This window comes from Sceloporus occidentalis, unplaced genomic scaffold, assembly GCF_023333645.1.
Source record: "Sceloporus occidentalis isolate IW3139 unplaced genomic scaffold, rSceOcc1.0.p SCAF_1, whole genome shotgun sequence".
Classification (NCBI taxonomy): Eukaryota; Metazoa; Chordata; class Lepidosauria; order Squamata; family Phrynosomatidae; genus Sceloporus; species Sceloporus occidentalis.
This window is the reverse complement of record NW_028316981.1, coordinates 22,290,656-22,406,992: the sequence shown is the minus strand read 5'-3', so window position 1 is coordinate 22,406,992 and position 116,337 is coordinate 22,290,656. Positions and strand designations below refer to the sequence as shown.

At 42.6% G+C, this 116,337-nt stretch overlaps 5 protein-coding genes across 7 annotated transcripts; 1 reads left to right on the top strand and 4 right to left on the bottom strand.

Annotated features, from left to right (window-relative positions):
- Window positions 1–12,648: 12,648 nt before the first annotated feature.
- Window positions 12,649–40,947, bottom strand: LOC149321138 (zinc finger protein RFP-like). Its single transcript, XM_089516354.1, has 7 exons — window positions 40,387–40,947; window positions 38,630–38,725; window positions 35,947–36,174; window positions 30,201–30,223; window positions 25,093–25,211; window positions 22,371–22,400; window positions 12,649–15,413 (listed from the first exon to the last, which is right to left on the bottom strand). Exons 1-7 carry the CDS (start codon window positions 40,804–40,806, stop codon window positions 14,899–14,901), a joined length of 1,431 nt encoding a protein of 476 aa, XP_089372480.1. The 5' UTR covers window positions 40,807–40,947; the 3' UTR covers window positions 12,649–14,898.
- A 13,602-nt stretch (window positions 40,948–54,549) lies between these two features.
- On the top strand, window positions 54,550–55,129 carry LOC149321137 (histone H2A-like). The gene has a single exon (XM_089516294.1). The coding sequence runs from the start codon at window positions 54,594–54,596 to the stop codon at window positions 55,071–55,073; it is 480 nt and encodes a 159-aa protein (XP_089372420.1). The 5' UTR covers window positions 54,550–54,593; the 3' UTR covers window positions 55,074–55,129.
- A 3,030-nt stretch (window positions 55,130–58,159) lies between these two features.
- Window positions 58,160–69,461, bottom strand: LOC149321136 (zinc finger protein RFP-like). Its single transcript, XM_089508841.1, has 7 exons — window positions 69,129–69,461; window positions 67,634–67,729; window positions 66,093–66,311; window positions 63,082–63,104; window positions 61,898–62,013; window positions 59,677–59,757; window positions 58,160–58,653 (listed from the first exon to the last, which is right to left on the bottom strand). Exons 1-7 carry the CDS (start codon window positions 69,459–69,461, stop codon window positions 58,160–58,162), a joined length of 1,362 nt encoding a protein of 453 aa, XP_089364967.1.
- Window positions 69,462–80,281: 10,820 nt separating this feature from the next.
- On the bottom strand, window positions 80,282–89,750 carry LOC149321135 (uncharacterized). 2 transcript variants are annotated; one of them, XM_089516027.1, is made up of 3 exons: window positions 89,673–89,750; window positions 86,084–86,185; window positions 80,282–81,961 (listed from the first exon to the last, which is right to left on the bottom strand). In XM_089516027.1, exons 2-3 carry the CDS (start codon window positions 86,160–86,162, stop codon window positions 80,583–80,585), a joined length of 1,458 nt encoding a protein of 485 aa, XP_089372153.1. In that variant the 5' UTR covers window positions 86,163–86,185; window positions 89,673–89,750; the 3' UTR covers window positions 80,282–80,582. The 2 variants fall into 2 exon arrangements, with proteins under 2 accessions (XP_089372153.1, XP_089372144.1); XM_089516018.1 differs by lacking the exon at window positions 89,673–89,750 and having other exon boundaries at window positions 86,084–86,375.
- Window positions 89,751–92,909: 3,159 nt separating this feature from the next.
- LOC149321134 (uncharacterized) lies at window positions 92,910–113,238 on the bottom strand. 2 transcript variants are annotated; one of them, XM_089516187.1, is made up of 7 exons: window positions 113,035–113,238; window positions 111,665–111,722; window positions 109,021–109,195; window positions 108,761–108,871; window positions 102,614–103,201; window positions 99,053–99,124; window positions 92,910–93,530 (listed from the first exon to the last, which is right to left on the bottom strand). In XM_089516187.1, the coding sequence occupies exons 3-7, from the start codon at window positions 109,052–109,054 to the stop codon at window positions 93,106–93,108; spliced, it is 1,230 nt and encodes a 409-aa protein (XP_089372313.1). In that variant the 5' UTR covers window positions 109,055–109,195; window positions 111,665–111,722; window positions 113,035–113,238; the 3' UTR covers window positions 92,910–93,105. The 2 variants fall into 2 exon arrangements, with proteins under 2 accessions (XP_089372313.1, XP_089372304.1); XM_089516178.1 differs by lacking the exon at window positions 111,665–111,722.
- Between the last annotated feature and the right edge of the window lie 3,099 nt (window positions 113,239–116,337).

Sequence of the window (116,337 nt, the reverse complement as noted above, 5' to 3'; positions counted from 1 at the left end):
AGAAAGTGGATAGGTAGAAAATCAATGCATTTGAGATGTGGTGCTGGAGAAGAGTGCTGAGCATCCCATGGACAGCCAAAAGGTCAAATAAATGGGTCCTAGATCAGATCAAGCCGGAAACCTCTTTGGAAGCCAAGGTGACCAAACTGAGGTTGTCATACTTCGGACACATCATGAGAACGAAGGACTCATTGGAAAAGACAATAATTCTGGGAAAAGTAGAGGGAGGTAAGAAGAGAGGAAGGCCACATGCCAGATGGATGGCTCTATTCAAGAGGTTATGGGCTTTATGGGGTTGCAGGAATTAAGCAGAGCAGTGGAGGAGAGGGGGTCTTGGAGATGTCTCATCCATAGATCTCAAACTGGATTTTTTCTGCAGTGTGTTTTGGACCCAGATTGAATTTGTGCTGCTTCTCTGTGGTCATTATATTTGTATATGTTATGTTCAACAGTAGTCCTGCCATTGCACTTTCTTCCTTAGTCTTCGTTAGTAGTTATTCCAGGTTTGTGAGGTTTTCTGCTAATATTATGGTGTTGTCTGCGTATCTTAGATGGTTAATATTCCTTCCTCCTGTTTTCACGACAGGCCCTTCTTATCCACAGATTTTTTTTATTCATGGGTTCAAGCATCCATGAAAATATTTATTTAAAAAGGCATACATTCCAAATAGCAAACCTTGATTTTGCTGTTTTATATAAGGGACACCATTTTGCTATGTCATTATATTTAATGTGACTTGAGCATCCATGGATTTTGGTATCCACTGGGGGTCCTGGAAACAAACCCAGTGGATAACAAGGACCCACTGTATTATGGTGTCATCTGTGTTAGATTGTTTACATTCCTTCCACCTATTTTCACAATATACAAGCCAACAACTGTCCAGCTGACCATCTACTAATAACAGCAACAACCCACACAGGCCCATGTTTATACACTTTGTCCATGCTATGATCATCTCACACAGGTGTTTGCAATAGTCCTCTTGCATCAGTCACATGCCTCATGTATGCTTTGTCATCCTGGGCTTGTGATATACAGTGGGTTCTTGTTATCCACTGGGGTAACATTCCAGGACCTGCTGTAGATACCAAAATCCGTGGATGCTCAAGCCTCATTAAATACAATGGCATAGTAAAATGGTGTCCCTTATATAAAACAGCAAAATCAAAGTTTGCTTTTTGGAATGTATATATATATTTAAAATATTTGCAAGCCGTGGATGCTTCAATCCATGGATTCAAAAATCATTGTATAAGGAGGGCTGACTGTATGGTGTGATGATGATTATGCTATACAGTGGGTCCTTGGTGTCCCCTGAGGCTTGGTTCCAGGACCCAGTGTGGATACTAAAATCTGTGGATGCTCAAGTCCCATTAAATACAATGACATAGTAAAATGGTGCCCTTTATAGAAAATGGCAAAATCAAGGTTTGCTTTTTGGAATTTATATCTTTATAAAATATTTGCAAGCTGTGGATGCTTGAATCTGTGGATTAAAAAAATCGGTGGATAAGGAGGGCTGACTGTATGGTGTGATGATGACACTCCATGTCAGACACCATGCTGCAGCCTCTTACTTGTGTTGCATCACCCAGCATCCCTATTCTGTACTGTAAAATTCAGTTCCATTTTTACATACAATGACACTGGATAGTTTTTGTTGAATGCCTTCAAGTCCTTTCTGACTTATTACGGCAGCCCTACAGACAATCCATTGCAAGGTTTCCCTTGCAAGTTTCTCAGAGGGGGTTTGCTATGGTTATCCTCTGAGTATCAAGAACTAGCAAATGCTGTCCCTCTCCGTACTCAACAGCTGGCTTCTGGGGTTAACAGATAAGTGATTTATTGAAGGAATGGAGAACACAACTTAGCTATGAAAACTTTTCAGACAGATCTGGGTTCAAACTCAAAAGCACAGATACATATACAGCACAAAGTTTTTAGTTCAGGCAGGCATTTTAAAAACATGACAGAGTGGCTTTTATATAGGGTAGGTGTTTTAGATTATGTGTTGTAACCTTTGTAGGTTTTTAATCTTATACTGTGGCTCCATTTTATACTGTTTCAACTGGGTTATTTTAACTGTTTTTACAATTGTTTTTAAGGTGTTTTTATCTTGTGAGCCGCTTGGGAGAAAGGTGGAATAAAAATGAAACAAATAAGTAAATAAATAAATAAATATACAATAACCAGCTCCAAAGTCAAAAACTGTTAGAATCCTGTAGTATTCTACCAGATGTATTCTACTGTGGATGCTGGGGGGATGGGTTGCGCTTAGCATAGCTTGTAGAGATGGTGATAGGGAGTACTAGGCTGGACCAGGTGTGAGTTATCTAAGTGTCCTTGAGAGACTGGCCTGCAGAAATTGGAATGCAGTTTCGTTTCTCAGGGGATAGGGATGGAGGATGGGCACTAGTGCTTGGAAGGAGGGGTCCTGTTGCGCGGGCTTTTGCTAGGGGTGGAGTGCTTTGGCTTTGGGGGAAACTTATGCATTGCTTTGGCTGGGAGGGGTCAGTCTCAGCTAAGAAGCTGGGTGATGTGACATCGCTGATCTTGGAGCCTTCAATAAAGTCCTGTTGTTTCAATAAACAAGCTGACTGATTGATTGTCCAGGGTTCTGGTCCTCACTCTGACAAAAACCCATTATAATAGGGCATTTTCCACCCAAAAGTTCCAGCTCAAATATTTCCCCAAAACAATATTGTTTAATATACAGGTTTCAAAACATTACAGATTTTATCACCAAATAGCTTCCCCAGTTCCTAGAGATTCAGGACTTCTGGGGGTTAACTCTCATCTTTGACAGTCAACAACTTCCCAAGTAACCCAAACATTTTCTGGCTATTTCTAATCCCCTCTTGCACCTGGATTTCCTCAAACAATGGGGTTGTTTCCACTGGGGTATAACGCGGGTTACGAAGCGAATTCAGGAAGTAGTGTTCTCATTTGAAACCGATTTAAACCTAGAACCGTTCTAGAGTACCCCGCATGCGTTCCCATTTGAAATCGATTCGTATCTTGGTACATTTTTTAAACCGCGTTTAATGCCTGTGACGCGGGTTAAAAAAATACTAGGGTCGACCCTACTACTTTCCCTTAATTCGGGATAGGAATCGATATATATATAAATGTGAACGATTTTCCGTGATTCGGGTTACCTATATGGGAGGAGCTGAGTGCGAGGGGCTGGCTCGGGAGAGTCGCCTTGCCTTGTCCCCCATCCGTCGTGGCCGTCGCCATTTTCCTCATCGCCCCCTTTGTCTGCGGAGATTGTGTTCCGAAGGTAAGGAAATAATTGTGTTGTAAGGTTTTGTTTGGTAATGTCTTGAATTTTGCTCAGGTTTACTACATTTTGTGATGTCTTTGCAGTTACAGCATCAGTGCCCAAAACACACTGCACAAATAATCCAAGACTGCTGTAACTCCCTGTGTTCAGTGCTATGGAATTCTGTGAACTCTTTGTTTTGGTTTGACATGTCTGGAGCCACAATAAACTACCTTTCCCAGGATTCCCTAGCACTGAGCCAGGGCATTTGAAGCAGTCTCATCTCAAGTGGATTATTTGGACCGAGGCTTCTGGTGCCACAACAAGCTACCGTTCCCAGAATTCCATAGTCTGGAGCCATGGCAGTTCAAGTGGCACCAAATTATTTATCCAAAAATCACCAGAGGTCTGAGGAGCGAAGCGTTTTCGTGCCTTTTTGTTGTGTGCCTCCTCTGTCACTGGTCCTGGCAGGATTTGTTCAGAAGGGGGGCTGGGCATGGCCTTCCCTTGAGGCTGAGAGAGTGTGACTTGCCCAGTGAGCTTCACAGATGGCACATGTATGAGATTACCTGGATACATATTTCCACCCCCCTCCGAAGAAAAGCCAGTGTGTGTGTGTGTGTGTGTGTGTGTGTGTGTGTATATATATATATATATATATATACACACACACACACACACACACACATATACATATACATACATCTATCTAGCCTTTTCTTCTGAGGGTGGGCATATGTGTGTTTGTGAGTGTGTGTGGAAATATACATGGGAAATATGTGTGGAAATATACATGGGAATATTAAATCCAGAGGGAAATATAGATGGGAATATTAAATCCAGAGGGAAATATAGATGGGAATATTAAATCCAGAGGGAAATATAGATGGGAATATTAAATCCAGAGGGAAATATAAATGGGAATATTAAATCCAGAGGGAAATAAAAATGGGAATATTAAATCCAGAGGGAAATATAGATGGGAATATTAAATCCAGGGAAATATAGATGGGAATATTAAATCCAGAGGGAAATATAAATGGGAATATTAAATCCAGAGGGAAATAAAGATAGGAATATTAAATCCAGAGGGAAATAAATATAGAAATATTAAATCCAGAGGGAAATATAAATGGGAATATTAAATCCAGAGGGAAATATAAATGGGAATATTAAATCCAGAGGGAAATATACATGGGAATATTAAATCCAGAGGGAAATATACATGGGAATATTAAATCCAGAGGGAAATATACATGGGAATATTAAATCCAGAGGGAAATATACATGGGAATATTAAATCCAGAGGGAAATAAAAATGGGAATATTAAATCCAGAGGGAAATATAGATGGGAATATTAAATCCAGAGGGAAATATAAATGGGAATATTAAATCCAGAGGGAAATATAAATGGGAATATTAAATCCAGAGGGAAATAAAAATGGGAATATTAAATCCAGAGGGAAATATAGATGGGAATATTAAATCCAGAGGGAAATATAAATGGGAATATTAAATCCAGAGGGAAATATAAATGGGAATATTAAATCCAGAGGGAAATAAAAATGGGAATATTAAATCCAGAGGGAAATATAGATGGGAATATTAAATCCAGGGAAATATAGATGGGAATATTAAATCCAGAGGGAAATATAAATGGGAATATTAAATCCAGAGGGAAATAAAGATAGGAATATTAAATCCAGAGGGAAATAAATATAGAAATATTAAATCCAGAGGGAAATAAAAATGGGAATATTAAATCCAGTGAAATATAGATGGGAATATTAAATCCAGGAAATATAGATGGGAATATTAAATCCAGAGGGAAATATAAATGGGAATATTAAATCCAGAGGGAAATAAAGATAGGAATATTAAATCCAGAGGGAAATAAAGATAGAAATATTAAATCCAGAGGGAAATAAAAATGGGAATATTAAATCCAGTGAAATATAGATGGGAATATTAAATCCAGGGAAATATAGATGGGAATATTAAATCCAGAGGGAAATACAAATGGGAATATTAAATCCAGAGGGAAATAAATATAGAAATATTAAATCCAGAGGGAAATATAAATGAGAATATTAAATCCAGAGGGAAATATAAATGGGAATATTAAATCCAGAGGGAAATATAGATGGGAATATTAAATCCAGAGGGAAATAAAGATAGGAATATACATGGGAATATTTAAATTTGGATAAACCATCACTGTATGGTTACCTAAATGACCACTCTATGACACCCAGCTGATAAACAAACATGGTTTTGTTAGAGGCATGCATGATTTCCATGCAGGAATTCCCTCTCTGGTGACACTTTGCAAGGTGGCAGTCCTGCTGCTTCCTTGGAATCTGCCATGCACTACTTCCTGCAGGACAAAAGGAAGGATGGCAAGCCTTTCATGGTCAGCAGTCTAGTCACCCCAGGGGACCCGCTTTTAGTGAGTGACCTTAGAATGCAGGAACTCCCTCTCTAATGACAGTGTTCTTGGCAACTTTCAAACATCTGCCATTGAATTGGCCTTGCCATCGTGGATGCCCAGCTCAGTAACAAACATGGTTTTGTTAGAGGCATGCATGATCTTCCATGCAGGAATTCCCTCTCTAGGGACATTTTGGAAGCCTGAAAGAACCCGTACATCAGATAAGCCAAGACTGGGGAAAAATTCTGATAGTGTGTGATTCCATGCAGGAATTCACTGTCTAAAGAAATTTTTTTCTGCTTATTTCAGCAACCGACGCTGCCCGCAAAATTGCATCTTTGAAGCCTTTTGAAAGATTAGCAATGATCAAGAAAAAGCATGGAAAGACTAGTTGCGAGAAAATGTTCGAACAATGGATTGAGTGCTGAAAAATAATGTGAAACTCATGATTGAAAACAGCAATGATTGACTGAGGAAAGAGATGCAGTGGAAGGAAATGTTTTTTGATAAAACTAATTCAAATTTTATGGAGCTTATTTCTGTTTTGAAAGATTTCTCGTCAACCTATAAGGAGGCTTGTTCAAAATTGCAAACTAAAGAAATCAGGGAAGTGAGACACGTTAAGAAAAAGCCAATAGGTGATTTGCAGAACAGAGAGAAACATCAAAAGCACCAAATCATTCCTGATAAGCAGGATTCGATTGAGCCTGGTGATAAAGAATGTCTGGTGCACATTGATGGGGATGACCCAGGTACTAGTAGCATTATGGTACCAGCGTTCAAAGTAAGGTCACAAAGAATTATTCGGAAACCTGTTCCCTTTTCTCCATAATATTCAGCAGTAAAGATAGGGTTAGTAACAGGTATGTGTTAAATATTAGCAATAAAGATAAGGGTTAATTTGCAACCCTTAACAATGTATGCGAAATGTAGTCTTACAATAGTATCACATTGTGTAAACTAGTGTAGTGCTTATGTACATCTGCCAAATATTTGACCTAATTCTATTTTGTGGAGTTTACAATTTACGGGCAGAAATGGAATTATGCTATGAATAATAAAAAGTTATTATTTCTAAACAATATGAAAAACAACATTTATTTCTTAATAAAAACCATTTTCTTAATAGCATGCACATAGAAATACCAGCTTTACACAAAACCTTGGAAAACCAACAGAAAAGCGGGAGAACAACAAACATTGGCTAACTGTGATAGCTGCTACTATCCCTTATGGGAAGCATGTCATAGGGCAAGTTAAAGTGCTACATTCCATTCCAAATTGTGCAAATTATGGGTTGGGCCAGGTACATGATGGCCATGGCTATTTGCTTTTCTACGGGGGACAGCCTTTCGCAGCCTTGTGTCTCTCAGATGAGGATGCAGCTCCTTCACAAGCATATTAAAAATCGCGCGAGGCATTCTCTGAAATGCTGTTTCCACATCGCATCAGACCAGACAGTTCTGGCATAAACGTTCCAGTGAACATAGGGTTGCCATCCCTGGGGACCTCCAAACCGGGAAAAATTTCCTGACCAGGAAATGTAAAAAAAGGTCCTACATTTTTAAACCTTGTCCAAGGCCTCGCTGGGGCCTGGGAGAGTGACCGAAGGAAAAAGAAACGGCCTTTGTCAACTTCTCCTTCCCTCAGACCTAGGGTTGCCATCCCAGGGGACCTCAAAACTGGGAAAAAATGTAGGACAAGGCTTAAAATGTAGGACATTTTTAAAAAATTCCCTGGCCAGGAAATTAACCACAAAAAAGGTCCTACATTTTTAAACCTTCTCCAAGGCCTCGCTGGGCCTGAGAGACAGCCTCTCCCAAGCCCCAGCGAGGCCTTGGAGGACTCTAGGGCCCCGCTGGGGCCTGGGAGACTCTGTAGGCAAGAGGTGCACCATGTTAAGAACTGCATTAAGCAAACTTAGTCTGCTGCACACTGCTTTCACTCTCATCACTCCATCCTATGGAATCCTGGGATTTGTAGTTTGTTGTTGTGCCAGGGCTGGGCTTTTAAATCTCAGGCATAAGAGAGGCAAAAGGCTTGGGCTGCATCTACACTGGAGAAATCATCTGGTTTGAGACCACTTTAACTGCCTCGGCTGAATGCTATGGAATTCTGGGAATGGTGGTCTGTTCCAGCACCACAGCAGAATGGCAGTTAAACCCCTGGAAAGCTATCTGACCAAGGTGACCAATGCCCTCACCCCAAAATGTAGGGCACCCAAGCAAAAAAATGTAGGACATGGCCAAAAATAAAAGCTAAAAACACCCATGTAATTATAAATCCATGCTTCTTAGCCATGATCCAAATGGAGGACATTTTGAAATGTGACAGAAGAGGACATGTCCTGGAAAAGGAGGAGGATGCCTGGTCACCTTGTCTCTGGTCCAAAATACACTGTAGAAATAAAACAATGCTGGGCTGAAATGCCCAGAGTTCCTCACCAAAGCTGCATCCACATTGAGGAAATAATCCAGTTTGAGAGTGACTTAACTGTCCTGGGTTAGTGCTGGGGAATGCTGGGAATTGTAGTACACTGTGGCCCCAGAGCTATCTCTGACAGGGAGTCCCATAACTCTCCAAACTTAGTTGAACTGCAGTGCCCAGAATTCCTCCCCAGGTGCATCCACACTGAGGAAATGGTCCAGTTTGAGACTGCTCAGTGCTGGGGAATCCTGGGAATTGTAGTTTATTGTGGCACCAGAGCTCTCTGACAGAGAAGGCCAAATGCCTCAGACACCAGAATTCCAGAGCATTGAGCTTTGGCAGTTAAAGGGGTCTCAAAGTGCAGTTGGGGGGGGGGGGGAGAGAAAAGCCTGGGAGTGTGACTGAGCTTGGCTGTGGGGCTGCTCCGAGAGGAGGAGGAGGAGGAGGAGGGAGGGAGGGAGCCAAGGGAAGTGCCAGGACCATCCAGAGCAGCCTCCTCTCTTCCACTGCTCTGCCCTCAGGCAACGCCTCCTCTGTGGACTATTCAGCCTCCTTTTGTCAAAAGAGCTCTGGTGCCACAAGAAACTACACTTCCCAGAATCCTATAGCACTGAGCCATGGATGTTTAAGGGGGGAGCCTTTTGCTACCCCAAAGCCCTTCCTATTTACAAGCAGGGCAAAAGCTCTTCCTTTACCAAGCCATTGAAAATCAACCCAAGCGGAGGGCTGATTGCTTCTTTCCCATTGGTCAGCTTCAGGATAAATTTGCATATTACAATTAAAGGTGTTTAGGGCCTCAAAAATGATACTGTGATAAAGAATTACAAGAATACTGATGCGGTAGACATTTAAAAGATGAGGCAATTAAACTCCCAGTGAAACATGAACGATTTATGGCCTTTTTTTCTTTGCTCACTGTAACCTGGAAAGTAAGGCTTCCTGAGGGTATATATACCAAGTGGGCTCACTTGGTATATAATAGCTCTGAGTGGCAGATGTTTTAAAGAGCTGCTCTCTAGGCTACGCCAGTGCGCCAGGTGGGGAGAGTGGCGCACAGCCGCGCGCAGGACGACGGGGAGGAGGCAGGGGAAGCCCGAACCGGGGGCTAGGGGCCAAACCGTACCGGGACCGGGAAGGGCGCCCCAAAAGCGGGTTGGTCATGGGGGCCACCAGGTTATGGCATCCCTACTCAGACCCAAGGCATCGCTGCCTTCGGTTTGGAGAAGCAAGGAGGGAAAAAGAAACAGCCCTTGCCAACTTCTCCTTCCCTCCTTCCCTCCTCAGACCCAAGGCATCGCTGCCTTCGGTTTGGGGAAGCAAGGAGGGAAATAGAAACGGCCCTTGCCAACTTCTCCTTCCCTCCTCAGACCCAAGGCATCGCTGCTAATCATGGTAAAAATATGTTGTAGGTCGCCTCGAGGGTCCATGGCTAGGAAGCACTAGCACAAGAGGGAGAGGGAACTGCGCGGGGGGGCGGACTTTTAAAGGCAGAAGCGCTCATGATGTTTCACAGCTTAAGCGCTGCCTTATTGGTCCATTCAAAAAAAAAAAGCGCCAAAACCAAAGAAATAGATAACAGTTGGATAAATGGGAACGAAGATCGAACATACATCGGGTTATGTTAACCCGGGTTAATACTACGTCATCAAATGACGAATATTGATTGACAGCCACAAAACCGGTTTATATGCAAATTCGGCTTCTAAATACATCGATCTATTTCTTAAATGGGAACGATCGGGAACATTAAAACCGGAATAAATGGATAAATGGGAACGGAAAAAAACACGAATCGGAACGCGGGGTAAATAGCGTGGTATTTTACATCGGTTTTATCGAAATTGGTGTATTTAATCGCGGTGTAAAAGTTAAGTGGGAATGCCCCCAATGAAACAGACTTGAAACTTTGATTAAGACACAAACCCCCATAGTTAAACATATATGAACTTTCTAATACATTTATAAACTTTTAAAATATATAATATGAATATATTTATTCCTATATATATATATATATATATATATATATATGTTGTGCATGTACACATGTACAACATATATATGTATAATATGAATATAATATATTCATAGGTATATATTATATTTATATGTATGTTCATATATATGTTATATATATATAAGATATGTTAAGAATGTGCTAAATTGTGTGTATATATATATATATATATATATAAATTTAGCACAAACTTAACATATCTGTTATTAACCCTATATTAAGCCACACTTAAAACAATATAAAAAAATCTTGAAACATCATTTTTTCTTCAACCCTTAGCACAGGCATTTATGGTCTTATTTATAAAAAGGCCAATGTGATTTTAGGCTGCATCAAAGAAGTATAGTGTCTAGATCAAGGGAAGTAATAGTGCCATTATATTCTGCTCTGGTCAGGCCCCACCTGGAATATTGTGTCCAGTTCTGGGCACCACAATTCAAAAAGGATGCGGAGAAACTGGAGCATGTCCAAAGGAGGGCAACTAAAATGGTGAAGGGCCTGGAAACCATGCCCTATGACAGGGGTAGGCAACCTGCGGCCCAGCGAGGCCTTGGGACCGGCCCCAGCCTGGTCCTGCCGCTGATTGCCGCCGGGGCCTTTGGCCTCTCGCACGCAGGGGCAAGGGGGGGAATTGTCTATAGATGCCTCAGAAACATGCATTTATATTAACATTTTTTAAAAAAATCAGCAAAATTTTTTGTGTCCACTTTTTTAAAAAAAGTGTTCACCATTTGAAAATGTTGTCCTACATTTGTCCCGGTTTATTTATTTATTCAAAATTTTTAAAAATTATTTAATTATTTATTTTTTTGGCTCCCCCCCCCCCCCCCCCCAGTTGTCTGAGGGACAGCAACCCAGCCCCCGGCTCAAAAAGGTTGCCTACCCCTGCCCTATAAGGAACGACTTGGGGAGCTGGGGATGTTTAGCCTGGAGAAAAGAAGGTTAAGAGGTGATATGATAACCTTGTTTAAATACTTGAGGGGATGCCATATTGAGGAGGGAGAGAGTTTATTTTCTGCTGCTCCAGAGACTAGGACCAGGAACAATGGATACAAGCTGCAGGAAAAGAGATTCCACCTCAACATTAGGAGGAACTTCCTGAGCTGACAGTAAGGGCTGTTCGACAGTGGAACACACTTCCTCAGAGTGTACTGGAGTCTTCTTCCTTAGAGGTCTTTAAACAGAGGCTCGAGGCCATCTGTAAGGGATGCTTTGATTTAGATTTCCTGCATGCAGAATGAAGTTGGACTGGATGGCCCTTGTGGTCTCTTCCAACTCCATGATTCTAGGGCTCAAGTGATAATGTCCTTTCTGGCTTACTGTAAACAAGAAGAAAGACAAAATCCAACAGTTCCAAAATCTATATACAGTCAGATCTTTGTATCCACAGATTTTTTTTATCCATAGATCCAAGCATCCATGATTTGAAAATATTTTAAAAATATATATATTCCAAAAAGCAAATCTTGATTTTGCCTTTTTATAGAAGGGACACCATCTTACTACCCCATTGTATACAATAGAATTTGAGCATCCACAAATTTTGGTATTCATGGGGGATCCTGGAACCAAACCCCAGCAGATACCAAGGACCCACTACAGTAGTAGCAACTTTGCTAGGTCAGTATCAGATATTTGTTTTACTGCCCATGGTTTTTCATCTAAGAACCTGGTGTCGGTTTGTCTATATAATGTAAATTCTTAAAAGAAGTAGTGTGGGGTCATGTTTTAGTAGACTTTAAGCATGGTGTTGATGAGGCAAAGCCTGCCAGTAATTCCACACTTACGAAAAGCAGAGTAGCTGGGGTAAATATGCCCAGGTTGTCGCTGGTGAGTGAGTGATGGCAACAAACAGCAGCTCTGGTAGTGCCAGGAATGGCGAGGTACCAGATCTGGGAGAAGGATGGAGTAAATGGCTACACTCATCCCTTCACATTTGAGGTTTTGACTTTTGCGGATTTGATTATTCACAGGTTTTATTAGTATTTTCTCTCTAGGAATCTCTAGGTCCTCCAGCACAACTCTATGGTCAACGTTAACCAAAAGCCACACTGAAGGATCTAGAGGTTCCCAGAGAGAACACTCTACTAGGCATTTGTAGCTCCTCCAGTGCAGTCAATGGTCAATGTCTGGCAGATGTTGACCACAGAGTTGCACCGGAGAACCTAGTTTCCTAGCGAGGCATTTTCTCAGGTGAAAACAATTTTTTTGTTTTGTTATTTGCTGTTTTCCCACCTTTTCCCACATTTTTGAAAGGACTCCTGTGCCCCTAACCCCAGTGAACGTGAAGGAACAAATGTAATAGTGTCATGGATGGGCTCTTCTGAACATCTGGCACATGTCCAGTCATGTCAACCCCCTGATGGAGTCTCAGAAAATAAATCTGCTAATCTGAATTAATTTTATTCTTTACATTTAAAGCATTGAATTTTTTCCCACAATACAGAAGAGTATAAGGTACCATAGCTAAAGCAGTACTCAACTGAAAATGAAGTGGATCCACTTTAATTTTTGTATTTACAGTGTTTAAATAATACCACTTTTCTGCAAAACTTTCTCATCTCTGAAGTCTCTGTTAAAGTTTGATAAGATGACTACATTCTGCTGTGACTATTGGCTATATCTTACAATAATAGTAGTATCTGGGCACAAACATTCAATTGCAAAATACACATAACATCAATACCTGGAAAGATTCTACAGCAGATCATTAAGCAGACAGTTTGTAATTATTTAGATAACAATGCTGTCATCACTAACTGTCAACATAGGTTTCTCAAAAGCAAGTCATGCCAGACTAATCTGATTTCTTTTTTTTCCTTTTTATAAGAGTTACAGCCGATAGATGAAGTGAATGCTGTGGATGTAGCATATGTTGATTTCAGTAAGGTTTCTAACAAAGTTGCTCATGATATTTTGGCAAACAAGCTAATAAAATGTAGGCTAGACAATGCTAATGTTAGGTGAATTTGTAATTGGCTGACTGACCAAACCCAAAGGGTGCTCAGCAATGGCTTCTGTTCACCTTGAGAGAGGTGACTAGTGGAGTGCCACAGGGATCTGTACTGGGCCCTGTGCTATTTAACATTTTTATCTGTGATTTGAAGGAAGGAATGGAGAGCACGCTGATTAAATTTGCAGATGATACCAAACTGGGAAAGGTTACTAAATCATCAGAGGAGAAGATTAAAATTTAAAATGACCTTGACAGTTTAGAGGGCTGGCTAAAGCTAACAAGATGAATTTCAATAGGGAGAAATTTGTTAGGTCCTACACCTAAGCATTAAAAATGGAACGCTCAGATATAGGATGGGGGACGTCTGGCTAGACAACAATTCATGTGAAAGGGATCTAGGAATCTTAGTAGACCACAAGCTGAACATGAGTCAGTAGCGTAATGCGGCAGCTAAGACAGCTAGGGCGATTCTTGGTTGCATCAACACGACTATAGTGTCTAGATCAAGGGAAGTGGTAGTACCACTGTATTCTGCTTTGGGCAGGCCTCCCCTGGAATACTGTGTCCAATTCTAGGCACTACAGTTCAAAAAGGATGTTGACAACAAGCTGGAACGTATCTAGACAAAATGGTGAAAAGTCTGGAAGCCATGTCTTCTTATGAGGAGCAGCTTAGGAAGCTGAAAATATTTAGCCTGATGAAAAGGTTAAGAGGGAACATGATGGTCTTCTTTAAGTATCTGAAGGGATGTCATATCAAAGAGGGAACAGGCTTCTTTTCCATGGCTCCAGACACTAGTACAAGGAACAGTGGATTCAAACTACAGGAAAACAGATTCCACCTAAATCTCAGGAGGAACCTCCTGATGGTCAGAGCTATTTGACAGTGAAACATGCTCCCTAGGAGAGTGGTGGAGTCGCCTTTGGAGGTTTTTAAACAGAGGCTGGATTGCCATCTGTTGGGGGAGGGTGCTTTGATTGTGAGTTCCTGCATGACAGAGGGTTGGACTGGATGGCCCTTCTAACTCTATGATTCTATGTCTCTTGTGAATGGTGGGAGGGTATATGTATAGTTTTCAAACCCCGCATTTCATAATAAAATGCCTAAAAGATGGGTTGTCTGAATGCACCTCTTTTGTATTTCCTGAGGGAGGCAGTAATTTAAAATAAATCTTGTCATATGCATGAAGAGTGCTTATATGTACCACAGTACCAAAACCCCACCTATGAGGAAGATAATAAAACTTTTTGTTAAAAACTGGAACTAGTTTAGTATAGTTGTTGGGCCTTGAAATTCAGCAAAAATTACTATTTGGATTTTAAAAGACCATGTCATAGGTAGAGAATTAATTTATAGGAATCTAAACTATGCCTTTAAGAAATGTCCTTTGCAGTGTTTCAAGGAGAAAATCAAATACCTAGATTATGCCAGATTATACTAGACAAAAGTGAGTTCTGCCCACACTACTGCTGTGTTGGAGTGTTTTGGTTCTGAGCTTCATGACTAGGGGCCCGTTCACACTGCCCAGCTATAGTGCTATTATTCCGCTTTAACTGCCATGGTTCCATCCTAAGAAATCCTGAGGTCTTTAGTCTGGCAAGACATTGGAGTGCCTTGGCTGAGAATTTCAAATGCCCTTACTTAAAGTGCCAGTCCCAGGATTTCACATGATGGAACTGTGGTAGCTAAAGTGGAATAACTCACTATAACTAAAGTGGAATAATTGTGCTATAATATTATATAACTATAACAGTGTGATAAATAAGGCTCAGGTCTTTCTTGACAGTGACAAAAAGTTTAACATAGACAAAGGACAGTATTAATATCACCAACTCGGAAAAAAGGATATATTTTCTCTGACTTAAAAGTGAGTGATGAAAAGAAAACAAGGCGCTTCTTTTCTTCAAAATCAAAAAATGCCAGAGTTTTTCCATCCCGGTCCAAACAAATCTGGATTTTCTTCAAATGCTTACTCTGATTTATAATAGTAGGAGGTGAAGTTAGAACTTTGTACTGACCATTGAGAAGACCCACAGCCCAGATTCCCTCCTCAGGAACTATATTGAACTGGCCTTTCCTCTTCACAGATTCTCTGGCCGCCCCCACAGCCCAAAAATTTCCTTGATCCACGTCCACTGTCCAGTGATGCTTCCCTGAAGAGAACCCTTGGGAGCCAAGGACACAGCGGACAGTGTCAAATCTCCTGGCATCATAGGGCAATTCCTCACGGACAGAGCGCCACCTGACACTTTTCAAATCTTCAGACACGATAAATCGAGGGTGAGCTGTCACTGGGTCCAGTGTCACATCCTCTGGAAGAGAACAACCATGACAATCAAGACATGGAGCTAAGCTCTGAGAATCATGGCACATGTCCACACTGTAAATAAACTAGATTTGTTTAATTAAAGGTGAGTCCTTACTTCTTTCCTTTGTTTATTTATTTATTGAAATGGATACATGCCACCTGATTTCAAGTTGTCATCTCATCTCTTCTGCCAGTCGAAGGGCACGGTCCAGGAAGGGAGAGGAAAATAGCGGCTGTGAACAACTGGCTCCACAGATGGTGCTGCCAAGAATGATTTGGATTCTTCGATCATGGGCTGCAGTTCCATGAGGAGAGACTTCTTGCAATGGACAGGTTGCATCTCACACCAGTTGGAAGAAATGTTTTTGCCAACAGTCTCAAGAATTTGATCAGGAGGGCTTTAAACTGAGTTTCGTGGGGGAGGGAGACAATATTAAGGAAGGCAAAAGGGCTGGAGAAAATAGTCAAACTGTCATAGAGGAAACAAAACAAATAGTGCAAGGACCCAACAGTGGGAGGCAAAAAAAACTTGCATAGGCAGCAAGTAAAGGGGAACCATGGTCTGTGATGTCTCTATACTAATGGACAGAGCATGGGAAATAAGCAAGATGAACTCAAATTCTTAGTACAACAAAGCAAATGTGATATAATAGGCATCACTGAAACCTGGTGGGATGAGTCTCATAATTGGAATGTAGAAATAGAGAGATATAAACTTTTCAAGAAAAACAGGCCAAACAAGAGAGGAGGAGGAATAGCACTAAAAAGATTGTATGTACAGTGCTGTGTAAATTTACAGTCCTTTATAAATAAAGGATGATAATAATAATAATAAAAGTTTATTTCTACCCCGCTTTTCCAATTCAGATCAAAGCGGCGTACAAATCCAGATAAAATTACAATAATCAATAAAACAGATAAAACAAGATATAAAACAGCATATAAAACTAATACTCGAGTAGCTGAGTAGGGGAATCCAGAAAAACATAGCCAGAGTCGTTACCAAATAGAGAGGGGAAACCAAAGTCACATCTCATGGGGGGAAAGCCTGGGAAAAGAAGAAGGTCTTGAGACTAGTCTTAAACAAGTCCAAAGATGTGGTGGAGCGGAGCTCATCAGGGAGATTATTCCATATTATCGGGGCTGAGATTGAAAAGGCCTGTTGCGAGGTCCTCACATAACGTGCAGTTGGGACCTCCAGCAAGTTTTTCCCTGCAGACCTGAGTGTGCGGGGCGGATTAATATGGGGCGGATTATATGGGGAGAGGCGGTCCTCCAAGTACCCTGGGCCCAAGCCATTTAATAATAATAATAATAATAATAATAATAATAATAATATATGTCAGGGACATTTACACCAGTGAAGAGATCCAGGACATCAATACTGGAAGCCAGGTGGAGAACATCTGGATAAAAATTAAAAGGGAAGGAAACAATAAGGACGTTATGGTGGGACTCCACTACAGACCCCCAAATCAGATGGAGGAATTGGATGACGCCTTTTTAGAACAGATGACTACACACTCAGAAAGGAGAGATGTTGTAGTGATGGGTGACTTCAACTATCCTGATATTTGTTGGAATTCAAACTCAGCAAAATCCTCAAGGTCTAGCAAATTCCTCACTTGCCTGGGAGACAATTTCATTGTCCAAAAGGTGGAAGAGGCAACAAGAGGGGCAGCTATTTTAGATCTGATCCTAACCAACAAGGATGACTTGGTTAATGGGGTGCAAGTGGTGGGATCATTAGGTGGAAGTGACCATGTTCTCCTGGAGTTTGTTATTCAATGGAAAGGAGAAGCCAGACATAGTCAGACATGCATCCTAGATTTTAGGAGAGCGGATTTCAGTAAACTTAGAGAAGTATTGCGTGTGATCCCACTTTCAGAAATACTAAAAGAGAAGGGAGTTCAGGACGGATGGGAGTTTCTCAAAAGGGAGATACTGAAGGCACAAATTAAAACAGTTCCAGTGAGGAAGAAAAATGGAAGGTGTCTGAAGAAACTAGGATGGATGATGAAGGAACTTTCAACTGAGCTAAGCTTTAAACGGAACATGTATAAAAAATGGAAAAAAGGGAAAATCACAAAAAAGGAATTAAAAGAAATAGCAGGCATGTGTAGGCGTAAAGTCTGAAAAGCTAAAGCACAGAATGAACTCAGGCTTGCTAGAGAGGTTAAGAACAACAAAAAGGGCTTTTTTGGATATGTCTGCAGCAAAACTAAGAAAAAGGAAATGGTAGGGCCACTGCGTCGACAAGATGGTAAAATGTTAACGGGGGACAGAGAAAAGGCAGAATTAATACCTTCTTTGCCTCAGTCTTCTCAGAAAAGGAAAAGGGTGCTCAACCTGAGGATAATGGAGCAGAGGAGAGATTAGGGGAATTTCAGTACAGAATAAGTAAAGAGATAGTAGAGGCCGAGAGTCTAGTCCTCTTGGTTGAAGCAGATTCTTCCCAGCGGAGCGTAGAGTGTGGGGAGGATAATATAGGAGAAGGCGCTCCCACAAGAAGGACCCAGGCCATGTAGGGCTTTAAAGGTTAAAACCAACACTTTGTATCTTGCCCAGAAGCTAACAGGCAGCCAATGAAGGGATTTTAAAACTGGTGTGATATGGGCAGATCTAGTTGTGCCACTAACCAACCTGGCTGCCATATTCTGTACCAATTGAAGTTTCCGAACTTGACACAAAGATAGCTCCATGTAGAGCATGTTACAAAAGTTGAGCCAAGAGGCTACCAGTGCAAGTATCAATGTTTCAAGGTCTTCCCGCTCCAGGAAGAGGCGCAGCTGGCATATCAGCTGGAGCTGATAACAAGTGCTCCTGACCGTCACGTCCACCTGAGCCGTCAGATGGAGACACGAGTCTAGGAGCACCTCCAGACTGCGAACAGAGTCCTTTAGCGGAACTGTGATCCCGTCCAGAACTGGCTGGCATAACTCCATGCCCAGATTAGGGGTCCCTATTGCAAGTACCCCGTCTTATCTGGATTCAACTTGAGTTTGTTTTCCCTCATCCAGTTCATTACTGCATCAAGACCACCATTCAGAGGAGAGATGCCATCCTTAGTCACTGCATCAGTCTGAGACATAGAGAAATATATTTGGGTGTCATCAGCATACTGATAACACCCCGCCTCATGTCTCCGGATGATCTCACCCAGCGGCTTCATGTAAATGTTGAACAACATTGGGGACAGAATTGCACCTTGAGGAATGCCTGACCTAAGCTCCCTCTTGGTTGAATAACTGTCCCCAAGCGGCACCATCTGGAATCTACCTGAGAGGTAGGATCGGAACCACTGCAAAGCAGAACCTCCAATTCCCAGCTCTCTCAGGCGTTCGAGAAGAATACTGTGGTCAATGGTATTGAAGGCTGGTGACAGGTTCAAGAGTACTAGCAGGGTCCCACTTCCCCTGTCGGTGCCCAGATGGAGATCATTGACTAAGGCGACCAAGGCTGTCTCAACTCTGTAGCCTGCCCTAAATCTGGTATGAAATGGAGCTAGAAAATCCGTTTCTTCCAAGACTGCTTGGAGTTGAACAGTGACTGCCCTCTCAATTACCTTGCCTAAAAATGGTAACAATGAGACAGGCCTATAGTTGTTTCTGTCCAGGGGGTCAAGGGAAGGCTTCTTTAAAAGTGGTTTAACTTCTTAGTTGCATCTATTGCCACACTATAGGATTTAAGATAAATCCTATGATGTGTCCTGACAGATATGAGCTGAGATCTTTGCCAGTCACGCTCAAGTCGTAGTTTAACCTGCTTAATTCTCCTAAGATCTTCGGTATACCAGGGGTTACGGTTAGAAGTGGGCTGGAAAGAACGCTTGGGGGCAATACTGTCTATAGCCCTGGTGAGATTATTGTTCCAAATGTTGACCAAGGCTTCAACAGTATCGTCGGCACTGCCAGCCACTGAACCCTCTAGGGCCTCTTGGAACCTAGTGGGTTCCATCAGCCTTCGAGGGCGGACCATACAAATAGGTCCTCCACTCCCGACTGAGGGAACAGTGGTCTTCAGCCCAACCTTCATTAGGAAATGATCTGCCCATGACAATGCAGACATGTTAACTACCTCCACCCGCGGATGTGCCTGCTCCGTACAGAAGACCGTAACAAGGGTATGACCTGCGCAATGTGTGGGCTCAGAGACTATCTGGGAAAGGCCCATATTTGTCATGGTAACCATGAACTCCTGAGCTGCACCTGAAAGATTTGTCAAACTGGTCTCGAGGGGATGTTGAGGTCACCCAGGATCAGAAGCCTAGGTGACTCCAGCAGCAGCTCTGAGACCAGTTGTGTCAGCTCGGCTAGGGAGTCTGTTAGGCAACAGGGTGGATAGTAGACCAACAGAATCCCCAGACTTTCCCTAGTCTTAAGGCCAAGGTAAATACCTTAAAGAAGTTACAACAGTCCAAATCCCTATGTATATGCAAATAGGATGATATTAGGCCCTGAAGGCTGTGTTAAAGGCCAAAATAACACTATTACGTTTTTCTATCTCTCAAAGCAAAATATTGCTGGCAAAATGCAAAATCCTCCTTCTGCCATAAAATATTTCAGTTGCAAGAGCAGTTACTGTACAGAATGCATAACCCTTCTTTCTTATACCTGCCAATTTTTTAAAAAAAATTATGTTCTTTAGAAAAAGAGCACAAACCAGTGTGGGAGTTCTCACAGAGCTGTTTAAACACAAAAGTAGGAAAGACACTGCTATATTACCAAGGCCTCTTAGGAAACGTAAGAGATTTAAGAGCTCAGTATATTTTCAAGGCAAGCACCTATGTTCCCTAGAAACATAACTGGCCTAATTAAATATTTTGTGGCATTTGTATTTGCTTGTATTTTGCTGCATAGCCAGCATGGCTACCCCAAATATGTTTCCTGGATTGAAAGATACCAAATTTAGCTGCACCAGGGCAATCCTAAAGAAGAGGGAGCCTAAGTACTGGAACTTAATTCTTTGAGATTTCTATTTGTTGAGGTTTCTACCTCCAGCAAAGATAAAGCTTTTTCATTTGGACTATAATTGGCAAATTTTACATATAGAGCACCTAAATGTTTTTCTAGCTGTAGCAGTACACAGGCTTCATGAGAAATTCAGTGTTCTCTGCCTAAGAAAGGAACCTATGGCTTCACACAGGACAGAGACAAGCTGGCTTTCAAGAGAAGTTACTTCATTCCTGCTAATGGAGTTTAAATTTTACTGTCCTTACTGACCAAGAAGTGGAGTGGCCTGTTACCTAAACCACCAGAATGTGGATGGCTCCATAGCTGCCTGTGATATGTGGGGTGACTGGCTACTGAGGTGTCCAGTTGAAATTGAACAAAGGTTCTATCTGGTTTCAAACTAGACCAAATTGCTGTTGTCTAGGCACATATATTTATGGCAAGAAATGGGTCCTGCGACAGTGTTTTGGGAGTTAAATGGCTTTTTTAGGAGAGAAGAATGGAATGAGATATAAGGAAACAGCCAGAGAATTGGTGTGAATGTCCTCAAAGTTTAATTCCCAGAAGGAAACTCCCTTTGCCTGTTGTATGTAAGCAGTCACCTGGCCCAGCACTCACCATCACACTCCTTGGTGAAGGGATTATGCTGATTTTGAGTGATCTCATCTTGGCTAAGTGCCTTGGTTTCCCCCATGCCGAGCCATCTGGATTTCCTAATATGATGTGGCTGATTTCCTGCACTAGGGGGTGCCCCCTTTTGGCTACCTGCCTAAAACATCCTTTTTGTTATTAATTTGATACCAGAAGCTGAAGAAGGGTGACTGAGGGATGGATTCTGGGGTAATAGGCTTGATTTTAGATTGTACGCCATAGGCAGGTTTTATCTGTATCTTGGTTGATGACTATGTAAAGCGCTGTGTAAACTTAGGTGCTATATAAATAAACTATAATAATAATAATAGGCCTCTGCCTTCATTAAGATCCCTCCAGAACAAAAAAAACTACAACAGAAACAACATCTGATACAAAATGTAGGCATGTGATTCTAATATCATCACTTTTGTGAAGTCGAAGGCTTTCATGTCCGGCATCCACAGTTTTTTGTGGGGGTTTTGGGCCACGTGGCCGTGTTCTGGAATAATTTATTCCTGACATTTTGCCTGCGTCTGTGGCTGGCATCTTCAGAGGGTTCTGAAGATGCCAACCACAGCTCTGAAGAAGCCAGCCATCCACAGATGCAGGTGAAACTCCAGGAATAAATTCTTCCAGAACACAGTCACATAGCCCAAAAAACCCACAAAAACTATCATAACTTTTCTTCTCCTGTATGATTTTTTAAATATACTTTTCCATGATGAAGAAGCCAGTGGAACTTCAAAAGCTTGCATGATGTTTTTTTATATTTCATTTGGCCAATAAAGATGCTGCTCTTTGTGGATTTTGGGTTTTTTATTTTTTGTTTGTATTTTTCTGCATGGCCAGCAATCCCTGAATATGTTTATTGGGCTATTATCTTTTGGTTTTTGGGGGCTATGTGGCCTTGTTCTAGAAGAGTTTATTCCTGACATTTTGCCAACACCTGTGGCTGGCATCTTCAGAGAATGCATGACATCATTTCCATGCCAGTATTCTCTGAAGATGCCAGCCACAGATGTCAACGAAACGTCAGGAATAAACTCTTCTAGAACACAGCCACATAGCCCAAAAAACCCACAGAAAACTATAGATGCCGTCTGTGAAAGACTTCAACTTCATATTAAGTATGTCTTTCATACCTTTGAGACCTCTGCCTGTTTTTCTTGCCCTTTTGGTCTTAGAGCTTTCCTTCCTTTAAAAACTGAAATAACAACAACTAAAATGTGAGAGGAGCATGTGAGTCACAACCAAGGTTCCTTCTAGTTTGACAGCAAACCACAGATTGCAGTTATATGGTTGAAGGAGGCTATTGCTTTAGAATGCCCTTCTTCTTTACCTTAGCTCAGACATACTCATACTCTGTAGAAACTAACCTTTTATCCACTTTGGTTCCTTCAGAGTCTCTAATAAAAAGAAAGAAAGAAAGTAGGTAAAAGTCCTAACTAGTATCGTATATGTACAGCATATGGACTCTATATATAACACATACTAAGGGGTTGTTCTCACTAGGTGAAACCCCGCGTTCTGAATTGAATCCAAGGAGTGGCGTTCCTATTAGGATCCGATTTAAAACTAGAACGGTTCTAGAGCAACCCGCAATCATCCCCACTACAAATCGAATTGTAGAGCGGAATAAAATTTTGAATCGAGTTTTCCTCATTTAACGCGTGTTAAAAAAAACACTAGGGTCCGACCTACGTTTTTCCATTGATTCGATTTAGGAACCGGAGCATTTAAATAGGAACGACAGCCTTTGAAATTGCGTTAGATGAATGGGAGGAGCGGAGTGCGATGGGGCTGTCCTTGGGGGAGTTGCCCTTTCTGTCCCCATCTGTCTGGCTGTCGCCATTTTTGCTTCCCTCAGCCCTTTGTCCGCTGTGGTCTTTCAATAAGAGATAAGGATTATTTTTATTTTTTATTTTAATGGTTTACAGGCGCTTAATCTCTTCAGCGCTTTAAACACCTGAAGTCCCGGCTGCTCAAGGCTTCCCCCGGTGGATTGCAACCTCCCCTCTGTGTGGGGAGAGCCCATTTCTAACGGAGGAGAGGCAGGGAAGGGATGGCTCCTCGCGAGGAGACATCTGATCTCGCCCAGGCAGGGAAGGGCTCTAATCAATGGGGGGGGGGGGATAGAGCCTTTCTCTCTCCCTTTCTCAAATGGAATCTGCCTTCTCCTCCAACCCTGGAAAGAGAATCTTTGGGAAGAGTGCTCCCTCCCTGCTTTTCCAGCAGCCTCCTTCATTGATCTCTGGGCTCTCTGAAGGGATTCTCCCATAGTTCCTCTGGAAAGAGCTTCGCTTTGCCAGAAGCCTCTCCCATTGATCTCTGTGCTCTCTGAAGGGATTCTCCCTGGCTGTCTTGGGAGACAGGATGCTGCCCTCCAAAACCTATCCCATAGTTCCTCTGGAAAGAGCTTCGCTTTGCCAGAAGCCTCTCCCATTGATCTCTGTGCTCTCTGAAGGGATTCTCCCTGGCTGTCTTTTGGGAGACATGAAGAGGGGATGCTGTCATGGAAAACCTATCCCATAGTTCCTCTGGAAAGAGCTTGGGTTTCTTAAATTCGCTTTGCCAGAAGCCTCCCCCATTGATCTCTGGGCTCTCTGAAGGGATTCTCCCTGGCTGTCTTGGGAGACAGGATGCTGCCCTCCAAAACCTATCCCATAGTTCCTCTGGAAAGAGCTTCGCTTTGCCAGAAGCCTCTCCCATTGATCTCTGTGCTCTCTGAAGGGATTCTCCCTGGCTGTCTTTTGGGAGACATGAAGAGGGGATGCTGTCATGGAAAACCTATCCCATAGTTCCTCTGGAAAGAGCTTGGGTTTCTTAAATTCGCTTTGCCAGAAGCCTCCCCCATTGATCTCTGGGCTCTCTGAAGGGATTCTCCCTGGCTGTCTTGGGAGACATGAAGAGGGGATGCTGTCATGCAAAACCTATCCCATAGTTCCTCTGGAAAGAGCTTGGGTTTCCTAAATTCGCTTTCCTAAATTCGCTAAATTCACAAACAGTCAATGAAATGGAAACGATGCCAAAAGATAAATCGCTTCCAAATATTCCGGATTAATGTTACGTCATTCTGACGTACTATTGATTGACAGCTCCAAATAAGGTATGGAGGAGAAGAATCGCTTTATTTAAACACCGATTTCATGCCAAGTAGGAACGCTTGCAGGTAAAAACTTCGATTTAAATAACCAGATGGGAACGATGAACAAAGCGATTCGGATAGCGGGATAAGAACAGTGTTATTTTGAATCGATTTTATTAAAAACGTTGTATTTTAAATCGTTTCAAATCTTAAGTGGGAACAACCCCATAGTAGTACATACTACATTACTACATAGTGCATTAGTGCATATACTAACAAATGCCCTTCTGATTTTACATATCTATTTATCTACCCAATGATCCACCCAAAGACTGCACATTTCTTCTTTAAAGCATCAGAGCACACAAAGGGACAAATAAAAATTCAGCTATCACATTCACACCACCTTAGCATGATTAATCAGTCAGTGGATCAGCATGCAAAGGGATATTGTAGCACCTTTGAGACTAACTGATATCTACTTAATCAGATGTATGGAGTGACATGCTTATAGATGAACATTCATGCCCATAAATAAAGAGGTGTGTGTGTGTGTGTGTGTGTGTGTAAATAGTAACAGAAATGCAAAGCTTGTGGGCATGAGGATAAAGTGACATCACTGACATGTTCATTTGTAATGATAGTCATTGGGAAGAAAGATATTGCCTAAAGCCAAGATGAGTAGATAACCATCTGAATGGTAGAGGAATGCAGTATAATGGGAACCGGAAAGGAGATGTGATAAAATGGACAAGAGAGCCTTCCTGAGATTAGAGTGTTAACTAGTGTGCCAGGAAACCGTGTCCCTTCAACCCACTGTTGGACTAGAGATTGTGAATATATCCCAGTTCTGCTGTGTCCTTTTCCAATCTCCTTTTGAAGATTTTTTGTTGTTGTTCAAGGACTGCTTTCCTAATTACTGAACATGTTCTAAAGTGACTTGGACTTGTATTCACTTGTTGATTTTAGGGGGAAATAAAAATATTTTCCATCACAACAAATACACTGGGTACCTCTGAATTTCTTCAGTTCCTTCTGCAGTGACTCACTCTCCTTGGTTAATTTTTGGAGTTTTTTCATTAGTTCTGGAGATTCAAGCAGAGCGGGAAGTTCAAACATGACTCCCTTGCACCTATAGTTTTGGCGAAAACATAACCAAATGACAAAACCTGTTATTTGCACCAAACTGCTCTGATATCTCAGAAAATCTGGTGTGGAAGACATTTACAGATGATAAATGAGATAATGGGGAACGGGAAGCAGTAAATAATGCTAGGCACCATGATTAATAATCACTGATATCTTTCAATAATTTATTTCCTCTTTTAAAACTAAGCAGGTAGTTATCATTACATATTGTAAAATCAGTTTTCATACTTTACCTCTGGCTGTGAAAATCATCTGCTCAGAGAGACTAAACATCATTTGCGTGGTGAATGGTACCAGGCTACTGAGTATCACAAACATCAATGTTTTGGGGCCCACGGCAAAATATGGGGACCAATTTGCATGTAACCAGTATGTAGCTTTCGGTAGCTTTCAACTGGAGGTGACCAGTGTGGCAAGTGTTGGACTATGTCTCTGGAGATGAGATTTTCAATCTCCACCCAGCCATGAAAACTCACTAGGTGAACTTAGGCAAGTCACATTCTCTCAGGCTTGGAGGATGGCAAAGGCAAGCCCACTCTGAACAAATATTGCCAAGAAAACCCCAAGATAGGTTCGCCTTATGATTGTCGTAAGTTGGAAACAACTTGAAGGCACACAACGTCACAAGAAACTTTCAACTACTTTGAGCCTAGAATCAACTTCTGATTGAAGGTGGGCAATAGTCGGAGCTATGTTAGCCCCCAAATAGACCTAAGAGGACTGCACCCATTGCTGCAACCCCCTGTGTTAAAACAATTCATTTGCCATCAAATGCCCTCTGGGGGAATGGGGGTAAAACACCACGCCTCTCTTCCCTTTCCCTGAGAGGCCATTTTTACAACATCGAGTCAATTTCCATGTCACTTCCTGTTAAAGATAAGGCCTTTCCCAAACCTAAAATGGTCCAAGGGACAGTAGTGTCAAAACCACCCGCCATTCCCTCTCAGAGGCCATTTGGAAGGACTTGGAAGGAAAAGATTTTTCTAAAAAAACTCTTTTTTGTCTTAAAGGTTTAAGACCCTTCAGAGACCCTGGGAACACAAAAACAATCCTGCAGCAATATTTTCCTGCACCTCTGCTCTAAATGTAAGAGGACTCTCCTTGGAGTAGACTAATACTACACGACAAACATGGGCAATATCCTGAGATCCACATGATGCATGCAATTGCTGCTGGACCAGGGCGATGGGTTGCCGGAGTGAAAACTGGAGAAGGTTGTACAGAAGCAGGAGTTTCAGCAGGTGTTGCTTGTAAGGAATTATTTCTTTCTTGTTATGTGCCTTCAAGTCATTCCAACTTATGGTAACTCTAAGGCAAACCTAACACAGGGTTTTCTGGGGTTGAGAGTGTGTGACTCACCCAAAGTCACCCAGTGGGTTTCCATGGGCAAGCAGGAATTTGAACCCTAATCACATGAGTTGTAGTTCAGCTCTCAAACCACTAAGCCACGCTGGCTCCCAATTCGCTTCTAAAAAGGTAAAGGTAGTCCCTTGCCATGAATCTCTAGTTGTAACTGATTGTAGGGGGCAATGCTCATCTCTGTTTTTAAGCTGAAGAGCCAGAGTTGTCCAAGGACTGCTCTGGTGGTCATGTGGCCAACATGACTGCACCGAATGCTATTACCTTCCTACTGAGAAGTGGTATCTATCTATCTATCTATCTATCTATCTATCTATCTATCTATCTATCTATTTTAAAAATTAATATTTGAAATTTTACAAAACAAATTTTAGTATTCTTTCCATACAAATATCACCTCTGTGCACCTCACCTCCGGAGCCATTCTCTTCTTTATATTCCATCGAAAATTTTAACTCCTCCTGTGGAGGTAATTTCCCATCTTCTTTTCTTAGTACATTTTCAATATTTTTTTCCATATTTCATCAAAATCATTTCCTTTCCATAATCCTTTTTTTACTTTCAATTTACATGTTAATTTGTCATTAATTGCTAACTTCCAAACTCCTTTATACCAGTCCTACAATTTCACATTTATTTTTGTTTTCCAATTTCTTGCTATGATTAATCTCGTAGCATTAAACAAATTTGTTACAAGGTTTTTTCTTTTTTTCCCCATTGTACTTCATTGTATATTGATAACAATACTATATTTGGTTTTCTATTTGTCTTTACATTAATAATATTTTCTATCTCTACTATTACTATTTCCCAAAATTCTTGTACATATTTACATTGCCACGACATATGTGCATATGATCCTATTTCCTGACAACCTCTCAAACAATATTTTGAATTATCTTTGTTTATATTATGTAATCACACTGGTGTCAAATACCATTTCCAAATCAATTTATAATAATTTTCCTTAATTCGCACCAATAAATTTTTCAAATGCCTTTGTTCCCAAATTTTATTCCATTCATTATCACAAATTTTACATCCTAATTCATCTTCCCATATTTCTTTTAAAATAATTTGGTTTAATTTTTTTCCTCTTATTCTCCATTAATATTTTATACCTGTCTATCTACTTGCATTTGTATGCTTTCAAACTGCTAGGTTGGCAGAAGCTGGGACTAGTGACAGGAGCTCATCCCATCAGGCAACACAACCATTAAATGTACAAGAGCCCTCTCCAGTTTTCACTCTGGCAAATTTACCAGGGAGGCATCATCTTCCCTGAAACCATAGACTTTTGAAGAAAGTTTTGAACCTCCTCAGGATTCCTCAGCTTATTTTTTAAAATGGTCCCAAATATCCTCCACAACTCTTAGAGGGTACGGGAGCACTTTTGCCAAGTTTTTTTTGTGTCTGTGTGTGTGTGTGCAGGTGATGGCCTTTTTGTTTTCAACAGGAAGTCAACCAGATGTCCTAAAGCGTATGAGCAGCTATTTGGGCCCAATGTCTAAGAAGTTTTTAAAAATTGGGGAGATCGGTGGTGGGGGGGTTGATGCAACCCTATAAAGTCACATGAAAGCCACTGCTGCCCCTCAGTGCTCGGTAGTTGCCCACTCCTGGTTTAATACAACACTTGGAACCAAATAACACAACACTTGGAACCTAGCTTTCTGGTTTGTTCTTCCCCAATAAGCTACAGAAAGAACCCACAGCTTGTTCTTATGCTCTTCCTCTGTCTTGTCAAATGAGTGTTGATTCCTGCAAGACTGAACTGTCATGTTCAACAATCAGCACACATAAGCATGCTGGTGCGTTCACAATAAGTCAGAATTCTTTCTTACCAAGATGTCTGGCTGCACCTTTTCTCTTTTTCCTCCCATCTGTATTACTCTCTTCTTTAGTTGCTTTTAGCAGAAGCAGAAATGTGATGATAGAATAGGTCATTCTACCCATGTAAGATAAAGGTGCAGTGCACTTGTAAAACCCAAACTAGAACATATTTGATTAAGATGGACAAGTCAAGGAAGTCAAGCTTTTAGTTTAGTGTTATTAGCTTGTCAGAGGTTAGAGGTTTGAAGTAGGAAAGAAAATGTTGTTGTTGCTGACGATGATCATTGTTTATTGTTGCTTATGTATTGTTTTTTTAAAAAGAAACTTTACATTGTTCTCTTACAGAAATGTATATATTTAGTCTGTAATGTCCTTTAATGTCTCAATAAAACTATTAAAATGGGGAAAAAAAGTAAAAACCAAACTATCAGTTCAAGACAACTGGGTATAAAGACTAGTTTATACCACAGGTCAGCTCAACAATTAAAAATTACAAATGTGCCTGAAAGTAATGATAAGTACAAATAAACTTCTTATATTTGTATTTTTTTCATATTGCCTCTAGAATTTTGCTCATAAAATGACCCTTGGAAAAGTTACAGCCCAGATCTAAGTTAACTTAAGGAAGTTCAAAGAAGGTAACTTCCCTGTCGTTTTCCTCCTCTCTACAGCCACCAATTCCACATTGGACTTTATTACACGTGAGGAATTTCTCTTAATTTCGAATGAAAAGAAAGTGGGGCCAGAACGCATTTACGTGAATTCACTAGTTCAGTGAATTTACATGAATGCAAATTGCGTTCAAACTGGCTTCCCGTTGCCCGAAAATAGCATGTCATTGCCCGAATTTGCGTGTGGTAGTCTATCACGCAATAACGTGAAACCCCATGATTGCGCTCAGACTGACTTCCCATTGCCTGAATTTGTGTGTGGTAGTCTATCATGCAATAATGTTAAACCCCAGATTGCATTCAGATTGCCATTGGATTATACTTCCAATTTCCCTTGTCTGATAATGTCCGTTGTTTAGGAAGGCTGGATAGCTCTTTGAAGCAGCTTTCTTGATACAGAGATAGAAGTGAGAATGAAATGTTCCTCTCATTTTTATTCTGTGCCTTCAAGTCATTTCTGACTTATGGCAGCCCTAAGGTGAACCTCTCATGAGGTTTTCTAGGCAAGATTTGCTCAGACAGGCTTTGTCTTTGTGTCCCTCTGAGACTGAAAGAGTGTGACCTCCATAAACTCCCTTAACCTAGTATGTTAAGTTTCCATTGTAGTGGATAACCCAGACTAATGAAACTTTTCAAGACATAATGAATTTGTAAGATATGAAGATCATGTCAAAAGCTTATGGTAAAGATAAAGGTTTTCCCTTGACATGAATGTCTAGTCATGTCTAACTATAGGGAGCAGTGTTCATCTCCATTACTAAGGGAGCTAGTGTTGTCAAAGACAACTCCATGGTCATGTGGTCAGCATGACTGCACAGAACGTTGTTACTCTCCCACCAAAGTGGTACCTATGTATCTACTATAATTTTTACATGCTTTCAAACTGCTAGGTTGGCAGAGGCTGGGACTAGTGATGGGAGTTGACTGTATCACAAGGTGCTTGATAATTCCTATTGAAACAACATGGCAACTGCTGCTACTAAAATGCTACTAGTGCTACCTGTCCCCATCTTGTATGCATGAAGAACATTACATGAGAATGGCCATTCCGATTCTTAGGTTTTCTGGTTCTCAGCATGGGGTAAAACCAACAAGAAGAACAAACTCCTCACCTGTTGAGGGTGCTGCCAATATCCTGAAACAAGAAAGAGGAAAGAGACAGACTGACTGTGCAGTTCAGTCTAATACAAATGTTCCTGCCATGAGGGAGCTTATCTTATTTATCATACATAGTTTGCCTTTCAGTACCTATGACAGTAGACATGAGCTTCACCAGGGATAGACTATACTTAGAGCTGCTTAAAAAAAGGAGAACTGTTGGATTAGACCAAAGGCCAATCTGGTCCTGCATAATAGCTTTCCCTCAGATGTGTACCATGGTAATTCAGACTGAGAAACGTATAGTCTCTCATATGGGCGATAACATATATCCATTATGACTCATAACCATTAATAGACTTATCATCATGAATCTGTCTTTTTAAAACATCCAAAATGCAGCCATCACTACATCCCATTGTAGCACATTCGACAGTTCAACTATGTACAGTATGAACACATATTTCTTATTTGTTGTTTGTCCTGATTTTCTCACCATTCACCTTCACTGGATGACCTCAGGCCTCAGTGTTATGGAAGAGAGAGGGAAGCAGCTCCATTTCTCCCATACTGTGGACAATTTTATACATCTTTATGTTGTCCCATTTATTCACTCTCCTCAGCAAAAACACTCAAAACATTATAGTCTTTGCTCATTGACCAGTTGTACTACAGCCACTGTGCCTTGACTAACTCTGTAATATCAGTCAGAAAGATTATAGCATCATATCCCTTTCGCTTCTTGCTTTCCTCTCTCAAAGAAGAACTTTTTTTGACTATATACCATGATATGCCAAACAAACCAATTAATTCAAGCTCTACTGCAACTATACTGAGCAGTGCCAGTAGGGTTCTAGTGCAACTATACTGGGCAATGCAAATCTTGTGCTTCAGAGAGGAAGATGGAATTGTGTACCAGTACCCTTGCCCCATTTGTTGTAGCAAATAAAGATTTTTTTAAAATTCTGGCAGGCCTTTAGCAATTGGCTTTCAGTGTGGATGCTGTACTGTCTGTGTTGTTGTTATTGTTAACTACCCTCAAGTCGATCCCAACTTATGGCTGCCCTGTGAATGAGACATCTCCAGTACACCCTGTCCTCCACTACTGTCCTCAATTCTTGCAGATCCATGCCCATGGCTGCCTGGGTCCATCCACCTAGCGTGTGGTCTTCCTCTCTTTCTCTTTCCTTCAACCTTTCATTGCATTATGGTCTTTTCTAAGGAGCTGTGTCTTCTCATGATGTCGCCATAGTTTGACAGTCTCAGTTTAGTCATTTTGACTTCTTTGCCGATAAAATCTCTCAGATAAGGGCTGATCTTGATTCTGGTCTTTTGACAGAACCTATAACAGAGGCGTCCAGTGACTCTGGAAACAAGGTTATTCTGGATCGTTTTGAGTTTGTAAGTACCGAGGACGTGGACAAGCTCCTTGGCTGTGTGAGAAGGACAACCTGTCCTCTCGAACCTTGCCCATCTTCGTTGACCGTCCAGGGAGGGGATCTAATAACGTCTTCATTACAGCTCATAATTAATACATCCCTTCGGGAGGGAATATTTTCACCTGCCTTAAAACAGGCCATAGTGAAGCCACTTTTGAAGAAACTCTCCCTAGATCCCCTGCAGATGAGCAACTTTCTTGGGCAAGGTGATCGAGAGGGCAGTAGTCTTCAAGTTGTCTTGGATGAAACCGATTATCTAGACCCATTTCAAACTGGCTTCCGAGCGGGATACGGAGTGGAGACTGCCATGGTCGCCTTAGTCGATGATTTCCATCTGAGCATCGACAGGGGAAATGTGACCCTGCTGGTGCTCTTGGACATCTCTGCGGCCTTCGATACCATCAACCATGGTATCCTTCTGGAACGCCTGAGAGAGTTAGGTATTGGTGGCACTGCGCTCCAGTGGCTCTGGTCCTACCTCTCGGGACGATTCCAGATAGTGAGGCTGGGGGACTGTTGCTCTTGTAAAAGAGAGCTGACATCTGGCGTCCCTCAGGGTGCCATTCTGTCCTCCATGCTGTTTAATATTTACATGAAGCCGCTGGGAGAGATCATCCGGAAACATGGAGCTCGGTGTTATCAGTACGCTGATGACACCCAGATCTATCTCTCCATGTCTCTGACTGATACAGTGACTAAAGATGGCACCTCTCCTCTGGATGCCTGCCTGGAGTCAGTAATGGGCTGGATGAGGGAAAACAAACTCAAGCTGAATCCGGAAAAAACAGAGGTACTCATGATAGGTACTCCAAATCCAGACGGGGAAATTTGCCACCCTGTCCTGGATGGGGTTAAGCTCCCCCTAAAGGACAAAGTTCGCAGTTTGGGAGTACTCCTGGACCCATCTCTGCGGTTGTCATATCAGGTGGATGTGATGTCCAGGAGTGCTTGGTGCTTGAAACCGTAGTACATGCACTGGTAACCTCTCGCTTGGATTTCTGTAATGCGCTCTTCATGGGGCTACCTTTGTACCAGGTTTGGAAGCTTCAATTAATTCAAAATGCTGCAGCCAGACTGGTCGCCGGAACCTTAAGGTCGGACCATATAACACCTGTTTTAAAATCTCTTTACTGGCTGCCAATTAGCTTCCGGGCTCAATACAAAGTGTTGGTCATTACCTATAAAACCCTACATGGCTTGGGCCCGAGTTACTTGAGGGAACGCCTCTCCCTACACAATCCGCCTCAAACCCTCAGAACATCAGGGAAGTGCTTATTGGAGCACCCCAAGGTGAGATTGAAAGCAACTCACCAAAGAACTTTTACAGCAGTGGCCCCGCATTATTGGAACAAACTTCCGGAAGAGATCCGCCTCAGTTCTACTGCGGACGTGTTTAAGAAATCTCTGAAAACTCACCTCTTCCGTTTAGCATATCCTCCCGACTCTTTTTAGGAAATTTATCCCCTCTCAGATGCTACCTCAAGATGTTCGACCGCGATTAGATTAAGATACTCAGGACCTTTTATATGATGTTTTTAAATATGTCTATGTTATTCTGTCTATTTTATTCTGTTTTGTAATAGTTATTTGATATTTGATGTTGTGAACCGCTTTGATCATTTTGGAAAAGTGGTATATAAATAAAGTTTTATTTTTTTATATATATATTCCAGGGAACCCTCACTGCCCAGTATAGTTGCAGTAGAACTCAGGCCTAATCTGTTCTATGACCCATTTGTTTATCTTTTTGGCTGTCCACATTATCTTCAGCACTTTTCTCCAGCATCACATCTCTAATGAATTTATTTTCTTTTTATCTGTTTTCTTAATTGTCTAACTCTCACATCCATACATGGCAATGGGGAAATTAATTGCTTGTATGATTCTGACTGTCATGTTTAGTTGTATGTCTTTGCTCTTGAGGACCTTTTCTAGTTCTTTCATAGCTGCCCTCCCCATTCTTCTTCTGATTTCTTAACGCAATCCCTATTCTGATCAATGTTTGATCCAAGGTACAGGAACTCTTTTACTATTTCTGTTTCCTCGTTGTCAAGGTTGAATTTATTGATATCGCCCATGGTCATTATTTTTATTTTCTTTATGTTCAACAGTAAGCCTGCTTTTACACTTTCTTCCTTGACTTTCCTCAGTAGTTGCTCTAGGTCTATGATGTTTCCTGCTAGTAGTATGTTGTCATCTGCATATCTTAGATTGTTGATGTTCCTTCCTCCTATTTATGTGTCTCCCTCTTCTGTGTCCAAGCCTGCTTTTTGTATAATATTTTCTTCATATAAGTTGAACAGATGGGGTGAAAGGATGCCAATAGGGAACCATTCTGTTTCTCCATGTTCTATTCTGACAGCCTGGAGAAGAGAAGGTTAAGAGGTGATATGATAGCCCTGTTTAAATATTTGAAAGGATGTAATATTGAGGAGGGAGCAAGCTTGTTTTCTGCTGCTCCAGAGAACAGGACCCGGAACAATGGATGCGAGCTACAGGAAAAGAGATTCCACCTCAACATTAGGAAGAACTTCCTGACAGTAAGGGCTGTTCGACAGTGGAACACACTCCCTCGGAGTGTAGTGGAGTCTCCTTCTTTGGAGGTCTTTAAACAGAGGCTAGATGGCCATCTGTCGGGGATGCTTTGATTTGGATTTCCTGCATGGCAGGGGGTTGGACTGGATGGCCCGTGCGGTCTCTTCCAACTCTATGATTCTATCATTCTGTATGAGTAGCCTTTTGTCCTGAGTACAAATTCGTCATCAGTACTATTAAGTGTATTGGCACTCCCATGTGTTTAAGAGTGTTCCATAGCTTTTCATAGTCTATGCAGTCAAAGGTTTTGCTGTAGTCAATAAAATACATATTGATTTTCTTTTGGAATTCCCACAGCCGGGGTGGCAGGAGGGAAGGCAAGCTACTGAACAGAAGGGCAAACAGCTACTGGGCAGTATCAGTTGTGATGGGTGACACAGATGTTGAAAAACAGCAGTGAGACCATAGAAAACACATGTTAGCACTGTATACAGGGAGGCAAAGGTGACTCTCCTCACGTAACCCTTCACCAAGAAAACCCAAAGATTAGACAATCCAGGTGAATCATGGACAAGTCCAAGAAGTTGAACACCAAAGATGGGAAGACAAGTAGTAGAAAGAATTAAAAAAGCAAATGCTATACAAAGCAACCTCACACATACTGTAGGAACATGGAACATAAGAAGCATGAGCCGGGGGAGCTAGACATATTTAAAAAGGAAAAGAAAGAAAGAAATGGAACAAATGAACATAGCAGTACTGGGAATAAGTGAGCTAAAATGAACAGGATTGGGCCACTTTAACTCGGGCAACTATAGTGTTCTACTCAGGGATTGAAAAGACATGAAGAAATGGGGTGGCCTTCATACTAAGAAAAGATGTGGCAAAAGCAGTACATGGGTACAATGCAAAATCAAACTCAATAATCTCAATAAGACTCCACACAATATCTAAAAATATCACCATAGTTCAAGTATGCACACTAACCACAGATGCAGAGGAGGAAAAAAATTGAGACATTCTATGAAGAAGTCCAGGAAAAATTTGACAACACACCATTGCAGGATGTCAAACTGATCATAGGAGACTGGATTGCCAAAGTAGAAAGCAAAGAAGAATAAAAAACAGTAGGCAAATATGGATTAGGGAAAAGAAACAAAGCAGGTGAGCGTCTAACAGATTTTTGTGAGGCCAACAATCTATTAATCGCAAACACATTTTTTATACAAGAAAGAAGGCTATACACACGGACATCACTGGACGGCCATCACAAAAACCAAATAGATTACTATCTTTACTAATGTAATATTAAATTGCTTTTAATTTAATTGTGTTTTTCTCCAATATAATCATTGGCTTAACTGTGCTTTAACATTATTATTTTTAGATCATTCTTAAAAAAAAAAGTTAATTCTGGTGTGAACCACTTAGAATCCCAGTTTTGGGAATAAGGTGGCATAAAACCAAATAAAGAAATAATATAAATTGTGGGGTGGGGAAAGTGAGGTCTGCAAGCAGCCCTCAAACTGTACCTCTGTAGGCCTTAAGGCCCTCAGCAGTCCCCAATGCCTAAAAAAACCCCTACCAATTCACATGATTTTTTTGCCCCGTCTCTTCAAAACACATAAAGGCCACATACACATACACCAATCTGGCTTCTTGCATCCTCCAGAAACTCATCCCACTCCCAGCCTGTTTTAAGCTAAACACTGGCTGAAAATGACTCTGCACTTTAACCAAATAGAACAAAGGGCACTTTTATAGCACTCACCTGATTAACTCTTACCTGTAACATTTCAACTGTTGACTCCTGGTACTTCTTTTCAAGCTCACCAATTAGGATGTCAAGATGGGAAATCTCTGCAGAAAATTCATTTGCCTCTGCCTTCTTTTTCTCAGCCTCTGCTTCCAGTTCTTCCAGCTGGACTAACAGGAGTTGCTCTTCCTTCTCGAGAACCTGGCGCAGTTGCTGAAATTCCGAAACTAGATTCTTCCTTTCGTTTTTTGTCTTGCTCTGAATGAGAGAAACACCAGCAGTGGAAACCATTAAGGAGTGCTTTCATATCAGAGGGACTGCACAGCCACCTCTAAGTCCTTCCTTTTTTGTCTAATCTATTCCAAACTTTCCATTATTGGCAAGTAATTGTGTCCTGAATATGTACAATAGCTTTGTTTCAGGATGGGAAATATGGGATTAATCACATGTTATTGAACGGCAATGTCTATTTTCCCTAGGGTTGCCATAACCCGGTTGCAACTGGGTTTTTCCCAGTTTTGGCTGCACCTGCCCGGTCACGGCACGGGTGCAGCCAAAAACCGGGAAAAGCCCGGTTGCAGCGGGGTTGCTGGGCAACCCTGGGGCCTCGCTGCCCTCCTCCTCCTCCCCTGCGCATGGTCGCGCGGAGGAAAAAGAGGGCAGCGAGGCCTGAGGCGGAGGAGGCTGCAGGGAGGCAGCACCGCTTGGGCGCAGCCGCGCCAACCTCCCCGCCTCCCTGCAGCCTCCTCGCCTCCTTCCTGGCCTCCGCTGGGGCCAGGAACGAGGCGAGGCCGCGGCGCTCGCCGGCGGGCTCCTCGCCTCCTTCCTGGCCTCCGCTGGGGCCGGGAACGAGGCGAGGCCGCAGCACTCGCCGGCGGGCTCCTCGCCTCCTTCCTGGCCTCCGTGGGGGCCAGGAATGAGGCGAGGCCGCGGTGCTCGCTGGGGGGCTCCTCGCCTCGTTCCTGGTCCCTGCGGGGGCCAGGAACAAGGCGAGGCCCCGATCCTGGCCTCCGATCGCGGCGGGGCCCAGGTGGGGAGGGAAAGCCTCCTTAAGTGGAGGCTTTCCCTCGCCGCTTGGCCTCCGCTCCCCGCCGCGATCGCGAGGGGAAATGTAGGACAAAATTTTCAAATGTAGGACACATTTTTGTGTGTCCTACATTTGAATTTTTTTTTTTTTTTTGGAATTTAAACTTCTAAATTTTAATAATGTAATGGTTTTTTTTTGTCATATATCTTTATTAGTTAGACAATATCACTATCAATTACAGGCTAACCAAAATGTAACAAGTAACAAATAAACAACTTTATACTATCAAAATCCTTGATGTTTGTTTCTTCTTCTTTGGCTTCCTGTCTTCTTTAAAGAATAAAACATTCTTGGCGTAGCTTTTCTTGAATTTCATCTGGTTCTTGCCTAAGAATAATACACAATTTTACCATATTTCTATTTCTATTTTTATTCCCCACCTAAAAAAGATTTCAATATCAAGTGACGCTAACTTAAATTGCGTATTGCTCTTTGGATCCTCCAAGAATATCTGTTTATATAACCGTGTTTTTCCAAAAGGGGCGCATTATCAGTTCCCACATATCCCCATAGCTTAATATTTAACTTAATCGTTCCAACTTGTCAGGTTTGTATCTAGACCCCACCTTGTTTGAAGGAATACCATCACTTGTGTCCATTCCTTATCCATTTTTCCTTTCTTTTTATCACTCAACTTATACGTCAGCAAATCCATTTGTCTAATATTTATTAATTTCCTTAACCATTCCTCTATCTGTAACTCATTTTCATCCTTCCAATGTTTAGCTACCACTAATCTTGCCAAAGTTACCATATAAAGAAGGATTTTCCATACCTTTTTTTCTTCCTCTGGGTTTAGAAAATAGGTCATATTTAAAAGATAAATTTCGTTTTTTTTCTTAAAATTTTTCTACATTTGAAAATTTTGTCCTACATTTTTCCCAGTTTGGAGGTCCGGCACTATGGCAACCCTAATTTTCCCTGACAATGTGTAATCTGGCTAGGGTTATCAGGAGTTGATGTATAAGAATTCCTGGAGGACTGTATGCTCCCCTGCTTTAGGGAATGGTGCCAATGGCATCAGACTGATGCACAGATTTACTATCTAAATGCCATTTATTGGCTGACTCTTCATTTCTCTGACAACCCAGATCACAGTGGCTGGCCGACCTCTAAAGCAAAGCACAAGGCAAGGTAGACAGTCCCTCCTGAAAGTGAGCAATTGCTGCAAAAAGAGGGAATGAGAGTGAAAGGCAAACTGATGCATTTCAAGTGTCTGGATGCTGCTAGTCGTTGCCTAGGCTGGCAGTACAGTGTTGCGAGTCCCTGCATTGGGAAACAATGACTTATCCAAAAGCAATCTCATATATGCCACTTCCTAACCTCACAAAGCCAGAGCTTGGGGAAGTTTATTTTTTTTGACAACAACTCCCAAAATTACCTAGCCACTATGGCCACTGGTACCAACCTGTCTAAACAGAGTGCTCCCCTTACGGCACTGAAACCTAGATTGAAAAACTGCAACTCAGCAATTGAGTTAGATGATCTTGGACAAGTCACTCCCTCTAGAGCCCAGGTTCTAGATGCCCACAAAAGACAGACAAACAGACAGTGTTCACTGGACAATCAATGAAGTGTTGTTTACTTTCCACCACATGGCCACCTTCAGATTATGAAAGCACTTACCAAAAGATCCTCATTTGACTTGGCTGAATCTGATTTATATGATAAGATCTTGCCTCTCTCTTTTTTCAGAATCTGCAAACAGCATTCTATTTTCTCCTGAAATGGATATACACATCTGTAACATCTAAAACAAAGGTTGACAGGCTTCCAAGTTGCAAGATCTACTTTTGTTTCTTACTAGTATCTTGAAATTTGCCAATCAGAACCTGGTACAAAAGGTGTATAATTAAAATTCTTAGACCAGGAATTTTAGGAACAGAACAGAGCAGAACTTCCACATGTAGTTACCCACAAGCTTTCTACATTTCAGCAGTATAATTTAAATCAGGGCACTGCTGGTGCCAGTGGCCATTTTGTGACTGCTTTTATGAATAATTAGAAAGCAAAAATTCTTGATAACCCCTACTTTCCCCCCACTTCTGCTCTAAAGGAAATGAACAAATGAGTTCCTTTTTAGAGGAGAAGTAGGATAGAAATGTAGCAGCCATAGTAGTAATGATTATGACACCTGAGAGAAGAAAAAATATACTTCACTTTCTAGTGCATTAGCATACTTATTGTCTGCCAGGAAGCCATTAATTATGATCAGCTCACTTTTGGTGAACTGGAGTTTGTGGATATATTGAAATTCAGCTGTTTCACTTTCCAATCTTCCTTTGTAGTTGTAGTTGTTGTTGTTCAAGGACTGCTGTCCTGAAGTCAGAGGTAACTGAAGTGTTCTACAACAGGCTTTTGTGCCCATTTCTAATGCCTGATTTATGTCCATTTATCCTGGCACACTACACATTAACACGCCAGTCTCATGAAGCTCTTCTTAGCCAGTTTATCATACCTCCTCTCTGATACCCAATCAAAACTCCCTTCATCATTCACATGGTCACCCACCCACCCAAGTCTCAGGCAACATCTTTCCACTTACTTTTGGCCCCCAATGACCATAATTAAAATGAATTTGTTACCTCACCATCTTACTCACACATTTTGCATTTCTATGGCAGTTCATACAGTTTAATTATAAAGGCCCTTCTTGGGCACCACTTTACTCCGTGTTATGCCTCAATCATCCAAACCAAATATTGGGCCTAATTAGGGTTGCCATAAGCGAAGACCTCCAAACCGGGACAAATGTAGGACAACATATCAAAATGTAGGACTTTTTTTTTAAAGCCCTACATTTTTATATGTAGGCCTCGCCGGGGTCCTGGAGGGAGCGTCTCCGTGGCTGGAGCTTGGACCGCGGAGAACCCTCCCAGGCCTCAGTGAGGCCTTGGAGGACCCCACGGCCACAAAGAAGGCGCGCGCGGGGGCGGAGGTGGCTGCAGGCGGGGCAGTCCCGGTTTTGGCGCGAAACCGGACCGGGACCGGGCCGGCACCGCCAAAAGCAGGATTGCCCCACCTACAGGCAGGATATGGCATCCCTAGGCCTAATACATGTTCCACCCCAACAGTGCATTTCTGTTATGGCAATAATCTTTGAAGATTGATTGCCCAAAAGGCAGTATGGCCCTGCAGTCTAGTGGGAAATTGAAGCACCAACCCCAGCCCCTGACAGTCATCAAACCCTGTTAGAAATCCTATAAATGCTATAAATATACCCCCATAAATCAATTTGTGGGGAGAGTGCATACAGAAGAATAGCTGTCCAGGGCCTTCTGGGAATTTGAAGGGCCCCGCCACCCCCACCCTTCACTTGTTCCCCCTCCTCAAATCCCTGACATTACCCCACCACAAACATTTCCCTAACTTTTGCCATTTACCTGGTAAAGCTGAGCAGCCTCCTCCATTGGAATAACACTGTGGTTTTTGTGCACCCTGGACCTATCACAAACCACACAGATGGAAACCTGATCCTCTTCACAGAACAGTTTCAGAGGCTCCTGGTGTTTCTCACACAGCTTCTGCTCTCCTTCTTTGGCTCGCTGCATACTAAAACCCTTGGCCAATTCCACAATATTTAACAGGTGCCTGTTGGGTTGGAGGTTTTTCCTGAGAAAGAGATTTCTGCATTGCGGGCAGGATAATGCATCACCAGGAGACCCTTCGCAGTACTGGGTTATACAACCCTGGCAGAAGTTGTGCCCACAGTCAATGATCATCATCGGACTCTGAAAATAATCCAGGCAGATGGGACAAGTGGCTTCATCTTGGAGGGATTTTTCTGGATTCAGAGCAGCCATTGCCCTTGTCTTCCTGTAAAGTGCACGGGCAACACTGAGTTTCGTTTCTGTACACAACCATGGGTGTTTCCTTCTAGAAATCAGGAAGTAGTTTTCTCACCAAGAACCAGACATGCAGAGGGAGCAATGCTAAGTTTTAAAGTCTGTACTTGAAGGTTGGGTTGTTGTTGTTTTTTGTTAATGATTAGTGGCATAATCTTGTTTATTAGGCTCTCTGAAATGTGATGGCATGGAAAGCACAAAAGCTTGTGCCAAATAAAGTGTGTTTTCCTTGAAGTGCTGCAATACTTCTTTGGAGTTTATCACATGGGGAAAATTGGAAGGTAAACTGGTCAGAATCTGGGGTCATCTAGAGCATTAGGCACAATTTTGCAATTGGTTATGAAAAACAATGTGCACAAACAGTTTATAATCCAAACAAAAAGTGATATGAATCAGGGAATAGGCATTTTCGGAAAAATTGATTTTCAGTTCATTCACAAATTTGAAGTGTTTGGGCAATTGCTGTAATCTGAAAACCATCTCTGAGATTCTCCCTGTTCCCAGATTTCCCCTGGTTCCTTTGTTGTGCAGAGGGGAGGGAGGCAGCCTTTTTCTTAAAGGGACACACACACCTCTTTCCCACACAGATGCTCTCCTCCTGCTGCTGCCTCTGACAGGGAACACTGGTGAGAGAAGGTAGAGAGAGGACATTTTGGAATACCTCCTGTACAGGAGGGAGAAATGGAGGATATGTCCTGGAAAAGGAGGGCATCTGGGAGTTTCAGCCCTTGCTGAAATTAGGTAGGTTTATGGACCAGCCACTTCCTCCTTTTCTCTAATGAGTGTGTGTGTGTGGTTTGTGTTGTTTTATGGGAGTTTGCAAATGGAAACTTCAGCCTTCCTTCCTCTAAAGCAGCTTCTGGGGTAAAGAGTACTTTCCTCCCTGGTTTCCCTTCCCTCTCTGGAGCATGTGTGTGTATGCACTTGTGGAAATGACGGTTTTGAGCATGTGCAAAAAAGTTATTTCCAAAGTTATATCAAAGGGAATTGTCTGCATCTGCCTGAAACTCAAATTTGCTTTCTACCCACTTTCTCTCATACATAATGTGCTTTTAATCCATTGTTTTCCTTTGTGTGATAATCATTAGTGAATTTGCTTACTTTTCCGGGATACCAATCCTTTAACCATTTTCAGGATGGAAGTTGAAGATATGACAAAGTAAAAAGTGTGATAAATGAATTTAGCTTCTATTATAATTAATATCATGTGTTTTTAATACCACATCTTGGTACTACTGGGTTTATTTCCTAACGGCGCGCGAATTTTTAATTTTCTATATAGTCAGGTAGGTTTTGGAGAATAGAGGAGAAGCTGACCTGAAAACATTGTTGGAGAGGGCGCGCTTTAGTTTTTCTTTTCCCTTTTTCCTTAAGGGGCTGTGGGGACTTTTCCTCAGAGGAAGCAAGTCAGAGACTTTCCTCTGGAAGGAGCTAGTAGCCAGGAGCTCTACATAACTATAGGCCCAGTGACCTAAACTCAGTGCCAGAGCTTGGGGACAAAGGCCAAGTTTAGCAGGGGAAGCCCACAGTCTTGTTCAGTGTCTCCTTTAGATTTCTCAGTATGGACACTGAAGGCCCTGCTGCAGTCACCTGCAACACTTGTGGGATGTTTGTCTTCCTGCCTAGACATGTGGGAAACTTTACCTGCCCCAAGTGCAAGTTGGTAGCCCTCTTAGAAGAGAAAGTACAGCAGCTGGAGGCCCAGGTCGCTACACTTCAGCATCATAGGGAGCAAGAGGTTGTCCTGACCAGAACAGACCAGATGGTCCTGGACAGGAAACAGACAGAGAAAGTTGCTGGGGAGGAGGAGGTCACTTCACACACAACAGACGTAGATAGTTGGAGGAGTGTCACACACAGAAGTAGGGAAGCCAGGGAACATTCTGTAAGCTTACAGCTACAGAATCGATTTCAATCTCTCTCTGCTATCAGGGATGATGAGGAACAGCAGCAGGGACAGACTTCAGGGACAGAGCAGGGGACCCAGAGAGCTCCACCAAAGGGAACAGCCACTGCTAAGCCTCGGAGGAGGCGTGTAGTGGTCGTGGGGGACTCTTTGCTGAGAGGCACTGAAGCAGTGGTTTGTGGGCCTGACAAGATGTCTCTGGAGGTTTGCTGTCTCCCTGGGGCAAAGATCCGTGATGTGACAGAGAGGCTGACAAGACTTGTCAAGCCTACTGACCATTACCCCTTTCTTTTGGTTCATGTGGGAACCAATGATACTGCAAGGCATAGCCTTCAGAATATCATAAGGGATTATGAGGCTTTAGGTAGGAAGTTGAAAGAGGCGGATGCACAGGTTGTCATCTCCTCTCTTCTCCCAGTCGAAGGGCATGGGCCAGGAAGGGAGAAGAAAATAGCAGATGTAAACAACTGGCTCCGCAGATGGTGCCGCCAAGAACGATTTGGATTCTTGGATCATGGGCTGCGGTTCCATGAGGAGGGACTTCTGGCAAGGGATGGGTTGCATCTCACGCCAGTTGGCAAAAACATTTTTGCCAAGAGCCTCAAGAATTTGATCAGGAGAGCTTTAAACTGAATTATGTGGGGGAGGGAGACAGTATTCTGGAAGGCAAAAAGGCTGGAGAAATTAGTCAAACTGACACAGAGGGAACAAGGCAAACAATGCAAGGACCCAACAGTAGGAGGAAAAAGAACTTGCACAGGCAGCAAGTAAAGGGAATACATGGTCTTAGATGCCTCTACACTAATGCACAGAGCATGGGAAATAAGCAAGATGAACTTCAACTCCTAGCACAACAAAGCAAATATGATATAATAGGCCTCACTGAAACCTGGTGGGATGAGTCTCATAATTGGAATGTAGAAATAGAGGGGTATAACCTTTTCAAGAGAAATAGGCCAAACAAGAAAGGAGGAGGAATAGCACTATATGTCAGAGATATTTACACCAGTGAAGAGATCCAGGACATCAATCCTGGAAGCCAGGTGGAGAGCATCTGGATAAAAATTAAAGGGCAGGGAAACAACAAGGATATTATGGTGGGAACCTACTACAGACCCCCAAGTCAGACTGAGGAATTGGATGATGTCTTTCTAGAACAGATAACCACACATTCAGAAAGGAGAGATGTAGTAGTGATGGGCGACTTCAACTATCCTAATATTTGTTGGAAGTCAAACTCAGCAAAATCCTCAAGGTCTAGCAATTTCCTCACTTGCCTTGGAGACAATTTCATTGTCCAAAAGGTGGAAGAGGCAACAAGGGGTTCAACTATTCTAGATCTGATCCTAACCAACAAGGATGACTTGGTTAATGGGGTGCAATTGGAGGGATCCTTAGGTGGAAGTGACCATGCTCTCCTGGAGTTTGTTATACAATGGAAAGGAGAAGCCAGGCATAGTCAGACACACATTCTAGACTTTAGAAGAGCAGATTTCAGTAAACTTAGAGAAGTATTGAGGGTGATCCGGTGGTCAGAAATACTAAAAGGGAAGGGAGTTCAGGACGGATGGGAGTTTCTCAAAAGAGAGATACTGAAGGCACAATTTCAAACAGTTCCAGTGAGAAAGAAAAATGGGAGATGTCTCAAGAAACCAGGATGGATGACTAAAGAACTTTCAACGGAGCTAAGATTAAAAAGGGACATGTATAAGAAATGGAAAAATGGGGAAATCACCAAAGAGGAATTCAAACAAATAGCGAGCCTGTGTAGGGGTAAAGTCAGAAAAGCCAAAGCACAGAATGAACTCAGGCTTGCTAGAGAGGTTAAGAACAACAAAAAGGGCTTTTTTGGATATGTCCACAGCAAAAGGAAGAAGAAGGAAACGGTAGGGCCACTGTATGGACAAGATGGCAAAATGCTAACATAGGACAGAGAAAAGGCAGAATTACTCAACACCTTCTTTGTCTCAGTCTTCTCAGAAAAGGCAAAGGGAACTCAACCGGAAGATGATGGAGCAGAGGACAGAAGACATCCAAGGAAGGAGACTCCACTACACTCCGAGGGAGTTTGTTCCACTGTCGAACAGCCCTTACTGTCAGGAAGTTCCTCCTAATGTTGAGGTGGAATCTCTTTTCCTGTAGCTTGCATCCATTGCTTTGGGTCCTAGTCTCTGGAGCAGCAGAAAACAAGCTTGCTCCCTCCTCAATATGACATCCCTTCAAATATTTAAACAGGGCTATCATATCACCTCTTAACCTTCTCTTCTCCAGGCTAAACATACCCAGCTCCCTAAGTCGTTCCTCATAAGGCAAGGTTTCCAGACCTTTCACCATTTTAGTCGCCCTCCTTTGGACACGCTCCAGTTTCTCAATGTCCTTTTTGAATTGTGGTGCCCAGAACTGGACACAATATTCCAGGTGGGGCCTGACCAGAGCAGAATATAGTGGCACTATTACTTCCCTTGGTCTAGACACTATACTTCTATTGATGCAGCCTAAAATCGCATTGGCCTTGTTTGCTGCTGCATCACATTGTTGACTCATGTTCAACTTATGGTCTACTTGGACTCCTAGATCCCTTTCACACGTAGTTTCATTCAGCCAGGTGTCCCCCATCCTATATCTGTGCTTTTCGTTTTTCCGCCCTAAGTGCAGTACCTTACATTTCTCCGTGTTGAATTTCATTTTGTTAGCTATGGCCCAGTTTTCTAGTCTGTTCAGGTCATTTTGAATCTTGATCCTGTCCTCTGGGGTATTAGCTACTCCCCCTAATTTGGTGTCATCTGCAAATTTGATAAGTATGCTCCCAATTTTGTCCTCCAAGTCATTGATAAAGATGTTGAACAGTACTGGGCCCAGGACAGAGCCCTGTGGGACCCCACTGGTCACTTCTCTCCAGGATGAAAAGGAGCCATTGTTGAGCACCCTTTGGCTTCGGTCAGTCAACCAATTACAAATCCATGTGACAGTTGCCTTGTCTAGCCCACATTTTACAAGCTTGTTTGCAAGAATATCATGGGGAACTTTGTCAAAGGCCTTACTGAAATCAAGATATACTATATCCACAGCATTCCCTTCATCTAACAAGTTGGTAATTTTATCAAAAAAAGAGATCAGGTTTGTCTGGCATGACTTGTTTCTCTGAAACCCGTGTTGACTTTTTGTGATTATGGAATTGCTTTTTAGATGTTCACAGACTCTTTGTTTAATTATCTGCTCCAGAATCTTTCCTGGTATTAATATCAGACTAACTGGACGATAATTGTTGGGATCCTCTTTCTTCCCCTTTTTGAAGATGGGGGACAACGTTTGCCCTCCTCCAGTCTGCTGGCACCTCTCCTGTTCTCCAGGACTTCTCAAAGATTATTGGCAATAGCTCCAATATTACATTAGCCAGTTCTTTTAATACCCTTGGATGTAGCTCATCTGGTCCTGGAGACTTATATTGTTTTGTTTTGTTTGTTTTATTTTTTTTTATATACCGCTATTCCAAAGATCATAGCGGTGAACAGCAAGTAAGCTAATTAGCAAGTAAGCTAATTTGCCCCCAACAGTCTGGGTACTCATTTTAGCGACCTCGGAAGGATGCAAGCCTGAGTCGAGCTTGGGCCCTTTTGCTGGTCTTGAACTCGCAACCTTGTGGTTTTGAGTGAATGGCTGCAGTACAGGCATTTAACCACTGCGCCACCAGGGCTCCTATTCGTTTAGGTTAAACAGGTATTCCTGTACTATCTCTTTGCTTATTCTGTGCTGAAATTCCCCTATTGTCCTCTGCTCCATTATCCTCAGGTTGAGCACCCTTTGCCTTTTCTGAGAAGACTGAGGCAAAGAAAGTGTTGAGTAATTCTGCCTTTTCTCTGTCTTCTGTTAGCATTTTGCCATCTTCTCCACGCAGTGACCCTACCGTTTCCTTCTTCTTCCTTTTGCTGCGGACATATCCAAAAAAGCCCTTTTTGTTGTTCTTAACCTCTCTAGCAAGCCTGAGTTCATTCTGCGCTTTAGCTTTTCTGACCTTATCTCTACACTTGCTAGCTATTTGTTTGAATTCCTCTTTGGTGATTTCCCCATTTTTCCATTTCTTATACATGTTCCTTTTAAAATTTAGCTGAGCTGAAAGTTCCTTTGTCATCCATCCTGGGTTCTTGTGACACCTCCCATTTTTCTTTCGAAAATGAGTAGAACTTAGTGTCATTTTAATGAAGTCAACTCTTATTGACTAAGAGGGGTGAGGGTCGGAACCAGTGTGAGTTCTCTTTGAAACTGAATGCTATAAGAAACGTTTGCAGTTTTCACTCAGGCCAGACACTGCTTTCTGCCTTTTTTCTTCCTTGAGTTGGCAATGACTTTTTGAAAGATTGAGAGGGAAATATATGGAGGCGTTCAGGATCCCCTTATGTCCTCAAGGGTTGACATCCAAGGTGACCCTTTTAAAAGAGGGTAGGTCTCTCTCCAACCCTGGGCAAGTCACACTCTTTCAGCCTCAGGGGAAGTTCAATGGCAAATCTCTGAACAAATCTTGCCAAGAAACCCCCATGATAGGGCCGTGGTTAAATGCCTGTACTGCAACCATGCACTCACAAACCACAAGGTTGCGAGTTCAATCCTAGCCAGGGGCTCAGGGTCAACTCAGGCTTGCATCCTTCCCAGGTTGCTAAAATGAGTTCCCAGCTTGATGGGGGCAATTAGCTTACACTTTGTAAACTACTTAGAGTGGTATGAAGGGGCATTTAAATGAAGCTGCTATTGGTATTGCTATTGAAGGCACAACAACAACATGGAAGCACGTGTTTATTTATTTATTTCATTTGTATGCCACCTTACTCCCAGTAAGGACCCAAGGCAGCTCACAGATTTAATTTTTAAAAATCCCAGTAAAATTCAAAACAATTAAAGCTCTAGTTTGCTTACATACAATATATTTAATTAATTACATTTAACATAGCCCCCAAATAGATCAGTTTGTCTTCCTACTTCCATGGCAAAATTTGTCTATGCCAGCCTCTTTTATATACCTGCATCTAAAAAGAATATATATATATATATATATATATATATATATATATATTATTTGATTAATTAATAAACCTTAAAATAGTCACTGCCATATATATCCAGTGTCTAATGTAATAGCTCTTAAATTCCTAATAAACCAAACGTAAAGTAAAAGTTGGACCCCATTCTTGTCTTAAGTAGTTTATCAGTGGATTCCATTCTTGTTTATATTTTTCCAATGAATCATTATTTAATATCTGTGTTAGTCTATAATTTCCAAATCCAGTCTTCTAATTCTGGAATTTGTTTGCTTTTCCATTTTGCGGCATACATCACTCTAGCTGCTGCTGTTAAATAAAATATTAATTTAATATTAAGGTTTGTATTTTTAATATACTCAATTTTTAACTCATAATTGTTTTAACTTTTTCAATGGTTTGTTTTTTTAAATTTTATATTTATACATTTAAATGTTGTATTGTTTTTAAAGTGTATTGTTTTAAATCTACTGTTCACTGCCTTGAGTCCCTATACTGGAAGAAAGGTGGGATGTAATAATAATAATAATAATAATAATGCAAGTTACAACCCTGTTCTTATTGTATACCTCCAAGTCATTTCTTTTCACGAAATCCTAAGACGAATGGGGATTTCTTGGCCAGATTCATTCAGAGGAGGTTTTCCATTGCCTTCACCTGAGGCTGAGAGAGTGGGACTTGCCCAAAGAATGGGGTTTCCATGTCTGAGCTGAGATTTGAACCCTGGTCCCCAGAGTTGTAGTCCGATGCTCAAACCACTGTGCACACTGGCTCTGGAATTAAAAATACTGGAATTAATAATTAATTATTAATACCAGAATTAAAAAGCAACTTTATTCCATGCATGTAGTGATACCAAAGATTTTGGTCCAAAACACTGCAGAATTAATCCAATTTGAGACCACTTTAACTACCCTGGTTCAGTGCTATTAGGGGATCCTGGCAATTGTAGTTTATTGTGTGGCACCAGAGTTCTCTCTGACAGAGAAGGCTAAGTGTCCCACAAAACGACAGTTCTCAGAATTCCCTAGCATTGAGCCAGGGCAGTTAAAGTGGTCTCAAACTGGGTTATTTCTGCAGTGTGTTTTGGACCTTTTCTGCTTTTGTTGTTGTGTGCCTCCAAGTCAATAGGCTGAACCTATTATGGGGTTTTCCTGGCAGGTTTCTTGAGAGCTGGGCTGCCATTGCCATCCTGAGGCTGAGAGAGTGTTACTTGCCCAAGGTCACCCAGTGTTTTTTTTTTACTATTAGAACTGGGATTTGAACCCTGCTCTCCAGAGTCATAGTCCAAAGCTCAAACTACTACACACTGATTCTCACCACTGTTAAAATTAGAGAAAATAATGTCAAGTTTTGAGAGCCTCCTCGCCTAGTGGTTTGAGCGTAGGATTGGGACTGTGGAGACCAGGATTCAAATCTTTGCTTGCGCATGGAAACCCTCCGGTTGACCTTGGACAAGTCACACTCTCTCAGCCTCAAGGGAAGGCAAAGGTAAACCCCTTCTGTACAAACCTTGCCAATAAAAACCTGTATATAGGGTTGCTATAAGCTGGAAACCCATAGCTGGGTCTATAGAGGGGATTTGCCTTTGCCTTCCTCAGAGGCTGAGAGAGTGTGACTTGCCCAAGGCCACCTAGTTGGTTTCCATGGCTAAGCATGGATTCGAACCCTGCTCTCCAGAGTCCAACACTCAAACCACTACACCTATAGTACTTATGCATCAGCAAAACCAAAAAATACACACAAAAATGTATTAATGGAATAAGATTTCCCCATTTCCCAGCATTTTCCACAATTTAAGATGGATGTCTCATGCCTCTGAGGAAGTGAGGTATAGTTGGAGATGCCAACAAATAAGGGAGACGGCTTTATTTATACTTTTAATTGTTGTGTGGAAGAGTGAATTTCAGTAAGTTTTGCTGAAATTCCCTCTTCTACACAACTATTAAAGGCACAGGAGCCCTGTCCCTTACTTCACTTGGCAACAACCCTAATTGTCCTTCAAAACGTATGCCTTGGTAACATTTGTGAGGTCCAAAACACACTGCAGAAATAACCCAGTTTGAGACCGCTTTATCAGCCCTGGCTCAGTGCTAGGGAGTCCTGGGAATTATAGTTTTGTGAGCCATTTAGCCTTCTCTGTCAGAAAGAGCTCTGGTGCCACAATAAACTAGAATTCCCAGAGTTTCCTAGTACTGAGCCAGGGTAGTAAAAGCGGTTTCAAATTGGATTTGAGGTCTCAAACTGGTTTGCTCCCATTGGATGGTGTATGTTGGAATGGACCCCTCATAATAAAAATGTAAGACCATGGGCAAGTCACACTCTCTCAGCCTCAGAGGATAGCAATGGCAGCCCCCCTCTGATGAAACTTGCTAACAAAAACCCATGATAGCTTCACTTTAGAGTTGCCATAAATCTTCAACACACACACAAAGAGCAATAAAACTGAGGTATTGATGTTCAGCAATAAGTAGCATGGGGATCAGAGAGGTTTCTTTTAAAAAGAGGGGTTTAAAAACTACAAAAAACTGTAATTGTTTTTAAATAAAACCTGTGAGGCAATAGGTTTTTCTCAGGGAATGTCTGTTTTACCAAGTTAAAGAATGAGGGTTTTCTAAATCCAGTGGATTTTGGATTTAGTTAGCTTTTAGCTTTTAATAATAATAATAATAATAATAATAATAATAATAATGTTTTATTTATAGACCGCTATTCCGCATACACACACACACACACACACACACACACACACACGGATTACATACTTCACATTTTAGTGGGAGTGTGTGTGTGTGTGTATATATATACTCCCTCTAAAATGTGAAGTATGTAATCCGTGTGTGTGTGTGTGTGGCAAACCGGGGCTCTGAGGGGTGTGTGTATGTATATATAAAGCTAAAAGCTAACTCTATCTATCTATCTATCTATCTATCTATCTATCTATCTATCTATCTATCTATCATCTATCTATATTAGAGGGTGTTCATATATATACTGTATATTGTTGTGTGCCTTCAAGACGTTTCTGACTGGTGGAGACCCTGTCATGGGCTTTTCTTGGCAAGATTTGTTTAGAGGTTTGCCATTGCCATCCTCAGAAGCATGCTATATATACATATACATATATGAGCACCCTCTAAAATGTTAAATGTGTAATCCATGTGTGTGTGCGTGTGTGTGTGTAATATGGATTAGATATTTCACATTTTAGAGGGTGCGCTCTTTCTTCAGAGTGGGTTTACCATGTCTGTTCTCATAGATATAATAATGTAATCCATATGTATGTATGTGTGTGTGAGCACCCTCTAAAATGTGAAATAGACAATTCATATTTTATATATATAATAATGTATATAATAATTATATATATATATATATATATATATATATATGAATTACATATTTCACATTTTAGAGGGTGCCCTCTTTGGCTATTTCACCTTTGAACGTTACATCCCTATGGCAAGTTTCCTCAGAGGGGATTTGCCATAGCTATTGTCAGAAGCATTACGTCTGTTTGTCTGTCTATCTATCTATCTATCTATCTATCTGAGAGCACTCACTAAATGTGTAATAGGTAATCCATATATATATATATATATATATATATAGAGAGAGAGAGAGAGAGAGAGAGAGAGAGAGAGAGAGAACATAATTAAAACCATATATATGTGTGTATGTGTGCGTATATGTGTGAGTATGTGTATATGTATATATATATTCTATATATGTGTGTATATATATGTGTGTGTACATATATATATGTACATTTTATATATGTGTGTGTGTGTATATATATATATATATATATATATGTATATTGTGTGTGTGTGTGTGTGTATAAATAATATGCATTACATATTTCTCTCTTTAGCTATTTCTCTTTCTTTGAAAATTACATCCCTATCACTGGGCTTTCTTGGCAAGTTTTCTCAGAGGGGGGTTGCCATATATATGGATTACATATTACACACACATATATGTGAGCACCTTCTAAAATGTGAAATAGGTAATCCATATTATTATATATAAAATAATGTATATAATAATTTAAACCATATATATATATATATATATATCACATTTTTAAGGTGCTCTCTTTAACTTTCTCCTTTGAAAATTACATCCTTCTCATGGCTTTCTTGGTAAGTTTCCTCAGAGGGGGTTTGTGATATTTGCACCCTGTAAAATGAAAACTACATCCCTATCACAAGGCTTTCTTGGCAAATTTCCTCAGAGGGGGGTTCCAATATAGATGGATGGATGGATAAATAGATAGATAAAGAGCACCCTCTAAAATATGAAATAGGTAATCCATATATATATGAGCACCCTTAAAATGTGAAATATGTAATCCATATTTTATATAATGTATATAATAATGTAATCCAGATCTATATCTATGTATATGAGCACCCTCTAAAATGTGAAATGGGTAGTCCATATTTTATATATTTAATAATGTATATAATAATGCAGTCCAGCACCCTCTAAAATGTGAAATAGGTCAGCCATATATAATAATCTATATAATAAAATGTGAAGTAGGTAATTCATATCTTTTATATATAATAATGTAATCCATACACATATATATCTGGATTATATTTGAAGAGAGGGTGCTCTCTTCAGCTATTCCTCCTCCTTTGACAGTTACAACTGAGGAGAGACTGGGAGGAAAAAGGCGGGAAAAGGAGAATCACTGGGCCGCCATTTTTCAAGCTCCCTCAAAAGGGGCCAAACTAAAGAAGTATCAATAAAAGGCGGGAGTTTAAAAGGCGAGTTTAAAAAAGGCGGGAGTTTCTATGTACTAAAGTATCAATAAAAGAAATAAATGAGTTTAAAAAAGCGGGTGTCGGTAGTTTATTAAATCACACACACACACAAAGCACACTTTTAACAAATATTTTTTAAAAAGGCTCACTACCAAGCAATTTAAAGGAGAAGCCTCATAACGTTTAATACAAGAATTTGTTTTTTTCTGAGCCAACTCCTCTAGATGGAGGTTGTGTGGACAAGAAAGAAAGAAAGTGAAAGAGAGAAAGATAAAATGTTCCCAGCCCCCACCAATACAGCAAAGAAGGCTTTTAAAATCTGAGTGGAAAATAAATATTTTTCTTAAAATCAATTAAAAAAATAAAATTAGATAAATATTTCTCTTAAGAATGTAATAGGAAAGGATTAGTAACGGAATCAGAGGAAATGAACAGGAAAAGGTTTAGTTTCACACACACACACGCACAAATACCCTACATATATATGTGTGAAAAATACTAGGGGTTAGTATTTATTCCCCACCCTCTCTCTCTCTCTCACACACACACATATATGTAATGTGTTATGTGTAAAACAACTTTTTTTGTTCATTTCTTGATTCCATTTCTAATCCTTTCCTACTATTTTTCAAAGGTTTATTTTCCTCCCTGTCACACACACACACATATGTACAGTACTGTGTGTCGGGGTGTGTGTGTACAAAAAAGACCCTTTTTTGTTCCTTTCCTCTGGCTCCATTCTTAATCATTCCCTACTGTTTTTCAAAAAAGAAACGTTTATTTCCCCCTCACATACATACATACATAGTGCGTTTGTATGGAAAACTAAACCTTTCCATTTAACCCTTTCCCAGTATTTTTCAAAAGAAATATTTAGCCTTCTCTATCTCACACACACACGTGTAGTGTGCATTGATGTGTAAAACTAAATCTTTCTCTGTTCATTATTCCTTCTAAATCCGTTACTAATCTCTTCCTACTACAGTATTTTTATTTTTCAATAAAAATTTATTGAAAAATTCATTTCTTCATTCATACACACACACACACACACACACACACACTATGTGTGTGAATGAGAAGTAGCGCTATGAGAACACTGGGTGACCCTGGGCAAGTCACACTCTCTCAGCCTCAGAGGACTCTCCTTTGAACAAATTCTGCCAGGAAAAGCCCATAATAGGTTCGTCTTAGGGTCGCTGTAAGTCGGGAAGGCACACAACATATGTATATGTATATTTATAACATATATATATATATATATATACAGACACACACATATATATACACATATACATACACACACACACACAAATTATATGAATACAACTATACAATTATAATACACACACACAAATATATTAATATATTATATGAATGTTATTGCTGGCTTTCTGAAAGAGCACAGAAATTAGACATGTGGAAGTAAGAGGTACACATACACGCAAATTATATGACTATAATTGTATAATTATAATACACACATATACACACACATGAACATACACAAATTATATGAATACAATTATATAATCATAATTAAAATACACACACACACATATATATATACATGTATACACACAAATTATATGAATACAATTATATAATTATAATACACACACACACACACACATATATATATATATATATATACATAAACACAAATTATGAGTACAATTAATTATAATAACACACACACATATACACATGTGTACACATACACACAAATTATATAAACACAATTACGTAATTATAATACATAAATGCATTCCAATACAACTTCGGAACGCATTTATATATTAATCCCCCCCCAGATATGGAACTTTCATGGGTATTGATAATAGTCCTCTCTCATTGGTCAAAATACGATCCTCCTTCCTATTGGCCCGTCACGCTCGACCAATCACAGCCGGGGAGGCGCCCCGAGGGAGAGTATAAAAGGAGCGCCCGGTGACACCTCCTCTCACTTGTCTCCTGCACCAAAGGAGAGAGAAGAAGAATAGGAAGAGCTGAGAACATCTGAGAAGAGCGAAGATGTCTGGTCGCGGCAAGACAGGTGGGAAGGCCAGGGCAAAGGCAAAGTCCCGCTCCTCCAGAGCCGGGCTCCAGTTCCCGGTGGGAAGGGTGCACCGGCTGCTGAGGAAGGGGAACTATGCCGAGCGGATCGGAGGTGGTGCCCCGGTTTACCTGGCGGCTGTTCTGGAGTACCTGAGCGCTGAGATTCTGGAGCTGGCTGGCAATGCCGCGAGGGACAACAAGAAGAGCCGCATTATCCCGCGGCACCTGCAGCTGGCCGTCCGCAACGACGAGGAGCTGAACAAGCTCCTAGGCGGCGTCACCATTGCCCAGGGTGGGGTGCTGCCTAATATCCACGCGGTGCTCCTGCCCAAGAAGACCGAGGCCGCCCTGCACGGTGGGGCCGTCGTCGCCAAGCCTACCGTCGGGGTGCCTAAACCGGCCAAGGCACCCAAGGTGGCCGTCAAGCCTACGGTTGCCCCTGTCGCCGTCAACTGAGGAAGGAGAAGGAAGAGGAAGGAGAAACCAAGCAACCCCGCCCCGGGGGAAAACTGAGACCCAAAGGCTCTTTTCAGAGCCACCCTACTCTTCCCGGGAAGAGCTGCTATGTACCACTGTCGGAGCTAATGGCAACCAGGGCCAAAGCTTGGCTTGTTTTATTAGGGTTTTCCGGCATATTTCCCTTTGGACTCTAGCTCCCAGAATTCCTGAGAAATTGGGGCTTCTGGGAGTTGAAGTTGGGATCTACTACAACATGAAGTCCCTTAATGGGCGCTGTTGCTAAACCAATTGCTCCTAGCAAGCTGGGATTTGAACCCAGGCCTCCAGAGCCATAGCCCAACCTCTGGCAAGACTTGCTTTGAATTAGTTAATGAAGCTAGCTTGATTCCCTTATTACTAGGCACATGCACGCAATAGCAGCTTCATTTATATACCGCTTCTTCTATATACTTGAAGACTTGCATAATGTTCTCAAGGCATACATTTTCATTAGCGAGAGCTAGGGTTGTTACCAAGTGAAATAAGAAACGGGGCTCCTGTGCCTTTAATAGTTGTGTATCAGAACCACAGAGTTGGAAGATGCACCACCCAAGGGCCATCCAGTCCAACCCCATTCTGCCTCTCAATCAAAGCATCCCTGACGTGGGCATCCAGCCTCTAAAGACCCCCAAAGAAGGAGAGTCCTTCACAGTGTATTCCATTGCCAAACAGCTCTTACTGAAATTCGCTCTTCTACACAACAGTTAAAAGCTCTAAACAAACGCTTGGGTCCTTTACACAGAGCTCCCAGGGCCCCCAACCCTAGTTAGAGGATTATAGAAGCCATTTAAGGCTATGTATGTTGGGGACTGCTGGCTTTCACTGCCATGGCTCCATCCTATGGGATCCTGGGGTTTGTAGTTTGTTGTGGCATTAGAGCTCTCTGTCAGAGAAGGCGAAATATCTCACAAAACTACAAGTTCCATATCATGGAGCCATGGCAGTTAAAGTGGAGACAAACTGCATTAATTCCGCAGTGCAGATGAAGCTTTAAGATTATACTTCCATAGCGACTGGAACAGGCTGGAGGAGACAGATGTTGCCCCAAGTGCAGAAAGCCCAGCCCAGCCCTCTAGAACAGACCAATGATTCCCAAACGTGGGCCCTACAGAGGTTTCGGATTTCAGCTCCCAGAATTCCTGACAGTTGGCTGGGGCTTCTGGGAGCTGAAGTCCAAAAACACCGGAGGACTAAGGTTTGGCCATCGCTGCTCTAGTTAAGATTTCTAGTTCAATGAAGGTCCCAAACAGCTGATCCTAAGTGCCTTTTCGCGGCAGACTTGAAGCCAGGGACCTGCTTTGTGGTACTTATAAAAAGTAACCATTTAAAGAGCAATATTGGCTTTCCATCTATGTATTTTGTCAACCAATTTGCACCAAAAGAAAGGCTATGTCTTGGCTTCTCCAAGGACAGGGTGAGCAGATGTCCTCCTTTTCCAGGACATGCCCTACATATCAACCTTCTGCCCAGGTCAGGAGGAATTCCCAAATGCCCTCCGTTTTGAGCATGACATTCATAGGAGTGTTTTTTTGCTTTTATTTGGGAATGTCCATCATTTTGTTCTGACTGTCCTCCTTTTTATGTCACCTTGTCCTCTTTTGCAGTGAGTATCTCTAATGACCTGATCCAAGGACTACCTGTATAATTAACAGCCATGCAAAGAATATCAACTGGAGTTGAAACATGCTTTACAAAATGGTTTCCTCCAGGTTGCAAAACTAAGATCCAAAACACACACTGCAGAAATAATCCATTTTGAGACCACTTTAGCTGCTCTGGCTCAATGCTAGGGAATTCTGGGAACTGTGGTTTTGTGAGACATTGAGCCTTCTTTGTCAGAGAGAGCGCTCTGGTGCCACAATAAACTACAATTCCCAGGACTCCCTAGCACTTAGCCAGGGCAGTTAAAGTGCTCTCAAACTGGATTATTTCTGCAGTGTGTTTTGGACCTAACTTTTTCATTGCTGAAGGGTGTTAGTGAGACCAGCTGCCACTGAGATAGGACCAGCTCTGCCCTTTGATAAGTGATCTGTGGTTAGGCTGCTGCCCAGGGCGGGGCTGTGGCCTGAACCCTATGGCTACTTCCAACTGGAGTGGACCCATGGCCACCCACCAAATCAATGGGGTTCTCTTTAAGTATCAACTCACCATTCAACAACTGATTCAGTGGTTTTACTCTAGTTGGGAACTAGCCAACAGAATGAAGGCTATTTGTCCTAAATGCTTGTATAGAGTGATTCAACCATCCCTATAATTGAGAGCATAACAATTGAGAGCCAGCGTGGCCTAGTGGTTTGAGCGTTGGACTATGACTCTGGAGACCAGGGTTCGAATCCCAGCTAGGCCACGAAACCCACTGGGTGACCATGGTCAAGTCACACACTCTCAGCCTCAGAGGAAGCCAATGGCAAACCAGCTCTGAACAAATCTTGCCAAGTGTGTTGGACTATGACTCTGGAGACCAGCACTGGGATAAACACTCAGCCATGGAAACTCACTGGGTGACCTTGGGCAAGTCACACTCTCTCAGCCTCAGGGGAAAGCAATGGCAAAGCTCCTCTGAATAAATATTGCCAAGAAAACCCCATAATAGGTTCCCCTTAGGGTCACCCGTAAGTCGGAAACAACTTGAAGGTACACAACACAATGCACAAACATACCAAAAGAAATCTGTCTACCAAATTGTACTTCCATCTAGTTCTTCTGTAATTCATTTCAGATAAGATAAGCTTCTTTCACTTACTATCCTGTTCATAAGATAACCTTGTGAATGTCTTATTTCATTGTCTTATTCAATGCTTTATTTGTTTTTAAGTTTTAAAAAAATAAAGTTATAACACAGAAGCGTGTAACTATGAAGTTACTTCAGTTTAAATCACACTGATATAAAGCTTACACCTTATTCATACAACATTTAAACCGTATTCTAGCTTTGCAGTATAAGTATAGAGCAACCGCCTTCCTTGTTCGCATTGGTGATAGTATAGCAAGGCTAAAGTGTCTTTTATCACCACAAAAGTCTAAAAATTGACTTATTCCCTGTTTCAAGGGCATACTTTTGCCTGGGCCCCCACTTTAGACAGCATGAAGAAGGGGAAAATGCTCTCTCTGCCAAAATCTGCTGGTACGAGAGTGGAAACAAAGTCACCTGAACTGACGTCAAAAAATGCCACCCGGCCACCCTCATAGTCCACGAAAACACGGATTGTGATAGTGGCGCCTCTACGATAGCGGAAGTGGGAGCTTTCTGGCTCCAGGGCCCAGATCCCCCCATCCATATTGATGTCAATCTCCCCCTTCCTCTCAACAGACCCTTTAATCACACCAATGGACCAGTTCCCCCCTTCATCTGTTATCTCTACATCCCAGTAATGCCTCCCCGAAGTAATGGCCTCGCAGCCTAGCACACAAGGGACACTATCAAAGCCTTGGGAGCTTGCGGCGGGATGGGAGGCGGAAAGTCCATGTTTCACTTTCTTTCCATCTTCGGACAGCGCTAGCAGTGGATGTGCAGTCGCTGGGTCCAGAGTCACCTTTGCTAGTTGAAAAACAGAGAAAATCCATGTTAGATACAAGCACAGACAGGGAGAGACATTTCCAGATTCACCAAGAACCCTGCCAGCTTCAAGTCAACCTTTAACCTTTCTAATATCAACAATCCAAAATTATCAGGCTTTGATATGATTTACATCCTTCAGTCAAACCCTATTTTTACTGCTTATTATTCCTATTATAGCTGATTATATGTAGACTATAAATAATAAAGCATCTAGCCAAAATTGTCAAGGTGACCTGCCTACTAAAACAAGGAACAGCATCTGCCTTTACTAAAGACTGGAAACCTTTAATAGACTACTCAAATTGAAGATGGGGAGATATATATATATATAGTCGTCCCTCCTTGTCCATAGATATTTTTTTATCCACAGATTTAAGCATCCATGGCTTGAAATATATATATATTTAAATATACAAATTCCAAAACATAAATTCTGATTTGCCATTTTATATAAGGGATACCATTTTACTATATCACTGTATTAAATGGGACTTGAGCATCCACAGATTTTGTTGTCCATGGGAGGTCATGGAATCAGACCACTGCTTTGAATGCACATTACTACCAGGTTTGTGACGTAGTGGTTTGAGTGTTGGATTATGACTCTGAAGATTAAGGTTTGAATCCCTTTTGGTCATGGAAACCTACTAGATGATATGGGCAAGTCACATTCTCCTGGCCTCAGAGGAAGAAAGAAGCAAACACTCTGAACAAAACTTGCCAAGAAAACCCTGTTATAGGGCTGCCATAAGTCTTAAAGGAACACTACAGCAACAACATACAGACATAGGCAAGATTTGTTCAGAGCCTTATTGCCTTACAAAAGTAGGCTGAGATGATAGAGAAGTAATAGAGCAGTGATAGAGAAGCAGCTTTCTGTGTGCCCTTGAAGCCCTTCCATTCTATTCCCAAGGGAGACGGTTATGAAAGTATGCCATTTGCTGGAAAAATCTGTTTGTCAAAAACAAAAACAACCTGCAGTTCGATCCATTTAAAAATTACGTTGTGTCTCCAGTCGTAGCTCTTCACATTTCATTTCATAGTATTTACCTTTTTCTACCTTTGGTGTCAATGGCAGAGTCTCTGGAGGGGAGAAAAACAAAAGACAGTTTATAGGTTATTGGTTCTCTTCTTCAAGTTGTACATCCTTACTGCTGTTCTTTGTCATCATGTCAGCTTCAGTTTAAGGTCTTGCAAACTCAAAGTTGTGCTTGCTTGTTTGCACACTTTTACTGGGAGTGTGGTGGAGTCTCCTCTGGTTTTTAAACAGAGGCAGGGGTGTCATCTGGGCCAGGTGAAACTTCAGATGGAGGTAAACATGTGGTATGGTGGTTACTCCCATCTATCACAGACCAGGGCCAGGACCCCATCATCATCATCATCATCATCACCACCACCACCACCATAAACCTCACCATTCAACATCTCTCCTGAAAAACTTTTCTTTTCCCTTCCCTCCACAGGTCTTGCATAAAGCTGATTTCTAGAGGCGTTCTTTTCAGTGCTATGATTTTTGATAGCATCCTTTCCCAGCTGTACTTGAAGATATCAGAGATTGAACTTGAGACCATCTGCATAGAAAAAGCAGAAGACACAAGTCTCTGGGTCCAAAACTCCCTTTAGCTACAACCTCTCTGGGCGGCCTGGGATGATCCAGTCTCAGTCTGTGATATGACTTTACAAATCCCATTACTCCACACAGCTTGTGATTTCAGCCACTCATACACTGAGTAGCTATGTAACTGATCTGACACCAAAAAGAGAGGAAGGGGAGAGGAAAGAAGGAAAGGGGGAAAGTAATTACTGGAATTTAAAAAAATTAAATTACTGGAATTTATTGTTATAATTATAATTATTTTATTTTCTTATATCCCGCTTTTCTCCCAACATAGGGACTCAAGGCGTCAAACAGCAGATTTAAAGCAATACAATTTTAAAACAATACAACCTTAAAATGTAAAATATAAAAGTTAAATAACTAAACCATTTTAAAAATTAAAACAGTTATGAGTTAAAATAGAATGTATTAAAAATACAAAGAATTTCATCTTTGTTGGCATCCTGTTCAATATTTATGATATCGTAAACCGGATTTATCATCTCATAATGTCTGGAAATCATATTTATGCTCATTAAAAAGCAAGTGTGACACACACACACACACACACACACACACACACACACACACACACGGGGCTGCTGCTGTTCCTGCTCAGGGTGGGGGACTGAGCAAGGTCTTTGGAGGTGGAGTGGTGGTCCTCACCAAAGGCATACCACTCCTCCTTTTCCGTTGTCACCTCTGAGGAGGAGGAAAAAATGGCCAGTTGGGACTGGGCTAGGGACCTCCACAGGTGCGCTGCCTCTGCTGCCCAGTCTCTTCATCCTCCACTGAATCACCTTTCTTTCTCACTTGCCCAGCAGCCTGACTGGCAGAAGGGGGCAGCTGGTGGGTGGCAGCATGAGTTACCACACTGGGATGACACCAGCCCTATTGATGCCACTGAACAGAGGTTGGATGGCCATCTGTTGAAGATGCTTTTATTGTGAGTTCTTGCATGGTAGGGAGTTGGACTGGATGGCCCTTGGGGGTCTCTTAAAACTCTATGATTCTATGGAGTTTCTCAAACGGGGGACAACTGGAAGTATAAATGGTGATTAACCTGTTATAATCCTGCAATTGCACTAATCACACAATGTAATTAAAGTGCCATTATCCTGTGAATAAACAAGCAGGAAACAGCAGCAAATCATTCATGGGATTTTCCCATGAATGACTTTTTGCTGCTTTTTGCCTGGTTATTCCCTGGTTATTCAGAGGATAATGGCTCTTGTGTTAATCCCATTTTAATCACGTTTTAATATCAACTGCATGATTTCCATGGATTAATTACTGTTTAAACTCCTAATTTCCTCCCATGTGATAAACTCCTAAGATCAACAACAAGAACAAGAGAGAACTGCAAGCAAAAGAATATCATGGTCTAAATTAAGTGGAGTCCATGAAAGATTATATCATGGTGAATTACAATGGACTTTATCACGTCCATGAATGATTTGTTGCTGATTAGTGCCTATTTATTCCCGGGATAATGGCAATTTAATCATGATGTCGTGTGAAAATGTTAATCGTGATTGCACAGTTTTTTCAGGATAATTGATTTTTAAACCCTCGATTTGCCTCATGTGATAAAATCCAGTGTTTTTGAATGTCTCAAGATTTTACCTGTACATTTTCTCAGGGTGTCTTCTATAAAAAGGCTTCTGACGTAGAGATCCCACAGCTTCTCTTTCAGCTCAGGTGAAACACACTCAGGAGCTCCAAGTGCCTCAGCTTCCCATCTAGAAACCAGAAAAGAGGTGGGGTGGGGGACCCCAAACTGTGTTACCTTCCAGCAAACTGAAGTAGGGAAAAGGAAGAGGAAAGACAGAAGAATCTATTTTCGTCAGAAGGCATATTTTATAGTATGTGGATTCAAGTGAATTCAGGGTAAAAATATGGTCTTTCCCCTTAAAAGTACAATCTGCAGAGAACCATAGCATCTGTTTGTAGGATGTACACAAACCACACCTTTCAACATCTCTCCAGAAAAAAAACCTGTCTCTTCCCTTTACATGTCCTGCATGGAGTTGATTTCTAGATCTCTAAAGTCCCTTTCAGTGCTATGAATTTTAGATAGGGTCCTTTCCCAGCCCTATTTGAAGGCATCAGGGACTGACTGAACGTGAGACCATCTGCATAGAAAAGTAGGAGTCACAAGTCCCTGGGTTCAAAACTCCCCTTGGCTGCAAACTCCCCTCAGTGTGACATGACTTTACAAATCCCATTACTCCACACAGCTTGTGGTTTTAGCCACTCATACACTGAGTAGCTATTTAGCTGATCTGATACCAAAAAAAGAGGAGAGGGGGAGATAAGAAGGAAAGGGAGGGGGAACTTAAATTTTTATCTTTATTACTGAAATTCCATCTTAGTTGGCATCCTGTTCAATATTTATGATATCATAAACTGGACGTACCACCTCATAACTTCTGGGAATCATGTCTACGCTCATTAAAAACCAAATGTGACCTCCAAATCACACCTTTTGAGCATGGAAACACTCCAACCAAAGGTTTTCTGAGGTGTTGGAGATTATGGAACTCAGAAATGATGTCTGCAGTGCTATCTCTGTCATGGCATCCATTAAGAGAAGCACTTGAGGTACCATAGGTCCCCAAGAAGGTTCTCCAGCTGTGCCCATCTTAACGCTCCCTAGAACAGGGAAAACACTGCAGTCATTGCTTCCCAGTGCCCCTTCTTCTACCGGGGTGCTGCCTGGTTTAAGGGAACATTTCAAGGTTGTGCTCCATACTGTGATGGAGACTATGGGCAGGATAATGTGGAAGAAAAGAATGAGAATAACATACTTGTTTAAGGTCTCCTTGATGCCCTGGAAAGAGAAACAGAAGGAAGAGCCGTTAGTTTTAGGGATAATTAAAAGCCACAATTTCCCCCATAATTCCCCCAATCTACTCTGTGTGTGTGTGTGTTAAAAAGTCAGGACAGCTTATTTGTGTCTGTGTGTAATTTCAAAGTCACCTGTCGATTTGTGATGAGGTGACCTCCATGAATTTCATACGGTTTTCTTAGGTAAGGAATCTTCTTAATGTAGTTTGGCAATTCCGCCCTCTAAAATATAACCTACAGCACCTGGCATTTATTGTTGGTTAATCATCCAAGTACTAACCAAAGCTGACCCTACTTAGCTTCCAAGATGAGATGGGATCTGGTGCTTGAAATATATTTAGCTGGCAAGGCAAATGTGAAAAATTTACTCTCCTTGCTGCCTGTGCTGAGAGCTTATATGGTGCAAGGATTTGAGTGTTGGAGTAGGACTCTGAGATATCAGGGTTCAAATCCATCTTCATCTGTGGAAACCCACTGAATGACCTTGGAAAAGGCACACTCTCTCAGCCTCAGAGAAAACTAATGGCAAATTCTGAACAATTCTTGCCAAGAAAACCCTGTGACATGGTGATCTGAAGATGACCCTAAGTTGACAGCAACTTCACAAAACAACTGCCTGCACTCAAAGCATTGCCTTTATGAAACCATAAAGAAGAAAGTTCAAATGAGAGGAAAATACCCACATTTGTACACAGTCTTATTTGCCCCAGATCTTACTAGTAAAGCAAGCCAGCCTACTGCACACAAACACACTCAGTAGTTGAGCATGAGGAAGAAGCAGCCATAAGCCAGAGATGGAAAGGTCACTTCAGTTAAGCACTCATGGCATATACCTTTGGGAAATGCTTTCAGAGGAAATTGGAATCCTGTTAATGAAGTTCAGATAGAATAGATGAACTTTCAGATGAGTAAGCGCAGATGTTAGACAGCAAAGTACATAATAAAAAATTGAGCTAGATGAGATGAATTTTAGGTGAACAAATTAAAAGATAAAGCATTCCCACATTGCCAGATCGATTACAGGGACACCTACAAAAGATCATATTACACCAATATTAAAATCACTTCACTGGCTGCCAATTAGTTTCCAAGCAAGGTGCAAAGTGTTGGTTATCACCTTTAAAGTCCTATGTGGTTTGGGTCCAGGTTACCTACAGGATCACCTCCTTCCTTATAATCTGCCTTGTACATTCAGGTCCTCTGACAGACATTTACTCCAGTCAGCCAGGACTAAGCTGGCAACTGTCATGTAAAGACCTTTTTTTCACAGCCGCCCCTAGACTATGGAATAACCTGCTAGAAGAGATTCGCCAGCTGAGTACCCTGTCTGAATGTAGAGCAGCATTAAAGACCAGTCTCTTCCAGATTATTTTTAAATTTTGAATTATTAATTTTAAACTGTAGACTGATTGTATTTTAATTGATGCTACGTGTTTTTAACTGGTACTGGTATTATGTGTTGTATTTTAAAACAATCTATTGCTGTTCCCCACCTCAAAAGGGAAAGGCAGGCAAGAAATAAGTATCATTTATACCATTGTGAAGTTGAAGGCCTTCATGGCCGGCATCCATAGTTTTTTGTGGGTTTTTCAGGTTGTGTGGCCATGTTCTAGAAGAGTTTATTCCTGACGTTTCGCCAGCATCTGTGGCTGGCATCTTCAGAAATCTTCTCTGAAGATGCCAGCCATAGAGTTTGGCGAAATGTCAAAAATAAACTCTTCTAGAACATGGCCACACAACCCGAAAAACCCACAAAAAAACTATGAATATTATATCATTAATATAGCTCAAAAGGAAATGTTTGGTAGGAAAAAAGAGTGTTCCAGAGAAAGTCATGTGTACTTTAGTTGGCCACTGAAATGGGCATCCTGAACTGTCAAACATCTTAAGGACGATGTGCCCTGCACACAGTTTTGCAGGGCCACATAGAATCATAGAATTGTAGAGTTGGATGAAAGAGGCAAGGGCTCCTATATCTTTAATAATGATGTGGCCAAGGAAAGTACAGCAGACAACTCTTGCAAACAAGCTTCCACATTAAAGCCACAGGAACCTGTCATCTTTTCTCATGGTCTCCATGTAATTGTACTCAATACGGGGCACAAACTTTCCTGCCCAACTGAGAAGGATAAATGATCTCGTGGCTCATCTAGCCATACAAGTAACACTTCTAGGTATAATTCTATCAGAAGCAACCCCTTTGAATCAATGGGAAGTTGAGAAACCAACACTTATGTAAGTTCCATTGATTTGGTGGGTCTGCTCTAACCTTTCCTATCTCCAAGTCCAAGTAAGACGGTCTGGAAACCATAACATCTAGTAAGATCCTTGGGCCTGTCCCCTCTTCTCCAGTCTTCATGAATCTCAGGACATGAGCCTTGCTTGAAGAATGTGTATACATGTATTTTCTTCCTTTGCTACACTTGGTGTTTTATATTTGAATGACATACCTGGAGTACTATATTGTTTCTCTGTATTTTAAGCATTTTTATGTTTTTTTAAAAAGTATTTGATGTTTTAGCATTGAATTTGTTTTAATTATTGTAGTAATTTAATCCTATTTTAACATTGGTTTTTTTAATGTTTTCAACTGTATGGTGTTTTTTAGCGTTGCAAGCCAAAATGAGTCCCAGTCTTGGGAGAAGGGCAGGTTATAAAGAAACATAATAAACATACTACTACTACTACTACTACTACTAATAATAATAATAATAATAATACTTCCTGGAACTGAGATTGATGTTTAATGTCTCATGCTTACAGATGTTATAAGAAGCATCTCCTTCTAACATCACCAAAGTCTCAGGTTTTGGCACTTAAATCTCAGAATCTGATCTGGCAACTCTAAGCAGACTTCTATAGCCAGCATGGCTAATAAAATAGTTTGGTAGTTGCAGCCTCACAAAAGTAACTTTCCCAAGCTTTAAATGTAGCCATGAGATACGGGTAGCAGCACGCCTGATCTTCTCACCTGTAGAAATTCATAGGCTGGCTGTTTACAGACTCTCTCCATTTCAACCACCTGTGTTTCAATGTGGCTGGCTTCCTCAAGCAGCTTGCTAAGTCTGCTGTCAAAGTCTCTCTCCATTAACTTTGCAAGGTCCCTGACTTCTGCCTGTAAGCTCTTCATCACCTCTCCAAGTTGCATGTATTCCAGCACCATCTTCTGGGTTCCATGTTCCATAAGTTTCTGAGAAAAAAAGACCCAAGCCAAAAAGGGAGAAAATGCCTTGATTGTTTTACTCTGCTTTCCCTGCATAACAGATATTCGTAGTGGCTAACAATTTCCATGCACCAAAAGATAAAATATGAAACCAATTAAAACCCAGAGCCTGGGAAAAAATAACTGAGTGGGGAGGCATAGACTACAATTCCTAGAATGATTGCAAGATTCTGGGAGTTACAATTCCAAATTCTGTTAAAATTATAAAATAATAATAATAGATAATAAAATTATTGTCTGTTAATTGCTAACAGACAATTAAATAGCAGCAACACAAATCAGTAACAGTTGTGCATCCAAGTAATCCTAGCTTTTGGACTCTCACCAGAGACACATAAAGTAATCAATGAATCACAATGCAGATTTAGATTAGAAACTACACTGACTAACTCAAGATAGTAATGTGTATAATGTTATTTTCACCTCTGCATTTGCTCAATGCTTGTTTGTTTTTTAATCACTTTTATTCCAAGCTTAATATATGTAGTAGGGAACCTTCCACTCATGAATTATTTCAATGGCAAAAATGGAAACTCAACAATAATATATTTAACAATGCCTTTGCACAAGGTTGGTTCAAATTATTTTGCCATCTGAGGCAAAGGCCACCTCAACCAATTGTGTAAACCCTTTGGCATCATTTACCTTTGCTTCATCCTTAAGCATTTTAGAGAAGGGAAACTCAAACTGTGTATAGCACTATGATTCCACTTTATCAGCCAAGGCTGCCTCCTGTGAAACCATGGAGTTGTAGTTCGCTCAGGCACCGGAGTTGCCTGCCCAAGTATTCTGGCTTTGTCTTTGAGTACTTTTCAACCTGTTTTTAATTTGTTAATTTGTTAACATGTTTATCAGGTTTAGTCTATTTATATTGCTTCTACCGTTTTAAATTGTTTTAAATTTGTTCACAATGAATTTAGTTGCTCTGAAATATTTTAATATAGGGCAGGATAGAAATATTTTGATAACAACAACAACAACAACAACTCAGGTCTGTTGCTGCCATGTGACTCTGATTTATGGGGACCTTATTATAGGGTTTTCTTAGCAATATTTATTAAGAATGGGCTTGCTATTGCCTTCCTCCGAAGATGATAGTTTGTGACTTGCCCAAGGTCATTTCCCCCTATTTCTGACCTGGGTTTCGAACCCTAGTCTCTTAAAGCCCTAGTCTAACACTTAAATCGCAATACCAACCCAGAAATTCAGGGGATAAACTGTCAGGATGATAAGGGTGGCCCCACTGCAGTTTCATCCTAGCCCCTTACAAAGATTTAAGATATGTGTACCTCTAAATTGTATCTTTGTTCCCCAAGACTGGAGAAATACTTCAGGACCTCTTCTCTCTTCTTCTTTTTACCTTCCAGCAGAGTGTGTATTTCATCCTGGAAAAGAAACACAATTGGTGGGGTAGTGAATGTTTTCCAAGTGTGAAGTCCAAATTCCAGGGCGACTTTGCTCCTGTGTTTTTAGGATGCTTTTTAGCAGATGCTTTGATATCAGGGCAAATCCTAACCCAGAGCAAAAATTATTAAGCATTGCAGGCATTAATCTTAATTTGAGTTTCCGCTATAGCCAACTGAGTTTAAACTACATGACTATGAAAATATGCATTTGGGTTTCCAGACATAAAATCATAGAGATGAGAGAGACCACAAGGGCCATCCAGTGTCTGGTTTTAATTTTAAAGGAGAGGTGCAGGGGGTGCTCCAGTTCTGAAGGAACCACAGCACAGTGGTAGTATGCAAACTTAATCTACAGAATGCCCCCAATTCAATTCAAGGCATCTTGAGTCGTTAACAATTTAACAATTTTAACAAGTCTAATTGCTATTAAAATTAATAGCTGCCTGGAGATGATGCTAAAGTCCTCAGCTCCGGTAATCTTGTCAACCAGAGCTGCGGAAACTCGGCTAAGTGGACAGATAGCCTGATTTGGCACCGGGCGGCTTCCAAGTGGCTCTAGAGAATGGAGCATTTATAAGAGCTGAGAAAATGTCTTTTTGGACTATAACTCCCAGAAACCCTCAAATAACTTTGCAAAACTCTGCATTCAGCCAATATCTAAATACTCTGAAGCTCATTTTGGAAGCTAAGCCAGGTCAGGCCTGGATGGGGGATCACCACAGAATACCGGGTGTTACAGGCTGTGTTTCAGAGGAACACATCTACAGTGGGCCCTTAGACCCCATACAGATAGGCCAAAATAAAGCTGCTTTGGTCACTTTGGAGGTGTGCTGTTTAAATGATGCATGCGTCCTAAGAGGTCAGAAGCCATGCCAAAGCCATGCTGCAGTCCTAAGGACTAGAGCACAGCTTTGGTGCAGCTTTGGTGTGGCCAATCTGTATGGGGCCCTAGTCTACACTGGAGTTTGGTTCCAGGACCTCCCATGGACACCAAAGTCCATGGATGTTCAAGTCTCATTAAATATAATGGATAGTAAAATAATGTTGCTTGTATAAAATGGCAAAATCAAGGTTTGCTTTGTGGAATTTATATATATATATATATAGATAGATAGAGAGAGAGAGAGAGAGAGAGAGAGAGGGGGGGGGGGGGGGGAGAGAATTTTCCAGCCATGGATGCTTGAAGCCATGGACATAGAATCTGTGGATACAGAGAGCCAACTGTACTTCATTTACTGTGTATAATGAAAAAAAGGGACGGAAGAAGACCAAAACCACATTCCCACTATACCTTGTATGCCTGGGCAGCTTCTTCCAAGGGCATGAGTAGGTGACCTCTGTGAGGATTGGATTCAATACACCCTAAGCAAAGCAGTACTCGGTCACTGGAGCAGAAGAGCCACGCCGGCTTCTGGTGCGACTCACACAGCCGAACAGTCTCTTCTACCGACTCCACGTCTCGTATGCGGAACTGCTTGAGGAGTCCCAAGATGTTCCCCAGCTGCCTGTTTGGTCTGAGATTTCCACAAACAAAACTCTGCCTGCATTCTGGGCAAGAGACTTTGCGCTTGGGCTCTTGTTGGCACCGGCTGATGCATGCCCGGCAGAAGTTATGCCCACAGTCTAAAATCACCGGCTCCTTAAACAACTCTAAACAAATAGGGCAGGTTGCTTCCTCCTGGATGTATTTCACTGCCTTCCAAACATCCATCGCAACTGCATGAAACCAGAGAGTTGTCAAGCTGTTCTCTTTATAGGTTTCTCCCTATAGCCTAAAGAAGACAAAGGGGGTGAAATGGTCCTTTCAGCCAATGAAGGCCAAGCAGATTAATACCTCCTGAGATTCCTGATTTGATCAAAGTTGAAAGCAGAAGCTATGCGGTTACTCACTTGCATTGGTCCATCTCACTTTCATGCTCTCCTTGTTTGGAGGGACAGTCCCAATTAATCCTTATTTAAAGAAGCATTAGGTTCTTAGTATGTTGTGGCAGATAGAACTTTTAATACAGGTGCATGTAGTGTTTTTATTTTGTTTTAAACATCTGTTAATTATATTTTTAACTTGTGTCTCTAACACTGAAGTCTGGCTTAACTGTATTCAATGTTTGTACTAAGAGCCTTTAAACTGCACCGTGTTTTTAAAGCATAAGCCATCTTCAATGCAGTGCTGGGAGAAAGGCAGAATATAAATTAAATAAATACAGTGACAGTTGTTGTGCACCTTCAAGTCACTTCTGACTAATGGCAACCATAAGCTGAACCTATCATGGGGTTTTCTTGGTATGGTTTATTCAGAGGAGGTTTACCATTGCCTTCCCCTGAGGCTGAGAGCATGTGAATTGCCCAAGGTGACCCAATAGGTTTCATCGCCGAGCTGGGAATCAAATCCTGGTCTCCAGAGTCATAGTCCAACACTCAAACCATGCTGGCTTAGCCAGCATATAATAATAATAAAGTTATATAGCTATTAACAAGTTTGAGTTCTACTGAAATACCAAATGAAAGTATTAATTTCAGTTAATTTAGGTCTAATCTGCACTGCAGAAGTAATGCAGTTTGATACTGCTTTAACTGCCATGGCTCCATGCTATGGGACCCTGGGATTCCAGCAGAGCTCTCTGACAGAGACAGCCAAATGTCTCACAAAACTGCAAACCCCAGAATTCCATAGCATTGAGCCTTGACAGTTAAAGCAATGTCAAACTGCATCATTTCTGCAGTGAAGATTAGACTTTACCCACGTATTTTGCTGTTAACTGAGCCATGTATTTCTCTGTAAAATTAACAAATCTCCCACATTCATAAATTACATCATACATACATTTCTGTCTTTAAGAAGAGCCCACACTTCCAAAATATGGAATTTTTGGCATCTTGTTCAGTCTGTATAAAAGGAAATGCTTTCCAACCCTCAAACAGGGGGCTTCCCTTATAATAAGGGACATCTGCCAGTCCTATAAGGGAAAAGCTTATAACAAGGGACACTGGGCAACCTTCATTTGGAGTATGGATTTTAGAATATTCTCTGGTTTAGAGAAAGTATTAAGAATGTGGAATTGGTAGAACCAATGTGTCACAATTTGTTTATAGCCTAAATCCAATTTCTGCTCCCAACTAGACTAGATTTGATGCAAAACAACAAAAGTCGTTGCTTATAGAAATGTTAATGATCCAGTGGATCTACTCTAGTAATTGCATTTAGATACAAGTATGTCAACCCAACTGGATTTTTGTGCCCTTGCATCCCACCATGGCACTTTGGAAGAACTTCTGTGACTCTTGCACTAGAAGAGAAGCTTTGCTTTTTATAGAAACCCGCCTAATACTGTGAGGAAGATCACACCCTTCCCTTGCAACTGATATTCAATGGTGCACATTTAACAGGTGCGGTTTCTCCTCCTTTCACCCTTCCTCCTGCTGAGGAAAGACAGCACCTGTACAACTCTTGTAAGTAGGGCTGAAGCCAAGAAAGGAGAGAGGGAAAGGTTAGCATTCTTTTCCAGGTGAAAGTGGATTCACAGAAATTGTAAGAGTAAAATCCAACCACTAACCATATGGTGTCAAAACTAATTGCAGGGAGAAGATGAACAAACACCAGCCTTTTGTGATCTAGCACTAATGTATCATCATTCCATTCTGGTTTGTACATCTTTAAAGCCAGGATTATAATAAGATACCTCTTATTTTAAAGGGGAACCCTCATTTTTAGAACAGGGATGGATAACTGTAATAGGTCTGGAGGCTACTTCAATGCTTTTGGGACTTTCTGGGGCCTACAGAGACTGCCAAAAAGACAAACAAAACTAGAGGCCAACAGAAGTCTACTTCTGGGGTTGAAGAACAGTTTTTAAAATGTACAGACCAGGAGGCCGAGCAATTGATGCAACGTCCGGGAGAGGCCATTCATCATCATGCTGCACCAGGAAAAATGGCAACCACCGTTGCAAATTCAGCAGGTTGGGTTGCTGTTTTCATCTTCTGATTCACTTTTCAAAAATCACAGTTCCATTAAAATGGGAAAGAACTGTACAGCTCTCCAAAAGTTGTTGGATTGCAACTTCCAGCATTCCTCACTATTGGCTATGCTGGGGTTGCTGGGAACTGCAGTCCATCACCATCTGAAGGGCAGCGCAACTCCCATCCCTTCCATAAGCTAACCAAATGGCCATTTCTTCAGAACAACCCTAGCGATTCCTATGTCATCTCTTTTTCTCTCTTATGTTTTGTCTGGAATTAGAGGAATACAGTTTGGCCCTCCATAGCCACAGAGTCTGCATCCACGGATTCAACCCTCCATAGCTTGAAAATATGCCCCAGGTTTTTCCCCCCAAAAAAGAAAAAAGCAAACCTTGATTTTGCCATTTTATATAAGAAACAACATTTTACTACATCATTGTATATAACATGAGCATCCACAGATTTTGGTATTCACAGTGGGGGGAACCAAACACCAAAGGATACCAAGGGCTCACTGTATATGCTTTACAGTTAAGACAGGGACGTAGCAAAGGGGGGGGTTTCTTGGGGTCCGGACCCCCCCTTCTGTTAGATAAAATGAATGGTGTGTGCTGCTGCGCCACCGCACCCAAGCCCCATTATAATGGTGGCACTTAGTTTGGACCCCCCTCTTCCCAAAATCCTGGCTATGTCCCTGGTTAAGATTTATTACAAAATGTGTAATTCATAAAACTATGACTTAGTATTTTCTGTAGCAACTTGATAGTCTAGAATACAATGCCTTTATATGAAGTATTATTCATATGTCAGCTCAAAAAAGGAAAAAATCACTTAGCCTATATCAAGTTGCGATAATATTAGCACGGAATTAATCCCAATTTTGTGGACAAATACTAAATAAATGGTGCACTGTTAGATGTTTTCATGATTACCTTCATAAAGGCCAATATTCCTTCTTACTATTGCCTGTAATTTATAAAGAATGTACATGGCTGAGAAATAATAAAAAATATTTAGGATATACTATTTCTTATAAAGATATTAACATTTTGTACAACACTTTCTGTTACAGTAAGAAAATATTTTATTCTTAAGCAATATATTGCTTCTTCTTCGTGGTCTCTGCGAATCATACAAATGGGTTGTACTGCGCCTGCGCAGTGCCTTCGGAAACTTCTAGAATCACTGGGCAAAGTACTCTTTGCAACATATAGAAACTTTTTGGCGGTAGCTCCGCCCATCCCTTATAAAGCCCCAGGTTTCCCGCTCTTTCCCCAGTTCCTTTTTTCCGCCGCGTTTGCTGCCTTTGGGAACTTCGCTCTTCTTATTATTATTGCAATCACTGGTAACTGACCACGGACCGTTTTTTGACCACTCTTTGCTTGACCCTTGACTGTTTTCTTCTCGGACTGACCCTCGTTATTGACCTCGGCTTGTCGACCTTCGAACCGTAAGCAGATCATGCCCTCGGTGCCTTTCAAAAAGTGCACCGTTTGCGGAGGGAAGATCCCCGGCCAGGACCCTCACTCGGCTTGTCTGCTTTGCTTGGGAGAGGCGCACATCCCATCATCCTGCGCCTTGTGCAAATCTCTCACCCCCCAAGCGAGAAAAAATCGTGAGACAAGGCTCAAGGCGGCCATTTATTCTAGGGTCTTCGCCGCGGGCGCCATGTCTTCTCTGGGGCCCCCCTCCTCTACTGGGTCGGCGCCCTTGCCTCCTCTTCCAGAGGCCCCGACCCAACTCTTGGCCGATCCTCCAAATCCCGTCGAGATGGCTCCCCACGAGGGACCGGACACCGACGCCCCCTTGGCGGACGTTCCCCGGCCATCCAAGAAGCCTAAGCGCCCGAAGAGCTCTAAGGAGGACCGTGCTCGCAACAAGGACTCGAGCGCCCAGAAGGGGTCTGCCTCGAGATCCTCGGGCCAGAAGGCTCCACCCTCGAAGAGTCCGACCAAGGGCTCGAGCTCCACTCCCTCGGTGCCGAAGCCTTCGACATCTGCAGACTCAGCTTCGAGGCCTTCGACCACCAAGCTGACAACTCCGGCTTCCGCTACCGCATCATCCTCGGCCTCCAAGAGGGTTCACACCTCTCCCTCGGGGGGCCAGCACTCTTTGGCCAAGCGGCACCGTTCTGACAAACGGGACTCCGATGGCTCTCGGCGTAACAAAGCTCTTCGTGACCGGCCGGCCCCCGAGCACACACCTCGGAAACCTCGCCCTGTGGACAAAGCCTCCAGAGCTGAGGGCTCCAAGATCTCAGAGGCTCCCGCTATCCGCCCTGACCGCCGTAGAAGCTCTCCCTCGGTGGGTCGGGCTCTGCCTAGTTTTCGCCATATGCCGGATGACACCATTGACGTCATTTCGGAACCGGCCTCTCCAGCGAGCTCCACGCACAGTCATCGCTCTGTGACCCCGATGCCCAGGTCGTTTGTTCATACCGCCATGGTCCACCGGGCTGCCTCTCCTTCACCTCCAAGAGAGCCGAAGAGACCGGACTATCTCTATGATAGCGAGACGGACACTTACTACATGGCCGTCCCACGAAAATCCGTCGCACCCCGTCTTGTTTCTCCGTCTCGAAAGTCTAGGCCGGAGCCAATACCGAGGCCGACTCGTGACGTTGTACCCTCTTCTCGTACGGCTGCAGCCCCAGACCTTCAGGTGGTAGACCTCGACCCCGATGAAGAGGCTCCCTCCCAAGCCCGGTACCGTCCCCAGAGTGATTCCGACGCCTCGGATGCCGAAGACTACCAGCCTTCCATTCAAGAGTTTGTCCAGCCTGGCGCCGTGTCACCCACTGATGATGTCCGCACCTTTGCGGAACACGTCATCAAAATGTCCAACGCGCTGGACATCCAGATCTCTCAGGTAGAGGACGAGGCCTCTGACCCCATCGAGAGAAGGATCCACGGGAAGTTGCCTACTCCACCTGCAATCCCACTGCTGCCATCGCTGGAAAAGCTGGCGAGACGCTCATGGGATGCCCCCGCTGCGACGGCTTCCAGCAACCGCAGGATAGAGTCCCTGTACAGGATTGCTCCGTCCACTCCCTCATGGCTCTTTGGACACCCGAGACAGAACTCGGCCATTGTCGAGGGCGCCCAGCGGACGTCGACCCCGAAATCGTCCGTGATGCCAGGTGACAAGGAGGCCAAGAAGGTGGACGCGTTGGCCAAGAAGGCCTACTTCTCTTCAGCCCTGGGGATCAGAGTGGCCAATTATAATGCCTGTATGGGTGCTTATATCCAGTGGCTTATGGAAAAGATCTCTCCACTTATCCCCGACCTTCCCGATGAATCTCAGGCCACCCTCTCCGAGGTTCGGGATGAGGCCCACTCCATTGGGAGTTGGCTCATCACGTCGGCCAGGCATTCCACCGATTGCTCGGCGAGGTCCATGGCTGCAGCGATTGCCCTCCGCAGACATGCTTGGCTCAGATCTTCGGACCTCAATCAGAACGCCCGTACCACCATTGAAGACATGCCATTCGATGAGGACGGCCTCTTCCACCGAGAGACGGACGAGAAGCTCAATTTCAAATACCGCATGCGGACGGCCGCGAAGAAGCACGGTATGTCTTCCTCTCCTCAGGCTTCCCGTAAGCGTTTCACAGGCGTCCGCCCATGGTATGGTCAAGGCCAGAGATCCTACCAACAGGATCGCCCCTACCAGCGCCAGGATCAACCCAGGCAGAGGTACCCCTCACAGTCCTCCTCCTCTTCCGGTCGCCGCTCCGCTCCCAAATATAAGAAGAATTACCGGAGGCAGGATCCCGACCAGAATAAAAAGAGGACCTGAAGCGGTGCCGCGTACTCCGTCGTCTCCTCTTCCGTCTCCTTTTTGGACAGACTGAAGCCCTTCTTCAACATCTGGGCTTCCATCTCTACCGATTCTTGGGCCCTCACCATCGTCTGTAGGGGGTATGCCCTCGAATTCGAAGAACTCCCTCCAACTGGAGTTTTCCTGTCCACCCCCCCCTCAGACACCCTTCTCGACGAAGTACGCGCTTTGCTGTCTAAGGGCGCCATCTCGCCCGTCGATGCTGTCGACGCCCCCAGATGTTTTTTCTCCCGTTATTTCACGGTCCCTAAGACTGATGGGGGCATTAGGCCTATTCTGGACTTGAGGGCCCTGAATGCTTACCTTTCCTATCACCGATTTCGTATGGTAACCCTTGCCTCTATCTTACCTTTGTTGCACCAGGGCCTGTGGTTTGCGACCATCGACTTGAAGGACGCCTATTTCCATGTCAGCATCCGGGAGAGCCACCGCCGGTTCCTAGCCTTTGCCGTCGGGACGGACATCTACAAATACAACGTTCTGCCCTTCGGCCTTGCCACGGCTCCTCGGGTATTCACAAAGTGCATGGCACCGGTGGTCTCCCACCTCCATCGCCGAGGCATCAGGATCTTCCCGTACCTAGACGACTGGTTGATAGTGGCACCTTCAAGCCAGGAGCTCCATCGACACACTTCGGCAACTCTAGCTCTCTTAAAGGACTTGGGACTGGTGGTCAATCCCGACAAGTCACAGCTGCTCCCCACCAAGCAGATAAGATTCATCGGATCCATCCTAGACTCCGACAGCTGCACGGCGTTCCTTCCCCTCGACCGGTTTGCCGCGCTCCGCGTGGCTGTCCGAAGGTGCATGGGCCGGAGACGAGTCATCGCCAGAGACGTCCAGGTGGCCCTCGGACACATGGCGTCCACAACCTTCGTTACACCATGGGCAAGGCTTCGATCCCGAATCCTTCAGTTTTGGTTCCTCTCAGTTTTCAATCCAGACACCGACCTGCCATCCCGTTCTCTCACCATTCCGAGGCCGGTTGTCCGTTCTCTCCATTGGTGGCTCGATTCCCGGAACGCTTGCGCAGGCATGCCGTTCTCCCAGCCCCAGCCGGAGATAACACTAACCACAGATGCGTCGGACGAAGGATGGGGAGCCCACGCGCTAGATCTCTGGGCGAAGGGCCGTTGGTCGCCCGACGAGAGAGACCTCCACATCAATGCCCTGGAGCTGATAGCCGTAGAAAAGGCCTTAAGGGCGTTCGAATCCTCCCTCTCCCGCAAGGTTGTGCAGCTCCGGACGGACAACACCACAGTGATGTTCTACCTGAACAAACAGGGAGGCACCAGATCGCGCACCCTCCTCGACATCACGCTCCGGGTGTGGGACTGGTGCATCGACCGGGGCATCCTCCTTCAAGCGGTTCACTTGCCAGGGGCTCAAAACGACCTTGCGGACCTTCTCAGCAGATCCCCATCGTCGTGCCACGAGTGGAGGCTTCACCCGGACACGGTGAAGGACCTCTTCCGTCGATGGGGAACCCCTCAGATAGATCTGTTCGCGACTGTCCACAACACACATTGTCCCCAGTTCTGCTCCCGGACGCGAGACGAGAACTCCCTCGGAGATGCGTTCGGATTCGAGTGGTCGGGGATGCTGCTGTACGCCTTCCCCCCGTTCCCTCTGATCACCAGGACAATATCCAAGATGACATTGGAGGCTGCCAACGCCATTCTGATCACTCCGTGGTGGCCAGGGCAACCCTGGTTCCCGAGCCTCCTTCACCTCTCCCGAGACACCTTTCTCCGGCTCGAACGCAGGCCGGATCTCCTCACAGTTCAAGGGGGTCGCGTCCACCATCCCGACATCGACACCCTTCCCCTGGTAGCATGGAGGATCTGTCCCTAGCACGCTTACCAGACCCGGTGCGCAGAGTCATCCTAGCTGCCCAGAAGCCGGCCACCCGTAAATCTTATTCCCAAAAGTGGACCAAATTTCTTAAGTTTCTGGCGGACAGGCACCTTTCCCCTGCCCAGGTCTCCACGCCAGTGGTGTTGGACTTTTTGATGTCCTTGGTCGACTCTGGCCTCTGCCTCACTTCAATCAAGTGCTACCTGTCGGCCATTTGTTCCTTCTTCCAATTTCGGGGTAAGCCTTCGTTTTTCAAAGATCCTCTGATTAAGGGTTTTCTTAAGGGTTATAATAATTTAAACCCTCAAGTGTCCTTACCTCCCCCTGCTTGGAGTCTAGAGGGGGTGTTGAGAGCCTTGCAGTCCAGGCCTTTTGAGCCCATGGCCACAACAGACATTAGGCTCCTGACCTGGAAGACTGTTTTTTTAGTGGCAATTACCTCCGCTCGTCGGGCTGGAGAACTTTGTGCACTGAGAAGGGACCAGCCATTCCTCAAGTTTCATTTAGATAAGGTAGTCCTTAGGACGGACATTACGTTCCTGCCCAAGGTTGTGTCATTGTTCCACATGTGTCAGGACATTGTTCTTCCTACCTTGGCCCCGAACCCGACTACGGATGCGGAAAGAGCCCTCCACACCCTGGATGTTCGAAGGGCTCTGGCTTTTTATTTGGACAGAACTAGAGACTCGAGCCGGTCCGAGAGACTGTTTCAGTGCTACTCGGGACCGAAGAAGGGACTACCGGTGTCGGCTCAGAGACTCTCCAAGTGGGTGTCTAGTACCATCTATTTGGCATATGAACTCTTGGGGAAGCCACTGCCGGCTAGGGTTCGCTCCCACACCACAAGGGTGGTAGCCTCATCCTCTGCCTTCTTGTCAGGGATTTCTTTAGATGACATCTGCAAGGCTGCAGTGTGGTCACAGCCCCTGACATTTATCAAGCATTACAGGTTGGACACCAGGGCCAAAAGGGATGCAGCCTTTGGCAGGGCTATCCTGGTGTCGGGATTGCACTGATTCAGGTCTCCTTTGAGTATATTTAGCTACCTGGTTTACCCTTCTCCCCTTAGGGGTGGAAGCCTTTGCTTATGCAATTTATTCAGGGTACAACAAACGGGTCTTTGACTCAGTGTGTTTTTGAATTCTGTTTATTGTAACAAATAAACAATTGTTGGTTAATTATGGTGTCAGGACACTCCCTCCGCCGTTAACCTTAGCTTGCTAGTCTCAACCCATTTGTATGATTCGCAGAGACCACGAAGAAGAAGGACAGGTTGCTTACCTGTAACAGTGTTTCTTCGAGTGGTCATCTGCGAATACATACAAATCCCGCCCATCCTCCCCTCGGTGTCCTGCTCTAAATTGGCTCACTCTTTGTCGCCTACTTGGCGGAAAAATGGCGGAACTGGGGAAAGAGCGGGAAACCTGGGGCTTTATAAGGGATGGGCGGAGCTACCGCCAAAAAGTTTCTATATGTTGCAAAGAGTACTTTGCCCAGTGATTCTAGAAGTTTCCGAAGGCACTGCGCAGGCGCAGTACAACCCATTTGTATGTATTCGCAGATGACCACTCGAAGAAACACTGTTACAGGTAAGCAACCTGTCCATTTCAGTGTTCTGACTGAAAGTTTCTCTAATAAAAATGAAAAATGATTATTCATTTACCTCCAATTCCAAGTACAAAACCCAAAACTGAGCACATTCTAAATTCATATGTCATGCTTCTTGTGTTTGAAGCAATTAGTTAATTAACCAGCTATAGATTAATTATAAACAGAAATATTTTAAATATATAGACTGGCAACACACTACAGAGTTCAAATATTCATAACAAGACCAAATCGACATTGTCAGCTTTGACCAGTACCAGCTTTTCAAGGACTGGTTTTATTGGGGATAGTCCATTTCCTCCATGGAGAGTAGGGTGACACACATAGTTCTCACTCTGTTTTACTCTCACAACAACCTGTGAAGTACTGTATGTACTCGACTATAAGTCGACCTCATGTATAAGTCAAAGGATTTTGATATGTCCCGTGGATGTTGAAGGTAAAATCTAGCAGTGTGTAACAAAGAATGTAAAGGATGCAGCAAAGGAAAAGGATGCTAAAAACTTTTTTTTTGACAAGCATAACTGTTTGTGCTCACTCTGAAGGTAATAGTAGAAGGGGTTGATGCTTCTTTTAGGTACTCTGAGAAGAGATTAAGCTCTCACCTTTCACCAAGGAATGGTTCCTTCTTTGATAAGAGTTAAAGTACAGTACTTACATTGACCCCAGGTTTTTGGGGTCAATGTTTTGACTAAAATTTCTAGACTTATCATGGCTGGATACATTTTGGAACCAGGCCTCCCCTGTACTGGTCCTATTCAGAAACTCTATCATTTCTGGGACTCTGGTACATTAAGAAATGAGGGGGGGGGGGGCATCAAAGCCCATGTGGCCAAAATCCTCCACCATACTTGGAGCTTGTCCTAGACAAGTGGAATAAGTATTATGTAAAGACACAGCCATAGCATTTCAATATATTTCTGCTTGAAAAGCAGAGCACAGGGGAAAGTTATTGTTCTCCACCCGGAAGTTAAAAGCACATGGAGGTACCATGAAAACTGAAATCAGGAAGCCTGGGCATCCATCATTTGCAATTTCAAATCACTCCACCTTCAGTAGGGACTGCCAATTAACCCAGCAGCCATCAAATTGGGTCCAGTGCATTCTATGAAAAATCTTGAGGAGCAATGGAAGAAGAGACTTTATTCTCTTCCCAAGAGCAAAGCTTGGATATGAATAAAAATATTTTGTTTCTATAATGTACGTATTTTCATTTGCACACTCATGCATAGTCATATTTTTTTAAATTAAATTAGGAAATAACTTCATTCAAATTAAAACAGTTTTGTTTAAGTAAATTTAATATTCAACTCAACATAGGTGTAAATTTTACATATAAAAAAATTGGGAAAAGGAGGAAGAGGAGGGATCAGAGCATCCAAGTCGCACACTCCCCTTGAACAACTATTACATGCCCTGGGGATCCTGCCCCACAGTCTGAGAACTGCTGCCCTACCCAGTGGCTGTGCTGCCAGGGAGAGTTTTACTTCTTTTTTTAAATGTAACTTTCCCAAACATTGCCCAAAATGTACACACACGAGTTTCTTTGGTGGAAAAGAAAAGAAACAATTCAGATCTGCATTCTCCATTCTCTTCGTTGCATGTATGTGCTAAAAAGATCTCTGATTTCCCGAGCACGAGAGTTTGATACATACACTGGCTGCCTCTCTGGCTGCTGGTAAGATCTGGAGACAGATCTCACCATTTCTTCCCACCCTTCCTGGAGGGGCTCGCCTTTGGTCTCACAAATGTTGTGAAGTATGCAGCAGGCCACAATGACCCTGGGGGCATAGCGTTCCCTCACGTCTAGACGGGACAGCAGGCACCGCCAACGGCCCCTGAGGCGCTCAAAAGCATCCTCCACTACTGTTCGGCAGCAGCCAAGGGTGTCGTTAAACAGTTGCCTACGGGTGTCCAAGTGGCCACTATAGGGAGTCATTAGCCAGGGCAGAAGTGGATAAGCCAGGTCTCCAAGAATCACGGGTTTCACTTTTTCACCCTCCATGACCATAGTCATGTTGGGACCAAATGTGCCCTGATTCATGGCACGGAAGATAGGAGAGCTACGGAAGATCCTGGCATCATGGACTTTTCCAGACCGGCCGGCATAGACATCAGTGAACTGCCCTTCATGGTCCACCAAGGCTTGCAGGACCATTGAGTAATAGCCCTTGCTGTTGATGTACTCTGTGGCTCTGTGAGCAGGAGCAATGATTGGGATGTGTGTTGCATCAATCGCCCCTATGCAGTGCGGAAAGCCCTTGGCCGCAAAGCCTTTCATCACGACTTGGGGACGAGTCAGGTGGACCACGTGGTGGTACACATCATAGAGTGCTTGGCAAACTTCCATGACTATCCTTGAAACCGTGGAGCGTCCCACACCAAAACACTCGGCCACTGACCGATAGCTATCTGGAGTGGCCAGTTTCCAGATAGCAATAGCCAGCTGCTTTTCAACGGTAATCGGGGCCCGCATGTTTGTGGTTTGCCGCTCCAGGACAGGCCTCAGCATCTCACACAGTTCCATAAAAGTCTGGCGGCTCATCCTGAAATTTTCTTGCCAGAGTGGGTCATCCCAGTGGGGCAAGACAACCTTCTCCCACCACTCGGATCGGCCTGGCTGCACCCAGAAAGCCCGTTCCATGATGTAAAGCTCATCTATAAGCCCAGCAAGGACTGCTGGTGACTGGAAGAGGCAAGAGCACATCATGCTTCTCAAGGAGTCTATGCTAGATTCCACAGTGGCCCGGAGGCGCAAGGCAGCTGCATTTTCCACCATCTTCTCCAACTCATCCATGTCATCGTGGTCTCGTCGGAGAAATTTACGACGCATTGCCAGCCTTGTGAAAATGCGAGAGTGGACCCCTATGACAGTCTTTACTGCTGCTACTGCCGCTGTGGCAACAGCAATGGCAGCAGAAGCCATTTTGTCATCAGTGAGAGTCATTTCTAAAGAAAGAAAGAGAGAGAGAGAGAGAGAAATAATTTTAGAATGATTGTAAGCTGATTTAATCAGGTCAGACTAATTCTCCATGCAGCCTTGCATTTATACTTTTTGGTTGTAGTATTTGGAGCTCTCAGGTTGGGTGAGGTTTAATAAAAAAGAAAAGAATATAATTTGTTTGTTACATATTGGAGGGAACTTGCCCTGTGCCATTCATACTCCGATCAAGAAGCCAAGTTGGTGAATCAAAGATTCCACTTTATTAGAAGAAATGCAGTTTTGTCTCACATTCTGACGGCCATGTTGCTATACAGAATGAAAGCCCGAACCCAGTGGGTCACATACTCTCACTTTTTTAACTGGAGATGCCTAGGATTGATACGAGGGAGATCTACATTCAAATCGAGTTCAAAGAACAAACTTGGGCCAGTCACTATCTCTCAGCCTCACCTACCTTAAATGGGGCCAGAATTCAGAGATAGATAGATAGATAGATAGATAGATAGATAGATAGACGGAGGGAGGGAGGGAGGGAGGGACTATAGCTCAGCAGCAGAGTACTTTCTTTGTTTTCTAAAAGTGTTAGTATGGAATATATGTATGCAAAGGGATTCTGTAGCACTTTGGAGACAGAGCAAAGGATGAGGAAATAGAACAAGACCTTGAAAATGATGAAGAAGTAGAACAGGGCCTGCTCAAAAAATTGGGCAGATATTAATAAAATGAAATTCAATAGAGACAAATACAAAATTCTACATTTAGGCCACAAAAACCAAATGCCCAGGTATAGGATTGTGGATACCTGGCTTAACAGTAGTATATGTAAAAGGAACCTTGGGATTATTGTTGACCTTAAACTGAACATGAGCCAGCAGTGTGATGCTGAGGGAGTTAGGTACCGGGGGCACTGCGCTCCAGTGGTTCCATTCCTACCTCTTGAGCAGATTCCCGATGGTGCAGCTGGGGGACGTTTGCTCCGATAAGAGGGCGCTTACATCTGGTGTCCCTCAAGGAGCTATTCTGCCCCCCATGCTATTCAGCATTTACATGAAACCACTGGGAGAGATCATCCAGAGTCACAGGGCGCGGTGTTATCAGTACGCTGATGACACCCAAATATACTTCTCTGTGTCTCTGACTGATGCAGTGACTAGGGATGGCATCTCTCCTCTAAATGCCTGCTAGGAGTCAGTAATGGGCTGGATGAGGGAAAACAAACTCAGCCTGAATCCAGAAAAAACGGAAGTACTGGTGATAGGTTCATCAGGCCCGGGTAGTGGAATTTGTCCACCTGTCCTGAATGGGGTCACGCTCCCACTGAAGGACTCAGTTCGCAGTCTGGGGGTGCTTCTGGACTTGTCGCTCCAATTGACATCTCAACTGGATGCGACGGTCAGAAGCGCTTGTTATCAGCTTCGGCTGATACGCCAGCTGCGACCCTACCTGGATCGAAGGGACCTTGAAACTGTAGTACACGCTTTGGTAACCTCTCGATTGGATTTCTGTAATGCGCTCTACATGGGGCAACCCTTGTACCAAACCCGGAAGCTGCAGATAGTGCAAAACATGGCAGCAAGATTGAGCGTTGGTGGTTCCAGGTCAGACCATATAACACCTATTTTGAAAGATCTCCATTGGCTGCCTATTTGCTTCCGGGCACAATACAAGGTGTTGGTTATTACCTATAAAGCCCTAAATGGCTTGGGCCCAGGGTACTTGGAGGACCGCCTCTCCTCATTTAATCCACCCCATATAATCCGCCCCGCACACTCAGGTCTGCAGGGAAAAACTTGCTGGAGGTCCCAACTGCGCGTTATGTGAGGACCTTGCAATGGCCCTTTTCAATCTCGGCCCCGAGAATATGGAATAATCTCCCTGATGAGCTCCGCTCCACCACATCTTTGGACTTGTTTAAGACGAGTCTCAAGACCTTCTTCTTTTCCCAAGCTTTCCATCCATGAGATGTGACTTTGGTTTTCCCCCTCTATTTGGTAATGACTCTGGCTATGTTTTTCTGGATTCCCCTACTCAGCTACTCAAGTATTAGTTCTATATGCTGTTTTATATCTTGTTTTATCTGTTTTATTGATTATTGTAATTTTATCTGGATTTGTACGCCGCTTTGATCTGAATTGGAAAAGCGGGATAGAAATAAACTATTATTATTATTATTATTATTATTATTATTATGCTGCAGCAAAAAAAAGAGTGAATGCTACTTTAGCATACATTCATAGAAGCTCCAAGTAAGTAACAGTCCCCATATGTTCTGCACTATTCAGGCCTCATTTGGAGCATCACATTCAGTTCTGGGTGCCTCATTTTAAAGGCGGGTTACAGACGGGCATAAAGGGGTGTGTTCATGACGTCATGAAGGTATACCCTTCAGACGGCCCTTACCTGAATGCCGCCATGAACATGCCGCCCGCACGCCCCAAGCGGGAAGAAGCGGCATTAAAAAGGTGCTGCTTTTCCCCGCTTCTTTTCTATATGCTGCGCAGCTGCGCAGCTCCGTCTATAAGCTGCTGCACCGGTACGCCAGAATTGTTATGCCGCTAATTTAAGTTGCCCATTTAAAAGCTCTGTGTCTGCTGCGTCGCATAATGAGTCGGGGTCCTGGAACATGCGCAGTTTGCACCGAGGCTCTAATTAGAGCATCAGATGCCATGCAGATGTGGAAGCTGCAGCACAGCTGCACTCTATTTTAATGCTCGTAACCCTAACCCTAACCCTAGAGCAACATGTACGCATGCGCTGCTAGAATTGGGGAAAGTTTGGAATTTAAAGTGAACCCCTACACACATTCCTGTGCCATTTTCACCTAACAATAAAAAACCCCTAAAACTTTAAATATTTACATATGTACAAGGGAGGTGATGGGGAATGGCAGGGGGACAGCGGTGGCAGCGGCGACAGCTGTGGTTGTGCATTGCAGATTCAGCAAGAGCACGGGGACCAAAGGAGAGGAGGTATCCATGATGCTGGTGACACTACCAACGTGCTAGCGGACAAGGATGCCAACACCAGATCACCAGCTGGCAGGAGACCACCATTGTTCTTGGGCAGGGCGAGGGAAAAAGTTTAAAGGGGCCTGGGCACTTTAAATGTGCACATAGGCTTTCTGCCGCTGGTGCTGAGCGCCGCAGCTGCGCAGCTGCGCATCTGCCAGCCGGCAAAAGAAAAAAAAAAGTCCCGTTTTTGGCCGCCCGAGCAAAAGCTGCCTCTCTCTTTGCAGCGTCCTCCGAGGCAGCGGTATGGAAACTGCGGGTCAGAAACGGCCCCAGGTGAGGCGTCTTCATTGCCCCCCATGTGGAAGCCCCATCACCTGAGCCACGCCCCCGGGGTGGGCAGTCTGGAGGCTCCGTATTCAGCAGAATACACCTCCAAGACGTCTTCCACTGTCCGTCTGTAACCGTCAAGTTGGAGCAGGTTCAGAGAAGGATAAGAGGCATGGAGAAGAAAACATATGAGGAAAGGTTGAAGGAGATGGGCATATTTAGCTTGGTAAAGAGAAGAGTGAAAGCAGACATAATCACACTCTTTAAATACCTCAGGATCTGTAGACTGAAGTCTACAAAAACTTATGCTGCCAATTTCTTACTTTTAGTTAGTCTCAAAGGTGCTACAAGATCTCTCTACGTACTGATTTTACAGACTAACACAGCTATATCTTTGCATTCTACCCAAGATCTGTCACAGTAAGGAGGAGGCAGGCCTATTCTCTGCTATGCCAAAGATCAAATAATTTGAAGTTATAGAAGAACAGATTTTGGTTGACCATTAGAAGGAACTTCTTGACCACGAGAGTGATTGGGCAATGGAGCAAATCACCTAGAGAAGTGGTGGGGCATCCTTCTCTGGATGTCTCAGAAAGTGGCTGGACAGCTACCTACTGGAGATGTGCAAAGCAGGGGGTTTGACTCAATGGCCCACAAGGCCCTTTCCAATTCTGTGATCCTATTATTCTGTGACTTTAGATACAGCTCAAGAAGAAATATCCCAGATGAAAGCCAGCCAGCATTTGGGCAAACAAATCCACCATCCGTCAGACAAAATCAAAGTCATTATTCACATGGTTCCTATCACAATACTCTTACTAACATGTTTTCCGTTACCCGGTTTCTTACCTGAGCCAACTCTGTTCAGGTTCTTGCTTTCCTCTGGATTCTGGGGAGTTCGTTTCCTTATTTCCTCTTCCCTCTCCATCTTAGAATTTAAAATGGAAAATCCTAATAAAGGAAGAAAAGTCAAAACAAATATAGCCAAGGATTGACACATACAATAAAACCAGATGCTCTGAGTATGGGCCAAGATGGTAAGATCTGCTGTGTCCAAGCCTATTTTTATAAGGCAACTGCATTACATGGTAATAAAGAACAAGGATTGCATGCAGGAGAAGTGGGAATCTTGTCACTCTCCAGAGGTTGTTGGACTGCACTTCCCAGCATTCACCACCAATAACATGAACTGCTGGGACTTGCAGTCCATTGACATCTGGAGGGCTGCATGATGCACTTCTAGGCTGTATCAACAGGAGCATAGTGTCCAGGGAAGCTAATACCCCAAAAGACAGAATCAGGATTTGAAATCACCTTAATAGACTGGATTGATGGGGCAAAACTAACAAAATGAATTTTAATAGGTATTGCATAGTGGTTTGAGTGTTGGTCTACAACTCTGGAGACCAGGGTTCAAATCCCAGCTCGGCCATGGAAACCCACCGAGTGAGCTTGGGCAAGTCACACTCTCTCAGCCTCAGGGGAAGGCCATGGCAAACCCCTTCTGAGCAAATCTTGCCAAGAAAACCCCATCATAGGTTTACCTTAGGGTTGCCATTAAATTGGAAATTATTAGAGCTGGAAAGCGTGTTTTGCAAACATGCAAACATACCGAAACCTGTGAAATAGAAATAAATCTGAAATCCCAAATAATTCTAGTCCCAAGCATTTTGGATATTATTATTATTATTATTATTATTATTTGTACCCTGTTTCTCCCCCAAAACTGGAACTCAAAGCAGCCTGCAGTCTAAAGTGATAAGGAAGACTCAACAACCTCCTGTATTAAAGAGCTAGAAAGGGGCCCAACATTGAAAACCAAAAAGGAAAGTGCTGCAATCCCCAGTCATAAAAGAACCTGCCTTAGAAACCAGTGAATAGCCAAAAATCTGTCTCAAGTCAGTACAAAGGATATATCTGGCTACCTCCATCTGGAAGGACAAAAAAATCTCAGATCCCCAGTTCTGCTTTTTAGAAAAGAGATTTTGCATGCACAAGTTTTCTAAAGGGGGAGGACTCTGAGGGTGAAAATTCTGCAAATGCACGCCTAGGCATCAGTGGCTCTTTACATTGCCTTCTTTCCCTGCTGCCAGCCACCCGGATCCAGAGTCAGCCAGAAAGGCTTTTCAGAGCCACAAAATCCATTTTCTTCTCCTACTTCCGGGCCATCTGGGCATCAGCTCCCTCTGGGCCCTAGAGTCTGTCATTTGCAGAGGATTCACTATTGCTGCAAGTTTTTACAAAAATGCATTTCTTCATTGTTGTTAAAACAATCCTCCTTGTGACATCGAAGGCTTTTGTGGCTGGCTTCTATAGTTTTTCTGGGGGTTTCTCTGAAGATGCCAGCCACAGATGCAGGCGAACGGTCAGGAATAAACTCTTCAAGAACATGGTTACATAGCCCAAAAAACCCACAAAAAGCAATCCTCCTTATCCAGGGATTTTTTTACCCATGGATTCAAGCATCTATGGTTTGTAAATATTCCACGTGTGTGTGTGTGTGTGTTTGTATGTGTGTGCGCGCACGCACACACACACATATAAATAGTGTCCCTAATATAACATGTCAAAATCAAAGCTTGCCTTTTGGAATGCATACTTTGCATACATATACTTTGATTTTGACATTTTGCTATTTGTAGATATTGTGTTTAGTGGATGCAAATGGAGGCAGCATCACACAGCTGCTGGCTCATGTTCAATCTAGGGTCAACCATAATCCCACAGTCCTTTTTGCACACAGTTCTGTTGAGCCAAGTATCCACCACTGGTTTTTGTGGCCTAAATATAGAATTTTGCATTTCTCTCTGCTGAATTTCGTTTTATTAATTGATGCCAAATTTTCTGTTTATCATGGTCCTTTTGAATTCTGTGCATGTTTTCTAATGCGTTAAGTCACCCTTCCCAGGTTTTGTATCCCCTGAACATTTGATAAAGATTTCCTCTTCCCCAACTATCCGTTGTATTTAATGGGACTTGAACACAGGGTGACCAGAGGTCCTCCTTTTCCAGGCCATGTCCTACATCTCAACCTTCTGTCGAGGAAGAATTACAAAACATCCTACATTTTGAGCAGGGGCTAAAAAGCATGGATTTACATTTCTATGAGTGTTTTTAGCTTTTATTTTGTAATGCCCTGCATTTTTCTTGAATGTCCTACATGTCACAGTGCCTTGTCCTCCATTGTGGTTAGGACATTTGGTCACCCTGCTTGAGCATCCACAGATTTTGGTATACATGGGGATCCTAGAAACAAAGCCCAGTGGATTTCAAGGGCCCACGGTGTTACAACTTGTATTTGTTATTGTGTGCCTCCACTTTAACTCCATAAGCAGTTAAAGTGGAATAATAGTGCTATTAACAGTGTAGTGTGACATTAACCGTAGTAACTCAAACAACTACATCACACTGACTCTCCTTGACTTTATATGTTGTTGCTGTGTGTCTACAAGTCATTTCTAACTTATGACAACCCTAAGGCGAAGACTATTCTGGGGTTTTCTTCGCATTATTTGTTCCGAGGGAGATTGCCATTGCCCTCCTCTGAGGCTGAGAGAGTGTGACTTGCCCAAGGTGGCCCAATGGATTTCCATGACTGAGCAGGGATTTAAACGCTAGTTTCCAAAGTTGTAGTCCAACATTCAAACCATTACACCACACTGGCTCTCAGAGATATAGTGCAAAAGACACATTTGCCACATTTCCTCTAGGACTCAAAGTGGCTTAAAAATTAAGGAGAAAGTTAATTACCCATTCACCGTCAATGTATACGTACATTATTATTAGACTGGATGCACTGCACTGCAGCAATAATGGATCCATGCTATGGATTACTGGGATTTGTAGCTTGTTGTGGCACCAGAGCTCTCTAACATACAAGCCTACATAGCTCACAAAATTACACATCCTAGGATTCCATAGTATTGAGCCCAGGCAATTAAAGCGGTGTCAAACTTCATTATTTCTACAGTGCAAATGCAGCCTGAGTTAGCTGAGCTTACTTTTCACTGAAATCCATGAGCCTCAAGTCACAATTAAGGTCCCATCAATTTACATGGGACTGAAATCAAACCAGCTTTGCCTGCAGATGGCCCAAGCGTAGTTTCTATCTGTATTATGTTTTTGTGCTTCATCTACGTTTACTATGGTTATATCCTACCCAGTACTTTATACCCTGGACCATACCTTCTTTTTCATTCTCGCTCAAGCTTCTCTCTCCCACCCCATCTCCCATTCTTAGAAACATGCCTGCCCTCCTTGCCATCTTTCAGATGCCCATCCTTTTATCCCTTTGTCTCCAGAGCACCCATCTGCTCCGACACTTCCATCCACGCATCTTTCTATCAGTACAGAAAATTTTTCCTTACCGCCGATGCTGCCCCTTCCAACATTTTTTCCAACATTATGTAACTATTGCTTCAGCCCTTAGCACACTTACCAACATCCCACGAGGTTCCCAGCAGCTCAGGCTGTTGGACATGTCAAGCAGCAGTCTGTTTTGAGCCTATTACAGGCCATCTTCTAGTCCAAAATTGACAGTTATCCAGAGGATCTTCCATTAGAAAGGGAAGCCACCCAATGCTTTTTCAGCTGAAGCTGAAAAAAGTCTTCTTATTACATAGTTTGTGCATGATGGCTGAACATTTGGATTTGGTTCTCAACTCACAAGGAAGATGTGTACCAACATTGTAAATCTACCCATGCTGGGCATGGTGTTTTGTAATGGGATGAGCCAGCCTGGTGCAGTGGTTTGAACATTAAACTGATGACTCTGGAGAACAGGGTTTGACTCTCCACTTGACCATGAAAACCCACTGGGTGACATTAGGCAAGTGACATTTTCTCAGCCTCAGAGGGAGGCACTGACAAAAATACCTTGGAAGAAATCTTGCCAAAAAATGTGATAGGCTTGCCTTAGGGTCACCATAAGTCAGCAACGACTTGAAGGCACACATGAGAGAGAGATGGATTGCGCTGTTCTTGAAGATATGTGGCAGAGTTGGCTCAGTACAGTCTCTTCTTTTGATATTTTGTTTCTGCAAAGATTTGCTGGGCTCACTGAGATGGCTCCGTATTAATGTATGTAACTATATAAATCCAGGATTATGGTAAAGGATAAGACCAGGGTTTGGAAAAGTTCCCTTTGTAAAAACAATGTTTTCCAAACTTCTTTAGTCACCATGCTGTTTGAGAACCTAAAAGAAACAAAGGAATTTCCCCCCAGCTCTGGACAAGGTTCAAATACCACAAAGAAAAGTGCAATGGTTTCTTTTGAGCTGAGCTTCTCCACTCCCTAGAAATCAATATGGTCAGTGGAGGAAGTGTGCCATAGCGGTTTGAAAATTGGATGACAAACTCTGGACACCAGGGTTCAATTCTCTACTCAGCCATGAGACCTACTCGGTGGCCTTGCGCAATTGACACACTCTCAGCCTCAGGGGAAGGCAATGGCAAACCTCCTATGAACAAATCTTGCCAAGAAAAATGACTTTAAGGCACATGACAACCAGATACAGAATGGACGACCCAAGGCAGACTGATGGTTGGGAACAAACCAGCAGTAGAGACATGCTAGACAGAAACTAAATATTCTAAATGAATTCAAGTCTCCACGGCTGGATGAACTGCATCCAAAAGTACTAAAGGATTTTGCAGGTGTAATCTCAGCCACACTGACAATGATCTTTGAGAATTCCTGAAGGGAAGGAGAGGTTCCAGCAAATTGGAAGAGGGCAAATGTTATTCCCATCTTCAAAAAGAAGACCTGGGCAACTACTCAGCTTGACGTCAGTAACAGGGAAGGTTCTAGACTAGATAATTAAATAATCAGTTTGTGTGGATTTAGAAAACTGATCCCTAAAAGCCAGCAAAGATTTCTCGAAAAGAAGCCATGTCAAGCTAATCTCATATTCCTGAGGCACCATGTCCATCTGCAATCTCTGATCCAGCCCTACCATTAGGTGGAAAGGAGTTGCTTCAGGCAGGTGTCATAAAAGGAGAGTCATTTGCCATCTTCTCTGCCTGAAGTATTAAAAGGAACATGGGTCTTTAACATTAACCCTGCCTAATACATACAATTCGCAAAAATGATGAGTCCACATGTATTTTACCAGGGTTTCCTGCTACTTAACATATTGTTAATGCTTTGTAGGATTTAGAGTGACTTGGCACAGGAGTGGGCAGACAATGGGTAAGAATCCCTTGGGAGGTCATTACTGTATAGTTTTATATTTTATTATCCCTTAGATTGTATGCCTCTGGCAGGATTCAATATTTTGAATTGACTGTATCTGTAAAGTGCCATGTAAACTTATGGTGCTGTACAAATAAATGATAAAATAACAACAACAACATGGGTTTTTTTTTTTTTGCTCCCAATTGTCTAGCATTGTAATCACTCCCCACCCGTCAACTAAGCTGTTGATGGAGAGAGGTATTTTTTTAAAAAAAAGCAGAGGATATTTGTAACCAGGAATGGACTTGTATGTGAAAAGACTATTTTAATTCTAACACTGGAAACAAATTGTGGGTCTGAAATACTAAGAGTTGTCCTGTTTTTTAATTCCAAGTAGGAGAGGAGGATATTTCATTATGTTTCTGTGCCATTTTGTACAGTTTTAAGTTGGTGGATCTCAGGCTTCTCAGAAAAAACAAACCCAAAGCCAATCTCATAAACTATTACATCTTGCCATGCCTGGCCTAGAAGAACTCCTAAACTTCTCCCATGGCTGTCCTGCCTGATCAAATTAGGACATTTGCAGTTGTCAGACTCTGCACAGCCTTGCTTGCTCTTCTTTGCCTGCTATTTTTTACAACATTTTGGCACAAACTTTCTGTATTTCTTCCTTCCTTGCAACCCAGATCATAAGAATCTTTTGCCAATTCCTTCACCTTACAAATAACATGTGTAGGAATGTTTGTTTTCATTAAAGGATACAATTCATTGAGGGTCATGTATCATGAGCCACATATCAGCAGGGATAGTCCAAAATCCAACATTGTAGTGAGGACAGGTTCAGATGTTCTTCATAGAGAAATCAAATTTGTCATGGATATATTCAAGACTGACTTTGCTATTCCTCTGTGGTAGGATCTAAGCTAGAGAAACCAACAGTTAAACTTTGGCTCTCTATACTGCTGGGTAGCTAATGTAGGGAGAACTACAGCAATACACTAGTTAGCTGTATGGTCATGAGGACAAAATGAAGAAAAAGAGGCCAGCTATGCACACTGCCACAAGGACACTGGAGGCAAAATGTAGCAAATAAGCAAAACTTTCTTATATTGAAAAGATCATTGGTTCCTGATGATTTCTTCTGCTTGGCAACACCTCTCTCAAAGTCTCACACAGAGATCTTTTCCCTGCCGTATTACTATGTAAGCCATGTTCTGTGACACTGAATTATGCACAGAGCTTGGAAAACTTTTTAGAACTATGACTCTGAGAAACCCATGCCGAGGAATTCTGAGAGTCATGTCCAAAAACGCTACTTTTCTGAGCTTCGCATGTCCTTTTGTCACAATTTTGATCTGTCCACTCACATGGTACATGCAGCTTTCCAGATCAACACACCTCATGGGCCCTCCCTTCCTCATCACCTTGGGATCCACACAGATGAAAGGTAGAATATAAATAAAATCATAACATAGCCATAGTGTTTTTTTTTAAAAAAAACCACACTTCCTATTTAATTTTTTTTTGTTCTCCTTTTTATTAAACTGGCAAATAAAATCAATCACTGTAAAAAGGGGATGGAAAAAGTTCCTGAAAGGTAAAGCCACAACCCACTTACAAAGGTACCCTCAAAGTCCTGCATGCTAACAAGCCATGGGAAAGCCTATCTTTTAAAGCTGGGCCTACAACTCCGGAGTCATCGCCGGAATTTGGCCTTGGCTGCATGCCGCTTGGTGATGCCCAAGCGTAAGGGAGAAGGGTCTGCTGGATGATTCAGCTGGTCGTGCTGGTTCACCGCAGGGGACTCTGAGGCCTGGGCCTCAGCCTGCTTTCGCACCAGCAATTCCAGGAGTTCTGTCTGGCGGTTCATAAGCGCAATGATCTGTTCCGTGTCCATACGGTCTCGCTCGCGGTCCTCCAGATCAGCCCTTGTGTATTCTCCAAGAGCTGACAGGATCTGGTCGGTGGCCATTTGGATCCGTCTATCAGCAGCATGGGTGATATCCAGGGCCATGTCTTGCCTGTTTTTCCTTTTCCGCTTTCGGATGTTGACCAGGCGCTCAGCAGCATAAGAATCTGAGGGGCCGGGTATGGGGCTATGGGAAGGGGTTACAGCACCATCTGAGACAAAAAACAAACAAACAAACAAGATTCAGGCTACAAATCCAATAGAATAATAATTGGCAGAGTTGGAAGGAATTCCAATAGCCACTGAGTCGAACCCCCTATCTGTGCTGGAATTTGCAGCTCAATACACTTTCAGAAGAGTGGCCATGTTACCTGAGAACTGTCATTCAATAAATAAGTTTTTCAATTCTGCACCCACATACACACTCAAGTTGTGACTAGTGCTGAAGAGGAAAAGACAAAATAAAAGGTATAATGTCTAATAATTTTCATTTCAAGATTCACATTGCAAACCCAGAGCTTGGAAAGCTTACAACTCCTAGAATTCTCCAGCCAGCACAGCCAGTGCATTTGAAGTGCTCTGTATTGTTATTTGAATTAATACAGCACTAAGGAATATCCAGGCATAACAAATCAGAGCATGAGTTTCTAAACAGGCAAACCATGAATCAGAGCTGCCCACTGCCACAGGGAAGGAAGGATTTTAAAAGTGGAGCAACAACCATGACTATTTTAAGACTCATTATGAACCATTTTGTAAAAACAGACACAGAACTAGCTGGTTGATTCAGTCGCAGTGGACTAGTTAACCTGCTCTGGGTTTTACACTGAACATAAAAGGTACTACTCAAGGTGCTGAACTGCTCAAAAATATCTCATAAATAGATACAACACCTTGGATAGTACTTTTAATGTGTGTATGCTGTGTGCCTTCAAGTCAGTTCTGACTTATGGCAACCCCTAAGGCAACACTATCACAGATTTTCTTGACACGTTTCTTCAGAGGGGGTTTGCCATTGCCATCCTCTGAGGCCATCCAGTGGATTTCCTTGGCCTAGTGGGGATTCAAATCCTGGTCTCCAGAGTTGTAGTCCAAAGTGCTGATTTTGACTCTGAAAACTGCCTTGACTTTAAGCATCCTTCTAGTAGCTGCAGGCAACAAGGAATTCCAAGCAGGTAAGTTAAGAAACTGGCAGAAGTAAGACAGCATGCTACCTCTCCACTCTGGCATCTTCTAATAAATAATAATAAATTTTTTATTTATATACCGCCCTTCCATCAGATCAGGGCGGTTTACAACAATTAAAATACAATAAACAATAAACATTAAAATCATACACGAATTACATAAAACATAAAACCAAAAGGCCCCAGGTTAGCCAATCCCGTTGCCGGTGCGGCAGGGGGGGCCTCTGGGACCTTATTCAGGGAATGCTATCCCAAACAGGTAGGTCTTCAAGTCCCATCTGAATTGGGCCAGGGAGGTAGCTGAGCGGAGCTCTATGGGCAGCGTGTTCCAAAGGGCCGGGGCGGCGATGGAAAATGTCCTCCTGGTAGTGGAGACAAACCTCGCCCCGGGAACCCTAAGTAATTGCTGCCCAGATATTCTGAGGGTGCGGGGCGGAATGTATGGGGAGAGACGGTCCTTCAGGTATCCTGGGCCCAGGCCATTTAGGGCTAATAGATTAGCAAAACATTCTATAGATTACCAACTTTTGGGGATCAAGATACAAGGCTACTTTAAAGCTCTATGTGGCTTGGAACAAAAAACACCTCTGGGATCTCCTTTTCCTGTATAAAATTGCACAGGTACTAGGATTCGTCCCTTCCCACAGACTAGAGTTCCTTCTTTATCTGTCTCTACCATCTGAACTGAGGCAGGTGGGGACCCAGGACAGGGTGTTCTGATGTGGCACCCTATCCATGGAACTGGGAAAGACCAAAGTCCGGTCTAGCTCAACATTCTGCTCATAGAGTAGCCAATCAGATACTTCTGGGAAACGTAACGGCAGGATGATTATTTATTTATCCAAATTATGCATTTATTAAAATATTTATACCCCCTCTTTGTCAAGAGATCTCAAGGTGGCTTACAAAGATAATTAAAACAGGTTCAACATATTAAAAACAGTAAGATAATTTAAATAAGCTAAAAACATATTAAACAATATAATGAGCTAAAACAGATTTTAAAAATGTAAAGTTTTAAAAACTATATACTAATAGCCTTTGGGTTGAATTAATGAGGCCAAAGGTTTGCTGAACAAGCAAGTTTCAACTTGGCATCAAAATGAGAAGAGTGGTGGCACCAATTGGGCCTCTAGAGGGAAAGCATTCCACAATTGGGGTGCCACAGCTGAGAAAACCTTATCCCATGTCCCAACACAGTGTACTGACCTCACTGGTGGGACACAGGGAAGGACTCTCTCAGCAGATCTTAATCCTTGGGCAAACACACATGCTGTCTATTATATTCCAGTCAGCAGCTGAGCGGCTGATTTTCACTAGCTGCCACTTTCAGGTCTTCTTCAAAGACAGCTCCATGTATAATGAGTGCATTACTGTTCTAATCAGGCATGATGAAGGGTCTAAAAACCATGCTCTATGAGGTGCAACTTAGAAAGGTGTGTTTGTTTAGCCTGAAGAAGAGAAGGTTAAGAGGTGATATGATAGCCCTGTTTAAATATTTGAAGGGATGTCCTATGGAGGATGGAACAAGCTTGTTTTCTGCTACACCAGCGAGAAGACAAGGAGCAGTGGATGCAAACTACAGAAAAAGAGATTCCATCTAAACATTAGGAAGAACTTCTTGACAATATGAGCTGTTGGAGAGTGGAACACACTCACTTGGAGTGTGGTGGAGTCTTTTTCTTTGGAGTTTTTTAAACAGAGGCTGCTTTGATTGTGAGTTTCTGCATGGTAGAATGGGATTGGATAGGATGGTCCTTGAGGTTTCTTCCACCTCTATAATTCTATGAATCAAGAGGTTATTAGTGCATGCACTAGTTTAGCTAGGTTATCTCTGTCCAGGAAAGGCTTTAAGCACCAAGCACTCTGAGCCACAGAGTCTACTTTGGCCTTCAGTGACAGGGATGGATGGAGGAGTACTCCCAAGTTATATATCTGCTCCTTCAGAGGCAGTGCAACCCCACCCAAACAGGCTGTTCGCCCAATTTCTGGACACGAGAACTGACAATCCATAAAGTCTCCATCCAATCGGGAGTCAGCTTCAGTTCACTGACCCTCAACCAGCCCATTACAGAATCCAGGCACTGGTCCAGCACCTGCATAGCCCCAGATGACTCTGAAGACAAGGAGAAATTGAGCTGAGTGTCATCAGCATAATGATGGCACCCACTTCAAACCTCCTTATGACCTTCCCCAGCAGCACCATGCAGATATTGAACAGTACTGGGGATAAGATGGAACCTAGTGGCACCCCACAGTTTAATCACTATGGGGCTGAACAGGAATGTCCCAATTCTACTCTCTGGAACTGGTTCACCAGGTAAGAGAGGAATCACTGTAGAACAGTGCCTCCTACTCCCATCTCACTGAGCTGGTCCAATAAGATACCAAAATCAGTGGTATCAACAGTCACTGAGAAAGCCAGGAAGACCAACAGGGTAGCACTGCCCCTGTCTTTCCCCCAAAGTAGGTTGTCAATCAGCACAACTACGGAAGTTTCAGGGCCATATCCTGTCCTGAAATCAGACTGAAATGGGGTCCAGATAATCTGTTTTCTCCAAGACCATCTGAAGTTGCCCAGCCATCACCAGGACATGAATAGAAGAGCCAAAGACACTTGCTTCTATTTTTGGTTTGTTGCTGTTGAAAACCTTCTGATTTATCCAGACTTCAAAGGTGCACTGTTTTATTTATTTATTATACAGTGCGCCCGTGTCATACGTGGGCGCCTTTTACGCTGCTTTCAGCTTATGCTGAAAGCCACGTGATGGGAGAATGAATGGAGAGTGTGCCACGCTGCGCGTCATGCACGAGGCCCACTCTATTCAATAGGGCTCAAGCATACGCACTATTTGCCTTACATGGGGGGGGGGTCCGGAATGGATCTCCCACGTAAGGCAAGGGTGCACTGTAATTACAGCGTGCCTGTGTTTTACACGGTTGCACCATAAGCTGCTTTCAGCATACACTGAAAGCTGCGCCAGAAGAACCCGTCATGTGCCCCGGAAGAACAAATAGGGTGCGCGCCCATGGCGCGCACACATCACTGCATTGCCTCCCATCGCAGGAACAAACCCCATTAGTTCCTATAGGGCTTCAGCATACACTGATTTCTCCTTATGTGGAGGGATCCAGAATGGATCCTCGTGTAAGGGGAGGGCGCACTGTATATATCTCACATTTCCTCCAAGGAACACATGGCTGTCCTCCTCTCCACTTTAGACTCACAATAGTCCTGTAATGTTGGGCAAGCTAACTAACTTTGCTGCAAGGCAAAGAACTTTTTATTCAGACAGGCTTTCGGGTGGGAGGTGTTCTATCTCCCCACCCTCAATTTCTTGTTATGGTTTTAAATAACTCTGACCTATTTTAATTTCGTTCTTGGTTTGAATAAGGTAACTTGTTTATTTAATTGTTCTTCAACTTTTCACTGATTGGTTTTTAGCTCTCTTGTTTTAATTTCTGCTGTAAGGTGCATTGAGCATTCTGGAGACCAGGGTTCAAATCCCAGCTCAGCCATGTAATCCCACTGGGTGACCTTGGGCAAGTCACAATCTCTCAACCTCAGATGATGGCAATGGCAACCCCCCTCCCCCAAAAGCAACTTGCCAAGAAAATCCCATGATAGGTCACCTTAGGGTTGATGTAAATCGGAAACAACTTGAAGGCACACAACAACAACAACAACAACAGCAGCAACAACAACAACAAGCTTTAGGTCTTGTGCTGGGTGCAAGGGGGAAGAAAATGAATGAACAAAATACAGATATTTCATAAACGAAATATAGGTATTAAGTCTAATGCACAATTATAGAAGGCTATCAACTCAAGCATCACACCAAGCCACAGGAAAATACAGTGTGTCTGAACCAGAGCTTGGAAAAGTTACTTTTGGACACTGCAACACCACAACCCAACAAACAGCATAGTCAATGGAAGATTCTGGGAATGGTGGCCCTAAAAAGCAATTTCCCAAAGTTCTGTTCTGATCCCATCTGCTGTGGCAAATAAGAATTAACAGGCTCATCAATTTAACTATTTTTTGTCAGTAGACTTTGTGGGAACCACCTAGACATTATTTGCAATGAAAAAGGAAAACTGCGCTTGAAGTGATCCAACTGTAAAACTGTATTTTCCCCTTCTTTTAGGTCAGAAATGACTAAAAGCTATAGGCAGCCAAGTGGGCACACATTGTGCTAGTGTCTCTCACAGACTTTTTTGCATATTGCTTTTTCCTTCACTCCCACTGTGATCTCCTTGCAGTAAGGGCTTTTCTTTGCTTCTGTGATGCAGTTTGTCTTTCACACACAAACACACACTACCAGCTTCAGGCTGGTTGCTTAGAAGAACTAGCCTTTGGATTCCAGGTACCAGAATCCTACAACTAGCAAGGCCACTGCACTGGCTGAGTGATTTGTTGTCAAAAAATTAAAAAGGTACTTCCTTCACCTCTGCTTGGAAGGCATCTAACTTGCCAACAAGTGTCTGTTTAAAAGCTTGAATGAAGGACTCCAATTATTCCAAGTATAAAAATTATGTATTCTTACCTATTGTTGAAGCAGAGCTGCTTGGTTTATCACATGGAGCAGATGTCAGTGGAGGAACAGGACTGTTGACATCTGTAATTTGAAGAGGGAAAAGGACACAAATCATTTAATACTAGGGAGGTCAGCTGGCATTTATCCAAACCAGTGATTCTTAATCTTCGGCCCTCCACATGTTTGGAACTTCACCCAGAGTGGAAGTCTCTATTGGCTGGAACTTTGGGGAGTTGAAGTCTAAAACATCTGGAAGATGAAAGGTTGTGAACAACAGCCCTAAAGCTTCACATACATGCAAGCCTACTGTTTTATCACGGCACAAAACATTTGCATAGAATGAATTAAGATCAGGGGGACCAATATACACATGGACAGAATAAGAACAAAATTTAGGGAAAAAATACCCCAAACATGCAATTCCAGATACACCAACTCATACCTTGTGTTATGAAGAAACCACACAGGCCAAAAACACAATCCAGTTTACTCTCTGTACTAGGGAGAACCTGTGGCTCTCCAGATGTTGGTGAATTCCAATTCCCAGGGCCAACAGCTGAGAATAATGAGTTATCCTCAGCTGTTGGTCCACCAGCTCTCATCTTAGACGTTGGCTGGAGAACCTTTAGCCTGTCTTCAGATACTACTGCCAGAATCCCTTACCACTGGCCAGGTTTAAAGAAAAATAAACCTATGCAATAATAAAATTGTATCCCAATTTGATTGTATCCCATCTTTCCTCATGCACGCTCAAGGTGACAAATGCTATCTTCTCCACATTCCTTATCCAACCACAACACTGTAAAGCAGCTTAGACTGAGGAGGGAGTGAACAGTCTGGATATACCCAGTGAGCCACATAGGAAAGTAGGGATTTGAGCCCAGGGCCATCACAGTTTATGACACGAGGAGGCAGACTCAAGGTTTGCAAGATAGTATTTTTATGAGAACCCTGGGGTTCTCCCAGAATGACATGGGGAGCTTTATGGAAGAGTGGGGATTAGAACCTGGGTCATTCCATGATGCTTAAGCGGAGAAGCAGATGAAAAGCCCTTCTCTCCATTCCAATTACCATTGCCCTGGCCTCAGGGGGAAAGAAGAGGCAGTATTTGTTGGCTTTAACCTCCTGCTACATCATATCCTTTTCCTTTTGTGTCGAGTTTTAGACTGTACACTTGAGGATAGGGAACTGTTTTTTCTTTTACTTGTAAAGTGCTACGTACAGTGCTGGCATTATATAAATTGAACCACTGCATCACACTAATTCTCCAGACTCACATATTAAAAACCATGCTGTATATAATTCATGTTTTTGCAGCTGATCAGAGAACACGTGCTTTCGGTTCAAAAAATCCTAGCTTACTATGAGATGTCAACTCTTGGTGTCACCAGGTGGGGTAAGAGAAGACTCCTATTGCTGGAATTTGTATACGGCTGCTTCCTATGGAAAACTAAGGGGCTATACAGATTACCCTTTTGGGGCGGTCTGCAGCTGCCTCTTTTCACCTCGGATCAGGGCTGCGGCAACCATACGCCACAGCCCCAATCTGGCTTTCGGAAGACGCAAAAAGGAGCAGCAAAATGCAGCTCCTTTTTGCACCCTCTAAAGCAGGGGTAGGCAACCTGTGGCCCACGGGCCGGATGTGGCCTGGCGAGGCCTTGGAACCGATCCCAGCCCTGCCACTGATTGCCACCGGGGCCTTTGGCATCTCGCGTGAGGGGCATGGTGGGGCAATTGTCTATAGAAGCCTCAGAAACATGCATTTATCTTAACATTTTTTAAAAAAATCAGCAAATTTTTTCTCGTGCCCTCCATTTTTTATTTAAAAATTGTCCTCCATTTGGAAATTTTGTCCTACATTTGTCCCGGTTTATTTATTTATTTGATTTTTTTAAAAAATTATTTAATTATTTATTCCCCCCCCCCCCCCAGTTGTCTGAGGGACAGCAACCCGGCCCCCGGCTCAAAAGGGTTGCCTACCCCTGCTCTAAAGAGTGCTATATCTGCTGCGGCACGCCATAATGATGCCCTTTTGGCGCTGCATCATGTAGATGCAGTGCCAGAGTGGTGTCATCATGGTGCACACCATGTAAACGGGTGCATGCCAAAATGGCACCCTGGGGGAGGAGTCATGACACAGAGCGTGTGATCACTCTGCTCTGACTCCGCCCACAGGCCATCCTTTCAGGCTGGTCTGTAGAGGCTCTAAGTTAAAAATATGCTGCAATTGATACTTGTGCTCCAAATTATAGCAAAAGAGAAATGTTATACAGTGCACCCGCGTCGTCATACTTGCCAGAAAGAACAATGGCGCCGCCGCGAGTACGAGCCCCATTACTTGTAATGGGCTCAAGCATATGCAATTTCTTTTACGCGGGGGGGGGGGGGGTCTGGAATGGATTCCCTGCGTAAAAGAAGGGCGCACTGTATTTTTAAAATGCCAGTGTTCTGATATTATCGAATTTTCTTTTTGTTAACTGGTTTTGCTCTAAATTGCCTTGAAAAAATGTATTTATTTACATCCTGCCTTCTTCCTCCAGTGAGTTCAATGTGGCATAAGTGCCTTGTCTCTTTCTTGCTTTATCCTTATAACCATGTTGTGTGAGGTAAGACAAGCTGAGAAAGAAATCAATTGCCTCAGGTCACCCAATGAGTTTCATGATATGAACCTGGATCTCCTGAATCTCAACTCTGCACTCTAATCCTGAAATAATTTTTCAGGTCTTGGGGATCCTCTGCATAAAAATAATACTACCTACAGCTCCAAAAATGTTTATTTCAATCACAGTATTCTGCAGAATTTTAGGGTTGCAGGGAACCCTGGCTGAAAAGCCTGATTCCCAAACTTTGGCCCTCCAAATTTTTTCGACTTCAACTCCCAGAATTCCTGAATTTTGGGCCAAACTGGATAGGGCTTCTGGGAGTTGAAGTCCAAAACACCAGGAGGATCAAAGTTGGGGAAACACTACACTACACCATACTGGTTAAAAGACTGGATTTAAAAAAAAAAATTATTACAGTGCCCAGTGTGGCCATACTGGCTGGGAGATCCTGAGAGTTGCAACCCAAAACGTAACATTCCTAAGCTCTGCACCCTCTTAGTCACTCCTCCTCTGATAAGAGGTGGAATGTACACTCTGTAGAGAAACCACATATAGATAATGTTATGAAGTTTAATTTTAAAAAAGGGGGCCTGTGGCCATTTGTGCATGCTATACAGTTACAGCAGTTTGAAACCACTCTAATGGTACCATCCTTTAGTATCCCAAGATTGCAGTTTGATGAGATATTCAGAATTCAGTTACAGGGCTCTAATCCACTCCTTGAACTACTGTACCAGAGCTCTCTAGAATTCCCAGTTCCTCTACAAAACTATAAATGCCAGGATTCCATAGGATGAAACCATGGCAGTTAAAAGTGGGATTGGAATGCTATGACTGTACAGTGGGGATGCATACATTGACCAAATCTTGTCAAGAAAACTGCATGATAGGCTTGTCTCAGGGTCGCCAGAGATCAGAAAGACTTGAAGGCACAACAAAAACAAGCACACTGAAATATACAACGCACCCATGGGTGGTGTGACTGGCATTTCATCAGGGGCTTCTTCCTTGATGCGCAATGCAGGAAATCCGTCTCCCAGACCAGAGGTCTCCGCTGGAGATTGCGTCCTCAGGGCCACCAAGTCCCGATAGCCTGTATTGGATTTTTTAGTCCTCTCTGCTGTGGTTGCTGCCTCCTCCTCCGTGGAACATTGTGATGCAGAATCTGCCATACATGCCCGTTGGTGACTTATACCAGCCAGTTTCTCGGGAGGCGGGGTCTCAGTGTCATTTTCCAGCAAGTGGTCGAGCCGGTCATAGAAAAGCCATGCAAGATGCCCCTTCCCTGGAGAGTTGTTGGCCTTCGCTATTCGATAGTCTCGCCTTAATGTTTTGATTTTTGACCGGCACTCCAGCGCTGACCGCTTGTGGCCTCTTTTAGCCATCTTGCTGGCCACCACCTGAAAGGTTTCGATGTTCCGATGGCTCCTGAGGAGCTCCTGCTGGATCTCCCGCTCCCTCCAGATGACCAGGAGATCAATGACCTCAGGGTAGGTCCATGTGGTGCCTCGGTACTGCCGGTAGGGTGCTATGGCAGCTTCTGGAGTTTCAGTGGCTGTAATCAGAGGAGGAGAGAGCCAAAAAAGTTAAAGCCTGTTTGTAAAAAATAACTATTCACCTGTGATACACTACACTAGGAAAGAGACTGGAAATGCTACTTTTTTAGACTGAGCACCTGTAGCCAGCACAAAACTGTGACACAGGTATGGCTAATCCACTCCTACAGCTTATAGAAGATTGATCGTTCATCACTTCAGCTAGTGGGATATTATTGCAAGAGTATATTTTTGTAGATTTATAATTCATTTATAATTAATTTCTTTTGAATAAATTTAACACATTTAGGCACACACTTCTTAGGAGGTACAGCTTATATAAATATAGACCTTATAGAGTCTGCACACATTTCATATCAGTGTTTTTTTACAATATATTCAACCTCTTTCTATTTTAGTTCAGCTATTTGCTAGGATAGTTTCCCCTACAACCTATTACCTATTGAGTTCTAGAGTGTATTTCTAACTCAATTTATGCATCAGCATCTGCCAGGGTATCACTGAATCAACATAACATGAAACAAATACTGCTCATCGCTCTAGATGTTTTCAGCTATCCCTTCATGCAGCAGCAGAAAGGTTAGATACTGCTTATTCTCTAGGAAACTGGCAGCATTCTCCAGGGCCTTTTGGCTTTTATAGCCTTTACTAACCTTTGTTTATCTTATTTTAACCAATCAAGCTACTGCCCCTAAATGAGGCTAAGAATAAGAGGTTAATTAACTCTTGAGTTGGCTCTCTGCCTGGATTTCCTTATACATCAACTCCTTATTTATATTTTGCCCAGCTGTACTTTTCGAGCTGTGCAGTCTGTCCAAATAACTTCCTTATCTTTTGCTACCTATTGTGCTGGCTGGCAGTTCTCCAATCTTCATTTTTAAAATCTTTTACTGTCCCTTTGTTATCATGTTCCTTTGGATGGATACTGATTTGTGGCAATTTATTATCATAGGATTTTCTTTGCAAGATTTACCAGATTCAAGAAAAATGGTGCAAAGTAAAGCTGTTCTTATTTGGTATTGCACCATTCTTTTTGAATCACCCTTTGGAATAAAAAATTCCAAAAAGCTAACCTTGATTTTGCCATTTTATATAAGGGAAACCTTTTTAATGTGCCATTGTCTCTAATGGGACTTGAGTATCCACGGATTTTGGAATCCACAGGGGCGGGGTAGTGGTGGTCCTGGAACCAAACCCTAGTGGATACCAAGGTCCTTCTGTACTTGTAGGGGAGACCACTAGGAATAACTGAATCTGTAGGCTATATTCCAAGGAAGATAGCAGCAAACCTCCTCTAAATTCAGTATTAACCAAGCCTGACCTTGTTGAGCTTCCAATATGGGATCTAGTGCCTTCAAGGTGTTTGGGCTATTTTACCAAGACACATATGTATCAAAATTAAACTGCTTTAACCCTTAAGACTTCAGATTTTAACTCTAGTCCAACTATCAAAACACTACGCCATGTTGGCTCTCCTAAAATTTCAGATTTATGGCAACCCTACCTATAGCATTTTTCTTGGCAAGTTTTATTCAGAGGAGATTTGCCATTGTCTTTCTCTGAGAGTAAGAAAGTGTGACATGCCCAAGGTCACCCAGGAGGATTCTGTGGCTGAGCAAGGATTTGAACCCTGGTATCCAGAGAGTAATCACTGGAGGCTGTACCATCTCCTTTCCAGGAAGTACACAGGACCAAGATCAACCTTGTCATAACCACCAAGAAGACAAAGGGCAATGCAGGAGCTTGCTTTCCTCTCCTGGCCAGATAGAACAGCCTGTTCCAGTTGCCAGTCACCCAGAACTGCAGAATTATTTAAGTCTCATGCACTAGGATGGGACATTTTCATACTCAGAGGCATCCTGGTTGCGGATTATGCATAGAACTAGACCTACAAGGGAGAGGCATTCCATGATTGGAGTAGCTACACAGTTGTAACAATGTCTCCAAATTTCAGCCACTTGGCACATCTGATTTCTGCCGCATGCCACAAACCAAAACTAATCAAGACCCCCAAAATGTCCCAAAATCTATTATTTTTTTGCCACTGGTCTACTTATTTGTCTCAGTCAATGTGATGTATTGGCCAAAAAGGGGGGGGGGGGGAAGAAACCTCATGCAATTTTGCAGCAAATCAAGATGCAGATGATACCTCCTCTGGTTATCACTGTCTTCATAGAGGGTAAACTGAAATACATGAAGTGTGTATTTTACTTTAATTCCACCTTGTGATTTCTGGCTCTGGTTTGTTCAGGAGTTTCATACTTGAACTCTTCACACAGAGACTCCTTTGGACATAAGGCCCTTACAATAATTTGGAAGTTTCTGTGAAGGTCAGAAAATACACAAACAACCAAACTCATGGTGTATTTTTTAATCCTAGTGGATGACAATTAATTGTAGATTAATTTTAGGGGTTAACAACTTAGAAGTCTCTAGACGTTGGACTGTACCTCCTAGCAATCCTTGCCAAAACAGCAGAGGATCATGGGAAATCAATCCAACCATTTATAAAAGGTCAAAAATGGCTCATGCTTCATTTATATTATGCTCTAAAGCTGGAACAGCTTCTGCAGCTGCAGATGGAAAAGGGGATGAGGAGGGAAAAGTTGAGGAGCGAACAGAAAACAAAAAAATTCAGAATCTTAATGTTCTGAACTTCCTCAGCCTGGTGGAATGAAATCTGCTTCTCAAGAAGCCATTTAGTGGCCCTCCTTCTATTCCTCTCTTGTTTTTGAGCAGAGTAGGTAAAAGAGGACATTTCACCTGTTCCCTCACTCAAAGGGACCAAAATCAAATGCATGCAGGTCCCTATTTTCCTTTCTCCCCGCCAGCAAGCCAATTCAAACAGAAAGGGGAAAAGAAATCTTGCCGATAAATAAATAATAAATAAAATAATTGCCTCTGGGTAGTCAGCAAGGGATCTTTACGCACACTTCTCTTTCTTGTAAAGAATAAGTGTCTATGGGCCCATACAGACAAGCCAAAATCAAACTGCTTTGGGTCACTTTGGAGGTATGCTTTTAAAATGATGCATGCATCTTAAGAGGCCGGAAGCCACGCCAAAGCCACACTCCAATCCTAAACTTCTGGCCTCCTAGGATGCATGCATTATTTAAACAGCATACCTCTAAAGTGACCCAAAGCAGCTTTATTTTAGCTTGTCTGTACGGGCACTATGGCTAATTCCACACTGCAATTATAGGATTATGATTCCATTTTAACTGCCATGGCTGTGTCCTATAGAACCCTGGCATTTGCTGCTTAATAAAGCACTAGGGCTCCCTAGCAGAAAAGCATAAACACCTCATGAAACTATATATCCCAGGATTTCACAGGATGGAGCCATGGGAGGTAAAGTGGTATCAAAGTCATGTAACTGTGTTGTGTGAAAGGGACAAGAGAAGCCTATGATGGGCAGAAAGACTAGTATGCATTTTTAATTTTATTGTATTTGCTAATATCAAGATCTAAATGAGATTCAGGCAATCATTTAATTTCAGGCTAATGGAGGAGGCACAGATAGTTGCTGTTGAACAACTAGCATAGTATGGAAAGGGATTTTGTAGCACTTTTGATACTAACTGACCCCATGTATCGGAGAAAGCAGACTCAAGTCTACAAAAGTTCGTGCTACCAGCTTCTATCTTTCATTTAGTTTTAAAGGTGCTACAAGACCCCTTTGCATACTTATTTCCAGACTAACATGACTAGGGCCCAAAACAGATGGGTGTAAAAAGCCAGTCTCTCAGATTCAGGGGAAGGCAATGATGACACACACACACACACATACCCAAACAAATCTTGCCAAGAAAACCCCATGATAGGTTTGCCCTAGGGTTGCCATAAGTTGGAAATGATTTGGAGGTACAGAGCACCTATGGTCCAAAACACACTACAGAAATACTTCAGTTTGAGACCACTTTAACTGCTCTGGCTCAGTGCTAGGGAATTCTGGGAACTGTAGTTTTGTGAGATATTTAGTCTTCTCTATCAGAGTGCTCTAGTGCCATAGTAAACTAAAGTTCCCAGGATTCCCTAGCACTGAGCTAGAGCAGTCAAAGCGGTCTCAAACTGGATTATTTCTGTAGTGTGTTTGGACTAAAGTCTGTATTACAAATAACAATTTAGTAAAATGACCAATGTTAATGAGGCAATTGTTGTCACTGTTGCTGCATCCTGCATCACATTTCCCTTGATCTCACTTTGTACAATCCCACCCTGGCCATACGTAAAACTCTGGATAACATTACATGCATATGACAAAGTGGGGGAGAATCCACAGATGCTTATGTTGAAATACATTTGCGAATCTTTAAGGGGCTACAGGACTTTGTTCTTTTAGATCAAAGGTCAGCATCTGTGGCCCTCCAGATATTGTTGGACTACAATTCCTATCAATTCTAGCCCCCAACTGCTGAGGGATTATGTGAACTGCAGTGCCCATCCCTGTTCATTCATTCATTCAATTTATATCCCGCCTTTATCCAACACAGGAGCCACCTCTTGGCACAACAAGGAAGGTGTCGACAATGTTTCGTGCAAAGCCTGCTGTTTGTTCAATCATATGTGCGATCAACCTCAAACACCTCCAGCCAAAAGTTCAAAACATTTGGTTGGACATAGATGCCAACTGTTCTTTCTTAACAGCCTGAAATATCTATTATCCTACTTACTGCTATCTAAAATCCTGTCAATGCTCTCCTTTTGTATTTGCTGCTCAGAAACACGAGTGTGTGCTTTGCTTGTTTGGCTCTTTTTAAATTAATTGAAGGGAGTGAAATATTTTATAAATAAAAGTTAAAAGTAACAAATATTTTAGTACAGTCCGTCCTTGCCTTAGGCGGGGGATCTGTTCCGGATCCCGCCGCGTAAGGCGAATTCCGGCTATGCTCGAGCCCCATTGGAAACAATGGGGCTTGTGTGCGGCGGTGCGGGAGCACAACGGGCTCATGCGCCCATTCAATTGAATGGGACGCGCCGCCCCTTCCGCCCCACGGCTTGAGCGCGTATGCTCAAGGCCGCGTATGGCGCGCCTGCGTATGGCGCAGGCGCGCTGTATTTACTTATCAGATGCATTTTTATCAAGCTGTTTCTTCAAGAAGCTCAAAGTAGCAAATATCTCTCACCTTTTCCCGCACAACAATGTTATAGAATGGGCCAGGTGAAGTGTGTATGACTAGCCCAAAGTCACCAATGGAGTTTTATAGTTTAGGGGGAACTACCACTTGGATCTCCCAAGCAGAGCTTAAAACTGACTTTTAAGAAGAATTAATAGAATGACAAATTCAAGTCTTCTGTGACTCAGCAGTGACAGTGTAATGCTCTGGGACCACTGTCCAACCATGGATGGGTTGAACATGTCATTATATTCATTAATCTTAAAAGTAATTTTCCAAACCATCCTCTCAAGTCCTAAATTATTAGCTACAAAATTTTCAGCATCCATTCGTTATTGGACACATGTGCCAGAATGTATTTTCCTGCTAAGGCCTCCTGGGTTATAAACTATTCCAACACCAGTCTCAACCTATTCCTTTCATGTGTAATTGTCTTCTCACCTGACTTGCTTCCAGGTAGGATTTGCAGTTCTCTAGCAGCTTGTTCATTAGTCCATGGCTCTTCCTCTGGCTCAATTTTGCAGATGAGCTCTGGTTCCTCAACAGGCAACCCTGTGAAGGAGTGGGCAAAACATGGACAAGACCTGTTTTTGATGGCAACATGAGCCATGCTTATTAAAATGAAATGGTTCTTCACAGCTTTGTCCTAGGCCTGAGGTGCAAAGAATGTTATAATTATTAAGGGGAGGTGGTATTCTTACCCAGCAAAGCCACGGATGTATATTTATTCGGCATGATGACACCACGGCAAAACTTTCTTTGGTTCAGGCCCAGAAAGGCTCCCTGGTGAAGTCCACCACTACCTTCTCAAAAACCAGCACCATCCAGAACAACACAAGAGGCTTGGATTCTCCTGCCACAGCCTTGTCCTAAGAACTGTAACATGTGGAGGGTGGGGGGAAAGCAAAGAAAAACAGTGATTCATCTGGGAGCAGCTGATACTGTGGTATTGTTGAACCTAAGCAGGTATGCACATAATCAGTGTATGGATGGGACACCATAATCTGGAGAGATGGTTGGAGAACCTGCAATGCTCTTGAATACTAACTGCTCTAAGGCATGAAGGAAGCTGTGGTCCAACAACGATCCCACTCATCTATCCACCAACCCTGAAACAAAGGAAAAACAGAAGAGAAGGCTCCAGAGGACAGGAGTAGAGCAAAGAGATTGAAACTGCAGAAAAGAAAAGCAGATGTTGGTTAAACTTTAGGGGACATGTCCTGACCATAAGAGCTGTTTGACAGTAGAACCAAACCTCAGCAAGCAGCAGATTCTCCTCCACCAGAAGAATTTAAACAGAGGCTGGAAAGCCATCTGTCAAGGATGTGGTAGTGACACATTCACTGCATAGGGGTTAAACTGGATGTTATCAAAGGTCCCTTGCAACTCTGTGACAATCCTACGGTACAAGAATTTTATTGAACCTAAATTGCCAGAACCTGGTCAATGAGTAAGTGGAAAACTACCTGGAAATCAGAGTTTGGGGAAAGTTACTTTTTTGACAATTTCCAGAATCCCATAGTCAGCTGTAGCCCTTTCAAAAGTCATTTATCCAAGTTCTGGTAAGAATTATGTCATTACACTTTGAGGTCCATAGAAGAAAACATGACATAAAATAAGTAGAATTGATATCACTAAGGACGTTTTATCCCCATAACAGCCAAGTGAGGTAAGGTTGCTAGAGTCTGACTAGCCCAGTGGTTCTCAACCTTTGGTGTTCCAGATTATTTGGATTTCAGATCCCATAATTCCTGACTGTTGGCCAAGTTGGCTGGAGCTTCTGGGAGCTGAAGTCCAAAACAAATGGAGGACCAAAAGTTTGTTATCAGCGGACTAGTCCAAGGTTACCAAGTATGTTTCACGACTGAATGGAGATCAGACCTGAGTCGCTCCAGTAGTCTAACCCAGACTTCTTCAATGTAAGGCCTTTCAAGGGCACTGGACTATAAACCCTATCACCTCCAAATACTGGGGACAATAAGCCATGGACCAACATATCTGGAACATGCCAGGTTTGGGGGGGAAGGGGGCTTAATCATACCAGCTCTGATGAATTGCTCCAGTATTTATTGACCTGAAACATAATCCCAAGAAATCCAAGTTGGACACCCAGTCTATTCTCTTATCCAGGATTCCTGCCAGCCAGCTAGCTGGTTGCTCTCAACACAATCCAGACTAGTTGGGCAAAAGAAGAAAGATTTAAGCTTTAAACCTCAGCATTACAGGATCTGCTTAATGTCAAGACCCCAACCATTTCAGAGTGCTTTTCTTTGTTCAGGTACTTCTAAGTGCTACAAAAACCTGCAAAGCTTGTTTGCCATGGGAAGGGGGAGACAGGGAGGGCTCTTCCACACCAACTCTGATTTTCTGACAATATCATTGTCTACACTCCGTTATTGCCTTTAGCAGTAAAGGTGTCTTGAATCACACCTTACCAATGGGTTTCATCGGGTTCAAGAATCAACATGAGACACACAGAAGGCTGTCCTGAGATGGAAGAAATTCAGGGCAGGACATGTAACAGAGTGTATGTGGAGAAGGAGGTAGCCTTATTTAATAGTAAGAGCATGGTTTCTGATCCTCTCTGATGATGACGTTGTAACCAAACCCTAATTTTCAATTTTTGAAATAAAAAACTAGGCTGGGGGCATAATGGGAATACAGAGGTGGCAGTGCATGCTTTCGTTCCAAGCATCTGGAGGCAGCACAGCACTTGCATTTTGTCATTATTTTCTGTTAGCACCATGGTCCATTCATTCCTCTTATCATCTCTGATCAAATAAACCTGCAGGATTTTGCTTCAGAAACCTGCGAAACCTGCTCTATCAGGCCTGACAATGGAGTAAAAGAAACAAATGTGCACACCTACACATCTTGGGGAAGGATGACTCTGTCATACTGCCTTCATCAATCTTAAATGAACATAACAAAAATGAAAATCAAATGAATAAAAATTAAAATAATGAAAATAATGACAAAATATGAATAAAATAAAGATTGGTGTCTTTCTCAAGCCAATCATCCATCCACACTTAAAAAAAAACAACAGAACACACAATATAGAGAAAAAAGGGTGGAGGTGGGGACTGAGATTCAGGCTGCATCTGCACTGCAGAAATAATGCAGTTTGACATTGCTTTAACTGCCATGGCTCGATGCCATGAAATTCTGGTGCTTGTAGCTTTATGAGGCATTTAGCCTTCTCTGTGAGAGAGCTCTGGTGACACACAACAAACTGCAGTTCCAAAGATTCCACTGGCACTGAGCCACAGCAGTGAAACTGGTGCCAAACTGCATTATTTCTGCAGTGCAGATGCAGTCTCAGAGAACCATTTGTCCACTTACCTAGCAAAAGCTCCACTGAACTCAGTGAAGCTTGCTTCTGAGTAAACTCAGGACTGAGCTGTAAGAGAAGACCTTTGGTCAGAGACAAGTAGAGGTGCAGACATCAATGTTTTCTTAAAAGAATATGAAGAAAAGGGGAACAGGATGCATTAATAATCCCACTCACCAGCAATCACATTTTATTTGCCCATTCACCCAAAAGAAAAAAACAACACATGTGTTCAGGCAAGCCATCTGGATGGATTTAATCCAGAATTAAGCAGGACCGACATGACCATTCAAGCTTCCCCAGAAAGCAAGTCCCATTGAATTCAACAGGGCCTTCTCCTGCAGAAACACTCACAGAACTGTAATGCAAACTGATATAGGCTGAGTCTCTCTTCTCCGGAATCCAAAACTGCTCCAAAATTCAAAACTTTTTTTATTGAGGGCTGAGATAGTGACCCCTTTCTGATGGCTCAATGTACGCAAACTCTGTTTTGTGCGCAAAATTATTACAAAATATAGGTATAAAATTACCTTCCGGTTTATATGGCTTGTAAGAAACATATAATGAATTTTGTGCTTTGACTTGGGTCCCATTTCGAAGATATGTACATGCACACACAGTATACAAAAATACAGGTATTCCCAAATCCCAAACACTTCTGGATCCGAAGCATTTCGGATAAGGGAGATCCAACCTTTATATTGATAATTCACAAGCAAAATCAACCCCTATTTTGGATAAGGGAGACTCAATCTGTATATTGATAATTGATAAGGAAAATCAAGCTCTATTTCGGATATGGGAGACTCAACTTATATATTCATAATTGACAAGCAAAATCAACCTCTATTTTTGGATATGGGAGACCAAACCTGTATATTGATAACTGACAAGCAAAATCAACTTCTATTTCAAATGAGGGAGACTCAACCTGCATATTGATAAGTGATAAGGTAAATCAAGCTCTATTTCAGATAAGGGAGACTCAGCCTGTATATTGATAAGGAAAATCGAGCTCTGTTTTGAATAAGAGAGACTCAACCTATATATTGATAATTGATAAGGAATATCAACCTCTATTTTGGATTAGGAAGACTCAACCCGTATATTGATAGCTGACCAGCAAAATCATCCTCTATTTCGGATAAGAGAGACTCAACCTATATATTAATAATTGATGAGGAATATCAGACTCTATTTTGGATAAGAGAGATTCAACCTATATATATTGATGTTTCTCAAGCAAAATCAACCTCTATTTCAGATAAGGGAAACTCAATCTGCATATTGATCACTGATATATTGGTAATCCACAAGCAAAATCAACATCTAGTGTCCCGAGGCATTAGATGCTGATGTCCCTTAAGCAACTTTCCCTTACCTTTTTGACTTTAACTGGAAGCAAACTGGATTTTTCTTTTGGTAGAAAGGAAGGAAGGAAGGGATGATTCACAGTATTATATTCTTTCCAATATTATATTGTTGTTGTTGCTGCTGTTCTTCTTAAGATCACCAGCAGCACCCACTTTTTTTGGGGGGGGGGGAAGCTTCCCTTCAGCCTTGAATCTTCAAAGAGACTGGATTCCTGGAAGGATTAAAAAGAAAGACATATATATATATATATATATATATATAACAAATATAAATATAAATAATTTTAAAAAGTCAGTTTTTTTCGTATTCGTTTTTGTTTGGGGATGCTGAGAAAACGAGTCAATAGGGTCTAAAATTAAAATGAAAACCCGTGTTGAGGGGAGAAGACACGCGTCAATGCATTCACACGAGCATCGAGTCAAAGATGCCGCATTTCCTGTGAAAAAAGGATGACTCACGCCTTCCCCCAACCCCCCTTTTTTTGTCCTAAACACATACCTCTTTATTATTATTATTATTATTATTAATTATTAGTTTTATTTGAAAGCAGTGAGGCTCTCAATGGATTCGTGGAGAGAAGCAGCCGTCGGTTGCAGTTGTAATGGCGGCCTTCTTCTTCTCCTCCTCCTCGTCGTCTTCGTCGCCTCAGAGGAAGTGAAGCGGTCGAAGGCGGTTCGAGAGAGGGCACGTCCACACACACTCACACGCACTCACACAACAGGGAACGTTAGAAAGGAATACCACACATAACACAATTCTCCATCCCCCCCCCCCACACACACACACTTAATTCTTCGTCGTGGTGGCTTCCCCTGCTAAGGCCGCCTGGGGGTTGTAGTTCAAGGGAGGCAGCGGCGCCATTAATGGAATGGGTGTCATGCGGCGCAAAGAACTACCACTCCCAGAGTTCCTCGCGAGAGAAAAATATCCTCTCTTTCTCCTCCTTTTCTCTACCAGCTCAGCCAGTTTTGGAACCGGTTTTGTGTTTGTAGTGTAGATGCCTGAAAAGGGGGGTGTTGGAGGACGACGCCTTGGAAGGGCGAGGGGTGGGGATATATATATATATATATATACACACACACACACACACACACACATGAAACCTAGGTACAGTATTGTTCTGTTATTTTGTTTTCTTATATCCTGCCTTTCTCCCAATTTAGGGACTCAGTGATAGGGAAACAATATACATACATATATATATTCCCATATCCGTATCCTACTTTATCTTTGAAATATTTTTATATTTTATATGTGTGTATAAAATTATATATATATATATATATATATATATATATATATATATATATATATATATTTGTGTGTATAAATATATATATACGCACACATTATATATATATATATATATAAACATTTAATATAAAATATAAAAATATATTTGTTTCTGTGTATATAAAATATATGTATATACACAATGTATATATAAATATACATACAAATATATATATATACATATATAATATAAAACATAAAATATATTTGTGTGTATAAAACTATATATATACGCGCACACATATATATATTATATGCATAATTAAAATATAAAAATATATATTGTGTGTGTATAAAACTATATATATATACATATATATTATTTTATACACATATATATACATATACAATTAAAATATAAAAAATATGTGTGTATAAAATTATATATATATATATATATACACACACACACATATAAAATATAAAATTGGATATGGATATGATGTACTCTCTCTCTCTCTTTCTCTCTCTCTCTCTCTCTATATATATATATATATATATATTTGTGTGTGTGTGTGTGTATATATATATATAATTTATATATATATAATTGGATACGGATATGGGAATATGACCATGTCCCCTGAGGAGAATTTGAGGTTGTGAGGGGGGAGGAGAGAGAAAGAGCCTCATAGGCTGGATCCGCACTGCAGAAATAATGCAGTTTGGCAGCCCTTCTAACTGCCCTGGCGCCATCTTGCGGAGTGTCGGGGTTTGTAGTTCTTCGTGGAGCCAGGGCTCCCTGGCGGAGAAGGAGGGCTGGGTCGCCAAAGAACTACAACTCCCAGGGTGCCATCGCATTGTTAAAAGTGGTGTCAAGAGGAATTATTTCTGCAGTGCGGATGCAGACCTAATGTGACCTGGCATTTGGAGGAGGGGGAGAAGAAAGAGAAGGAGAAAGGCAGCTTCATTCTGGAAGGATCCATACACAGCCATTTTTTGTGTTGGATATACTATATATATATATATATATATATATCTCCATCACACACACACACACACACACACACACACACACACATATATGGGCAGGAGATATCTTTCTTTCTTTCTCTCTCTCTCTTTATGAACAGGATATATATATGTGCGTGTGATATATGGCACTGGATATCACCAGAGATTTGAGCAGAAACTAGAGGACTTTCTTGTGTGTGTGTATGTATGTTTATGTGTGTTTGTCTGTGTGTGTGTGTGTGTGTGTGTGTATTCAGTCATATACACACATATATGTGTATGTAAATGTAACAATTTGTAAGTGGCTCTGATAGCCTTTTGGCTGAAGAGCGGGGTAATAATAATAATAATAATAATAATAATATGTGGGAGGGCGGGGAAAATATAGGGCATCAAAGAAAAATGTGGGACACTAAAACCACTCACATAAATGTAAACCCATGCTGCTTAGACATGCTCAAAATGGAGGATGTTTCTGGCATTCCTCCTGGACAGAAAAGGTTGAAATGGAGGGCATGTCTTAAAATGGAGGATGTTTTGGAATTCCTTCTGAACAGAAAATTGAATTGTAGGACATCTCCTGGAAAAAGACAATGTCTGGTCACTCTCAGTGTCATTGAATTCCTCAATATAGTACCCTTTCTCAAACCAGTGCCCTTCATGTGTTGAATTACAAATCCCATCACCCACTGTGGCTGCAGTGAGTGGGACTGATGGGTGTTGTAGTCAATGTATTTGGAGAGCCCCAGATAATTGGCAACTGAGGCGACAGGAGCGTGGGCTCAGGAGGAGCTCCACTGCCATTTCAGACTTATGGGAACAATGCTGAGGCGAACTTATCATGGCTATTTTCCCCCCTGGGGTTGAGAGAGTGTGATTCGCCCCATGGTTTTCATGGCGGGGTGGGGGAACTTGAACCCAGGTCTCCAGAGTCATAGTCCAACACACAAACCCCTATGGCTCTGTTGGGGCAACGAGTAGCCCTCCCTCTATGAGGGTCTGAAGGGGAAACTGAAGGCAGAGATGGAGCATCAGGAGTCCTCATGGGTCAGGGTGACCAGAG

What these genes read in the sequence shown, in the direction of transcription:
- LOC149321137 (XM_089516294.1), top strand. Translation starts at nt 54,594, where the DNA reads ATGTCTGGTCGCGGCAAGACAGGTGGGAAGGCCAGGGCAAAGGCAAAG.
- LOC149321135 (XM_089516018.1), bottom strand. Translation starts at nt 86,234, where the DNA reads ATGTGTCAATCCTTGGCTATATTTGTTTTGACTTTTCTTCCTTTATTA. An exon ending in CCTGAACAGAGTTGGCTCAG is followed by an intron (nt 81,962 to 86,083) that starts GTAAGAAACCGG and finishes TTCTTTCTTTAG; the next exon opens with AAATGACTCTCACTGATGAC.
- LOC149321134 (XM_089516187.1), bottom strand. Translation starts at nt 109,054, where the DNA reads ATGCCGAATAAATATACATCCGTGGCTTTGCTGG. An exon ending in TACATCCGTGGCTTTGCTGG is followed by an intron (nt 108,872 to 109,020) that starts GTAAGAATACCA and finishes ACTCCTTCACAG; the next exon opens with GGTTGCCTGTTGAGGAACCA. An exon ending in CAGCTCTGCTTCAACAATAG is followed by an intron (nt 93,531 to 99,052) that starts GTAAGAATACAT and finishes TTTTTGTCTCAG; the next exon opens with ATGGTGCTGTAACCCCTTCC.
- LOC149321138 (XM_089516354.1), bottom strand. Translation starts at nt 40,806, where the DNA reads ATGGCTGCTCTGAATCCAGAAAAATCCCTCCAAGATGAAGCCACTTGT. An exon ending in AGTCAAATGAGGATCTTTTG is followed by an intron (nt 36,175 to 38,629) that starts GTAAGTGCTTTC and finishes TCTCTCATTCAG; the next exon opens with AGCAAGACAAAAAACGAAAG. An exon ending in GGAACCAAAGTGGATAAAAG is followed by an intron (nt 15,414 to 22,370) that starts GTTAGTTTCTAC and finishes GTTCTCTTCCAG; the next exon opens with AGGATGTGACACTGGACCCA.
- LOC149321136 (XM_089508841.1), bottom strand. Translation starts at nt 69,461, where the DNA reads ATGGATGTTTGGAAGGCAGTGAAATACATCCAGGAGGAAGCAACCTGC. An exon ending in TCTTCTGCTCCAGTGACCGA is followed by an intron (nt 67,730 to 69,128) that starts GTACTGCTTTGC and finishes TTTCTTTTCCAG; the next exon opens with GATGAAATACACACTCTGCT. An exon ending in AACAAAGATACAATTTAGAG is followed by an intron (nt 66,312 to 67,633) that starts GTACACATATCT and finishes TTTTTTTCTCAG; the next exon opens with AAACTTATGGAACATGGAAC.